General features: G+C 41.4%; 2 protein-coding genes and 4 long non-coding RNA genes across 8 annotated transcripts; 5 read left to right on the top strand and 1 right to left on the bottom strand.

Annotated features, from left to right (window-relative positions):
* Positions 1–55,612: 55,612 nt before the first annotated feature.
* LOC123733138 (uncharacterized) lies at positions 55,613–100,082 on the top strand. Of its 2 annotated transcripts, none has more exons than XR_006763615.1 (5): positions 55,613–55,659; positions 95,822–95,955; positions 96,352–96,426; positions 96,630–97,018; positions 99,871–100,082. It is a non-coding gene; the product is annotated as an uncharacterized lncRNA (long non-coding RNA). The 2 variants fall into 2 exon arrangements; XR_006763614.1 differs by lacking the exon at positions 55,613–55,659 and adding an exon at positions 95,202–95,531.
* On the bottom strand, positions 64,818–71,033 carry LOC106592603 (deleted in malignant brain tumors 1 protein-like). Of its 2 annotated transcripts, XM_045712512.1 has the most exons (7): positions 70,743–71,033; positions 70,212–70,511; positions 69,478–69,783; positions 67,688–67,960; positions 66,910–67,230; positions 66,718–66,806; positions 64,818–65,817 (listed from the first exon to the last, which is right to left on the bottom strand). In XM_045712512.1, the coding sequence occupies exons 2-7, from the start codon at positions 70,405–70,407 to the stop codon at positions 65,683–65,685; spliced, it is 1,320 nt and encodes a 439-aa protein (XP_045568468.1). In that variant the 5' UTR covers positions 70,408–70,511; positions 70,743–71,033; the 3' UTR covers positions 64,818–65,682. The 2 variants fall into 2 exon arrangements, with proteins under 2 accessions (XP_045568468.1, XP_045568469.1); XM_045712513.1 differs by lacking the exon at positions 70,743–71,033 and having other exon boundaries at positions 70,212–70,682.
* On the top strand, positions 75,270–76,472 carry LOC123733140 (uncharacterized). The gene is made up of 3 exons (XR_006763618.1): positions 75,270–75,395; positions 75,524–75,587; positions 76,433–76,472. It is a non-coding gene; the product is annotated as an uncharacterized lncRNA (long non-coding RNA).
* Positions 100,083–105,739: 5,657 nt separating the features above from the next.
* Positions 105,740–107,834, top strand: LOC106594490 (uncharacterized). The gene is made up of 4 exons (XR_006763613.1): positions 105,740–106,468; positions 106,885–107,058; positions 107,250–107,360; positions 107,551–107,834. It is a non-coding gene; the product is annotated as an uncharacterized lncRNA (long non-coding RNA).
* Positions 107,835–122,136: 14,302 nt separating this feature from the next.
* LOC106598233 (uncharacterized) lies at positions 122,137–123,992 on the top strand. Its single transcript, XM_045712511.1, has 4 exons — positions 122,137–122,731; positions 122,940–123,317; positions 123,671–123,838; positions 123,979–123,992. Exons 1-4 carry the CDS (start codon positions 122,500–122,502, stop codon positions 123,990–123,992), a joined length of 792 nt encoding a protein of 263 aa, XP_045568467.1. The 5' UTR covers positions 122,137–122,499.
* A 76-nt stretch (positions 123,993–124,068) lies between these two features.
* Positions 124,069–124,771, top strand: LOC123733142 (uncharacterized). Its single transcript, XR_006763620.1, has 2 exons — positions 124,069–124,115; positions 124,360–124,771. It is a non-coding gene; the product is annotated as an uncharacterized lncRNA (long non-coding RNA).
* Positions 124,772–144,179: the final 19,408 nt, after the last annotated feature.

Here is a 144,179-nt window from a genome sequence, read left to right as displayed (position 1 = left end):
CCCACTCTGTCTGCCGTATTCTCTCTTTTTGTTCTTGTTTCCTTGTTGGGATTATATGCCACTATAGCAATTAATGCCACTATAGCAATTGAAACCTTCTTCTTTTGTTCTTATATGCTTCATAGTTCTTTTCTTGCCTTGTTCTGTTGAATGTGAAGGTGCACACATTGCTCTAGGTGTGGTGATCCCTTCCCCTTCTTCCGTCACTTCCACTTCCCCTTTTATTTCCATGTGTCCAGTTATCATGGGAAACTGTCCATTGGAATACGGCGGGGGGCTGGTCCCCCACTCCGTTTTCTCTTTGCTTGTTTTATCATTCTTCTTTATGTAACGCCCTGGCCATAGAGGGGTTTTATGTTCTTTATTTTGGTTAGGCCAGGGTGTTACATTGGGTGGGCGTTCTATGTTCGTTTTCTAGGTTTTTTGTATTTCTTTGTTTTGGGCCGTGTGTGGCTCCCAATCAGGCACAGCTGAAGTTCGTTGTTGCTGATTGGGAGTCACACATAAGGAGCATGTTTTTCCTTTGGGTTTTGTGGGTAATTGTTTCTGTTAGTGCTTTGCACCTGACAGGACTGTTTGGCTGTCTTTTTTTTCTTATTTTTGTATAGTGTTCTTTCTGCTATTAAATATTCAATGATGAACACTAACTCCGCTGCACCTTGGTCTACTCTCTCCCACGACAGCCGTTACAGAATTACCCACCAAAAACGGACCAAGCAGCGGAGGAAGGAGAGGAACCAGGAGATGGACTCATGGACTTTGGAGAAGATGGAGAGGAACGTTCAGGATTCCTGGAGATGGGAGGAATTAATGGACGGAAAGGGACCATGGGCTCAAGCTGGGGAGTATCGCCGCCCGCAGTGGGAGATCAAGGCAGCAATAGCTGAGAGGCGCTGGTATGAGGAGAGAGAGCGCAACAGGCACGAGAGGCAGCCCAATTTTTATTGGGGGGGCACACGGGGAGTGTGGCGGAACCAGGAAGGAATTCTGGGCCAACTCCCCGTGCTTACGGCAGGCAGTCCAGTACTGGTCAGGCACTGTGTCCCCAGTATGCGTTCAAAGCCCGGTGCGCTTCATACCAGCCCCCCGCAAGTGCCATGCAAGGGCAGGCATCGAGCCAGGACGGATGGTGCCAGCTCAGCGCGTCTGGTCTCCAGTGCACCTCCTCGGTCCAGGTTATCCTGCGCCGGCGCTGCGCACTGTGTCTCCAGAGCGCTGGGAGGGCCCAGTTCGCCCAATGTCTGCGCTCCGCCCGTGCCGGGCCAAAGTGAGCATTCAGCCTGGAGTATGGGTAAAGAGCATAAAGTCTAGAACTCCAGTGCTCCCCCACAGCCCGGTTTATCCTGTGCCTCCTCCTCGGACCAGGCCTCCAGTGGATCTCTCCAGCCTGGTCCGTCCTGTGCCACCTCCCAGGACTAGGCCTCCAGTGGGTCTCCCCATCCTGGTTAAGCCTGTGCCTCCTCCTCGGACCAGGCCTCCAGTGGGTCTCCCCATCCTGGTCCGTCCTGTGCCGCCTCCCAAGACTAGGCATCCAGTGGGTCTCCCCATCCTGGTTAAGCCTGTGCCTCCTCCTCGGACCAGGCCTCCAGTGGGTCTCCCCATCCTGGTCCGTCCTGTGCCGCCTCCTAGGACTAGGCCTCCAGTTGGTCTCGCCAGTCCGGAGCCGCCAGAGCCGCCCGCCAGTCCGGGAGCCGCCAGAGCCGCCCGCCAGTCCGGAGCCACCAGAGCCGCCCGCCAGCCCGGAGCAGTCAGAGCACCTTGGTCTACTCTCTCTCACGACAGCCGTTACACTTTAGTACTTCTCTTGCTGTCTTCATGCTTTGTAACAAACCCACTCCTTCTTTGAACATTCTCAGTATTTCATTTTCTCTTTCTCGTTTATTTTTCCTTTTTTGTTTCTTGTCCTTGGGTTTATAGTTCTTTATCAGAGTTTCCATTTCCTCACACACAGAGACATCCAATGTTCCCACCGCAGGCAATTTGGTGTTTAATTTTCTTGTGCATTTGTCCCATTTTTTATAGAGCTTTTTATTAACCTCTCTGGGCTAGGCGGGACGAATTCGTCCCACCTACGTAACAGCCACTTGAAGCCTGTGGCGCGATTTTCAAAACCTTAAAAATCCTATTACTTCAATTTCTCAAACATATGACTATTTTACAGCTATTTAAAGACAAGACTCTCGTTAACCTGTTTAGGATAGGGGGCAGTATTGACACGGCTGGATAAAAAACGTACCCGATTTAATCTGGTTACCACTCCTACCCAGTAACTAGAATATGCATATACTTATTACATATGGATAGAAAACACCCTAAAGTTTCTAAAACTGTTTGAATGGTGTCTGTGAGTATAACAGAACTCATTTGGCAGGCAAAAACCTGACAAGGTTTCAGGCAGGAAGTGGCCTGTCTGACAAGGTGTCGTTCTTCTTGTCTCTGTTTATTGAAGAGTGAGGATCTTAGCTGTCCCGTGACACTTCCTACGGCTGCCATAGGGTCTCAGAAGGCGGCAAAAAGCTGAATCGTGGCTTTGCAGGCTCTGGCTGAAACAAAGTAGCGCGTTTGGGTAGTGGCTGGTTACAGTACTGTGAGACTCAGGCGCGTGCCCGCGTCGACCGAAAGCTTTGTTTACTTTCCTCAGTTTAGCTAAATGGACATTCCCGGTCGGAATATTATCGCTTTTTTAAGAGAAAAATTGTATAAAAATGGATTTTAAACAGCGGTTGACATGCCACGAAGTACGGTAATGGAATATTTAGATTTTTTTTGTCACGAATTGCGCCACGCGCGCGACCCTGATTTACCATTTCAGATAGTGTCTGGGACGCACGAACAAAACGCCGCTATTCGGATATAACGATGGATTATTTTGGACCAAACCAACATTTGTTTTTGAAGTAGCAGTCCTGGGAGTGCATTCTGACAAAGACAACAAAAGGTAATCAAACTTTTATAATAGTAAATATGATTATGGTGAGTGCTAAACTTGCCGGGTGTCTAAATAGCTAGCCCGTGATGCCTGGGCTATGTACTTAGAATATTGCAAAATGTGCTTTCACCAAAAAGCTATTTTAAAATCGGACATATCGAGTGCATAGAGGAGGTCTGTATCTATAATTCTTAAAATAATTTTTATGCTTTTTGTGAACGTTTATCGTGAGTAATTTAGTAAAATGTTAGCGAATTCCTCCGGAAGTTTGCGGGGGGTATGCTAGTTCTGAACGTCACATGCTAATGTAAAAAGCTGGTTTTTGATATAAATATGAACTTGATTGAACAAAACATGCATGTATTGTATAAAATAATGTCCTAGGGTTGTCATCTGATGAAGATCATCAAAGGTTAGTACTGCATTTAGCTGTCTTCTGGGTTTATGTGACATTATATGCTAGCTTGAAAAATGGGTGTCTGATTATTTCTGGCTTGGTACTCTGCTGACATAATCTAATGTTTTGCTTTAGTTGTAAAGCCTTTTTGAAATCGGACAGTGTGGTTAGATTAACGAGAGTCTTGTCTTTAAATAGCTGTGAAATAGTAATATGTTTGAGAAATTGAAGTAATAGGATTTTTAAGGTTTTGAAAATCGCGCCACAGGCTTAAAGTGGCTGTTACGTAGGTGGGACGAATTCGTCCCGCCTAGCCCATAGAGGTTAATCTAACCACACTGTCCGATTTCAAAAAGGCTTTACAACGAAAGCAAAACATTAGATTATGTCAGAAGAGTACCAAGCCAGAAATAATCAGACACCCATTTTTCAAGCTAGCATATAATGTCACAAAAACCCAGAAGACAGCTAAATGCAGCACTCACCTTTGATGATCTTCATCAGATGACAACCCTAGGACATTATGTTATACAATACATGCATGTTTTGTTCAATCAAGTTCATATTTATATCAAAAAACAGCTTTTTACATTAGCATGTGACGTTCAGAACTAGCATACCCCCGCAAACTTCCGGGAATTCGCTAACATTTTACTAAATTACTCACGATAAACGTTCACAAAAAGCATAACAATTATTTTAAGAATTATAGATACAGACCTCCTCTATGCACTCGATATGTCCGATTTTAAAATAGCTTTTTGGTGAAAGCGCATTTTGCAATATTCTAAGTACATAGCCCAGGCATCACGGGCTAGCTATTTAGACACCCGGCAAGTTTAGCACTCACCATAATCATATTTACTATTATAAAAGTTTGATTACCTTTTGTTGTCTTCGTCAGAATGCACTCCCAGGACTGCTACTTCAATAACAAATGGTGGTTTGGTCCAAAATAATCCATCGTTATATCCGAATAGCGGCGTTTTGTTCGTGCGTTCCAGACACTATCCGAAATGGTAAAGAAGGGTCGTGCGCATGGCGCAATTCGTGACAAAAAAATTCTAAATATTCCATTACCGTACTTCGAAGCATGTCAACCGCTGTTTAAAATCAATTTTTATTCCATTTTTCTCGTAGAAAAGCGATAATATTCCGACCGGGAATCTCCTTTTCGGCAAACAGAGGAAAAAATCACAAAGGCGGGGGCGGTCAGGTCATGCGCCTAAGCCCAGAGTCCCTTGATCGGCCACTTGAGAAAGGCGATAATGTGTTTCAGCCTGGGGCTGGGATGACGACATTCAGGTTTTTCCCGGGCTCTGAGCGCCTATGGACGACATAGGAAGTGTCACGTTAGAGCAGAGATCCTTAGTAAAAGATAGATATGGAAAAGAAGTTCAAGAAATGGTCAGACAGGCCACTTCCTGTAAAGGAATCCCTCAGGTTTTGACCTGCCATTTGAGTTCTGTTATAGTCACAGACACCATTCAAACAGTTTTAGAAACTTTAGGGTGTTTTCTATCCATATGTAATAAGTATATGCATATTCTAGTTACTGGGTAGGAGTGGTAACCAGATTAAATCGGGTATGTTTTTTATCCAGCCGTGTCAATACTGCCCCCTAGCCCTAACAGGTTAACTCCTCTTTACTTAGTGTAACGCCCTGGCCATAGAGAGGGGTTTTTGTTCTTTATTTTGGTTAGGCCAGGGTGTTACATTGGGTGGGTGTTCTATGTGCATTTTTCTATGTTGGTTTGTTTCATTGATTTTGGCCGTGTGGCTTCCAATCAGGCACAGCTGTAGAGTGTTGTTGCTGATTGGGAGTCACACAAGTGCCTGTTTTTCCGTTGGGGTTTTGTGGGTAATTGTTTCTGTTTAGATTATTTCCGAACAGGACTGTTTTGCTGTCGGTTATCTTGTTTTTGTATAGTGTTCTTATGTTAATTAAATACAATCATGATGAACACTAACTCCGCTGCGCCTTGGTCTACTCTCTCTCCTGACAGCCGTTACACTTAGGGGTGTCTAATCCCTAATATTTCTACTGGTGTTTTGTTCATTTTATTGACTGGCTACAGTTTAGCTTTAATTTATTAAATCCTCCTTGCTATCTTGTTTTCCTTTTGATTTAATTCTTTATAATGTCTATCCTTTTTGTTTATATTTATTCACTCACTATATCCTATCTGATTGCTACTCATTGCTTTGCTCCTGTTTCACTCTATCTATTCTCAGTCCAAGTTCCTATTTTACCAGATTTTCTTCAAGCCTACTCTCTTCTAATGTTTATTACCTGATACTTCTGTCCTCCCTCAGACTGTAATCTCCAAAGGGTTCAGCAGCTTCAAAGTGTTTAGTTGCCCACTGCTTCCCCCTACTGTCCTTTATGGTGTAGTAATATCTCTAGTAAGTACTACAGACCTATACCATGTATTTGTTGTTACTTATTCTAATAGCCTGAGTTTATTTTAACCTAAAAGTATATCTTATGCCTATCTGTATGTTTTATCTCTCTACTTCACACATCAGTATATACTATATGTGCCTTGTTTAATACTTTATTCAACAAGTTCTATATATTCCGCAATGGTCACTTTACCCTCTTTGGGCTAGGTGGGACGCTTGCGTCCCACCTACTCAACAGCCAGTGTAATCCCGTGGTGCGTTATTCAAATACATAAAAAATTCAAAAACTTCAATTTTTCAAACATATGACTATTTTACACCATTTTAATTAACCTGTTGGGGCTACAGGTTAGCAATGAACCCCGAGTCGGGATTGCTAACAAGGCTGGAAATTCAAAACATCAAAAATCTAATAATTTCAATTTCTCAAACAATCAACTATTTTACACAATTTAAATGATAAACATCTCCTTAATCTAACCACATTGTTCGATTTTCAAAGAGGCTTTACGGCAAAAGCATAAAGTTAGATTATGTTAGGACAGTACATAGCCACAAAAGTACAAACATCCATTTTCAATTCAAGGTCAGGCGTCACCAAAAGCAGAAACCAGCTAGAATTATGCACTAACTTTTGTCAATCTCCATCAGATGACACTCCTAGGACATTATGTTATACAATACATGCATTTTTTGTTCCATCAAGTTCATATTTATATCCAAAAACAGCATTTTACAGTAGCGTGAAATTCAGATTTTTTTCTTCTCTGAAATGCTTCTGGTGAACATAACAAAATTACTATTCGAAAACATTGGTAAATTATAATATTGTCATTCAAAGAATAATATATTATCATCTCGTAATTGCTACCGAATGGCCAGATCTCAAAATAACTTTACTGGGAAATCACATTTTGCAATAAACGGGGTGCTATGCTAAGAACAACAGGCTATGCTATACAGTTAGCATCATCTAAAATCGATAATAACATTGTAAATATCCCCTTACCTTTGATTATCTCCATCAGAAGGCAGGCATCCCAGGTCCGGAAGGCATCCCAGGTCCGGAACAAATGTGGTTTCTTTTGACAAAGTTCATAATTTATGTCCAAATAACACCAAGTACTTAGCGTTCATTATGCTCCCACAAAACGTGGTGGGGGGAGTGTAAAATCACGCCGAAAAGCTAAAAAAACCTAGTAAATAATCTATTTACGTCCGTTCAAACATGTCAAATGTTGTTTAGCATTAATCTTTTGGTCCATTTTTAACGTTAAACATCAGTAATATTTTCACACAACCTATCCTATGTCTAGATAAACAATGATGAAAACTCACGCTTCTCAGATTTATGCGCAGGCGCAAAAAAATGAAGTGATGACATGTCAACTTCCTTGGATTCTAATTTGCTCTCTGTTTATCATAGACGCTTCAAACAACTTTATAAAGATCGTTGACATCTAGTGGAAGCCGTAGGTGTTGCGAAATGAATCCTTTCTCACTATGGTATCTATAAAACAATGACACTAAATAGTACAGTCACAAAATTCACATTTTTTTTAATCTATTTTTCACAGGTTTTTGCCTGCAATATGAGTTTTGTTATACTTACAGACACCATTCAAACTGTTTTAGAAAATTCAGAGTGTTTTCTATCCGAATGTGTTAATAATATGCATATCCTAGCTTCTGAGTTGGTGTAGGAGGCAGTTAAAAATGGGCACATATTTTTTTCAAAATGTCTCAATACTGCCCCCGAGCCCCAAAAGGTTTTAAAGATAAGACTCTCGTTAATCTAACCACACTGTCCGATTTCAAAAAGGCTTTACAACGAAAGCAAAACATTAGATTATGTCAGCAGAGTACCAAGCCAGAAATAATCAGACACCCATTTTTCAAGCTAGCATATAATGTCACATAAACCCAAACCACAGCTAAATGCAGCACAAACCTTTGATGATCTTCATCAGATGACAACCCTAGGACATTGTTATACAATACATGCATGTTTTGTTCAATCAAGTTCATATTTATATCAAAAACCAGCTTTTTACATTAGCATGTGACTAGCATGTGACTAGCATTCCCACCGAACACTGCCGGTGAATTTACTAAATTACTCACGATAAATATTCACAAAAAACATAACAATTATTTTAAGAATTATATATACAGAACTCCTCTATGCACTCGATATGTCCGATTTTAAAATAGCTTTTCGGTGAAAGCACATTTTGCAATATTCTCAGTAGATAGCCCGGCATCACAGGGCTGGCTATTTAGACACCCAGCAAGTTTAGCACTCACCAAAGTCAGATTTACTATAAGAAAAATTTTATTACCTTTGCTGTTCTTCGTCAGAATGCACTCCCAGGACTTCTACTTCAATAACAAATGTTGGTTTGGTCCCAAATAATCCATTGTTATATCCAAATAGCGGCGTTTTGTTCGTGCGTTCAAGACACTATCCGAAAGGGTAAATAAGGGTGACGAGCATGGCGCATTTCGTGACCAAAAAATTCTAAATATTCCATTACCGTACTTCGAAGCATGTCAACCGCTGTTTAAAATCAATTTTTATGCCATTTTTCTCGTAAAAAAAGCGATAATATTCTGACCGGGAATCTGCGTTTAGGTAAACAGACGAAAGAAAATAAAGCATGGGGTCGACTCGGGCACGCGCCTAAGCCCATAGTACTCTGATCGGCCACTTGCCAAACGCGATAATGTGTTTCAGCATGAGGCTGCCTCGATATCATTCCGCTTTTTCCTGGGTTCTGAGAGCCTATGGGAGCCGTAGGAAGTGTCACGTTATAGCAAAGATCCTCAGTCTTCAATAAAAAGAGCCAAGATGAACAACAACTTGTCAGACAGTCCACTTCCTGCATGGAATCTTGTCAGGTTTTGGCCTGCCATATGAGTTCTGTTATACTCACAGACACCATTCAAACAGTTTTAGAAACTTTAGGGTGTTTTCTATCCAAAGCCAATAATTATATGCATATTCTAGTTACTGGGCAGGAGTAGTAACCAGATTAATTCGGGTACGTTTTTTATCCGGCCGTGTCAATACTGCCCCCTAGCCCTAACAGGTTAACACATTATTATGTCAGTGTTTTATCTTTCCATAGCTTCTTTTGTCTGTTATCTATTTATTTTGTTCCCTTTTCCCAGTGAGAGTCAGATGCACTGTCCTTATCTTAATTTGGTTCACTGCCACAGAGGGGCTGCACAGTCCCTCCTCTGGCCCAAATGACACACACACACACACACACACACACACACACACACTATTCTTCCTTCTTACTCCGCAACCCTGGCCTGCTCTGATATACTTTCTGAACACAGAGAAACTTCCATTCATTCAGACGTTTATTTGCACTCACACAAGTTTTTATTCACATTTGTTCACTCATACTACGTTTTGCCTAAAACAACCTATATTTTTTAGCCTGACCTGTTTCTTTTCCTCAACACAAGAGACAATATTCTACAGGATTTTACAGTATGATGGAAATTCTGCCTAAACGGGTCAGTTTTCCTTCATATCCCATTCACCCCCTCCCTGCTATACTCTGTTCCTCAGAGCAGCAACGCGGTGTGACCTACTGATCTGCCGACCCCGTTAGCTAGACGGAGCATTTTATCTGTAGGATTTTGTTTTGCAGTTGAACCTCGCCTAATCGGGTCAACGTTTTCCTGCGTCCTATCTATTCACCCAAGCAGACCCCCGTTTAATTGGGGCGGTATCGTGAATATGCCACCTAGAGCAGACCTTTTTTCAATTTTTTTAAAAAGCGGTATTTGTGTTGACAATATGTCCAGGCAGCCGCAGCCGCAGCCCCACACCAGGCCAGGCAGTCCAGCCAGGAGAGCAAACAAATGCACCAAGATCGTTGACATCTAGTGGAAGCCATAGGAAGTGCAAAATGATTCCTTTGTCACTGTGTGATTTATTACCAATGACTTGAAAATAGTACAGCCACAAAATTTTCATTTCCTGCTTTTATGTTTTCTCAGGATTTTGCCTGCCATATGAGTTCTGTTATACTTAGAGACACCATTCAAACATTTTTAGAAAATTCAGTGTTTTCCATCCAAATCTACTAATACATATGCATATTCTATTTTCTGGGCCGGAGTAGTAACCTGTTTAAATTGGGTACGTTTTTCATCCGGCCGTGAAAATACTGCCCCCTAGCCCCTAGAGGATAACGTGATTGCTGATGCGCTCTCTCGTGCGCCCTGTTCCTGAATATTTACGTGACTGACCGTTGTTAGGTGTTGTCATGTTCTGTCTTTCCTGTATGTTCCCTCCTGGTCTCATTTTCTTCTTTCCTCTTAAAAGTTGCTTCCTGTGAAAAGGTTGCTGAGGTCTGGGGAGGAGGAGGAAGTTGGTTGGGGCAGGTGGAACTGTGAACACGTAACCCCTTGTCAATTTGGGACGCAGAGGCTGGTACATTGTTCTGGGGTCCTTGTTGGTCCCCGGTTTTATGGGGGGGGTGTGACGACCCTCCCACTCTGTCTGCCGTATTCTCTCTTTTTGTTCTTGTTTCCTTGTTGGGATGCGGGAGCTGGGAGGGTCGTCAGCTACATGGGAAACACCTGGGTCCGGGTGTGTCCCAGGATAAAGGCACCTCTTCCACATTCATGGAGGAGACTCTCTCCATGCAGCCACCTTGTTGTTTCTGGTTGTGATAGTTGTGGTTTTTTGGTTGTTTGCTTTGGCACCTTTCAACACTTTTCATTATGACATTCAGGTATGCAAAGCACTCACTTACACTACTGATTACACACACCATTGTTAATTACTTAGTTGCTTTATTTAATAAATATATATTTTGATACTCCTTGTCTCCACGTTGTCTCCCTTTTGTTGCGAACTCTGAGCCGGTTCGTAACAATAATAACCAGATTCTTTGATCGACCCTTCACTAAGAGCCCTGCCATAGCTCCTTGCAGGCTCATTTCTCAGGCTCTCATTCATACTACGGGCCAAGGCCTCATCCTGTCTTTCTTGCCTTCTTATGATCTCTTTGTGTATTGATTTTGACTGTTCTAGTTCCTCTTCTATTCTTTGTGCCACTATTTGTCCTTCTCTCTCTATTTGTATCCTACAGGATCTATCATTCTCTTCCTCTTCTTCTTCTGCCTCGCTAGGACTATTACCTGATGCCCATTCTGCTAGTGTGTTTCGGCTTTTCCTGGAGTTCCCCTCTGTTTGGTCTTTCGCTCTTCTTGTTTGTAGTTCTGATGTCTCCCTTTCTCCTATTGCTGTTTACATTAATGTTAGGGCTTTCCTCAGGCCACTATAGCAATTGAAACCTTCTTCTTTTGTTCTTATATGCTTCATAGTTATTTTCTTGCCTTGTTCTGTTGAATGTGAAGGTGCACACATTGCTCTAGGTGTGGTGATCCCTTCCCCTTCTTCCGTCACTTCCACTTCCCCTTTTGTTTCCATGTGTCCAGTTATCATGGGAAACTGTCCATTGGAATACGGCGGGGGGCTGGTCCCCCACTCCGTTTTCTCTTTGCTTTTTTTATCATTCTTCTTTATGTAACGCCCTGGCCATAGAGGGGTTTTATGTTCTTTATTTTGGTTAGGCCAGGGTGTTACATTGGGTGGGCGTTCTATGTTCGTTTTCTAGGTTTTTTGTATTTCTTTGTTTTGGGCCGTGTGTGGCTCCCAATCAGGCACAGCTGAAGTTCGTTGTTGCTGATTGGGAGTCACACATAAGGAGCATGTTTTTCCTTTGGGTTTTGTGGGTAATTGTTTCTGTTAGTGCTTTGCACCTGACAGGACTGTTTGGCTGTCTTTTTTTTCTTATTTTTGTATAGTGTTCTTTCTGCTATTAAATATTCAATGATGAACACTAACTCCGCTGCACCTTGGTCTACTCTCTCCCACGACAGCCGTTACAGAATTACCCACCAAAAACGGACCAAGCAGCGGAGGATGGAGAGGAACAAGGAGATGGACTCATGGACTTTGGAGAAGATGGAGAGGAACGTTCAGGATTCCTGGAGATGGGAGGAATTAATGGACGGAAAGGGACCATGGGCTCAAGCTGGGGAGTATCGCCGCCCGCAGTGGGAGATCGAGGCAGCAATAGCTGAGAGGCGCTGGTATGAGGAGAGAGAGCGCAACAGGCACGAGAGGCAGCCCAATTTTTTTTTGGGGGGGGGCACACGGGGAGTGTGGCGGAACCAGGAAGGAATTCTGGGCCAACTCCCCGTGCTTACGGCAGGCAGTCCAGTACTGGTCAGGCACTGTGTCCCCAGTATGCGTTCAAAGCCCGGTGCGCTACATACCAGCCCCCCGCAAGTGCCATGCAAGGGCAGGCATCGAGCCAGGACGGATGGTGCCAGCTCAGCGTGTCTGGTCTCCAGTGCGCCTCCTCGGTCCAGGTTATCCTGCGCCGGCGCTGCGCACTGTGTCTCCAGAGCGCTGGGAGGGCCCAGTTCGCCCAATGTCTGCGCTCCGCCCGTGCCGGGCCAAAGTGAGCATTCAGCCTGGAGTATTGGTAAAGAGCATAAAGTCTAGAACTCCAGTGCTCCCCCACAGCCCGGTTTATCCTGTTCCTCCTCCTCGGACCAGGCGTCCAGTGGATCTCTCCAGCCTGGTCCGTCCTGTGCCACCTCCCAGGACTAGGCCTCCAGTGGGTCTCCCCATCCTGGTTAAGCCTGTGCCTCCTCCTCGGACCAGGCCTCCAGTGGGTCTCCCCATCCTGGTCCGTCCTGTGCCGCCTCCCAAGACTAGGCATCCAGTGGGTCTCCCCATCCTGGTTAAGCCTGTGCCTCCTCCTCGGACCAGGCCTCCAGTGGGTCTCCCCATCCTGGTCCGTCCTGTGCCGCCTCCTAGGACTAGGCCTCCAGTTGGTCTCGCCAGTCCGGAGCCGCCAGAGCCGCCCGCCAGTCCGGAGCCGCCAGAGCCGCCAGCCAGTCCGGAGCCGCCAGAGCCGCCCGCCAGCCCGGAGCAGTCAGAGCACCTTGGTCTACTCTCTCTCACGACAGCCGTTACACTTTAGTACTTCTCTTGCTGTCTTCATGCTTTGTAACAAACTCACTCCTTCTTTGAACATTCTCAGTATTTCATTTTCTCTTTCTCGTTTATTTTTCCTTTTTTGTTTCTTGTCCTTGGGTTTATAGTTCTTTATCAGAGTTTCCATTTCCTCACACACAGAGACATCCAATGTTCCCACCGCAGGCCATTTGGTGTTTAATTTTCTTGTGCATTTTATAGAGCTTTTTATTAACCTCTCTGGGCTAGGCGGGACGAATTCGTCCCACCTACGTAACAGCCACTTGAAGCATGTGGCGCAATTTTCAAAATCTTAAAAATCCTATTACTTAAATTTCTCAAACATATGACTATTTTACAGCTATTTAAAGACAAGACTCTCGTTAACCTGTTTAGGATAGGGGGCAGTATTGACACGGCTGGATAAAAAACGTACCCGATTTAATCTGGTTACCACTCCTACCCAGTAACTAGAATATGCATATACTTATTACATATGGATAGAAAACACCCTAAAGTTTCTAAAACTGTTTGAATGGTGTCTGTGAGTATAACAGAACTCATTTGGCAGGCAAAAACCTGACAAGGTTTCAGGCAGGAAGTGGCCTGTCTGACAAGGTGTCGTTCTTCTTGTCTCTGTTTATTGAAGAGTGAGGATCTTAGCTGTCCCGTGACACTTCCTACGGCTGCCATAGGGTCTCAGAAGGCGGCAAAAAGCTGAATCGTGGCTTTGCAGGCTCTGGCTGAAACAAAGTAGCGCGTTTGGGTAGTGGCTGGTTACAGTACTGTGAGACTCAGGCGCGTGCCCGCGTCGACCGAAAGCTTTGTTTACTTTCCTCAGTTTAGCTAAATGGACATTCCCGGTCGGAATATTATCGCTTTTTTAACCTCTTGGGGCTAGGTGGGACGCTAGCGTGCCACCCGTGGTGCACTCCATCAACAGCAGGTGCATTTCAAGAGCGGCAAATTTGAATCCAAATAAATGTCAAAATTCAAATTTTTCAAAAATACAACTATTTTACACCATTTGAAAGATAAACATCTCCTTAATCTAACCACGTTTTACGATTTCAAAAAGGTTTTACGGCGAAAGCATAAATTTAGAGTATGTTAGGACAGTACATTTACAAGAGTTGTGTGTAATGTTTTGTCAATTCAAAGACAGGGTCACCAAAACCATAAAACCAGCTAAAATGATGCACTAACCTTTTACAATCTCCATCAGATGACACTCCTAGGACATTATGTTAGACAATGCATGCATTTTTAGTTCTATCAAGTTCATATTTATATCCAAAAACAGCGTTTTACTATGGCATTGATGTTGAGGAAATCGTTTCCCTCCAATAACCGGCAGTCAAGTCAGCTTCACAAATTAAATAATTAAAATTAGAAAACATTGGTAAAATATTATATTGTCATTTAAAGAATTATAGATTTACATCTCTTGAACGCAATCAACTTGCCAGATTTAAAAATAACCTTACTGGGAAATCACACTTTGCAATAATCTGAGCACTGCGCCCAGAAAAATACGCGTTGCGATACAGACTAGACGTCATGTTGGGGAGATCTAAAATCGAAAATACTATGTAAATAATCCATTACCTTTGATTCTCTTCATCAGATGTCACTTCCAGGTATCACAGGTCCATAACGAATGTAGTTTTGTTCAAAAAAGCTCATCATTTATGTCCAAAAATCTCCGTCTCGTTAGCACATGATGTAAGCCAGCCGGACTTCTCGTCATGAACGAGGGGAAAAAATATATTTCCGTTCGTTCAAACATGTCAAACGTTGTATAGCATAAATCATTAGGGCCTTTTTTAACCAGAACATGAATAATATTCAAGGTGGACGAATGCATACTCTTTTATAACGTATTGGAACGAGGGTACCCAACATGAACTCGCGCGCCAGGTGTCTAATGGGACATCATCGTTCCATGGCTCTTGTTCGGTCAGATCTCCCTCCAGAAGACTCAAAACACTTTGTAAAGGCTGGTGACATCTAGTGGAAGCAATAGGAAGTGCCAAAATATTCCTAAACCCCTGTGTTTTTCAATGGGATAGGTTTAAAGTCAATACAACACATCAGGTATCCACTTCCTGTCAGAAAATGTCTCAGGGTTTTGCCTGCCAAATGAGTTCTGTTATACTCACAGACACCATTCAAACAGTTTTGGAAACTTTAGAGTGTTTTCTATCCATATATAATAAGTATATGCATATTCTAGTTACTGGGTAGGATTAGTAACCAGATTAAATCGGGTACATTTTTTTTATCCAGACGTGCAAATGCTGCCCCCTAGACCCAACAGGTTAAGAGAAAAATGGCATAAAAATGGATTTTAAACAGCGGTTGACATGCCACGAAGTACGGTAATGGAATATTTAGATTTTTTTTTGTCACGAATTGCGCCACGCGCGCGACCCTGATTTACCATTTCAGATAGTGTCTGGGACGCCGAACAAAACGCCGCTATTTGGATATAACGATGGATTATTTTGGACCAAACCAACATTTGTTTTTGAAGTAGCAGTCCTGGGAGTGCATTCTGACGAAGACAACAAAAGGTAATCAAACTTTTATAATAGTAAATATGATTATGGTGAGTGCTAAACTTGCCGGGTGTCTAAATAGCTAGCCCGTGATGCCTGGGCTATGTACTTAGAATATTGCAAAATGTGCTTTCACCAAAAAGCTATTTTAAAATCGGACATATCGAGTGCATAGAGGAGGTCTGTATCTATAATTCTTAAAATAATTGTTATGCTTTTTGTGAACGTTTATCGTGAGTAATTTAGTAAAATGTTAGCGAATTCCTCCGGAAGTTTGCGGGGGTATGCTAGTTCTGAACGTCACATGCTAATGTAAAAAGCTGGTTTTTGATATAAATATGAACTTGATTGAACAAAACATGCATGTATTGTATAAAATAATGTCCTAGGGTTGTCATCTGATGAAGATCATCAAAGGTTAGTACTGCATTTAGCTGTCTTCTGGGTTTATGTGACATTATATGCTAGCTTGAAAAATGGGTGTCTGATTATTTCTGGCTTGGTACTCTGCTGACATAATCTAATGTTTTGCTTTCGTTGTAAAGCCTTTTTGAAATCGGACAGTGTGGTTAGATTAACGAGAGTCTTGTCTTTAAATAGCTGTAAAATAGTCATATGTTTGAGAAATTGAAGTAATAGGATTTTTAAGGTTTTGAAAATCGCGCCACAGGCTTAAAGTGGCTGTTACGTAGGTGGGACGAATTCGTCCCGCCTAGCCCATAGAGGATAATCTAACCACACTGTCCGATTTCAAAAAGGCTTTACAACGAAAGCAAAACATTAGATTATGTCAGCAGAGTACCAAGCCAGAAATAATCAGACACCCATTTTTCAAGCTAGCATATAATGTCACAAAAACCCAGAAGACAGCTAAATGCAGCACTCACCTTTGATGATCTTCATCAGATGACAACCCTAGGACATTATGTTATACAATACATGCATGTTTTGTTCAATCAAGTTCATATTTATATCAAAAAACAGCTTTTTACATTAGCATGTGACGTTCAGAACTAGCATACCCCCCGCAAACTTCCGGGGAATTCGCTAACATTTTACTAAATTACTCACGATAAACGTTCACAAAAAGCATAACAATTATTTTAAGAATTATAGATACAGACCTCCTCTATGCACTCGATATGTCCGATTTTAAAATAGCTTTTTGGTGAAAGCGCATTTTGCAATATTCTAAGTACAGAGCCCAGGCATCACGGGCTAGCTATTTAGACACCCGGCAAGTTTAGCACTCACCATAATCATATTTACTATTATAAAAGTTTGATTACCTTTTGTTGTCTTCGTCAGAATGCACTCCCAGGACTGCTACTTCAATAACAAATGGTGGTTTGGTCCAAAATAATCCATCGTTATATCCGAATAGCGACGTTTTGTTCGTGCGTTCCAGACACTATCCGAAATGGTAAAGAAGGGTCGTGCGCATGGCGCAATTCGTGACAAAAAAATTCTAAATATTCCATTACCGTACTTCGAAGCATGTCAACCGCTGTTTAAAATCAATTTTTATTCCATTTTTCTCGTAGAAAAGCGATAATATTCCGACCGGGAATCTCCTTTTCGGCAAACAGAGGAAAAAATCACAAAGGCGGGGGCGGTCAGGTCACGCGCCTAAGCCCAGAGTCCCTTGATCGGCCACTTGAGAAAGGCGATAATGTGTTTCAGCCTGGGGCTGGGATGACGACATTCAGGTTTTTCCCGGGCTCTGAGCGCCTATGGACGACATAGGAAGTGTCACGTTAGAGCAGAGATCCTTAGTAAAAGATAGATATGGAAAAGAAGTTCAAGAAATGGTCAGACAGGCCACTTCCTGTAAAGGAATCCCTCAGGTTTTGACCTGCCATTTGAGTTCTGTTATAGTCACAGACACCATTCAAACAGTTTTAGAAACTTTAGGGTGTTTTCTATCCATATGTAATAAGTATATGCATATTCTAGTTACTGGGTAGGAGTGGTAACCAGATTAAATCGGGTATGTTTTTTATCCAGCCGTGTCAATACTGCCCCCTAGCCCTAACAGGTTAACTCCTCTTTACTTAGTGTAACGCCCTGGCCATAGAGAGGGGTTTTTGTTCTTTATTTTGGTTAGGCCAGGGTGTTACATTGGGTGGGTGTTCTATGTGCATTTTTCTATGTTGGTTTGTTTCATTGATTTTGGCCGTGTGGCTTCCAATCAGGCACAGCTGTAGAGTGTTGTTGCTGATTGGGAGTCACACAAGTGCCTGTTTTTCCGTTGGGGTTTTGTGGGTAATTGTTTCTGTTTAGATTATTTCCGAACAGGACTGTTTTGCTGTCGGTTATCTTGTTTTTGTATAGTGTTCTTATGTTAATTAAATACAATCATGATGAACACTAACTCCGCTGCGCCTTGGTCTACTCTCTCTCCTGACAGCCGTTACACTTAGGGGGTGTCTAATCCCTAATATTTCTACTGGTGTTTTGTTCATTTTATTGACTGGCTACAGTTTAGCTTTAATTTATTAAATCCTCCTTGCTATCTTGTTTTCCTTTTGATTTAATTCTTTATAATGTCTATCCTTTTTGTTTATATTTATTCACTCACTATATCCTATCTGATTGCTACTCATTGCTTTGCTCCTGTTTCACTCTATCTATTCTCAGTCCAAGTTCCTATTTTACCAGATTTTCTTCAAGCCTACTCTCTTCTAATGTTTATTACCTGATACTTCTGTCCTCCCTCAGACTGTAATCTCCAAAGGGTTCAGCAGCTTCAAAGTGTTTAGTTGCCCACTGCTTCCCCCTACTGTCCTTTATGGTGTAGTAATATCTCTAGTAAGTACTACAGACCTATACCATGTATTTGTTGTTACTTATTCTAATAGCCTGAGTTTATTTTAACCTAAAAGTATATCTTATGCCTATCTGTATGTTTTATCTCTCTACTTCACACATCAGTATATACTATATGTGCCTTGTTTAATACTTTATTCAACAAGTTCTATATATTCCGCAATGGTCACTTTACCCTCTTTGGGCTAGGTGGGACGCTTGCGTACCACCTACTCAACAGCCAGTGTAATCCCGTGGTGCGTTATTCAAATACATCAAAAATTCAAAAACTTCAATTTTTCAAACATATGACTATTTTACACCATTTTAAAGATAAGACTCTCGTTAATCTAACCACACTGTCCGATTTCAAAAAGGCTTTACAACGAAAGCAAAACATTAGATTATGTCAGCAGAGTACCCAGCCAGAAATAATCAGACACCCATTTTTCAAGCTAGCATATAATGTCACATAAACCCAAACCACAGCTAAATGCAGCACAAACCTTTGATGATCTTCATCAGATGACAACCCTAGGACATTGTTATACAATACATGCATGTTTTGTTCAATCAAGTTCATATTTATATCAAAAACCAGCTTTTTACATTAGCATGTGACTAGCATGTGACTAGCATTCCCACCGAACACTGCCGGTGAATTTACTAAATTACTCACGATAAATGTTCACAAAAAACATAACAATTATTTTAAGAATTATATATACAGAACTCCTCTATGCACTCGATATGTCCGATTTTAAAATAGCTTTTCGGTGAAAGCACATTTTGCAATATTCTCAGTAGATAGCCCGGCATCACAGGGCTGGCTATTTAGACACCCAGCAAGTTTAGCACTCACCAAAGTCAGATTTACTATAAGAAAAATTTTATTACCTTTGCTGTTCTTCGTCAGAATGCACTCCAAGGACTTCTACTTCAATAACAAATGTTTGTTTGGTCCCAAATAATCCATTGTTATATCCAAATAGCGGCGTTTTGTTCGTGCGTTCAAGACACTATCCGAAAGGGTAAATAAGGGTGACGAACATGGCGCATTTCGTGACCAAAAAATTCTAAATATTCCATTCCAGTACCCCTGTATATAGCCTCCACATTGACTCTGTACTGGTACCCCCCCTGTATATAGCCTCCACATTGACTCTGTACCAGTACCCCCTGTATATAGCCTCCACATTGACTCTGTACTGGTACCCCCCCTGTATATAGCCTCCACATTGACTCTGTACTAACCTCTGTGTATAGCCTCCACATTGACTCTGTACCAGTACCCCTGTATAGAGCCTCCACATTGACTCTGTACCGGTACCCACTGTATATAGCCTCCACATTGACTCTGTACTGGTACCCCTGTATATAGCCTCCACATTGACTCTGTACCGGTACCCCCTGTATATAGCCTCCACATTGACTCTGTACAGGTACCCCTGTATATAGCCTCCACATTGACTCTGCACCAATACCCCTGTATATAGCCTCCACATTGACTCTGTACAGGTACCCCCTGTATATAGCCTCCACATTGACTCTGTACTAACCTCTGTATATAGCCTCCACATTGACTCTGTACTGGTACCCCCTGTATATAGCCTCCACATTGACTCTGTACAGGTACCCCTGTATATAGCATCCACATTGACACTGTACCAGTACCCCTGTATATAGCCTCCACATTGACTCTGTACCAGTACCCCCTGTATATAGCCTCCACATTGACTCTGTACCAGTACCGCTGTATATAGCCTCCACATTGACGCTGTACTAACCTCTGTATATAGCCTCCACATTGACTCTGTACTAACCTCTGTATATAGCCTCCACATTGACTCTGTACCAGTACCCCTGTATATAGCCTCCACATTGACTCTGTACAGGTACCCCTGTATATATCCTGCACATTGACTCTGTACCAGTACCCCTGTATATAGCCTCCACATTGACTCTGTACTGGTACCCCCTGTATATAGCCACCACATTGACTCTGTACCAGTACCCCTGTATATAGCCTCCACATTGACTCTGTACTGGTACCCCCCTGTATATAGCCTCCACATTGACTCTGTACCAGTACCCCCTGTATATAGCCTCCACATTGACTCTGTACTGGTACCCCCCCTGTATATAGCCTCCACATTGACTCTGTACTAACGTCTGTATATAGCCTCCACATTGACTCTGTACCGGTACCCACTGTATATAGCCTCCACATTGACTCTGTACAGGTACCCCTGTATATAGCCTGAGGGTATTGATACCCTCAGAGTGGGAGGTCTATTATGGTGAGTGCTAAACTTGCCGGGTGTCTAAATAGCTAGCCCGTGATGCCTGGGCTATGTACTTAGAATATTGCAAAATGTGCTTTCACCAAAAGCTATTTTAAAATCGGACATATCGAGTGCATAGAGGAGGTCTGTATATATAATTCTTAAAATAATTGTTATGCTTTTTGTGAACGTTTATCGTGAGTAATTTAGTAAAATGTTAGCGAATTCCCCGGAAGTTTGCGGGGGGTATGCTAGTTCTGAACGTCACATGCTAATGTAAAAAGCTGGTTTTTGATATAAATATGAACTTGATTGAACAAAACATGCATGTATTGTATAACATAATGTCCTAGGGTTGTCATCTGATGAAGATCATCAAAGGTGAGTGCTGCATTTAGCTGTCTTCTGGGTTTTGGTGACATTATATGCTGGCTTGAAAAATGGGTGTCTGATTATTTCTGGCTTGGTACTCTGCTGACATAATCTAATGTTTTGCTTTCGTTGTAAAGCCTTTTTGAAATCGGACAGTGTGGTTAGATTAACGAGAGTCTTGTCTTTAAATAGCTGTAAAATAGTCATATGTTTGAGAAATTGAAGTAATAGGATTTTTAAGGTTTTGAAAATCGCGCCACAGGCTTAAAGTGGCTGTTACGTAGGTGGGACGAATTCGTCCCGCCTAGCCCAGAGAGGTTAATGTATCCTAGAAAATTGGCCATAATAAAATGTCAAGCACACAAAAAAGGTAACAACTTTGTTATTAGGGGTACTAATGCAGCTGATGAAGCTGCCAAAAAGGCATCTAGATGTATTGTCCCTATTTTAACTGTACCTTTGCTGGATGTAATTGGAATTGCACCACTCACAACTCCAGCTGAGTTGAATCAAATTCAGGCTCATGCCACAATTACTGAGAAAAATACCTGGGTACAGAGGGGAGCCTCTGTCGACAGACATGGGGTATGGAGAACACATGATGGTGCCATACTTGCCACCACTACCTTATTGGCCTTGCTTATTAATGAAGCACATGATCTAGATCATTGTGCAAGGGGGAGGTAGTGAGACAAATCAAAAAACAAGGTTTTTGGTCACCTTATCTACAGACAACAGTAGATGAGATCTTGTCAAAATGCGAAATATGTGCGAAAAACAACATACGTAAAGGTATAACCACGCCCATAGGTCACATACCGGTTCCAGAAGGTCCATCCCGACACATTGTGATGGATTACGTAGATATGATAAAACCTGTACATGGTAAAAGATACATTCTGGTCATCGTAGATAGGTTTAGCAGATGGATACAAGCAATACCGTCGGCTGATCAAGGAGCAGGCACCGTGATAAAATTCTTATCAAAATAAATAATACCTAGGTTTGGTATCCCATCAGAAATCAGCTCGGACAATGGCTCAACGTTTATACAAAAAGTGGTAAAAATCATAATACAACAGTTAAGGATGAAACAATGACTAGGATGTGTGTATCATCCCCAATCGCAAGGTATCGTAGAGAGAGCTAACGGCTCGCTGAAAAATAAAATAATAAAGATTTGCCTATCCACAGGGCTTAATTGGATAGATGCTTTGCCGCTTGCACTAATGAGTTGTCGCATGGAAACTAACAGAAACACGCATTTGTCACCGCATGAAATGCTTACGGGTCGACCCTTGCCTGTGCCAACACTAGGAGGACTATACAAAGGTCCCTCTCTAGATATACTAGAAAAATAATTAAAATCATATGTGAAACACCTATCTGAGATACACGAAGCTATATATTCACAGGAGAAAAAGAAAGTACCTTAGCCGAGACCAGAGGGGCCACGCCAGGTGATACCAGAGGACCTGGTCTACATTCGGGTGTTCCAGAGGAAGTAGGATCAGCCGAGGAGAGAAGGACCCTACGAGGTGGCCAAAGCAACGACAACAGCCGTCCAGGTGAAAGGCAGCAAGACGTGGTATCATCTAAACCACTGCACCAGAGTCCCAACAGAAAGAAGGATACAACCATACAGAGATGAGGACCCAGAGGATGCTGATACACCAGACAGGGGCCCAAACGGAGCGGGAGCAGCGGAAGAGATCAAGGCTCCGGAAGGAGGCCAGGAAGCTAATAGGCCAAGTGGAAGCCAAGACACGACTAATACACCGCCAACTGCTCTCAGAAGAAGCAAAAGGAGAGACAGGGCGGGAGAAGAAACCGGCGAACCACCACTATTCAATCCTGTGGGACCAGAGACTCCAGGGTGGGGGGAAAACGACATGCCTGATATTCCTGGTGATATACCTACTGTGGCAGATATCCCTGGCGGAAGCCCTATACAATGGGACCCAGAAGTACACCCTAGAGAATGGGAACATCTCTTCCCTGGAATTGATGCCTTTCCAGACAGGAGCCCAAATGGGTCAGAGGAGGGAGCTCCCCAAACAGAAGAAGGGGGGAGCCACTGTAGGAGAAGCCACCCCAACAGGAGCCACTGAAGGAGAAGCTACCCAGGCAGGAGGAGGAGAAGCCACTCCAGCAGCGGGAGGAGAAATCTCTCAAAGAGGAGAAGAAGGAAACGCTCCGAGGGCCGAAGGACAAGGGGATTTCCCCTCAATTGACTTTTCGGCTCTTGTCTGGTCCCCTCGATAAACATTTGGCAGTAAGAAAAGGGAAGAACATTGACACTGACACAGCACATGAATCAGTGAACATTGGTGAAGACACAACAGACTCACGTGCAATCAAACAGCATGATAGAGGCAGGCAGAAAAGAGAAGAACCTGCTGAACAATCTGGAAGAACAAACAAGGTTAGCATTCTAGTCCCACCTCAAATCTTAACAGAAACAGAAGAACAGAGATCAGTTGCAGTCTATAGGATTAAACCCCTACCTGAGATTGCATTCTGTGGATGGACACATCATCAGATGAAGGGAGAAGTGATCTGGGACCCGAAAGGATGTGACCTAACAATAACCAAAGAAGAAGATGAATGGGTGCTCACCATGAATAAGATTGAACCCATTGAAGGAGAATAATTTATAGTTGAAATAACACAGACAAGACTGACTGAAGGGAGCAGTTCAACCATCATTAAAATCGAATCTACACCGGCACCCAAACAGGAGGTGCTTGCAACGACTAGAACCACGACAACTGTGGCAGCTGCTGTTAACACCACAGTAGCTACTACTAGAGTACCAACTACTACTCTGGGTGAGAAATCCACTATACCCACAAAGAAACCAGAAGCATCAGAATCAGGTTTTTTTATGGACATTTGGAACTTGTTGACAAACACTAACAGCCTATCTCAAAACGAAAACACTGATGCAATAACAAGTATGTTAGACCCAGAACCATTCAAGGACAAAACAATGGAAGAAGTGGTAAAGAATGACTGGTATAAATGGGCTAGGTATACGGCAGACCAACATAGAATGGACAATTGTATTTTATGCAGCAAGTCACCTTTGTCTGATCTTTTGATAGTACCTGAACCATTTGACGACTGTGCTAATTGGAAAAATGCTAATTGTGTTCAGAAAAAGTACCATATTCCTTTATGCAACATAGAATGTAGAATTGCATTGGGTAGTACCAGGGGTAAGATTATGTTAAATGAGACTGTGTTGGCTGATAAAGAATGTGCAACTTATAACATTAGAACTGAATTGGATGGACCCCAAATAGACAAAAGTACTGTTGTTAAGGGAATATACGAATGTTTCTATAGCCATGGTACGGATGGAATTAATGTAGGAAACACAACTGTTAAATGTGATACTATCTGGGTGTTAGAAGTTGCAGGGGTTCGCAAATTTAGTGAGAAAGGTTTAATTATAAATAGAAGGGGTCTGTGTGGTCACATTACTCAGGTTACACTATCTCTTACTATGTTAAAGAACCAAGATAGAGGTATTACTGATAGCTTTTGGATGTGTGGAGAGAACAGACTTCTGAATGTTCTTCCTGAAGGATGGACTGGGTTGTGTGCTTTAGTCAGAGCAGTCCAACAGGTTACCATCATCAAAGCACCTCAGGAGGAACATGTTAAAACTAGAGTTAAAAGGGAGTATGAATCAGATCCTAGAGTGTACCTTGATGCAATTGGACAACCTAGAGGTGTGCCCAATGAATTTAAGGCCAGAGATGAGATTAAATCTGGATTTGAATCTATATTTTTCTGGATAACACCCAACAAGAACTTAGAGTGGATGAATTATATATACTACAATCAACAAAGATTTATTAATTACACTGACTCGGCTTTAACAGCCTTGGGAGAACAAGTAAGGGCCACTAGCAAAATGACATGGCAGAATAGACAGGCTCTCAACTGGCTCTTAGCAGAGAAGGGGGGAGTTTGTGTAATGTATGGAGATGCTTGCTGTACTTTCATTCCCAATAACACTGCACCTAATGGATTATTTTCCCTTGCTATGACTAAACTTAAAGGGTTAAGAGCAGAAGTAAAGGCTAATGCTGGATTTGATTCTCATGTCTTGGATTGGTTGGACCTAGCTTTGGGAAAATGGGGTGCTATGTTTACTAGACTGGCTATCATGTTGGGTGGAGATCTAGTGGCATTGGGCATTGTATTTTGTTGTGTTCTGCCAATGATAAGATCCTTTTTGGTCAAGACCACTGTTAAACAGATGTCAGTGCGTAGAGCCAACCCAAGATATATGAAGGGTTCGAGAGTAAGGTTATCGGGTAATCAGTTTAAAGATCGCATACTAGATACACATATTATAATCAATCCAGTTCCTGGTAACCCTGGACATTATATGAATAGGAATGGAAAACCTTGCAATGCTGTTGGAGGACCCCTTGATTGCCCTTTTGGTAATCCTAACTGTCTTCATGGAGTGATACGTGGAGGAGGTTATGAGTGCCATGATTGGCTTCCTTGTGGTCTTCCTGTGTATGCCAAAGCACCTGGCTCGGATTAATATGTGCTTGTTCATGTACACACAAAATGCCCTCAGTTTAATCGTTGCAAGTGGTGCTCCAAAGATTGTAGCGAAGGGCATTACCATCATGCTGATCCCCTGTACTGTGCTATGTGCCATCGAGGGGATTGTCCTATCTGTGAAAATGAGGAATGTGCTCCCATGATATGAAATCTAGTATATCCTTGAATAAGCCTAAAGTTTTTGTTGTGTTTTATGTGTGTTTGGGTTTTTATACATATTTAAATGTATGACTATTCTTTTAATTCAAGCTAGTTTTGCCTTCCTAAATGAGGATAATTTATTATACGCTAGGTAACAGAGGGTATTCCGGTTACGAGTTTCTACAGACCATGTCCTTAATCTTCTAGCAGAGATGGGTAATGATGCCAATTTTCTGTTAGAGAGGTGTCCGCGAGGGAGGATCGTGTTAGAGTGTCTCAATTTGGAAAGTTGTCTTGTTACTTTTATTTTACGACTTAAGGCTTGTTATTCTGTCCCAATTCCCATTAATGTAATTATTCTCTCTATATTCTACATAACTGAGATGACCTCAGGCAAGGCTATGTACTACATGCTCATTGCTTCATCATAATATATTGGTTTATTATGTGTGTTTTAATTTTAATTTCTAAGTTTGACTGGGTCTTTTACTCCTGTATATGTTATTGGATTGGAGATGTTTGGTCCAGTTTATGTCTATATCTTATTTCACATATAGTTCTAATGTTCATTATTCTGTGTGTGATTCATTCTGCTTCCATCCTTGTCGCTTGTATTTAGATATTATTTTGGTGTGGGACTAATTAGTCCCAGAGGAGGGATTTATGTGGGAGATAAGCAGCTGTGCTGAAGGAGAAAGAACATAAATACATTGGCTATAGGAGGAGAAGATGACATCTGGTTCTGATAGAGCAACAGGCCACAGTGGAAGGCATAGCGACCTGACAACTGTACTTGAGTTATGCAGAAAGGGCCCAAAATACATTCAAGATAGTCAGACAAAGGGGCACAGAGAAAAGGATGAGCATGCAAGACATGCAGTATTTTTTGTATCAACATAAGGAGGTTTCAGCCACCATTATAATATAAATCGAAAGCAGATGTGGGCGTTATCCTAAAAATTGGGCGTTATGCATAGGGTTGAAAGATAATGGTGCCAGAAAACCTAAGAGAAATGACATTTAAATAAAGGATGTACCATATGAAATGTATGTATAAAAAGCAGAGCCGAGCTTGGGGAAGTCAGTTGTTACCGCGGACCAGCTCGGCTTTGCTACTCTGTATTAAAGTCTATATTGAATTTACAAGTTCTTGTAAAAGTGTTATATTTTAAGACTATTTTCCAGGACATAATCTGACATGGGACTCTACTACTGTGGTAATCTGAACTGGGACTCTACTTCTGTGGTAATCTGACCTGGGACTCTACTACTGTGGTAATCTGACCTGGGACTCTACTGCTGTGGTATTTTCACCTGAGACTCTACTACTGTGGTAATCTAACCTGGGACTGTATTACTGTGGTAATCTGACCTGGGACACTACTACTGTGGTAATCTGAAAAGGGACTCTACTACTGTGGTATTCTGACCTGAGACTATATTACTGTGGTAATCTGACCTGGGACTCTACTACTGTGGTAATCTGACCTGGGAATCGACTGAAATTATAATCTGACCTGGGACTCTACTGCTGTGCTTATCTGACCTGGGACTTTACTACTGTGGTAATCTGACCCTTGGACTGTATTACTGTAGTAATCTGACCTGGGACTGTAATACTGTGGTAATCTGACATGGGATTTTAATACTGTAGTAATATGACCTGGAACTGTACAACTGTGTTAATCTGACCTCGGACTGTACTACTGTGGTAATCTGACCTGGGAATCTACTACGATAATAATCTGACCTGGGACTCCACTACTGTAGTAATGTGACCTGGGACTCTACTAAAGTGGTAATCTGACCTGGGACTGTATTAATGTGGTAATCAGACCTGGGATTCTAATACGGTAGTAATCTGACCTGGGACTGTACTACTTTGGTAATCTGCCCAGGGAACCTCCAACAACTGTGGTAATCTGAGTTGGGACTCTACTGCTGTGGTAATCTGACCTGGGCCTCTACTGCTGTGGTAATCTGACCTGGGACTGTACTACTGTGGTAATCTGACCGCGGACTGTACGACTGTGGTAATCTGACCTCGGACTGTACTACTGTGGTAAAATGCCCAGGGAACCTCCAACAACTGTAGTAATCTGATTTGGGACTCTACTGCTGTGGTAATCTGACCTGGGACTCTACTGCTATGGTAATCTGACCTGGGACTGTACTACTGTGATAATCTGACCTGGGACTCTACCACTGTGGTTAACTGATCTGGGACTCTACTACTGTGGTAATCTGTCCTGTGAGTGTACTACTGTGGTAATTTTACCTGGGACTCTAATACTGTATTAAACTGACCTGGTACTGTACTACTGTGGAAATCTTACCTGGGAATCTACTACAATGACAATCTGACCTGGGACTCTACTGCTGTGGTAATCTGACCTGGGACTGTACTACTGTGGCAATCTAACCTGGGACTACTACTATGGTAATTTGACCTGGGGCTATGCTACTGTGGTAATCTGACCTGGGACTCTAACACTGTAGTAATCTGACCTGGGACTGTACTACTGTGGTAATCTAACCTGGAACTGTACTACTGTGGTATTCTGACCTGAGACTCTACTACTGTGGTAATCTGACCTGGGAATATACTACTGTGGTAATAGGAACAGGGACACTACTACTGTCGTAATGTGACCTGGGACTCTACTAAAGTGGTAATCTGACCTGGGACTGTATTACTGTGGTAATCAGACCTGGGATTCTAACACTGTAGTAATCTGACCTGGGACTGTACTACTGTGTTAATCTGACCCGGGACTGTACTACTCTGGTACTCTGACCTGGGACTGTACTACTGTGGTAATCTGACCTGGGACTGTATTACTGTGGTAATCAGACCTGGGACTATACTACTGTGGTAATCGGACCTGGGACTGTACTACTCTGGTAATCTGACCTGGGACTATACTACTGTGGTAATCTGACCTGGGAATAAACTAAAATGATAATCTGACCTGTGACTCTACTGCTGTGCTTATCTGACCTGGGACTTTACTACTGTGATAATCTGACCTGGGACTGTACTACTGTGTTAATCTGACCCGGGACTGAACTACTGTGGTATTCTCATTTGGGACTGTACTACTTTGGTAATCTGACCTGGGACTCTACTACTGTGGTAATCTGATCTGGGACTCTACTACTCTGGTAATCGGACCTGGGACTCTAAAACTGTGGAAATCTGACCTGGGACTTTACTACTGTGGTAATCTGACCTGGGAATAAACTAAAATGATAATCTGACCTGTGACTCTACTGCTGTGCTTATCTGACCTGGGACTTTACTACTGTGATAATCTGACCTGGGACTGTACTACTGTGTTAATCTGACCCGGGACTGAACTACTGTGGTATTCTCATTTGGGACTGTACTACTTTGGTAATCTGACCTGGGACTCTACTACTGTGGTAATCTGATCTGGGACTCTACTACTCTGGTAATCTGACCTGGGACTCTACTACTGTGGTAATCTGACCTGGGACTCTACTACTGTGGTACTCTGACCTGGGACTCTACTACTGTGGTTATCAGACCTGGGACTCCACTACTGTGGTAATCTGACCTGGGAATCTACTACGATGATAATCTGACCTGGGACTCTAATGCTGCCGTAATCTGACCAGGGACCGTACTACTGTGGTAATCTTTCCCGGGACTGTGTTACTGTGGTAATATTACCAGGGACCGTACTACTCTGGTAATCTGTCCTGGGACTCTAATACTGTAGTAATCTGCCCTGGGACTTTACTACTGTTGTAATCTAACTTGGGACTGTACTACTGTAGTAATCTGACCTGGGACTGAACTACTGTGGTAACCTGAACTGGGACTCTACTACTGTGGTAATCTCACCTGGGACTGTAATACTTTGGAAACCAGACTGGTGACTGTTCTACTGTGGTATACTGACCCGGGACTGTACTACTGTGGTTATCTGACCTGGGACTGTGTTACTGTGGTAATCTGACCTGGGACTGTGTTACTGTGGTAATCTGACCTTGGACTTTTTTATTGTGGGAATCTAACCTGGGACTGTACTACTATAGTAATCTAAAACTGGGACTGTACTACTGTAGTAATCTGACCTGGGACTCTACTACTGTGGTAATCTGACCTTGGACTGTATTACTGTAGTAATCTGACCTGGGACTGTACTACTGTGGTAATCTTACCTGGGACTCTAACACTGAGGTAATCTGACCTGGGACTCTACTACTGTGATAATCTGACCTTGGACTGTATTACTGTGGTAATCTGACATTTGACTGCACTACTGTGATGATCTGACCTGGGACTGTTCTACTGTGGTAATCTGATCTGGGAAAAATGCAGATATTGATCAGAAAATGCCAACCACTAAGGAAGTGTCACCAAAAGGCTTTAATTTGGTTGCATTCAAAGTTTTTACATTTATTTTCTACTTTTAATAGATTGAACATGCACTTTCTGTTGTATCTGCTCTTCATTCAGATGAAATTATCTACTTTTCATGTATGATTAGTATTTGGTGAAAATACATGTAATGGTTATCTTCTGGAATTAAATCATGCTTTTTCAGAGACTACTGTTTTGTGGTAAAATTAACCTGATTTCACTTTGTAACTCTGTTGATACTGTGGTATAATTAACCTGATTTCACTATGTAACTCTGTTGATAATGTGATATAATTAACCTGATTTCACTATGTAACTCTGTTGATAATGTGGTATAATTAACCTGATTTCACTATGTAACTCTATTGATAATGTGGTATAATTAACCTGATTTCACTATGTAACTCTATTGATAATGTGATATAATTAACCTGATGTTACTATGTAACTCTATCGATAATGTAGTATAATTAACCTGATTACATTATGTAACTCTATTGATAATGTGGTATAATTAACCTGATTTCACTATGTTACTCTAATGATGTGGTATAATTCACCTGATTTCACTATGTAACTCCATTGATAATGTAGTATAATTAATCTGGTTTCACTATGTAACTCTATTGATAATGTGCTTTCACTGAAAGCTTCACGGAGCTTCATTTAAAACTGAAAATGTTCAACCATATACAGGGTCAGGGATATCCAACCCCAGTTGTAACTAACCCGAATCAGTTTATCAACGAGCTAAATATTATTGTGCTAGATTAGGGTTGGAGTGAAAACCTACAGGATGGTAGTTTTCCAGGAACAGGGTTAAAGAGCCCTGGGCTTCATGTTTATGAAACCATAGAAACTACTCTGGTTCTACTCAACAACTCTGTATTCCACTAAAACCACACATCTTAACATTTAAATCACACCTCTTAACATATAAATTACACCCCTTAACATATAAACCACCCCCCTTAACATTTAAATCACACCTTAACATATAAACCACACCTCTTAACATTTAAATCACACCTCTTAACATATAAACCACACTCCTTAACATTTAAATCACACCTTAACAAAAAACCACACACCTTAACATATAAACCACACACCTTAACATATAAACCACACACCTTAACATTTAAATCACACCTTAACATATAAACCACACACATTAACATATAAATCACACACCGTAACATTCAAATCACACCTCTTAACATATAAATTCCCCCCCTTAACATATAAACCACACCCCTTAACATTTAAAAAACACCTTAACATATAATCCACACCCCTTAACATTTAAATCACACCTCTTAACATATAAACCACACCCCTTAACATATAAATCACACCCTTAACATATAAATCACACCCTTAACATATACGTCACACCCCTTAACCTCCATGCTCTTTATATGCATCTCAGTCATCCTCTAAAGCCACACCCTCTTTATTTCTAAGCCACACCTTCTTCACCAAAGTCTCAACCCTTCACATCTACCCACACCCTCAAATTGCTCTGATTGGTTTGCTGGAGCATTTGTCAAACCAAATATAATGACCTCACGCTCTAAGAGAAGTTAAGGGGAGACAAATAAATAATCAAATAAAATGTAATTAAACTGAATCAATATGTATTCAGCTACATTAACACATATCAATACACTTACAAATGGAAAACAATGAACTTTAACACCTAGAATTACAAACTAAGACTGTAACAACAGCTATTTAACCATTATTCCCTGATCTTAACCACATTTTCTAAATCACTATTGTTATTATTATTAAAAGGTTACAGACAAAAGTTTTTTAAAAAATCACTTGTATGAAAAGGTTAAAAAAAATTAAGTAACTCTTAAAAATAATGCCCTCCCAGCTACATTGGTATAGGTCTCACACTTTGCTGGTATTGATGGATGGTAATGGTATCACTCTGCTGGTATTGATGGCTGGTATAGGTCCCACGCTCTGCTGGTATTGATGGATGGTATAGGTCTCACTCTGCTGGTATTGATGACTGGTATAGGTCTCACACTCTGCTGGTATTGATAGATGTGTATGTACTGAAGTATGAGCGCGAGAGATAATAATAATCTGTTAATATTAATGATTTATCATCATACATTAGGATTATACATTATGTATTGTTACTTTTTACCTTCTGTTTTTTATGACTATATCTGCCATTTAAAATACAATTTCAATAATACTGGGTTACCAAACACATGGACTTCAAATTAAGATGGCTTCCCAAAATAAAACTACAATTCCCACTTTGACAGTAGTCTGCTCTCTGCTGTCACTTACCCTGGTTGAAGTCCTGTTCAGAGGAACCTGAGTCTCAGTTGGAGCTGCAGAGGAAGAGTTAGCATCATTAAAACACCAAGTTGAGGTCAAACTAGCATAGTTCAGTTTAAAGTTGGTAGATGTTTAAATATTGCGGTCTAAATGATTTAAAAAAAAAACAAAGGTTTAAAACGTAGGTAATTATTTAAATAATAGGTAAGATTGATTAGGAGTACCCAGACTTAAAACATGAATGAGTGAAAAAGTCAATCCTGACTGAGAGAGTGAGAGAGTCAGTTTACCTGTTGTTCTGTAAAAGGAGTAGACGCAGGCGGAGTAGAGGAGAGCAGACACAGGACACAGACTGAACAGCAACATCCAACACAGACCACAGTCTACAGGAGGAAGGGAGGACGAGGATGGCTCAGGAGGACTGATTTCTGGCAATAGACAGTCAGGAGGACTGGTTTCTGGACATAGACAGTCAGGAGGACAGGTTTCTGGACATAAACACAAGAAAACATTAAGAAATTCATTGAGAATCTTTTTTCGCCCACAGTCTACAGGAGGAGGGGAGGAAGAGGAGGGCTCAGGAGGACTGGTTTCTGGACAAAACATTAAACAGAAACAGAACTACACTCTTAGAAACAATCAAGACCTTCTCAATAATCTATTGTTAGTCATGACTCTTGGTTGGTTAAACATCAGTTTGAGGGGACATTTTATGAGTTTAGATTAGTCTCAGAGGGTTGATTCAAAATAAGATACATTTACTTTGGCGTAACTCTCATTCAAGGAAACCAATACCAAAGATGTTAGGATGAACTGACTGGAGGAAACAGCACCTACAGGTAGCAGAGGAACAGTGTTAGGATGAACTGACTGGAGGAAACAGCACCTACAGGTAGCAGAGGAACAGTGTTTGGATGAATCACAGAATGTCACTTTGACATCATAAACTTCTCCACATGAAAATGTAAACGTCATGTCTTTACCACAGTCATCACAAAATCACAATAATGAGATAAGAAATCTGGTCAACCATAAAACCACATCAAGAAATCAGCTTTCATCCAGCTATAAGACCAAGTAAAAAAGTTACTCACATAAGAATGCAATCAGGGTGACACACAGCCTGTCCATGTTGCGGTCTGATGGTCTGATGGTGACTGTCAGAGAGTAGCTGGGTCTTTGAGTAAAAAGGTCTTTGCTGTGTATTTCTGTGTTCATGATTAGATGTACTTTACCATGAAAGGACATACGAGCAGCGATTGGTTCGATCGAGTGGAAAGTTTTCAGCCTGTGGTCCTTTTCCCTGAAAACCTTTTCGTGTGACATGAAGAGGGGGTCTAGCATCGAGGTAAACAGGTTTCACAATAACGTGAATTTAATGGAAATTATTCAGCTTCTTTGAGGTGTTCACCTTAGATAGCAACACCTTAAGAGACCTATAGACATTACGAAGAAACAAACACACATTTTGATGACTGAGTTAACCTTTAAACCAGAAAATACACTTATACAGAGGCTAAAAATAGGCTAATAGACCTATAATACTTTATAACTGTAATCAGGCAGTAGCCCTAATGTTAGACCTAAAGTAGACCTTTATATCTGTAGTCAGGAAGTAGTCCTAATGTTAGACCTAAAGTAGACCTTCATACCTGTAGTCAGGAAGTAGGTCTAATGTTAGACCTAAAGTAGACCTTTAGACCTTTAACACAGAATTCCTGGATACAGCCATTAGCTTTGATATATTGGCCATATACCACAACCACCCAAGGTGCCATATTGCTATTATAAACAGGTTACCAACATAATTAGAACAGTAAATAAGTTGTTTGCATTGTACCTGTGGTATATTGTCTCATATATATAGCCAATTAGCATTCATGAATATATAGCATTCAACTAGTGAGTTTTAAAACTGACTTTTAATTAGTGAATAGAGATAGTGTTATTTTTCATGGTTGACCATTTTATTTGGAACACTAAACTATGGTGGTGATAATAGTAAACTTCAATACCCAAGATGCATTGGAGGATGTGCTATATACCCAGTGTTAAACAGTTGTTCTTATCCCATCTGATGAATGATCTCTGTGTTTATCAATGAACAGTGGCCAATCAGTTAACATCCACACTCTAGTCAATATGTGTGAAGGGGAGAGATATATGTGACAAATGAACTTGTAATAACAATGTTTGGACTCTCTTCCTCAGGCTGAATGACAGCACCATGAAATCAACAACAGGAAGTCAGTGTGGTATTCCTGTGTACTGAGTGTGTCCTCTTGGCCAATCAGTGACTAGCTCTTATATGAGTACTGTAACACCAACATCATAATATCAGACTTATCAACGTCAGTAGTGGTCGATGTATGTATATGTTTACATTTGTTTAAATGTGTGTAGATCTGTTCACATTTGTGAAAACATATGTGTGGGTTCATATATCACTATGTGTGTGGTTTTGGTTTACTCAGCTAGTGCTGCTGCTCTGTAGGGGAGAGGTTAAGGGGGGCCTGGGTTTCAGGTCTGAGGAGTAGTGTCAGAGTAGCTGGGTCTGTCAGTAACAGTATCAGAGTAGCTGGGTCTGTTAGTAACAGTATCAGAGTAGCTGGGTCAGTCAGTAACACTATCAGAGTAGCTGGGTCTGTCAGTAACACTATCAGAGTAGCTGGGTCTGTCAGTAACAGTATCAGAGTAGCTGGGTCTGTCAGTAACAGTATCAGAGTAGCTGGGTCTGTCAGTAACAGTATCAGAGTAGCTGGGTCTGTCAGTAACAGTATCAGAGTAGCTGGGTCTGTCAGTAACAGTATCAGAGTAGCTGGGTCTGTCAGTAACAGTATCAGAGTAGCTGTGTCTGTCAGTAACAGTATCAGAGTAGCTGTGTCTGTCAGTAACAGTATCAGAGTAGCTGGGTCTGTCAGTAACAGTATCAGAGTAGCTGGGTTGTCAGTAACAGTATCAGAGTAGCTGGGTCAGTCAGTAACACTATCAGAGTTGCACGGTCTGTCAGTAACAGTATCAGAGTAGCTGGGTCTGTCAGTAACAGTATCAGAGTAGCCGGGTCTGTTAGTAACAGTATCAGAGTAGCTGGGTCAGTCAGTAACACTATCAGAGTAGCTGGGTCTGTCAGTAACACTATCAGAGTAGCTGGGTCTGTCAGTAACAGTATCAGAGTAGCTGGGTCTGTCAGTAACACTATCAGAGTAGCTGGGTCTGTCAGTAACAGTTTCAGAGTAGCTGGGTCTGTCAGTAACAGTATCAGAGTAGCTGGGTCTGTCAGTAACAGTATCAGAGTAGCTGGGTCTGTCAGTAACAGTATCAGAGTAGCTGGGTCTGTCAGTAACAGTATCAGAGAAGCAGGGTCGGTCAGTAACAGTATCAGAGTAGCTGGGTCTGTCAGTAACAGTATTAGAGTAGCTTGGTCTGTCAGTAACAGTATTAGAGTAGCTGGGTCTGTCAGTAACAGTATTACAGTAGCTTGGTCTGTCAGTAACAGTATCAGAGTAGCAGGGTCTGTCAGTAACAGTTTCAGAGTAGCTGGGTCTGTCAGTAACAGTGTCAGAGTAGCTGGGTCTGTCAGTAACAGTGTCAGAGTAGCTGGGTCTGTCAGTAACAGTATCAGATTATCTGGGTCTGTCAGTAACAATATCAGAGTAGCTGGGTCTGTTAGTAACAGTATCAGAGTAGCTGGATCTGTCAGTAACAGTATCAGATTATCTAGGTCTGTCAGTAATAGTATCAGAGTAGCTGGGTCTGTTAGTAACAGTATCAGAGTAGCTGGGTCTGTCAGTAACAGTATCAGAGTAGCTGGGTCTGTCAGTAACAGTATCAGAGTAGCAACAACACAAAAAGGACTATGCATGATATGCAATCATATGGACACACCTTTAACAGTATCACACATACATACATATATGTATGTGTGTATATACATATATATATATTTGTGTGTGTGTGTGTGTGTGAGTTGGGTATATGGGGGTGTGTCCATATGATTGTATATCATGCATAGTCCTTATATATATATATATACATATAAACACATTTAAACATGTACATACATTGACCACTACTAATGTTGATAAGTCTGATATTATGGTGTTGGAATTCCAGTACTCATTTAAGAACTAGTCATGATTGTCTGAGAAGACACACTCACCACATTGGAAACCCACACTTACTTCCTGTTTCTGTTGCCATGGTGCAGCTATTCTCCTGATGATGAACTCACATTTCACACTGAGGGCGTTTCTCACTTTTTCTATGTCCTATTTGTTGCCAAGATGTTTTGTGGATAAATACTACATTTTGGGATGCCTCAATTAGCTCATACATATTATGTTGAGATTTAAATGTTATGATTACTGGATGTTCATAATTTGATAAATCAAACATTAATACTGGCAGGCTACAGCTATAGAGGCCAACAATAAGCCTCTGTCACATGATAGGTCTCTGTCTCATGATAGGTCTCTGTCAGAAGTGTCTTCTCTTTCAAGGGTCAACAGTTACATCAACATTAGTGTTTGGTTCTTCATGTTGTGTTTGATGATGTTGCAGCAGGTTTACTTGACCAGGTGCTGCTATTTAGGTGTTGCTATCTACAACGACCACAGAAAAGTCAAACCTGTTTGCTGCAGGCCTTATAATAGATACTGTTGCTATGTGTCTAAAACTCTTCCACTATAATTTGTACAAGCATATATATTAGTCTTTGTGGTTAAGCCCTGGCTGCTGTGAGAGTGACCTGCAGGCTGGGTCTGAGTCAGACTGAAACTAGATAAAGAGAAGTAACCACTGTCTGGTTTTGACATGTTGATCTTGTGTGACAGTGGACAATGCTAATGAATTCAGAGAAGCTACTGTACTAGGTTACTTTATAAGGTAACCTCAGTTTACTGCTGCACACATACACTGACGTTGGTGATTATACCACCAGGGAGTGATCAAATGTATATAATCAGCTGTGCCTTTAGGTTGGGTGCAGAACTTACTCTGAAACATACATTATGTGTTTCCATTGTTAGCTGTTAGCTGTCTGCAATTGCATTAATAAAGGTTTGATTAATTTACTTAATGATGATATTGTCAGACTGTTGATTTCACCAATAAGCCAATGATTGACAAGGAACAAGGAACCTACCCCGGCAACAACAATAAGTCAATGATTGACAAGGAACAAGGAACCTAACCCAACAGTCACATGCCCAAATATAACAGTGAAATGCTTACTTATAAGCCCATAATCAACAATGCAGTTTTAAGAAAAATAAGCTTTAAGTAGAAAATAACAAATGTAAAAGAGCAGCAGTGAAATTAAATTAGCGAGGCTATATACTGTACATGGGGTACCGGTAGAGAGTCAATGTGAGGGGGCACTGGTAAGTCAAGGTAATTGAGGTATAATGTACATGTAGGTAGAGTTAAAGGGACTATGCATAGATTATTAACAGAGAGAAGCAGCAGCGTAAAAAGGGGGAGGGGGAGGGGGGCAATGCAAATAGTATGGGAAGCCATTTGATTAGATGTTCAGGAGTCTTTTGGCTTGGGGGTAGAAGCTGTTAAGAAGCCTTTCGGACCTAGACTTGGCGCTCCGTTACCGCGTGCCATGTTGTAGCAGAGAGAACAGTCTATGACTAGGGTGGGTGGAGTCTTTGAACATTTTAGGGCCTTCATCTGACACCACCTGGTATAGAGGTCCTGGATGGCAGGAAGTTTGGCCCCAGTGATGTACTGGGCCATACGCATTGCCCTCTGTAGTGCCTTGCGGTCGGGGGCCAAACAGTTGCCATACCAGGATGTGATGCAACCAGTCAGGATGTTCTCAATGGTGCAACAGTATATTTTTTTTGATGATCTGAAGACCCATGCCAAATCTTTTCAGTCTCCTGGGGGGGAATAGGCTTTGTCGTTCCCTCTTCAGAGACTGTCTTGGTGTGTTTGAAGCATGATAGTTTGTTGTTGATGTGGACACCAAGGAACTTGAAGCTCTCAACCTGCTCCACTCTGGCCACTTCAAAAATAATGGGGGCGTGCTTGGTCCTCCTTTTCCTGTAGTCCACAATAATCTCCTTTGGCTTGATAAGTTTAAGGGAGAGGTTGTTATCCTGGCACCACACGGCCAGGTCTCTGACCTCTTCCTTTTAGGCTGTCTAATCGTTGTCAGTTATCAGGCCTTCCACTGTTGTGTCATCTGCAAACGTAATGATGGTGTTGGAGTTATGACTGCATGGCCAGACACGAGTGCACAGGGAGAACAGGAGGGGCCCCCGTGTTGTGGATCAGCGTGGCAGATGTGTTTTTACCTACCATTACCACCTGGGGTCTGCCCATCAGGAAGTTCAGCATCCAGTTGCAGAGGGAAGTGTTTAGTCCCAGGGTCCTTAGCCATTTGGAATGGGTCTAGGGTTTCTGGGATAATGGTGTTGATGTGAGCCATGACCATCCTTTCAAAGACCTTCATGGTTACAGGCGTGAGTGCTATGGGTCGGTAGTCATTTAGGCAGGTTACCTTAGTGTTCTTGGGCACAGGGACTATGGTGGTCTGCTTGAAATATGTTGGTATTACAGTCTCAGTCAGGGACAGGTTGAACATGTCAGTGAAGACACTTGCGAGTTGGTCAGCACAAGCTCAGAGTTCCTGGTAATCCGAACACACACACAGCCTTAACCCTGGCAGGAGGAAACCCCTCGATACACCTGGAGACACACACATCTGATGAGCATCGGTGCCAGTGTAGTACGACTCAATCTTAGTCCTGTATTGATGCTTTGGCTCTTTTATGGTTTGTCGGAGGGCATAGCGGGATGTCTTATATGTTTCTGGACAGCACTTTGAGATATCAGCTGATGTAAGAAGGGCTATATAAATACATTTCATTTGATTTGATTATATGCGTCAGGGTTAGAGTCCCGTCCTTGAAAGTGTCAGCTCTACCCTTCAGCTCAGTGCGGATGTTGCCTGTAATCCATGGCTTCTGGCTGGGGTATGTGTGTACAGTCAATGTGGGGATGACACCATCGATGCACTTATTGATGAAGCCAGTGACTGATGTGATGTACTCCTCAATGCCATCGTAAGAATCCCAGAACATAATCCAGTCTGTGCAAAACAGTCCTGTAGCTCAATAACATCTGCTTCATCTGACCACTTTTTATTGACCGAGTCACTCGTGCTTCCTGCTTTAGGTTTTGCTTGTAAGCAGGAATCAGGAGGATAGAATTATGTTCAAATTTGCCAAATGGAAGGCGAGGGAGAGATTTGTTTGCAACTCTGTGTGTGGAGTAAAGCTGGTCTACTACTGTTGACCATCCTCCCAACGAAGGGGCATGACCTGGGACTCTACTACTGTGGGACTAAGGTGACGAATGATGAAGAGGAGATTCAGGTCTACCACTATGGAAAGGTCACCACTTGGATTTTAATTGGTAAAAATGTGTTCCTTGTTTCATGTGTGAACATCCAGTAAAGTCCATGTTCCTCTGATTGTAAACATGTTCTGAAGCTTTTTAAAGTTCATGTGAAAACAACATGTAGTTGGTAGTAACTGTATCCAGGGGACTAGATGATAGGTTATATTAACCATACACAGTAAGCTGTGTAGTGATGTTGTTCCTCTCTACTGTACAGAGGACTCCCCCACCATCACCTCTCTACTGTACAGAGGACTCCCCCACCATCAACTCTTGTGAATGTCCTGACTGTGGTGTGTCTGCCGACTGTGGTCTGAGCTGGGTCCTGATGGTGGCCTCCAAAGCTTTGTTTCTGCTCCTCATTCCTGCTGCCTTCTGAGCCATGGAACACACACGGTGGCTCAAGAGCAGGGTTTCTGTTAGGCTGTAGACATTTGACATCCACACTTGAAATTACCGAACATTTGGTAAATTTACCTGACCCATATGCATTGGGTGTGTAACCTGATTAGGGTGTCCACCCACGGTGCTCAGAATGACTATCATATTTATATTATGGTAATTAATTAATATCAACAGAACATGCAAGTCAAGGATGCAACAATGTGTGGTCCTTCTTCCCTAATTCTGATGCGCACTTTGAAGACATTTACTTTCCCTCAGCCAACAAGACGAGTTTCCCCCATTGTAGAAAAGTTGACCTATTCTATTGGTCAGCTTGCAGAGAAAATAAATAGCCTATTCCACACAGACTCTGGGACAGTTGTGGGACGATAGATCCCAAATTCATACAACCAGTAGACCTAGGCTAATAAGCATTATTTTTTAATGGGATTTTTTATTCTTCTCCGAGACAATTGGCCGGTATTCAATTTTATTTATTTGCTTTTCAAATGTTTTATCGGTCAAAAGCCAGCTATTACCGGTTAACGGAAACCCCAGTCAGGACATGAGGCTACTCATATTAAAACCTGTTATGGCTAGGGGGAAGTATTTTCACGGCCGGATAAAAAACGTACCTGATTTAATCTGATTATTACTCCTGCCCAGAAACTAGAATATGCATATAATTATTAGCTTTGGATAGAAAACACTCCAAAGTTTCTAAAACTGTTTGAATGGTGTCTGTGAGTATAACAGAACTCATTTGGCAGGCCAAAACCTGAGAAGATTTCATGCAGGAAGTGGCCTGTCTGACAAGGTGTCGTTCTTCTTGTCTCTGTTTATTGAAGAGTGAGGATCTTAGCCGTCCCGTGACACTTCCTACGGCTGCCATAGGCTCTCAGAAGGCGGCAAAATGCAGAATCGTGGCTTTGCAGGCTCTGGCTGAAACAAAGTAGCGCGTTTGGGTAGTGGCTGGTTACAGTACTGTGAGACTCAGGCTCGTGCCCGCGTCGACCGAAAGCTTTGTTTACTTTCCTCTGTTTAGCTAAATGGACATTCCCGGTCGGAATATTATCGCTTTTTTACGAGAAAAATGGCATAAAAATGGATTTTAAACAGCAGTTGACATGCTTCGAAGTACGGTAATGGAATATTTAGATTTTTTTTGTCACGAATTGCGCCATGCGCGCGACCTTGATTTACCATTTCGGATAGTGTCTGGGACGCACGAACAAAACGCCGCTATTCGGATATAACGATGGATTATTTTGGACCAAACCAACATTTGTTATTGAAGTAGCAGTCCTGGGAGTGCATTCTGATGAAGACAACAAAAGGTAATCAAACTTTTATAATAGTAAATCTGATATTGGTGAGTGCTAAACTTGCCGGGTGTCTAAATAGCTAGCCCGTGATGGCTGGGCAGTGTACTTAGAATATTGCAAAATGTGCTTTCACCAAAAAGCTATTTTAAAATCGGACATATCAAGTGCATAGAGGAGTTCTGTATCTATAATTCTTAAAATAATTGTTATGCTTTTTGTGAACGTTTATCGTGAGTAATTTAGTAAAATGTTAGCAAATTCCTCCGGAAGTTTGCGGGGGGTATGCTAGTTCTGAACGTCACATGCTAATGTAAAAAGCTGTTTTTTGATATAAATATGAACTTGATTGAACAAAACATGCATGTATTGTATGACATAATGTCCTAGGTGTGTCATCTGATGAAGATCATCAAAGGTTAGTGCTGCATTTCGCTGTCTTCTGGGTTTTTGTGACATTATATGCTAGGTTGAAAAATGGGTGTCTGATTATTTCTTGCTGGGTACTCTGCTGACATAATCTAATGTTTTGCTTTCGCTGTAAAGCCTTTTTGAAATCGGACAGTGTGGTTAGATAAAGGAGAGTCTTGTCTTTAAAATGCTGTGAAATAGTCATATGTTTGAAAAATTGAAGTTTTTGTATTTTTGAGGAATTTGTAATAATCGCCACGCCTATCATTGGATATTGGAGCAGGTGTTCCGCTAGCGGAACGTCGAGATGTAAGAGGTTAACCTCTATGGGCTAGGTGGGACGCTTGCGAGGAAAAAATCCCAAAGGCGGGGGCGGTCGGGTCACGCGCATAAGCCCAGTGTCCCTTGATCGGCCACTTGAGAAAGGCGATAATGTGTTTCAGCCTGGGGCTGGAATGACGACATTCTGTTTTTTCCCGGGCTCTGAGCGCCTATGGACGACGTGGGAAGTGTCACGTTAGAGCAGAGATCCTTAGTAAATGATAGAGATCGAAAAGAAGTTCAAGAAATGGTCAGACAGGCCACTTCCTGTAAAGGAATCTCTCAGGTTTTGACCTGCCATTTGAGTTCTGTTATACTCACAGACACCATTCAAACAGTTTTAGAAAATTTAGGGTGTTTTCTATCCATATGTAATAAGTATATGCATATTCTAGTTACTGGGTAGGAGTGGTAACCAGATTAAATCGGGTATGTTTTTTATCCAGCCGTGTCAATACTGCCCCCTAGCCCTAACAGGTTAATGGAACCGCTCTCTTAGATTTCAAAAAAGCTTTACGGCGATAGCAAATTTTGCAATAATCTGAGAACAGTACTCAGATATCAAAACAAGCCATACAGATACCCGCCATTTTGGAGTCAACAGAAATGACAAAAATTACATTAGAAATATTCACTTACCTTTGATGATCTTCATCAGAATGCACTCCCAGGAATCCTAGTTCCACAATAAATGTTTGTATTGTTCGATAAAGTCCATCATTTATGTTCAAATATGTCCTTTTTTTTCACGCGTTTAGTCCACTACTCCAAATGCAGGAAGCGCGCACAAAATGTCACGACGAAAAGTCAAAAAAAGTTATATTTACGTTCGTAGAAACATGTCAAACGATGTATAGTATCAATATATAGGATGTTTTAATCACAAATCTTCAGTAATATTCCAACCGGACAATTCCAATGGCTTCAAAAAAGAAAAGGAACACAGCTAACTCTCACGTGAGTGCGCGCCTCTGAGCTCATGTCATTTTTTCACTCATCTACTTCCAGGAGCTCTTATTCCCTCCCCATTCACAGTAGAAGCATGAAACAACATTCTAAAGACTGTTGACATTTAGTGGAAACCGTAGGAAGTGCAAAATGAACCCTAAGCCACTGTATACTGTATTGGCAATCACTTGAAAAACTACAAACCTCAGATTTCCACACTTCCTGGTTGGATTTTTCTCATGTTTTTGCCTGCCATATGAGTTCTGTTATACTCACAGACATCATTCAAACAGTTTTAGAAACTTCAAAGTGTTTTCTATCCAAATCCACTATTATATGCATATCCTACATTCTGAGTCTGAGTAGCAGGCAGTTTACTACTGGCATGCCTTTCATCCGGACGTCAAAATACTGCCCCCTACCCTAGAGAAGTTAAAGGAAGACAAAGAAATTATGAAATTAAATCAATTAAACTGAATCAATATTTATTTAGCCTCATTAACACATATCAATACACCTACAAATGAAATACAATAAACTTTCACAACTACTATTACAAACCATAGAGAGGGTTTTATTCTCTATTTTGGTTAGGCCAGGGTGTGACTAGGGGGGGGCATTCTATGTCCCCTTTTTCTATGTTTTGTGTATTTCTTTGTTTTGGCTGGGTATGGTTCTCAATCAGGGACAGCTGTCTATTGTTGTCTCTGATTGGGAGCCATACTTAGGTAGCCTTTTCCCACAGGGTTTTTGTGGGTAGTTGTTTTCTGTATTGTGTTTTTCACCTGACAGATTTGTTGCGCTTTGTTCCATTTTGTTTTTGATTCATTGCTCAGAACTAATAAACATGATGAACACCTACCACGCTGCACCTTGGTCCTCTCCTTGCAACAACCGTTACAATAACAAGAGATATTTAACCATTATTCGCTGAGCTTTAAAACATTTTCTAAATCACTATTGTTATTATTATTAAAAGGTTACATACAAAAGTTGGAAAAAATATCACTGGTATTAAATTATTTCAAAATTAAGTAACTTAAAAATATCAACACTGTCGTCATACCAGCTACATTTGTATAGGTCTTCTGGCTGTGTAGGTACTGAAGTGAGTGAGTGACTGAGTGTGAGAGAGAGAGATTATTAATAAGCTGTTAATTGTAATGATATATCATCACACATTAGGATTTGACATTATGTATTGTTGCTTTTTGTCTTCTGTTTTTTATGTGTCTATCTACCATTGAAAATACTATTTCAATAAGGCAGGGTTACCAAACGCATGGACTACAAATTAAGATGACTTCTTAAAATAAAACTACAACACCCACTTTGACAGCAGTCTGCTCTCTGCTGTCACCTCCCCTGAGTCTCAGTTGGAGCTGCAGAAGAAGAGTTATCACCATTAAACAACAGTTTTAGGTCAAACTAGGACATATCAGTTAAAAGTTGGTAGATGTTTACTTATTGTGGTAAAAACACAAAGGTTAAAAACATAGGTAATTCTTATAATAATAAGTAAGACTCATTAGGAATAACCAGACATAAAAAATGAATAAGTGAAAAAGGGAATCCTCACTACAAATGTGAGAATGAGTTTACCTGTTGTTCTGCAGAAGGAGTAGAAACAGACGGAGGAAAGGAGGGAGGAAAGGAGAACAGACACAGGACACAGACTGAACAGCAACATCCAACACAGACCACAGTCTACGTCAGATGTTCCGGCATCTGAACAAAACACACAGGAAAAAATGCGGGACTACGATCATAGAGCTCATTCTCCTCTCATTCAAGGAACCAGACATGCTATACCAAAACCAAATATACAGCCATTAAATAAATAAAGAATAATGCATTGGTCTTACCAAATGAAAGCCTTCTCATGACATGTCCATTGTGGTAGACATTTTTCTGTTCAATACGTTTTTCTTTTTCCATATTACTCTCTATAGTCCCACAGTAGTAGAGTCCCAGGTCAGATTACCACAGTAGTAGAGTCCCAGGTCAGATTACCACAGTAGTAGAGTCCCAGGTCAGATTACCACAGTAGTAGAGTCCCAGGTCAGATTACCACAGTAGTAGAGTCCCAGGTTAGATTACCACAGTAGTAGAGTCCCAGGTTAGATAACCACAGTAGTAGAGTCCCAGGTCAGATTACCACAGTAGTAGAGTCCCAGGTCAGATGCAGTGATGTTCTCATAATATGTAATAACATATGTAATAACAAGAGGAGGCTGGTGCTCATGAGACCAATTCCTGAACCAGACTGTGTACATTGCATTTGTTGTTCTACAGTCACTATAGAGGGTGATGTTGTCTCCTGGTCTGACTCTCAGCTCCACCTCTGCTGCAGAGATCCCATCCTGACTGGAGGAAACAGCACCAACAGGTAGCAGAGGAACAGTGTTAGGATGAACTGACTGGAGGAAACAGCACCTACAGGTAACAGAGGAACAGCGTTAGGATGAACTGACTGGAGGAAACAGCACCTACAGGTAACAGAGGAACAGTGTTAGGATGAACTGACTGGAAAAAAACAGCACCTATAGGTAGCAGAGGAACAGTGTTAGGATGAACTGACTGGAGGAAACACCACCTACAGGTAACAGAGGAACAGTGTTAGGATGAACTGACTGGAGGAAACACCACCTACAGGTAACAGAGGAACAGTGTTAGGATGAACTGACTGGAGGAAACAGCACCTACAGGTAACAGAGGAACAGTGTTAGGATGAACTGACTGGAAAAAACAGCACCTATAGGTAGCAGAGGAACAGTGTAAGGATGAACTGACTGGAGGAAACAGCACCTACAGGTAGCAGAGGAACAGTGTTAGGATGAACTGACTGGAGGAAACAGCACCTACAGGTAGCAGAGGAACAGTGTTAGGATGAACTGACTGGAGGAAACAGCACCTACAGGTAGCAGAGGAACAGTGTTAGGATGAACTGACTGGAAAAAACAGCACCTATAGGTAGCAGAGGAAGGAACAGTGTTAGGATGAAGTACACATTGTCATTTGGTTCATCATAAACTTCTCTACATGCAGAAATATAACAAACATCACAGTCATCACACTATCTCAATAACACATCTAGTCAACCATAAAACCACATCAAGGAATCAGCTATCTTCAGCAAAAAAGTTACTCACATAAGAATGCAATCAGAGTGACCCACAGCCTGTCCATCTGGTGGTCTGATGGTCTGATGGTGACTGTCAGAGAGTAGCTGGGTCTTTGAGTAACAAGGTTTTGCTGCGTATTTCCGTGTTCATGACTAGATGTACTTTACCATGAAAGGACATGCGAGCAGCGATTGGTTCGATCGAGTGGAAAGTTTTCAGTTCGTGGTCCTTTTCTCTAAAACCCATGTTGTGACAGGAAGAGGAGGGTCTAGCATCGAGGTAAACAGGTTTCACAACAACGTGACGTCAATGGAAAATATTCAGCTTTGAGGTGTTTTCCTTAAATAGCAACACCTTAAGAGACCTATAAACACTCAATGAAGAAACAAACACTGATTTTGATGACTGAGTTAGATCATCATGATTGACCTCATGTTTGCTTATTTGAACATTGAGCATTGCTTTTTTTATACAGTTAAATATATAAATCAAATCCTGCCCCTGATTTATGAATTATTTCAGGTAACCTGACAGTCAGACAGGTCTCTAAACTGGGACACACAGATGACGCTACTGACCCCAGTCCAGTGGTTGACCATAACACTCTGATAACATGGAGACTAAACACTAAGTATTAGACCATAACACTCTGATAACATGGAGACTAAACACTAAGTATTAGACCATAACACTCTGATAACATGGAGACTAAACACTAAGTATTAAACCATAACACTCTGATAACATGGAGACTAAACACTAAGTATTAGACCATAACACTCTGATAACATGGAGACTAAACACTAAGTATTAGACCATAACACTCTGATAACATGGAGACTAAACACTAAGTATTAGACCATAACACTCTGATAACATGGAGACTAAACACTAAGTATTAGACCATAACACTCTGATAACATGGAGACTAAACACTAAGTATTAGACCATAACACTCTGATAACATGGAGACTAAACACTAAGTATTAAACCATAACACTCTGATAACATGGAGACTAAACACTAAGTATTAGACCATAACACTCTGCTAATAACACTAGACCATAACACATTAGACCATAACACTCTGCACTCTGTATTAACACTCTGCTATTACAATACCCAAGATGCACTAGGTGATGTGTTGGTATAACCATGTTAAGCTGTTCTAGTTCTTTTTATCCTGGTTGATACTGCTCTGTTGATATCAATGAATAGTGGGCATGTAAATAACATATGTAAGAAATAAGCATATACTCTCATCCTCAGGCCAAATGGCTGACAGACAGACAGCACCATGGCAACAGGAAGTCAGTGTGGTTTCCTGTATGCAGTGTGTCTTCTCAGGCAATCAGTGACTAGCTCTTATATGAGTACTGTAATACCAGCATCATAATATCAGACCTAACAACATTAGTGGGGGTCAATGTATATATATGTTTACATGTGTTTACATGTGTGCATATATATAAATATGTATGTGGGTATATGGTATATTCTGCTTCTTGAGTCTGCTCTCGGCCTCAGGTCTGTGGGGACGTATAAGGGGTTAAGAGGGCCTTGTGTTTAGGTCTGAGGGGAGGACTGAGGGCATAAGAGGGCCTGGGTTTCAGATCTGAGGGGAGGACTGAGGGCATAAGAGGGCCTGGGTTTCAGGTCTGAGGGGAGGACTGAGGGCTTAAGAGGGTGCTTCAGGTCTGAGGGGAAGACTGAGGGGTTACGAGGGGTTTGGCTTCAGGTCTGAGGGGTTAAAGGGGGGCTTCAGGTTTGAGTGGTTAAGAGGGCCTTGGCTTCAGGTCTGAGGGGTTAAGGGGGGTTTCAGGTCTGAGTGGTTAAGAGGGCCTTGGCTTCAGGTCTTAGGGGAGGACTGAGGAGTTGAACCATTTTGGACGATACAGCCCTTTCGTGAGATGACCGATTTCGGGTATCTCATGGTCTGACAAACATCCCTGTAGTTCGGCCACCTTCCACCTCAGATGTGGAAGGCCGCCATAAGCGGATGTGGTGGATTTAGACACAGCCCATAAAATAAATAATCAATTCCTAGGGGGAGTGGTGTTCCAACTTGAGATATCATTAAAAACATGTACCCCCTTCCCATAATTCCAAGTATTTTCCCCTAACCCTCCCCTTGTATTTGAAATAAAGTATATTACCCTTCCCGTTTCGTTGAATTAACTATATAATGATTACGACCACAGTAACTGCCTTCACAATAGTATAGCAAGCCTGTGTTACTAAGCCCAGATATTGACTATGCATTGTTTTGTGGAGGCAGACTAGAAAACAATCTGATGACCACCCTGAAAATGTATGACCACCCTGAAAATTGATGACCACCCTGAAAATGGAACTAAACCTGATCAAAATGTGGACAGACTCGAGGAGTGCTGTGTTGGATTTGGAGCTCAGCTCAGAAACAGAAAGAGTTTTTTGTAAACTGAGTGACAGAGTTCCAGTCCTTGACCAATCCAGAGTCAGGGTCACATATTGAAGGGAAAACAAATCCAGCTGACCTCCCTACAAGAGGACAAAGTATTTGAAACATGACACAGAGCCAGCTATGTTGGAACAGAGCCAGCATTCTGACATCACCCGATCAGTCAGAGGAGACTGATGATGAGGTTCCAGAAGAGGTGAATACAGAACTCAAGTCCAGTCGTCAGGTCACTGTACAGCTCACAGCAAACAACACAGACATCACTGAACCAGTGTTGGAGTTTATAAAGTTGTTGGGTTCTGCCCAAGTATTAATACAAAAAATAACTTTAATCTTCATAACCGACATCCCGAGTCATTACTTTGAAGAAAGTTATTCTATATCTAAAGCCAAACCCCCCTAGCTTCTAAAACCACACCCTCTTTGTATTTTAACCACACCCCTTCACATCTAAGCCACACCCTCAAATACATCTGATTGGTTTGCTGGAGCATTTGTCAAACCAAATATCATGACCGTCACGTCCTGACCAGCAGAGTGTGTTGTTGTGTAGTTTTGGTCAGGATGTGGCAGAGTATGTCTGTGTATGTGTGTTCTGGGTGTTGTATTTCTATGTGGGTCTGTGTGGCTCCCGATCAGGGACAGCTGGTTATCGTTGTTCCTGATTGGGAGTCATATAATTAGGAGTATGTTTGTCACTTGGGGTTGTGCTAACACTGCTAGTTTTGGTATGTACGTAGCATGTTAGTCGTTTCTGTTTATTGGTTTTTCCCGTGGATACTTTGCTCTTATATATATATATATATATATACACATTTCACCTGCTGCAGTTTGGTCTCTTCAACACGGCTGTAATTATGACAATGACCTTGTACTCAGAGACTTTAAGGGGAGACAAAAAAATAATTAAATTAAATCTAATTAAACTGAATCAATGTTTATTCAGCTACATTAACACATATCAATACACTTACAAATGAAAACAATGAACTTTAACACCTACAAAAACCATAACAAGAGCTATTTAACCATTATTCCCTGAGCTTAACAACATTTTCTAAATCACTATTGTTATTATTATTAAAAGGTTACCGATAAAAGTAAAACATGAAAAATCTCATAATAAAAAGTAAAACATATTTCCCCCAAAATTAAGTAAAAGCATTAAAACTGTTGTTGTCAAACCTTGTCCTCCCAGCTATATTGGTGTAGGTCTCACACTCTGTTGGTATTGATGGAGGGTAATGGTATCAGTCTGCAGGTATTGATGGCTGGTATAGGTCTCACTCTCTGCTGGTATTGATGGATGGTATAGGTCTCACACTCTACTGGTATTGATGGATGGTATAGGTCTCACTCTCTGCTGGTATTGATGGATGGTATAGGTCTCACACTCTGCTGGTATTGATCGATGGTATTGGTCTCACTCCACTGGTATTGATGGATGGTATAGGTCTCACACTCTGATGGTATTGATGGATGGTATAGGTCTCACACTCTACTGGTATTGATGGATGGTATAGGTCTCACACTCTACTGGTATTGATGGATGGTATAGGTCTCACACTCTGCTGGTATTGATGGCTGGTATAGGTCTCACTCTCTGCTGGTATTGATGGATGGTATAGGTCTCACACTCTACTGGTATTGATGGATGGTATAGGTCTCACTCTCTGCTGGTATTGATGACTGGTATAGGTCTCACACTCTGCTGGTATTGATCGATGGTATTGGTCTCACTCCACTGGTATTGATGGATGGTATAGGTCTCACACTCTGCTGGTATTGATGGATGGTATAGGTCTCACACTCTGCTGGTATTGATGGATGGTATAGGTCTCACACTCTGCTGGTATTGATGGATGGTATTGGTCTCACTCCACTGGTATTGATGGATGGTATAGGTCTCACACTCTGATGGTATTGATGGATGGTATAGGTCTCACTCTGCTGGTATTGATGGATGGTATAGGTCTCACTCTGCTGGTATTGATGGATGGTATTGGTCTCACTCCACTGGTATTGATGGATGGTATAGGTCTCACACTCTGATGGTATTGATGGTATAGGTCTCACTGTTAGATGGTATAGGTCTCACAGAGAGAGAGAATAGAGATGTATTTTATAAATGATCTGTTAACTTTATAATATTATCATCATAAATAATGTATTGTTGCTAATGAATTTACAATGTAAAAAAATGGAATAAGACTGGGATACAAGAAATGTGTACTACAAATAAAGATGGCCACTTGTTATAGAACTACAACACCCACTCTTACTGTAAAGTGACAGTACCTTCTCTCTGCTGTCACCCCCCCTGGTGGTAGTCCTGTTCAGAGGAACCTGAGTCTCAGTTGTAGCTGTGGAGAAGAGTTTTGCCAAATCAGTTAAATATGTTTTTTTTTGTGTTATTAATATTGTAGTCAAAAACAAAAAGGTTAGGGTAAGAAAGTTCTTTACCTTAATACAAAAATACAATATGAATGAATTAGTGACTTCATACTATAAAAGAATGAAAGAGCACATAATGCTATTAATAATGAAGTCAGTTCACCTGTTGTTCTGCAGAAGGAGTAGACACAGGTGGAGGAGAGGAGAGAGGAGAGGAGAGCAGACACAGGACACAGACTTAACAGCAACATCCAACACAGCCCACAGTCTACAGGAGGAGGGGAGGAGGAGGGCTCTGGAGGACTGGTTTCTGGCAACAGACAGTCAGGAGGACTGGTTTCTGGACATAAACACAAGAAAACATTAAGAACTTGATTGAGAAACTTCTGTAAATATATGTTTTATCGCAGTATGTTCTTACCAAATGAAAGTCTGGTGTTGACTTTTCCATTGTTAGATATGAACGTTTCTACTGTATCGCTAACCCCTTCAAAGTTCAACAACTTCTTCTTCCAGCTCCCACAGTAGTAGAGTCCCAGGTCAGATTCAGTCACATTCTCAATCAGCAGATCCCAGAACTTTTGAGAACGCCACAGGAAATAGAAGCGAGGGACAGGATTGTCCATTATTTCCTGGTTTGAAACACTGAAATTACCCACATTCTCAATGGAGCTGTTTCTATGCCAATGTGTTTTATCATGGTGTTTGACATCACAGTGAAGAACAACGTTGTCTCCTGGTCTGACTCTCAGCTCCACCTCTGCTGCAGAGATCCCATCCTGACTGGAGGAAACAGCACCTACAGGTAACAGAGGAACAGTGTTAGGATGAACTGACTGGAGGAAACTGCACCTACAGGTAGCAGAGGAACAGTGTTAGGATGAACTGACAGGAGGAAACAGCACCTACAGGTAGCAGAGGAACAGTGTTAGGATGAACTGACTGGAGGAAACAGCACCTACAGGTAACAGAGGAACAGTGTTAGGATGAACTGACTGGAGGAAACAGCACCTACAGGTAGCAGAGGAACAGTGTTAGGATGAACTACACATTGCCATTTGGTTCATCATGAACTTCTCTGCATTTAAAATACAGCAAACAACACTGTCGCAATAACAAATCTAGTCAACCATAAAACCACATAAAGAAATCATCTATCATCCAGCTATAAGGCCCAGTAAAAAAGTTACTCACACAAGAATGCAATCAGAGAAACACACAGCCTGTCCATCTGGTGGTCTGATGGTCTGATGGTGACTGTCAGAGAGTAGCTGGGTCTTTGAGTAACAAGGTCTTTGCTGTGTATTTCCATGTTCATGAATAGATGTACTTTACCATGAAAGGACATACGAGCAGCGATTGGTTCGATGGAGAGGAACGTTTTCAGCTTGTTTTCACCTTCTATCTGAAACCCATGTTGTGACATGAAGGGGATTGTCTAGCATCGAGGTAAACAGGTTTCAAACCAACGTGATGTCACTGGAAAATATTCAGCTTTGAGGTCGTCTCTGTACTGTAGATAGCAACACCTAACTAGCAGCACCTGGTCAAGTCAACCTGCTGCAACATGATCAACCAAACACTCATTCTGGTGTCAATGTTGACCCTTGAAGGAAAAGACTCTTGAGACAGAGGCCTATCATGTGACAGAGACCTATCATGTGACAGAGACCTATCATGTGACAGAGACCTATCATGAGACAGAGACCTATCATGAGACAGAGACCTGTCATGTGACAGAGACCTATCATGTGACAGAGACCTATCATGTGACACAGACCTGTCATGTGACAGAGACCTATCATGAGACAGAGACCTATCATGTGACAGAGACCTATCATGTGACAGAGACCTATCATGTGACAGAGACCTATCATGTGACAGAGACCTATCATGAGACAGAGACCTATCATGTGACAGAGACCTATCATGAGACAGAGACCTATCATGAGACAGAGACCTATCATGTGACAGAGACCTATCATGAGACAGAGACCTATCATGTGACAGAGACCTGTCATGTGACAGAGACCTATCATGAGACAGAGACCTATCATGTGACAGAGACCTATCATGTGACAGAGACCTATCATGAGACAGAGACCTATCATGAGACAGAGACCTATCATGAGACAGAGACCTATCATGTGACAGAGACCTATCATGAGACAGAGACCTGTCATGAGACAGAGACCTGTCATGTGACAGAGACCTATCATGTGACAGAGACCTGTCATGTGACAGAGACCTATAATGAGACAGAGACCTATCATGTGACAGAGACCTATCATGTGACAGAGACCTATCATGTGACAGAGACCTATCATGTGACAGAGACCTATCATGAGACAGAGACCTATCATGAGACAGAGACCTATCATGAGACAGAGACCTATCATGAGACAGAGACCTATCATGTGACAGAGACCTATCATGAGACAGAGACCTATCATGTGACAGAGACCTATCATGAGACAGAGACCTATCATGTGACAGAGACCTATCATGAGACAGAGGCTGAAGGTTGGCCTCTATACCTGTATCCTGCCAGTATTAATGTTTGATTGATGAAATGATGAACATCCAGTAATCATAACATTTAAATCTCACCATGATCTGTATGAGCTAATTGAGGCGTCACAAAATGTAGTATTTATCCACAAAACATCTTAGCCTCTCCAATCTTAGACAGCCTGAATTGAAGTCGGCCAGAAACTACAATCAGTTACTACAATAACCATGATGCTCTGGAGCGGATGTGATGGTACAGCTATGCCTATTCTAGTTCTTAATCTCTTTTCATTCAGGATTAGTGGGAAAACAAATAGGACATAGACAGAGAGAGAAATGCACTCATTGTAAAATGTGAGTTCATCATCAGGAGAACAGCTGCACCATGGGTGAACAACTACTTATAACTTGGATGTCCTCTCTTCCTCAGGCCAAACGGTAGACAGAAAGACAGACAAACAGACAGACAGCACCATGGCAACAGCAACAGGAAGTGTGGGTTTCCTGTGTACTGAGAGTGTCTTCTCAGCCAATCAGTGACTAGCTCTTATATGAGTACTGTAATACCAACATCATAATATCAGAATTATCAACATTAGTAGTGGTCAATGTATGTATACCTTTACATGTGTTTACATGTATTTATATATAAATTATGTGGGTATATGGGAGTGTTTGTCCATATGATTGTATATCATTTATAGTGATTGTATATCATATATATCATATATATGTGTGTGGTTGTGGTTTACTCAGCTAGTGCTGGTGCTCTGTAGGGGAGGGGTTAAGGGGGGCCTGGGTTTCAGATCTGAGGGGAGGACTGAGGGGTTAAGGGGGCCTGGGTATCAGGTCTGAGGGAGGTCTGAGGGGCTAAAGAGGGCCTGGATTTCAGGTCTGAGGGGGGGACTGAGGGGTTAAGGGGGCCTGGGTATCAGGTCTGAGGGTTTAAAGAGGGCCTGGATTTCAGGTCTGAGGGGAGGACTGAGGGGTTAAGGGGGGCCTGGGTTTCAGGTCTGAGGGGAGGTCTGAGGGGTTAAGGGGGCCTGTGTTTCAGACAGTTGCTGGGCCTGGTACTGAGAGAGGGGGGGAAGATAGAGAGAGTGAGAGAGAGTACAGCAGTTCACATCACTTCAGATCTGAGGGGTAGTTTTCAGGTCTGTAGAAACCACAATGTTTCCATCTACTTGACACGTGATGTGTCAACTGCTTGGCCAGCCACTGTGGAACTGCACGTGTGTGTGTGCGCGCGTGCGTGTGTGTGTGTGTGTGTGTGTGTGTGTGTGTGTGTGTGTGTGTGTGTGTGTGTGTGTGTGTGTGTGTGTGTGTGTGTGTGTGTGTGTGTGTGTGTGTGTGTGTGAGCATTCGTGAACGTGCGTTTATAAGTGTGTGTGTGCAAAATACTATGTGACATTATTATTACTTAATAATATGTAATATTTCTCCAGTATGCATGGTATAAAGTGTAGTATTAACAGTCTGTATGAGGGACCAGATACTAGATAGATACTTTATGACGTTGCTTTGACCGAAATAACAAATTCATTCAGCTGTATCAACACTTCTATGACTCAAGTCATGAGGTGTGACTTCCTCATGTGGTGTGGGTCCATCTCAGTCTGGCTGTGTTCCACATCTGGAGTCTAACATTACCCATCAAACCTTGAGATGGACTAGTTCAAGTCAAGAGGTGTGAACTGTTAACATGAGAGGGCAGGGCAGTAGTTGTGATTGTATCCTTTATGGTTGTGTTTACCTGTTATACTAACTGATATCTGGATCAGAGACCTAGTTACTCTGATACTGTTACTGACAGACCCAGCTACTCTGATACTGTTACTGACAGACCCAGCTACTCTGATACTGTTACTGACAGACCCAGCTACTCTGATACTGTTACTGACAGACCTAGCTCCTCTGATACTGTTAATGACAGACCCAGCTACTCTGATACTGTTACTGGCGTAACAATGATCCCAAACCTTTTCCTGGATATAATGTGGTGTGGAACCCCTCTAACAACTCCTATGATCTACTGATTGAGAACATCACTGAATCTGACTTAGGACTCTACTAATGTGGGACTATGGAGAACAAGGTAGTGGATGATGGAGGTAAAGTAGGTATTAAACAGAAAGAGTTGTACCACTATGGAAACATCACCACTAGGATTTCACTTGGTGAGAACAGTTATTATTCTGTCTTTATCTTCTGGCTGTATCTTTAGTATTATTAATATTGTATTAGTATTGGTGTGTCTGGTTTCCATGAATGAGAGGAGGTTGAGTTATTTTACCTTTATTTCAACAAGGAACACAGACTGAGACTATTTTACAGCTGGGCACTGCGTATACATGTTTACACATACAGTTTAGGGACAATGATTAAGAAACTACACAAGACAAACAAAACCATCACAGATGGTACAGCAACATATTGTTACCTTTACACATAGGTTATTCCCCTAACAGCACAAGAACTTGCATTACCCGAAACAGTTACAAGCAATACAAAAATAAAAATCCTCCAATAAATATTTAAAATGGGCAAGGGGGACAAGAGTCTCAAGTTTAAGTTTAGTCTGCAGGCTATTCCATAGGCAAGGAGCGTAACAGGAAAAGGCAGCCATACCCAACTCTGTGGAAATCACATGGGCCTCAAGTGTAATCCATGCTTGAGGCCTGGTTTTAGGAATTCTAATTCTAATATTGATGAGTGATGATAAATAAGAAGGTAGTTTATTCAGAGGTGCTTTATAGACAAACACGAAAGCATGTTGTTCTGGTCTCACGGACAGCGAAGTCCAACCCACATGTTGATATAAAACACAGTGGTGAGTTCTGTAGCTAGCACCTGTAATAAACCTAAGTGTGCAATGATAAGTAGCATCCAGCGATTTAAGTGTTGATGCCGTAGCATGTAGATAATATCCCCATAATCTGTAACAGACATAAAAGTTGCACACCTGTTTCTATAGAGGAAGCCTAGCTTGACTTTTAGCCGTTTACCATCTTCGTCAATATGCATTTTAAAAGACAGTTTATCATCCAACCATATCCCTCACTATTTATATGCAGAGACCTGATTAATTTGAGAACCATCTAAGCTTGAAAGTACAAGTGTATTTTAAATCAACTTTTTGAACCTATTAAAAATCATAAAATGTGTTTCCTTTGCATTTAAAACAAGTTCCAGCTGTATAAAAGACCCTTGTAGTATCTTAAAATCTGTCTCCAATAGTGATAATGCTTGGTCAGCCGTTGAAGCGATAGAGCACATGACAGTGTCATCAGCATATAAATGAATTTAACCCTTCTTATCTCATCACCGATATTGTTTATGTAGAGAGTGAACAGTAATGGACCAAGTATTGAACCTTGTGGGACCCCTTTAACCAACTCCAATGGCTCTGACTGGATGTAGTTGAATCTAACAGCCTGACTTCTATCCTTTAGATAGTCATGAAACCAACGACAGGCATCCAATCCCAGTCCTATTGACGACAGCTTCCCCAAAAGTATTGCATGGTCTACAGTGTCAAAAGCTTTAGATAAATCTATGAACAAGGCGGCACAGTACTTTCTATTAACCAGGGCATTAGTAATATCATTTACAACACGTACAGTGGCCGTAATAGTACTGTGATTAGGTCTGAAGCAAGATTGATTACTAGAAACAGTATTGTTAACAGTTAAAAAGATTGTAAGGAACACCAAAGAAACTGCATCTTATTTTGAATCAATCACCAGAGGCTGATCTAAGGTCATAAAACACAGCCTCCAGTTCATCTGTAAACATTCAATCAGCAGTAGATCATCTAAGGTCATAAAACACAGCCTCCAGTTCATCTGTAAACATTCAATCTGCAGTAGATCATCTAAGAGTGTACTTCTGTTTGTGTTTAATGTTTTGTCCAGACACCAGTCCTCCTGAGTCCCCCTCCTCCTCCCCTCCTCCTGTAGACTGTGGGCTGTGTTGGATGTTGCTGTTCAATCTGTGTCCTGTGTCTGCTCTCCTCTCCTCCACCTGTGTCTACTCCTTCTGCAGAACAACAGGTAAACTCACTTGATTATTAACAGCAGTATGTGCTCTTTCACTCTTTATAACATTAACTCACTCATTCAGTTTGTTGATGTGATGGATTTTAATTGAATAACTAACTATTAAAGTAAGGAACATCCTATAGCCTAATCTACAGTTATTGACTACATTAGAAATATTCTACATGTATTATTTTACTTAGAAAGTCCGTATACACTCACTCTCACTTAATTTGTTTTACTATCAACTCAATCAATCAATCAACCAGTAAAACCTTCTTTCTAATACTCTGGTAAACTAATGTAGAACATGTTAAATTGACAAATCAATATCAGATGTGTTCTTTATTTGGTGTTTTAATGGTGATAACTCTTCCTCTACAGCTGCAACTGAGACGCAGGTTCCTCTGAACAAGACCACGACCAGGGGAAGTGAGAGAAGGGAGAAGCCATAGTCAAATTGAGATTTGTAGTTCTTTGACTGATGGCCAACTTGATTTGTAGTCCATTTTTATTTAAAAACTAAAGGAATAAGCAGTAAAACATAATGATATGATGAATTTCAAGAAATAATCACAATGTACGACTATATATCAGTAATATTAATCAGATTAATTGTAAAATCTCTGTGTTTCTCTCTCTCTCTCTCTCTCTCTCTCTCTCTCTCTCTCAGGAGGAAGGAGACCTGTTTTACGCCTCGTTGGATATCCGTCAGGGACAGAGGAGACCAAAGAAGAAGAAGAAGAGACCTATACCATCCATCAATACCAGCAGAGTGTGAGACCTATACCATCCATCAATACCATTAGAATGTGAGACCTATACCATCCATCAATTCCAACAGAGTGAGACCTATACCATCCATCAATACCAGCAGAGTGTGAGACCTATACCATCCATCAATACCAGCAGAGTGAGACCTATACCATCCATCAATACCAGCAGAGTGAGACCTATACCATCCATCAATATCAGCAGTGTGAGACCTATACCATCCATCAATATCAGCAGAGTGAGACCTATACCAGCAGAGTGAGACCTATACCAGCCATCAATACCAGCAGAGTGAGACCTATACCATCCATCAATACCAGCAGAGAGTGAGACCTATACCAGCTATCAATACCAGCAGAGTGAGACCTATACCATCCATCAATACCAGCAGAGTGAGACCTATACCATCCATCAATACCAGCAGAGTGAGACCTATACCAGCAGAGTGAGACCTATACCAGCCATCAATACCAGCAGAGTGAGACCTATACCATCCATCAATACCAGCAGAGAGTGAGACCTATACCAGCTATCAATACCAGCAAAGTGAGACCTATACCAGCAGAGTGAGACCTATACCATCCATCAATACCAGCAGAGTGAGACCTATACCATCCATCAATACCAGCAGTGTGAGACCTATACCATCCATCAATACCAGCAGAGTGTGAGACCTATACCAGCAGAGTGAGACCTATACCATCCATCAATACCAGCAGAGTGAGACCTATACCAGCCATCAATACAGCAGAGTGAGACCTATACCATCCATCAATACCAGCAGAGTGAGACCTATACCATCCATCAATACCAGCAGAGTGAGACCTATACCATCCATCAATACCAGCAGAGTGAGACCTATACCATCCATCAATATCAGCAGTGTGAGACCTATACCATCCATCAATATCAGCAGTGTGAGACCTATACAACAATAATAACATTTGGACTCTCTTCCTCAGGCTGAATGACAGCACCATGGCAACAACAACAGAAAGTGTGGTTTTCCTGTGTACAGAGTGTGTCCTCTCAGCCAATCAGTGACTAGCTCTTATATGAGTACTGTAATGCCAACATCATAATATCAGACTTAACAACATTAGTAGTGGTCAATGTATGTATATTGTTCCTAATTTCCTTGCCTAGTTAAATAATGGTTATATGAAAAATAAATAAAATTAAATGTTTACATATAAATGATGTGGGTATATGGGAGTGTGTCCATATGATTGTGTCATGTATGTCATGTATATGTGTGTTGTTGTGGTTTACTCAGCTAGTGCTGCTGCTCTGTAGGGGAGGGGTTATGGGGGGCCTGGGTTTCAGGTCTGAGGGGAGGTCTGTTTCTGCTCCTCGCTCCTGCTGCCTTCTGGGTCGGGAAAACACATGGTGGGTCAGGACATGGTGATACTCATATCAGTTTGTGTTAACTTAACTTTTTATCCAGTGAAGTGATGTGGCATCAGTTTAACCTTTCTAGGGGGTGCGGGACGCTACCGTCCCACCTGGCCAACCTCCAGTGAAATTGCAGAGCACCAAATTCAAAAACAGAAATACTCATTATAAAAATTCATAAATCATACAAGTGTTATACATCTGTTTAAAGATTAACTTCTTGTTAATCCAACCACGGTGTCAGATTTGAAAAAGGCTTTACGGTGAAAGCAAACCATGTGATTATCTGAGAACAGCACCCTGCATACAAATCATTACAAACAGTTAACAGCCTAGTAGAGGAGTTACACAAGTCAGAAATAGTGATAAAATTAAGCACTTACCTTTGATGATCTTCATATGGTTGCACTCACAAGACTCCCATTTACTCAATAAATCTTTGTTTTGTTCGATAAAGTTCCTCTTTATATCTTTATATCCAAAAACCTCTGTTTTGTTCGCACGTTTTGTTCAGTAATCAACAGGCTCAATGGCAGTCACAACAGACAGACGAAAAATCCGAAAAGTAGCAGTAAAGTTCGTAGAAACATGTAAAACGATGTTTATAATCAATCCTCAGGTTGTTTTTAGTCATAATTATCAATAACATTTCAACCGGACAACAGCTTCGTCAATATAAAAGGAAAACAAGAAAGGAGTGCCCTCAGTCTTGCGCATGAAAAACCTCTGGGACACTGCAGTGTCCACTCATTCAAAGTGGTCTTACTCCCTCATTTTTTAGAGTACAAGCCTGAAACAATTTCTAAAGACTGTTGACATCTAGTGGAAGCCATAGGAAGTGCAATTTGAGTCCTAAGTCAATGGATACTGTAATGGCATTGAATAGAAAACTACGAACATGAAAAAAATCCCACTTCCTGGATGGATTTTTCTCAAGTTTTCACCTGCCATATCAGTTCTGTTATACTCACAGACATTATTTTAACATATGCATATCCTAGCTTCTGGGCCTGAGTAGCAGGCAGTTTACTTTGGGCATGCTTTTCATCTGGACGTCAAAATACTGCCCCCTACCCTAGTGAGGTTTTAACATGTTGTGTGTTGTGTTGTTGAATTAAAACCAGGAGTTCATAAGGAGAAAGGGAAGTCCGGAAAAGAAGCAGAGGCCAGTCATTCTCCTTGTCTGTAGTGAATTGAACTCCTCTATCAGAGACCAGTCATTCTCCATGTCTGTAGTGAATTGAACTTCTCTATCAGAGACCAGTCATTCTCCATGTCTGTAGTGAATTGAACTTCTCTATCAGAGACCAGTCATTCTCCTTGTCTGTAATGAATTGAACTTCTCTATCAGAGACCACTCATTCTCCTTGTCTGTAGTGAATTGAACTTCTCTATCAGAGACCAGTCATTCTCCTTGTCTGTAGTGAATTGAACTTCTCTATCAGAGACCAGTCATTCTCCTTGTCTGTAATGAACTTCTCTTCTTCGTGTCCAATTAGATCAGCATCAAACTGTTGCCATTTGTTATTTTGCCTTTCTTTTTTTGTGCATAGAGATTTTTTAACACAAAGTTTCTACTTTTATCTGAACTTTTTTGTCGCTTCTTTTACAATGTCATTTTCTTTACCATTTGAAAATGTATCCAACATCTTATTGTTATGCATTTTCTATTTTTATGGATATAATGATCAGGTCTGATTTATAGTTCAAAGTGAGATAATGTCTGATTTATAGCCTGTGTGTATCTTTCCTAAAGCAGCAGGTGTAAAAGTGTATCCACCCTCCAGAGATCTGTATATAGTGACAAGATGCTCATGTCTATGTCTCTAACAATGGGAGTTGTTGTCCTGTGTAGTGATATTCAGAACACCTCCAGAGATCTGTATATAGTGACAAGATGCTCATGTCTATGTCTCTAACAATGGGAGTTGTTGTCCTGTGTAGTGATATTCAGAACACCTCCAGTTGCAGTAGAAAGCTGTTATTGTGATATGAAGATACAGAATTCTGACCTTAGTTGGCTAGCGTCTGTAAGCTGTTAGTGTCTTAATGACCGTTCCACAGGTGCATGTTCATTCATTGTTTATGGTTCATTGAACAAGCATGGGAAACAGTGTTTAAACCCTTTACAATGAAGATCTGTGAAGTTATTTGGATTTTTATAAATTATCTTTGAAAGACAGGGTCCTGAAAAAGGGACATTTCTTTTGTTGCTGAGTTTCTCTCTCTCATCTCTCTTCCTCCTCCCTTGTGTCCTTCTCCCAACTAAGTCTGTCAGTAAGTAAGCTCTCTCTCTCTCCCTCCCCCTCCTGAGAAATACTGCTAGGCTATATGACTTCTATAATGTGACACACTTTTAAGCAGACAAGATCAGTGGTTAAACCCACCTAGCTACAGGAAACACTGACATTAGAAAAACTCCACAGGAAACTGCTGACAGAGCAGCAAGGTTTCACATAGTGTGTGTTATAATATCACCTCTAACTTTCTACTGCTTGAGTTCACCTCTTATAGAATATTGGCTTAATGTTCCAGCACCTAAATATAAACAGTACCAGCACCCAAAATGAGTACTGAGCAGGAGAAGGGGGGATGTGGTATAGAAGCTAGAGGTCTGTTACCCAAGTCAACTCAACAGGTCTGATGCTATATGTCAGGGTCAGGCTGGGCTGGGACAAGAGAGGAAAAGGTTACTGGTTATGATGACATCACTGGTGAGCAGTCAGTGATACAAAAATGAAGAGGAGAGGAGAGGAGAGGAGAGGAGAGGAGAGGAGGGAGAGGGGAGAGAAAAGGAGAGAGAGAAGAGGAGGATGGGAGAAAGGGGAGAGGAGGTACTGTTTGTCTCCCACCGTTCCACTCAGAGGACTCAACCTTCTGTTATCAAGTGGGCGTTTCCACTATATTTAGTATACCAGTCATTTCAGTGAAGGGAACAAGTGCACACTTTAGCATAAAGGAGAGATAATTAGGACAATGCTTCTTTCTAGTCTACAGTCCTGAGTCTGTGACACCAGATTACCACCTAGTGGTCATAAGAGGAACTGTCCTGTCAGTGTGTTTTTACTGCTGGCTCAAAACAACACATGAACTGCATACATGATATGATTAATGTGTGAGTACTAAAAGCATATGAATATAGTATATTATCCTGTTAGGGCTAGGGGGCAGTATTTGCACGGCTGGATAAAAAAATGTACCCGATTTAATCTGGTTACTAATCCTACCCAGTAACTAGAATATGCATATACTTATTATATATGGATAGAAAACACTCTAAAGTTTCTAAAACTGTTTGAATGGTGTCTGTGAGTATAACAGAACTCATTTGGCAGGCAAAACCCTGAGACATTTTCTGACAGGAAGTGGATACCTGATGTGTTGTATTACCTTTAAACCTATGCCATTGAAAAACACAGGGGCTGAGGAATATTTTGGCACTTCCTATTGCTTCCAATAGATGTCACCAGCCTTTACAAAGTGTTTTGAGTCTTCTGGAGGGAGATCTGACCGAACAAGAGCCATGGAACGATGATGGCCCATTAGACACCTGGCGCGCGAGTTCATGTTGGGTACCCTCGTTCCAATACGTTATAAAAGAGAATGCATTCGTCCACCTTGAATATTATTCATGTTCTGGTTAAAAAGGCCCTAATGATTTATGCTATACAACGTTTGACATGTTTGAACGAACGTAAATATATTTTTTCCCTCGTTCATGAAGTGAAGTCCGGCGGGCTTAGATCATGTGCTAACAAGACGGAGATTTTTGGACATAAATGATGAGCTTTTTTGAACAAAACTACATTCGTTATGGACCTGTGATACGTGGAAGTGACATCTGATGAAGAGAATCAAATGTAATGGATTATTTACATAGTATTTTCGATTTTAGATCTCCCCAACATGACGGCTAGTCTGTATCGCAACGCGTATTTTTCTGGGCGCAGTGCTCAGATTATTGCAAAGTGTGATTTCCCAGTAAGGTTATTTTTAAATCTGGCAAGTTGATTGCGTTCAAGAGATGTAAATCTATAATTCTTTAAATGACAATATAATATTTTACCAATGTTTTCTAATTTTAATTATTTAATTTGTGGTGCTGACTTGACTGCCGGTTATTGGAGGGAAACGATTTCCTCAACATCAATGCCATAGTAAAAATCTGTTTTTGGATATAAATATGAACTTGATAGAACTAAAAATGCATGCATTGTCTAACATAATGTCCTAGGAGTGTCATCTGATGGAGATTGTAAAAGGTTAGTGCATCATTTTAGCTGGTTTTATGGTTTTGGTGACCCTGTCTTTGAATTGACAAAACATTACACACAACTCTTGTAAATGTACTGTCCTAACATACTCTAAATTTATGCTTTCGCCGTAAAACCTTTTTGAAATCGTAAAACGTGGTTAGATTAAGGAGATGTTTATCTTTCAAAGGGTGTAAAATAGTTGTATGTTTGAAAAATTTGAATTTTGACATTTATTTGGATTCAAATTTGCCGCTCTTGAAATGCACCTGCTGTTGATGGAGTGCACCACGGGCTAGCCCATAGAGGTTAAAGTATATTTATTATATATGTGGGTCTGATAAGGAAACACTCTTTACGTTTGCTGTTTTATCACTAAGAAGAACATTGGTCACTATGTAACCAAACACATGTGAAACCTCATGATGTCAGTGATAAGAAGTGTTTAAAAAGGTGGGTTCTGAACCCTGTAGACTACTGCACTACTTCTGAAGAAGACCAGAGTCATTTCAGAATGAAGACTGCTATAGTTCTGATGGTGTTGCTGTTCTGTCTGTCTGGGGCCTGGACTCAGGGAGAGAGTGGAGGGGTGACTAGTAGTTCTGTCTGTCTGTCTGTCTGTCTGTCTGTCTGTCTGTCTGTCTGTCTGTCTGTCTGTCTGTCTGTCTGTCTGTCTGTCTGTCTGTCTGTCTGTCTGTCTGTCTGTCTGTCTGTCTGTCTGTCTGTCTGTCTGTCTGTCTGTCTGTCTGTCTGTCTGGGGGAGGGTCAAGGTGCTGAGCTGGACCTCTGGGCTGATGTCTGGTGTCACTGATGGAATCATTAATGATCAATAACCCCTTGACCACTGGGAAATAAAAAACTGCAGGGGAAATCACACAAGACTGACAGCCTGTGAGTTTATTAAAAGCATTCAGTGATTACATGGCAGTTTAGAGAGCAACAACATAACAATAATCTACTTCATAATCAATAATCAATATCATAACATTTATAATCAATAACATCATTATCTATATACTACTAACAACATAACAATAATCTACATCATAATCAATATCATTACTTTCAAAATCAATAATCAATATCATAACATGTATAATCAATAATATAATTAACTCTATACTAATAACAACATCATAAGAATAATCGATATCATAATCAATATCATAACATTCATAATCAATAACATCATGAGAGGTAAACAACAACAACAACAAACCAAAATGACTTGAGGAAAAGATGACCCCTTTATTAAAATGTTTTTCAAAATGCAAAGAATGAACAGATGATTATAATAATACATGGACTAATAATGGAAACACTTCAAGATAAAGAATCTAAGAGACACTAAATAAGATAAAGAATCTAAGAGACACTAAATAAGATAAAGAATCTAAGAGACACTAAATAAGATAAAGAATCTAAGAGACACTAAATAAGATGAACAATCTAAGAGATACTAAATAAGATAAAGACAAAAATCTATAAATTCTGGAACACAAAACAAACATATTTGAGCAACCCTCTTAAAATAATCAAAACCCCAAGTTACCATGTTGCAGTCACTCCTTTTAAATTTCTTCCAAGGTTCTAGAAAGATAAACTAATTCTGAACTTGTTATTAAAATTAGAACCACTTCAGGTTTGTCACCACATTTTAAACACCAGTCCACTGCTGACCATCCATTTAAAACACAAAACTGACCTAAGATCAGCATGTAGGGTCAGCTTCATTCTACTCCTACTCCGTCCCCTGGGCTGCTCTCGCCTCTCCCGGTCCAGCTTCAGCTCTGGAGCTCAGAGAGACCATCTCCATGGCATTGACATAAAGATCCATGCTGCTCACCCTGTTCACTCTCTTCTGCCTCCTGGTGGGCTAGGGAGACACAGCACCAACAGTCAGACATTTACTGGTAATATCTCTCTCTCTCTCTCTCTCTCTCTCTCTCTCTCTCTCTCTAAAAGATACAAAACTTGATGATCACATAAAATAAAGTGAATGATACAGACCAATTCTCTACCATACGAACAGATACAGACCAATTGTCCACCATACCATCAGATACAGACCAATTATCTACCATACCAACAGATACAGACCATACCAATAGATACAGACCAATTATGTACCACACCAATAGATACAGACCAATTCTCTGCCATACCATCAGATACAGACCAATTCTCTACCATAACAACAGATACAGACCATACCAAAAGACACAGACCAATTCTCTACCACACCATCAGATACAGACCAATTCTCTACCACACCATCAGATACAGACCAATTCTCTACCACACCATCAGATACAGACCAATTCTCTACCATACCAACAGATACAGACCACACCAACAGATACAGACCAATTCTCTACCATACCAACAGATACAGACCACACCAACAGATACAGACCAATTATCTACCATACCAACAGATACAGACCAATTCTCTACCATACCATCAGATACAGACCAATTATCTACCATACCATCAGATACAGACCAATTCTCTACCATACCAACAGATACAGACCAATTATCTACCATACCATCAGATACAGACCAACTCTCTACCATACCAACAGATACAAACCAATTCTCTACCATACCAAGATATACAGACCAATTCTCTACCATACCAACAGATACAGTCAGTCATTAAACAAAGAAAGTCTAACAAACTAATCTTCCCCAATACGAATGGAAATATCAGTCTGATCAAAGACAAACATTTACTTCAAATGACTTGTAACGTCTGAGTAAATGTCTTTACCTTGTAGTACAGGTAGGAGGTGGTGATGGCTGTCAGTAGGATCAGCAGCACTACAACGTGTCTGATGATGAAGGCTGGCAGAGGAGAGGCTGCAAACAGAAACACCTTTGATGAGGGGACTGATCCTCATCAGATAGATCTGTGGAAAATCTGTCAATGACAAAGTTTTAAGTCTGGTTCGTGTTCAGTTACCTGTGACGGTGAGGGAGAGGAGCTCACTCTCAGAGGAGAAGTTATGAGAGACAACATAATTGTCATAAACACAGCTGTAGTTCCCTTGGTGGGAGTCATCTGCAGCAGGGAAGAGGAAGGCAGCAGAGTGATTGACAGCTGGCTGGGTCTGGGTTCTGTTGGAGCCGGTGAACATGAGGAGGAAGGAGCCTCCTGGGTACTGTGGCTGAGTGGAGCAGGTGATGGTGAAGTTGTAGCCCCTGAACATCTCGAACCCCTGGTGGCCCCTGGAGACCCCTCCCATTGAGTCAGTCAGGGAGATATCAGGCTGGACCAGGAGATCTGTAACAATAAAAGAGAACAAGAAAAACCTCTTCAACTAGTTTCCTATAGATATGACAATAACATCAGCATGTAACAGTGCTGGCCACCCTCCCTCACAGGGCAACATGAGTAGTGGGCCTACAGTCACTGAGACAACATATGTTGATATCAGGCTTAAGCAGGACATCTGGAACAAGAGGAGAGAAAAAGAAAACGTAGCTCCTCAACTACTTTCCTCATTTAGGTATGACAATAACATGACATGTGACAGTGGTAGAGAGTAGAGACGTTCACTGAGATAACTCTCAAATACAAAAGCATTCTGGGATATTTAAGTTGTATTTGATTCCTACTTGACTGAGTGATCTATTTAGTAAAGCAGACTGACAAGCTAAACAGTCATCATGGGAGGTGCAGAGGAAGTTGTATGAATGAAGGAAATCAGTTGAATAATATTATAATATCTTGTTGTTACCTGAGCAGATCACTGTGAGTCCAGGAAGGAGATCATATCCTCTCCAACACCCCCTCAGTGAAGGCTCAGACCCAGAACAGGAAGCTCCAAACCCTCTAGTGGTGTTTCCAGGTAGAACTGAAACAGTGGAGTCACAACCCAGCTGTCTACACTCTACTACAGCTACATCCCCCCAGTAATCATCTCCCACAGTCCTCCACTCTCCCTGGTCGTACTGCTCCACTCCACCAGCACAGCGACTGCCTCCTCCCACCAGCCTCACATCATCAGGCTCTGAGAAAAGAAAAGAGAGAGACAGTAATCTTACTATTTTCTCACTAAAACACACCTATATTGTCTCTCATATTCTTCACTCCAGGTCAGAAACAATGTTATTTGAGTGACAAACTACGCAGACGAGACCATTCTGTATACTTCTGGCCCTTCTTTTGACACTGTGATAACAAACCTTCAGACGAGCTTCAATGCCATACAACTCTCCTTTCGTGGCCTCCAAATGCTCTGAAACGCAAGTAAAACTAAATGCATGCTCTTCAACCGATCGCTGTCCGCACCTGCCCGCCCGTCCAGCATCACTACTCTGGACGGTTCTGACTTAGAATATGTGGCCAACTACAAATACCTAGGTGTCTGGTTAGACTGTAAACTCTCCTTCCAGACTCATATCAAACATCTCCAATCCAAAATCAAATCTAGAATAGGCTTCCTATTTCGCAACAAAGCATCCTTCACTCATGTTGCCAAACAGACCCTCATAAAATGGACTATCCTGCCAATCCTTGACTTCGGCGATGTCATTTACAAAATAGCCTTCAACACTCTACTCAGCAAATTGGATGCTGTCTATCACAGTGCCATCCATTTTGTCACCAAAGCCCCATATACTACCCACCACTGCGAGCTGTACGCTCTCGTTGGCTGACCCTCGCTTCACATTCGTCGCCAAACCCACTGGCTCCAGGTCATCTATAAGTCTTTTCTAGGTAAAGCTCCGCCTTATCTCAGCTCACTGGTCACCATAGCAGCACCCACCCGTTGCACGCGCTCCAGCAGGTATATTTCACTGGTCACCCCCAAAGCCAATTCCTCGTTTGGCCGCCTTTCCTTCCAGTTCTCTGCTGCCAATGACTGGAACGAATTGCAAAAATCATTGAAGCTGGAGACCCATATGTCCTTCACTAACTTTAAGCACCAGCTGTCAGAGCAGCTCACAGATCCATGCACCTGTACATAGCCCATCTGTAAATAGCCCATACAACTACCTCATCCCCATACTGTTATTTATTTTTTTGCTCCTTTGCACCCCAATATCTCTACTTGCACATTCATCTTCTGCACATCTATCACTCCAGTGTTTAATTACTAAATTGTAATTATTTCGCCACTATGGCCTATTTATTGCCTACCTCCCTTATCTTACCTCATTTTCACACACTGTATATAGACTTTTATTTCTCTATTGTTCTACTGTATTATTGACTGTATGTTTTGTTTATTCCATGTGTAACTCTGTGTTGTTGTATGTGTCAAATTGCTACGCTTTATTTTGGCCAGGTCGCAGTTGCAAATGAGAACTTGTTCTCAACTAGACTACCTGGTTAAATAAAGGTGAAATTAATAAAATAAAATTGACTGTATGTTTGTTTATTCCATGTGTAACTCTGTGTTGTTGTTTATGTTGCACTGCTTTGCTTTATCTTGGCCAGGTCGCAGTGGTAAATGAGAACTTGTTCTCAACTAGCCTACCTGGTTAAATAAAGTAATTAAAAAAAAAAAAAAATGTTTCTTACCTGAGCAGGTGAGTCCAACAGCATTACCAGGTAGACAGGTGTTGTTTTCTCTGTCTGAGGTGTCACAGTCCAGGAGAAGGGACTCTTTGCCTTTACACTGGAACTCTTTATCCCAGGTCTGACCCTCACCTTCTCCATAGAGCCCCCCCTGTAGAGCTGCAGGAGCCCCACAGCCAATCTCCCCACAGACTACCTCTGCATCCTGCCGGTCAAAGTCAGCTTCACACACTGAGGCCCAGGACTGATTGGACTTCACCTCCACTCTCCCAGAGCAGAGACCAGCTCCATCCACAAGCCGCACAGACTCTGGAGAAAAAGACTTGGTTGAACATTCAATCAGTTTTGTTGATGACACTGTCAAGGACTAAACACAAATATGTTGGATAAAAGATTGTAGTTTGCTATGTTTGATACTGTAAGAGGTAGAAATGTGTTCTTAGTCACTCAGGATAGGGTTGGGAATAATGCAGGCAGGAGACAGGAATAAGTTCACTTCACTTTATAGAAAATAAACAGCTGGACATCCATCAGGCAGCTTCACTTCAGTACCATCTGAACTACAATGATCTGCCCATGAACATCTCCCATAAACCAAGATGACAAACACAAATATAATGTTTAAATACATCTGACATCTCTCCCTCTATTTAAATGAAATAAAAACACATAAAACATGATACATGGTAATATTGTATAATGTATAAATAAATCTCTCAATATGACCAGTCTCTTACCTGAACAGATCACGTGATGATAATATCCACCTTCACATGTGTAGGTTTTGGTGACACACTGTCTTAAAGTAGACTCATGTCCATTACAACTACTCTCTAGTCTGACTCCTCCTCTTCCCTCTTTAACCAGAGGTCTAGATTCAGCTACAGGATTCCCACAGTCCAGCTCTCTACACACAACCTTAGTCTCTCTCATGCTCCACCACCCAGGACATAGACCCAACCACTTTCCTTTATAAAATACTTCCACTGTCCCAGAACAGGAAGTGGTCCCATTCACCAGTCTGACTGAGTATTCAGCTGTAAACAGCAGAGAGGAAAACACAGTGGTGAGGACAGATGATGACAGTGATTCTGTTATTCTAACAGCAGTAGTGCTTTGTGGTTGACAAGTATTAGTAGTTCCATAAAACACTACTTGTTATTGGGGTTTAGAATGGTTTGTATGGACACATGAATTTCTTCATGTGGGATAATAAAGTTGACTAATATTGAACTGCTATAATCACTGTAGAGTTATACTCTACCTACCTGGTGGACTGACGATTTGAGCCTGGAGATCTGAGGAGAAAGAGAGAGACAGAGGAGAAAGAGAGAGAAAGAGACAGAGAGATAGAGAGAAACAAAGGAGAAAGGGAGGAGTCAGAGGAAGAGAGAGACAGAGGTTAAATGAACATCAACATGACCTTTCAAGATGTGATGGGGAAGATAGGCTTATCGTTGGTATGGTGCAACAACACCCATGTGTACATACACTATATATACAAAAGTATGTGGACACCCCTTCAAATTATTGGATTCTATTTCAGCCACACCCCTTCCTGACAGATGTATAAATCAAGCACTCAGCCATGCAATCTCCATAGACAAACATTGGCAGTAGAATGGCCTTAATGAAGAGTTCAGTGACTTTCAACGTGGCACACTGATAGGATGCCACATTTCCAAGTCAGATGGTCAAATGTCTGCCCTGCTAGAGCTGCCCAGGTCAACTGTAAGTGCTGTTATTGTGAAGAGGAGACGTCTAGGAGCAACATAGAGCATAAAAATCGTCTCACTACCAATTTCCAAATGGCCTCTGGAAGCAACGTCAGCACGTGAACTGTTCGTTGAGAGCTTCATGAAATGGGTTTCTATAGCCAAGCAGCCACACACAAGCCTAAGTTCACCATGCACAACGCTAAGGGTCATCTGGAGAGATGTAAAGCTCGCCTCCATTGGACTCTGGAGAAAACACGTTCTCTGGAGCGATGAAAACATGTTCTGAAAACACATTGTCTGGAGCGATGAAAACACGTTGTCTGGAGCGATGAAAACACGTTCTCTGGAGCAATGAAAACACGTTGTCTGGAGCGATGAAAACACGTTGTCTGGAGCGATGAAAACACGTTGTCTGGAGCGATGAAAACACGTTGTCTGGAGCGATGAAAACACGTTCTCTGGAGCGATGAAAACACGTTGTCTGGAGTGATGAAAACACGTTGTCTGGAGCGATGAAAACACGTTCTCTGGAGCGATTAAAACATCTTCTCTGGAGCGATGAAAACATGTTCTCTGGAGTGATGAAAACACGAGACCTTGTCTGGCCTGCACATAGTCCTGAGCTCAAACGCCGATGAGTCAGGTCTAATCGCACAACATCAGTGCCCAACCTCACTAATGCTCTTGTTGCTGAATGGAAGCAAGTCCCTGCAGCAATGTTCCAACATCTAGTGGAAAGCCTTCCCAGAAGAGTGGAGGCTGTTATAGCAGCAAAGGAGGGACCAACTCCATATTAATGCCCATGATTTTGGAATGAGATGTTAGATGAGCAGGTGTCCACATACTTTTTGTCATGAAGTGTACATTCCCCTTCCATGCAATGTGTAAGAGGAGTTTAAATCTAATTTAATACATTTGCTTTTGTCAGTTTTTTAAATCATTAATTTCAGAGGTCAGGGTCAAGCTGAGCCGGACCAAGAGTGGAAAAGGTTACTGGTTATGATGGCATCACTGGTGAGAAGTCAGTAATGAAAAGATATTCAGTTGACTGCATGTTAGTCTGTCAGCCCTATCTCTGATGACATCTCCCTTTCTCTCCTCCCCTTCCCTTATCTCTCTCTCTCTCTTCTTGACATATAGCATCAGGCCTGTTGATCTTGACTCAGGTAACAGACCTCTATCATCTACACCCCTCCCTTCTCCATCTGTAACATAAGACCAATATAAAACATATTATACAATGGGTGGATCTAATCCTGAATGCTGATTGGTTGAATCCGCATTCAAGCCATTGTCTATTCCACAAGTTACCACCGGCTAAATCTATGTCGTTTAAATGCTTATTTACTCTGTTCCATCTGATTGTACAATCCACTGTCTCATCAGCCCAGCCAAGCAACTTATAAACTTTATCTCTACTATAAAAAGCATCTAGATATTATCTCACATTTTTTAAGACTAACATTTAGTTTTCAACATTAGAGATTTGTATAAACCTGCTGTCTGTCTCTCCAGCATTTACAACATTGTTTCAATATTCAAATTCAAATCTCCAGCTGTCCCATAGTATTGAACATGTCGGGAGTCGGGACGAGACAGACACGCAGGCAGCGATTCTCAGCTTAAATCATGAATCAGCATCATGTTTATGGATATATACAAAGAAAGATCATTTGATAACAGGTAAAACCAAACAAAGTGCAGCTAGTTTGCAGTGTTTCCAGCTTCAGTTTGAAGTGACTGTGTTAGCTGTGTCGTTGGCTAGCTCCTCTGAAAAACAGTGTCCTGACGAGTGAGAACATTTTCTATCCCAAGTGAAATCGTGCCTCATTATCTCATTGTTATGGATGTGACCAATAAATGTCATTAGAAAACTGCTTAAACAAATGCAAATGCAGCTACTGTTGTTATTCTGGCTGCACTGTTTGATGTGACTATAAGTTAGCCATAGTTGGCTAGTTAGCGAGGAAGGGATAAGTACTTTGCCAGCCAGTATGGCAATGGAACATTTAGAACGAACGACTGGGTCGCGTCCATAGATACAGAACAAAAAGACTGAACGACTGGGTCGTGTCCATAGATACAGAACAAAAAGACTGAACGACTGGGTCGTGTCCATAGATACAGAACAAAAAGACTGAACGACTGGGTCGCGTCCATAGATACAGAACAAAAAGACTGAACGACTGGGTCGCGTCCATAGATACAGAACAAAAAGACTGAACGACTGGGTCGCGTCCATAGATACAGAACAAAAAGACTGAACGACTGGGTCGCATCCATAGATACAGAACAAAAAGACTGAACGACTGGGTCGCGTCCATAGATACAGAACAAAAAGACTGAACGACTGGGTCGCGTCTCTGGCAGCAACCGAACCAATAGAACGAACGACCAGCCAGCTTGGGTAGCAACCCTAGATTTGTGTCGGGACTATATCTTGTGGAAAGATTAAATAGTATGAATAAATTCATCAAAATAATATTGTTAATCATTAATTGAATATGTTGTTAACCCGTTATATAAAAGTGATAATGCCCTCGAAGCCGGTGACTGGAGGATATATTGACCCGGTTTGCCTGCCCTCGACGAACAACGGGGCGGCAGCGTAGTCTAGTGGTTAGAGTGTTGGACTTGTAACCGAAAGGTTGCAAGTTTGAATCCCTGAGCTGACAAAGTAAAAATCTGTCGTTCTGCCCCTGAACAAGGCATTTAACCCACTGTTCCTAGGCCATCATTGAAAATAAGAATTTGTTCTTAACTGACTTGCCTAGTTAAACAAAAGGTTAAAAAAATAACACCTGAGGGCATTATCAATTAAATATATACTTTAATTCATTTACATAGAGACATATACAATCAGTCATTGACACTGAATATACAACAGTCAGATGCATGACACCATCACACCTTAACTGACATTAGTGTCTGTCCCCAGATGGACAGTGTTGGGTTCCAGTTTGAAATATTTCACTAGAAGTTAATGGTTACATGGATGAGAAAATGTACACGCTGGGATCAATGGAGGTTGTATAAGTGCCAGGGCCCTGAAAAGGAACTAAGTAAGGGAAAAGGCAATCACATGGTTGAAGTCACTGATAAGGGTGGATAACTGTGGATTATTGAGGAATTTATGGGCCGAAGTCAGGTCAGAGGTCAGGTCAGAGGTCAGGTCAGAGGTCAGAGGTCAGGTCAGATGAAGAGAGAAAAGAACAGCTGTAACTAAAGTCCAGTCTAGCAACAGAGATGTATTGGCTGTCCAGATGTGTAAGGAGGATACTCAGCATGTTATAAATATGGGTTGGTGTAAACAGGTCTTTGTCTTATGAAGCTGTGTGACCCAGTGGGTGAATAAACTTGGTTTGATATGACAAACTGTTAAGCGGATCAGATCAGTGGTTAAACCCACCTACCTACAGGAAACACTGACATTAGAAAATCTCCACAGGAAACTGCTGACAGAGCAGAAAAGTTACACATAGTGTGTGCTATAATATCACCTCTAACTTTCTACTGCTTTAGTTCACCTCTTATAGAATATTGGCTGAATGTTCCAGCACCTAAATATAAACAGTACCAGCACCCAAAATGAGTACTGGTGAGGTCTCATGTTAGAGCAAGAGAAGGGGGGATGTGGTGTAGAAACTAGAGAGACAGAAGATGAGAGAAGAAGAGATGGGGGAGAAGAGGAGAGGAGGGAGAAGAGGAGAGGAGTGAGAAGGGGAGAGGGGGAAAAGAAGAGAGGGGGAGAAAAGGAGATGGGGAGAAGAGGAGAGGGGGAGAAGAGGAGAGACGAAGAGGAGAGGGAGGAGAAGAGGAGAGAAGAAGAGGAGAGGGGGAGAACAGGAGAGAAGAAGAGAGGGAGGAGAAGAGGAGAGGGGGGAGAAGAGGACAGGGGGAGAAGAAGAGAGGGGCAGAAAAAAAAAGTTTTTGCTTTGTAATTATTGGGTATTGTGATGTCATTATGGGGTATTGTGATGTCATTATGTTGTATTGTGTGTAAATTGATGATAAAAAAAACAATTGAATACATTTTAAAATAAGGCTGTAACATAACACAATGTGAAAAAAGTCAAGGGGTCTGAATAATTTCTGAATGCACTATTTCCCATGCAAATAAAGCTGCTTTGAATTGAATTGAGACGAGAAATGAAAATCAATATGACCTTTCATGATGTAAAGGGGAAGACAGGCTTATCGTTGGTATGATGCAACAACACCCATGTGTACATACATTCCCCTTCCATATGAACCTCTCTTTGCAGATGAGTTTACAGTATACCTAATTTAACACATTAGCTGTCGTCTGTTTTTTTTTTTCAATCATTCAGTTCCATAGGTCAGAGGTCAATCCAAAAGTGGAAGAGTGCAAAAGATTACTGGTTATGATCACTGGTGAGAAGTCAGTCTTGAAAATATATTCTGTTGACGTACATCCCCCTCACTCTTTCTCTCTCCACAAACCTCTCTCTCCCCTCCCCTCTTTCTCTACTACTCTCTCCTCTGCCCTACCCATCTCTCTCTCTCTCTCTCTCTCTCTCTCTCCTCTGCCCTACCCATCTCTCTCTCTCTCTCTCTCTCTCTCTCTCCCTGACATATAGCATCAGGCTTGTTGATCTTGACTCAAGTCATAGACCTCTAGCTTCTACAACCCCCCTCCCCCTTCTCCTACTCTAACATTAGACCAAAATAATATATTATATATAATCACATTCATTTACATAGAGACATATAGAATCAATCATTGACACACTGATTATACAACATTCAGATGCATGACACCATCACACCTTAACTGATGTTAGTGTCTGTCCCCAGATGGACAGTGTTGGGTTCTAGTTTGAAGTACTTTCTATACTAGAAGTTAGGCTATATGACTTCTATGTCATTAGTTCAATAGGTTTTTGATGTGAGATAAACTTCTTAGCAACATATCTTGGATCAGTGTCACGTCCTGACCATAGTAAGATGTTATTTTCTATGGTAGAGTAGGTCAGGGCGTGACAGGGGGTGTTTTTCTATGTTTTGTATTTCTGTGTTCATGTTCTAGTTTTGTATTTCTATGTTGCTTTTGTTTGGGATGATCTCCAATTAGAGGCAGCTGGTCCTCGTTGTCTCTAATTGCAGATCATACCTAAGTAGGGGTTTTTCCACCTGGGTTTGTGGGAGATTAATTTTGAGTAGTGTATGTTTCACCTCTGCGTTGTTTTTGACATTCAGTTTATTTATGTATTGCATAGTTCACAGAGTAAATAAAATGTGGAACGACATACACGCTGCACTTTGGTCCGCTTCTCCTTTCGACAACCGTGACAGAATCTCCCACCACCAAAGGACCAAGCAGCGTGCCCAGGAGGAGCAGGGATCCTGGGCCCGGGAGAGGAAAGAATGGAGGACGTCCTGGACATGGGCGGAGGTAATGACAGGGGACAAGACCCTGCCATGGAAGCAGGGGGAGACAGCGAGGGAGGAACGGCAACGTTATGAGGAACTAGCACGGCAACGACGGAAGCTCGAGAGGCACACGGGGAGATTGGCAGAGTCAGGGTGGAGACCTGAGCCAACTCCCCGTGCTTACCATGGGGAGCGAGTGAAGAAGCAAGCACCATGTTATGCGGTGATGCGCACTGTGTCGCCAGTGCGCATTCACAGCCCGGTGCGATCTGTGCCTGCGCCCCGCATTTGCCGTTCTAGGTTGAGCATCCAGCCAGGACGGGTTGTGCTAGCCATAAGCTCCAGACCTCCAGTGCCCCTCCACGGCCCAGTTTACCCTGTGCCTGCTCTGCGAACCCGGCCTCCAGCAATGTTCCCTAGTCCAGAGCTCTCAGCGAAGTTCCCCAGTCCGGAGCCTCCAGCGACGTTCCCTAGTCCGGTAAGACCTGTTCCGGCTCCATGTACGAAGCCTCCAGTGATAATCCATGGCCCGGAGCCTGTATGGATAATCCATGGCAAGAAGCCTGTAGGGATGATCCATGGCCCGGAGCCTGTAGAGATGATCCATGGCACAAAGCCTCCAGTGATAATCCATGGCCCGGAGCCTCCAAGGATTATCCATGACACAAAGCCTCCAGTGGTGATCCATGGCATGGAGCCTGTAGCGACGGTCCCCAGTCCGGAACCGCCTGAGACGGCCTACAAACCGGAACCTCCTGAGACGTCCTACAACCCGGAACCTCCTGAGATGGCCTGCAGTCCACAACCTCCTGAGACGGCCTGCAGTCCGGAACCTCCTGAGACGGCCTGCAGTCCGGAACCTCCTGAGACGGCCTGCAGCCTCGAGTCTTTGGCGGTGGCCTGCATCCCAGAACCTCCGGCGATGATCCGCAGCCCAGAACCTCCGGCGATGATCCACGGTCCAGTGGCACAGAAGCAGAGGGATCAGCGGGCGGAGCAGGGATTACGCCCCGTCCCAGAGCCGCCGCCTCTTTTGGAGGATCCGCGGGATAAGAAGGATATGTGTACTGCACCAGAGCCGCCATAGACAATAGTTTCCCACCCTACCCTCCCATTTCTTTTTTTTTGTTTTTTGGGGGGGGCGGTTTGGTGTTTTGTTTAGGTGCGGTCGGAGTCCGCACCGTGGGGGGGGGGGGTACTGTCACGTCCTGACCGTAGTAAAATGTTATTTTCTATTGTAGAGTAGGTCAGGGCGTGACAGGGGGTGTTTTTCTATGTTTTGTATTTCTATTTCATGTTCTAGTTTTGTATTTCTATGTTGGTTTTGTTTGGGATGATCTCCAATTAGAGGCAGCTGGTCCTCATTGTCTCTAATTGGAGATCATACTTAACCTCTCTAGCGTATGTGGGATGAAATCGTCCCACCTACTCAACAGCCAGTTGAATCCCGTGGCGCGTTATTCAAATACCTTAGAAATGCTATTACTTCAATTTCTCAAACATATTACTATTTTACAGCATTTTAAAAACAAGACTCGTTAAACTAACCACACTGTCCGATTTCAAAAAGGCTTTACAACGAAAGCAAAACATTAGATTATGTCAGCAGAGTACCCAGCCAGACATAATCAGACACCCATTTTTCAAGCTAGCATATAATGTCACATAAACCCAAACCACAGCTAAATGCAGCACTAACCTTTGATGATCTTCATCACGGGCTAGCTATTTAGACACCCACCAAGTTTAGCCCTCACCAAAGTCAGATTTACTATAAGAAAAATGTTATTACCTTTGCTGTTCTTCGTCAGAATGCACTCCCAGGACTTCTACTTCAATAACAAATGTTGGTTTGGTTCAAAATAATCCATAGTTATGTTCAAATATCGTCTGTTTTGTTCGTGCGTTCAAGACACTATCCGAAAGGGTAAAGAAGGGTGATGCGCCCGACGCATTTCATGACAAAACATTTCTAAATATTCCATTACCGTACTTCGAAGCATGTCAACCGCTGTTTAAAATCAATTTTTATGCCATTTTTCTCGTAAAAAAGCAATAATATTCCGACCGGGAAACCCTGTTTTAGTTCAAAGACAGAGATAATAAAAACATGGTGTTGCCTCGTGCACGTGCCTCAGTCTCATTGTACTCTGATCGACCACCATCCAAATGCGCTAATGTTTTTCAGCCAGGGGCTCCAAAGACATCATTCAGCTTTTTCCCGGGTTCTGAGAGCCTATGGGAGCCGTAGGAAGTGTCACGTTACAGCAAAGATCCTCAGTTTTCAATAAAGAGAGTCAAGAAGCCCAAGAAATTGTTAGACAGGCCACCTTCTGATGGGAATCATCTCAGGTTTTTGCCTGCCATATAAGTTCTGTTATACTCACAGACACCATTCAAACAGTTTTAGAAACGTTAGGGTGTTTTCTATCCAAAGCCAATAATTATATGCATATTCTAGTTTCTGGGCAGTAGTAATAACCAGATTAAATCCTGTATGTTTTTTTATCCGGCCGTGTAAATACTGCCCCCTATCCCTAACAGGTTAAGTAGGCTTTTTTTCCACCTGGGTTTGTGGGAGATTCATTTTGAGTTGTGTATGTTTCACCTCTGTGTCATAGGATAGGGGGCAGTATTGTCACGGCCGGATAAAAAACGTACCCGATTCAATCTGATTATTACTCCTGCCCAGAAACTAGAATATCCATATAATTATTAGCTTTGGATAGAAAACACTCCAAAGTTTCTAAAACTGTTTGAATTGTGTCTGTGACTATAACAGAACTCATTTGGCAGGCCAAAACCTGAGAAGATTCCAAACAGGAAGCGCCCTCTCTGACCATTTCTTGGCCTTCTTGATCATCTCTATCCAAAACAGGGGATCTCTGCTGTAACGTGACATTTTCTAACGCTCCCATAGGCTCTCAGAAGGCGCCAGAACGTTGAATGATGACTTTGCAGGCCATGGCTGCAAAGTCATGGCCTGCAAAGGATAGTTTTGTCTTTAAAATGGTGTAAAATAGTCATATGTTTGAAAAATTGAAGTTTTCGGATTTTCGAGGACTTTGTATTTCGCGCCACGCCTATCATTGGATATTGGAGCAGGTGTTCAGCTAGCGGAACGGCTAGATGTAAGAGGTTAACCTGTTAGGGCTAGGGGGCAGTATTGACATGGCTGGATAAAAAACGTGCCCGATTTAATCTGATTATTACTCCTGCCCAGAAACTAGAATATCCATATAAGTATTAGCTTTGGATAGAAAACACTCCAAAGTTTCTTAAACTGTTTGAATGGTGTCTGTGAGTATAACAGAACTCAAATGGCAGGTCAAAACCTGAGAAGATTCTGAACAGGAAGTACCCTGTCTGACCATTTCTTGGCCTTCTTTGCCATCTCTATCCATTACAAAGGATCTCTGCTGTTACGTGAGACTTCCTATGGCTGCAATGGGCTCTCAGAAGGCGGCAAAAAGCTGAATCGTGGCTTTGCAGCCTCTGGCTGAAAAAAAGTAGTGCGTTTGGGTAGTGGCTGGTTACAGTACTGTGAGACTCAGACTACCATTTCACAAACAAAACGTCGCTATTTTGATATAACGATTAATTATTTTGGACCAAACCAACATTTGTTATTGAAGTAGCAGTCCTGGGAGTGCATTCTGACGAAGACAACAAAGGTAATCAAACTTTTGTAATAGTAAATCTGACTTTGGTCAGGGCTAAACTTGGTGGGTGTCTAAATGACTAGCCGTGATGGCTGGGCTATGTACTCAGAATATTGCAAAATGTGCTTTCACCGAAAAGCTATTTTAAAATCGGACATATCGAGTGCATAGAGGAGTTCTGTATCTATAATTCTTAAAATAATTGTTATGTTTTTTGTGAACGTTTATCGTGAGTAATTTAGTAAATTGTTAGTAAATTCCCCGGAAGTTTGCGGGGGATATGCTAGTTCTGAACGTCACATGCTAATGTAAAAAGCTGGTTTTTGATATAAATATGAACTTGATTGAACAAAACATGCATGTATTGTATAACATAATGTCCTAGGTGTGTCATCTGATGAAGATCATCAAAGGTTAGTGCTGCATTTAGCTGTCTTCTGGGTTTATGTGACATTATATGCTAGCTTGAAAAATGGGTGTCTGATTATTTCTGGCTGGGTACTCTGCTGACATAATCTAATGTTTTGTTTTCGTTGTAAAGCCTTTTTGAAATCGGACAGTGTGGTTAGATTAACGAGAGTCTGGTCTTTAAAATGCTGTAAAATAGTCATATGTTTGAGAAATTGAAGTAATAGCATTTCTAAGGTATTTGAAAATCGCCCCACGGGATTCAACTGGCTGTTGCGTAGGTGGACGATTCGCAGCCAGAGGTTAACCTCTCGGCAGGTGGGACCTAGTCAACAGCCAGTGGAATCCCGTGGCGCGATATTCAAATACCTTAGAAATGCTATTACTTCCATTTTTCAAACAAATGATTATTTTACACCATTTTAAAGACAAGACTCTCGTTAATCTAACCACACTGTCCGATTTCAAAAAGGCTTTAAAACGAAAACAAAACATTAGATTATGTCAGCAGAGTACCCATCCAGAAATAATCAGACACCCATTTTTCAAGCTAGCATATAATGTCACAAAAACCAAAACCACAGCTAAATGCAGCACTAACCTTTGATGATCTTCATCAGATGACACTCCTAGGACATTATGTTATACAATACATGCATGTTTTGTTCAATCAAGTTCATATTAATATCAAAAACCAGCTTTTTACATTAGCATGTGACTAGCATGTGACTAGCATTCCCACCGAACACTTCCGGTGAATTGACTAAATTACTCACGATAAACGTTCACAAAAAATATAACAATTATTTTAAGAATTATAGATACAGAACTCCTTTATGGAATCGCGGTGTCCAATTTTTTTAAATAGCTTTTCGGTGAAAGCACATTTTGCAATATTCTGAGTAGATCGCCCGGCCATCACAGGCTAGCTATTTTGACACCCACCAAGTTTGGTACTCACCAAACTCAGATTTACTATATGAAAAATTGGATTACCTTTGCTGTTCTTCGTCAGAATGCACTCCCAGGACTTCTACTTAAACAACAAATGTTGGTTTGGTTCCAAATAATCCATAGTTATATCCAAATAGCGGCGCTTTGTTCGTGCGTTCAAGACACTATCCGAAGGGTAAAGAAGGGTGACGCGCCCGGCGCGTTTCGTGACAAAACATTTCAAAATATTCCATTACCGTACTTCGAAGCATGTCAAACGCTGTTTAAAATACATTTTTAGGCGATTTTTCTCGTAAAAAAAGTGATAATATTCCGACCGGGAGTCGTTGTTTTCGTTCAAAGACAGAGAAAGTAAAATGGACTCTTCTTGTGCACGCGCGCACCCGTCTCATTGTTCTCAGATCGACCACTTACCAAATGCGCTACTGTTTTTCAGCCAGAGACTGGAGAGTCATCATTCAACGTTCTGGCACCTTCTGAGAGCCTATGGGAGCCGTAGAAAATGTCACGTTACAGCAGAGATCCTTTGTTTTGGATAGAGATGATCAAGAAGGCCAAGAAATGGTCAGAGAGGGCGCTTCCTGTTTGGAATCTTCTCAGGTTTTGGCCTGCCATATGAGTTATGTTATACTCACAGACACCATTCAAACAGTTTTAGAAACTTTAGGGTGTTTTCTATCAAAATCAAACAATTGTATGCATATTCTAGTTACTGGGCAGGAGGAGTAACCAGATTAAATCGGGTACGTTTTTTATCCGGCCTTGCAAAAACTGCCCCCTATCCCAAACAGGTTAAGGGGGAGTAAAAGTGGTCGAGCGCTTTAGCAGCGCAAGTACTACAGTCAATGTGTTGATAGAACTTCGGTAACATTTTCCTCGAATTTGCTTTGTTAAAATCCCCAGCTACAATAAATGTGCCCTTAGGATATGTGGTTTCCAGTTTGCACAAAGTCCAGTGTAGTTCCTTGATGGCCGTCATGGTTTCTGCTTGAGGGAGAATATACACAGCTGTGACTATATCCCAGTATTCTCTTGGGAGGTTTTGATTAATTGTGAGGTATTCTAGGTCATGTGAACAAAAGGACTTGAGCTTCTGTATGTTATCACAATCACACCGTGCGTAACCATAACATCATAACATCATGACATCATGAAACATACACCATAACATCATGAAACATACAGCAGCGCCTTTCTTCTTCCTGGAGAAAGTTCTTTATTCCTGTCTGCGCAATGTACTGAGAACCCAGCTGGCTGTATGGACGGGGACAGTATATCAGGAGAGAACCATGATTCCGTGAAACACGGTATGTTACATTCCCTGATGTCTCTCTGGAAGGAGATCCTCGCCCTAAGCTTGTCTACTTTATTGTCCAACAACTGAACATTAGCGAGTAATATACTCGGAAGCGGTGGATGGTGTGCACGCCTGTAACGGGGTGAGTGACTGGTTGCCGGGAAGTCAGGCGCAGGAGAGCAGAGATGGGTGATAACAGGAGAACTTAAATATACACCCTGGCCCAATGGCACAGGCGAGGCAGCACAAAGCACTACCATGGTAACATGAACTGGATTAAACAAAACAAACACATCTAGGTTTGAACCAAACCTAGCGCAAGCCAGCCTGTAGCGTAACACCCTACACAAAGAACAATTCCACACACAGACATGGGGGAAACAGAGGGTAATATACATTTAGCCTGATGAGGGAATGTGAACCAGGTGTGCGGGAAAACAAGACAAAACAAATGGAAAATGAAAGGTGGAGCGGCGATGGCTAGAAGACCGGTGACGCTGACCGCCGAACGCCACCCGAACAAGGAGGGACTGACTTTGGCGGAAGTCGTGACAACGCCTCTTGAGTCGAACTAGAAGTCCACTCCAATTACCTCTTCTCCACCGAAGGTGTCTTGGAGCAGCCTCTGGGATAAATTCAATTGCCAGGGGGGTACGAACAAAGGATCCAATTCGGGAAAATCGTATCCCTGGTCATAATGCTGCTCAGTTACCGCCACTCTGATATCCAGAAGTTATTTCCGGCTGTATGTAATAACACAGGAAACATTCTGAGCTAATAATGTAAGAAATAAAAGACAAAACATTTAAATACTGAAAGTTGCTTAGGAACTAGAATCAGAGCTGCCAGGTCTGTCAACACCGTTTTATATTTCACGAAGCTCCCGATGAACAGTTCTTGTGCTGACATTGCTTCCAAAGGCAGCAGCTACACGCTTCATCACTCGGCGGTCCCGTTCTGTGATCTTGTGTGGACTACCACTTCACGGCTGAGCCATAAGACTGATAAATAGTTATATAATGGTACCTGGACTAACACACTGACCCTACATACATTCACAAGGTTATATATAAATACTATATACACACTCACTCACACCCACACACAATACATTGACACTCTCGCACAAAACCCACACACATTCATACACTACATACAGTATAAACACACGCACACATAAAAATACAAACACACAAAAACACACTTTTACACTGTTCTGCTCTGTTCTGTATGTACATATCGACCTCTAATACTGTATTATTATCTCTCCTGATGTCTAGTCACTTTACCCTGCCTTCATGTACATATCTACCTCAAATACTTTATTATTATCTCTCCTGATGTCTAGTCACTTTACCCTGCCTTCATGTACATATCTACCTCAAATACCTTATTATTATCTATCCTGATGTCTAGTCACTTTACCTTGCCTTCATATACATATCTACCTCCAATACCTTGTTATTATCTATCCTGATGCCTAGTCACTTTACCCTGCCTTCATGTACATATCCACCTCCAATACCTTGTTATTATCTATCCTGATGGCTAGTCACTTTAACCTGTTAGAGCTAGGGGGCAGTATTGACACGGCTGGATAAAAAACGTACCCGATTTAATCTGGTTACTACTCCTGCCCAGTAACTAGAATATGCATATAATTATTGGCTTTGGATAGAAAACACTCCAAAGTTTCTAAAACTGTTTGAATGGTGTCTGTGAGTATAACAGAACTCAAATGGCAGGTCAAAACCTGAGAAGATTCTGTACAGGAAGTACCCTGTCTGACCATTTCTTGGCCTTCTTTGCCATCTCTATCCATTACAAAGGAACTCTGCTGTTACGTGACACTTCCTACGGCTGCCATAGGCTCTCAGAAGGCGGCAAAAAGCTGAATCATGGCTTTGCAGGCTCTGGCTGAAAAAAAGTAGCGCGTTTGGGTAGTGGCTGGTTACAGTACTGTGAGACTCAGGCTCGTGCCCGCGTCGACCGAAAGCTTTGTTTTCTTTCCTCTATTTACCTAAACGGAGATTCCCGGTCGGAATATTATCGCTTTTTTACAAGAAAAATTGCATAAAAATGGATTTTAAACAGCGGTTGACATGCTTCGAAGTACGGTAATGGAATATTTAGAATTTTAATTGTCACGAATTGCGCCATGCTCGTAACCCTGATTTACCATTTCGGATACTGTCTGGAACGCACGAACAAAACGTCGCTATTTGGATATAACGATGGATTATTTTGGACCAAACCAACATTTGTTATTGAAGTAGCAGTCCTGGGAGTGCATTCTGACAAAGACAACAAAGGTAATCAAACTTTTGTAATAGTAAATCCGACTTTGGTCAGGGCTAAACTTGGTCAGTGTCTAAATGGCTAGCCGTGATGGCTGGGCTATCTACTGAGAATATTGCAAAATGTGCTTTCACCGAAAAGCTATTTTAAAATCGGACACCTCGATTGCACAGAGGAGTTCTGTATCTATAATTCTTAAAATAATTGTTATGCTTTTTGTAAACGTTTATCGTGAGTAATTTAGTAAATTGTTAGTAAATTCCCCGGAAGTTTGCGGGGGGTATGCTAGTTCTGAACGTCACATGCTAATGTAAAAAGCTGGTTTTTGATATAAATATGAACTTGATTGAACAAAACATGCATGTATTGTATAACATAATGTCCTAGGTGTGTCATCTGATGAAGATCATCAAAGGTTAGTGCTGCATTTAGCTGTCTTCTGGGTTTATGTGACATTATATGCTAGCTTGAAAAATGGGTGTCTGATTATTTCTGGCTGGGTACTCTGCTGACATAATCTAATGTTTTGTTTTTGTTGTAAAGCCTTTTTGAAATCGGACAGTGTGGTTAGATTAACGAGAGTCTGGCCACATGGCCCATAGAGAGACACAGGAAATTCTTCCAACTCACAGAATTGGGGAGCCAAGCGACATTTGTGTTCTGGAGAAGGTATGGAAGATTGGTGAAGAATCCAGCTACGAACTGGTCCGCTTGGTACAATTTTGTGATACTCAGAAGAGACAATATAGCCATATTACCATAAAACTGTTTATATAATAGCCTCAGCTTGAGACTTGCATCATAATGGTTGTATAAAATGTATTAATAAGGATAAATCTATTTGTAATACATTGAGATGCTATGTACTTATGTTAATGTGATAGAATTGGATTTCTGTACCAAGCTTCACTCAGCCATCGGCACGCCCCCAAGGGACACAGACGGGACCAGGCATCATTTGACAAGCCTGTTCAAGGGTCACTATAAAAATATACCCTGAGCTACATTTCTCGAGACCAGGCCTCCACTCCATGGCCAATAGGTTTTACCATCCAATTCCTCTACTGAAAGTGAACTACACCACGTGGTTAACTTTTAGACTATCGAGACCGACAGAATAAGAACAAGTCTTTGATATTAATTATTAGTCTGCAGCTAAGTAAATTATATCATCGAACGCGAAGAGCAACGAAACATCCATTCTATAACGACATTAATGAATGTCGCTTTGAAATATCCATTCTAACCGAGAGAGAGAGAGAGAACTCTCCATCAGAACGACGCTCAAACAAGGATCCCGACGACACAGGAGCGTAAATATATATTGATTGCAATTGTTCCCGAATGAGCGAGCTTTCAATTGTCAATTGTTAATATTAATGAACTCTGTGTACCTTCTCAGCTGACCGTTTATGACCCATTGTCTAACAGACCAGCCATGCCTGTTAGCCATTAGGGCACATTACTATACCAATCCTTTGTGACGATAATTACTGTTTGTATGTTTTCTGTTAACCTCTATGGGACCGGCGGGACGAATTCGTCCCACCTACGTAACATCCACTGCCAGCCTGTGGCGCGATTTTCAAAATCTTCAAAATCCTAATTCTTCAATTTCTCAAACATATGACTATTTTACAGCCATTTAAAGATAAGACTCTCGTTAATCTAACCACACTGTCCGATTTCAAAAAGGCTTTACAACGAAAGCAAAACATTAGATTATGTCAGCAGAGTACCAAGCCAGAAATAATCAGACACCCATTTTTCAAGCCAGCATATAATGTCACCAAAACCCAGAAGACAGCTAAATGCAGCACTCACCTTTGATGATCTTCATCAGATGACAACCCTAGGACATTATGTTATACAATACATGCATGTTTTGTTCAATCAAGTTCATATTTATATCAAAAACCAGCTTTTTACATTAGCATGTGACGTTCAGAACTAGCATACCCCCCGCAAACTTACGGGGAATTCGCTAACATTTTACTAAATTACTCACGATAAACGTTCACAAAAAGCATAACAATTATTTTAAGAATTATAGATACAGACCTCCTCTATGCACTCGATATGTCCGATTTTAAAATAGCTTTTTGGTGAAAGCACATTTTGCAATATTCTAAGTACATAGCCCAGGCATCACGGGCTCGCTATTTAGACACCCGGCAAGTTTAGCACTCACCATAATCATATTTACTATTATAAAAATGTCATTACCTTTTGTTGTCTTCGTCAGAATGCACACCCAGGACGTCTACTTCAGTAACAAATGTTGGTTTGGTCCAAAATAATCCATCGTTATATCCGAATAGCGGCGTTTTGTTCGTATGCGTTCCAGACACTATCCGAAATAGTAAAGAAGTGTCGCGCTTGGCGCAATTCCTGACAATAAAATTCAAAGTATTCCATTGCCGTACGTGGAAGCATGTCAACCGCTGTTTAAAATCAATTTTTACGTCATTTTTCTCGTAGAAAAGCGATAATATTCCGACAGGGAATCTCCTTTTCGGCAAACAGAGGAAAAAATCCCAAAGGCGGGGGCGGTCGGGGTCACGCGCATAAGCTAGTGTCTCTTGATCGGCCACTTGAGAAAGGCGATAATGTGTTTCAGCCTGAGGCTGGAATGACGACATTCTCTTTTTTCCCGGGCTATGAGAGCCTATGGACGACGTGGGAAGTGTCACGTTAGAGCAGAGATCCTTAGTAAATGATAGAGATGGCAAAGAAGTTCCAGAAATGGTCAGACAGGCCACTTCCTGTAAAGGAATCTCTCAGGTTTTGACCTGCCATTTGAGTTCTGTTATACTCACAGACACCATTCAAACAGTTTTAGAAAATTTAGGGTGTTTTCTATCCATATGTAATAAGTATATGCATATTCTAGTTACTGAGTAGGAGTGGTAACCAGATTAAATCGGGTATGTTTTTTATCCAGCCGTGTCAATGCTGCCCCCTAGCCCTAACAGGTTAATTACTTAGTGTAGTCAATAAATGATTTTAACCTCTATGGGCTAGGCGGGACGAATTTGTCCCACCTACGTAACAGCCACTTGAAGCCTGTGGCATGATTTTCAAAACCTTAAAAATCCTATTACTTCAATTTCTCAAACATATGACTATTTTACAGCTATTTAAAGACAAGACTCTCATTAATCTAACCACACTGTCCGATTTCAAAAAGGCTTTACAACGAAAGCAAAACATTAGATTATGTCAGCAGAGTACCAAGCCAGAAATAATCAGACACCCATTTTTCAAGCTAGCATATAATGTCACAAAAACCCAGAAGACAGCTAAATGCAACACTAACCTTTGATGATCTTCATCAGATGACAACCCTAGGACATTATGTTATACAATACATGCATGTTTTGTTCAATCAAGTTCATATTTATATCAAAAAACAGCTTTTTACATTAGCATGTGACGTTCAGAACTAGCAAACTTCCGGGAATTCGCTAACATTTTACTAAATTACTCACGATAAACGTTCACAAAAAGCATAACAATTATTTTAAGAATTATAGATACAGACCTCCTCTATGCACTCGATATGTCCGATTTTAAAATAGCTTTTTGGTGAAAGCACATTTTGCAATATTCTAAGTACATAGCCCAGGCATCACGGGCTAGCTATTTAGACACCCGGCAAGTTTAGCACTCACCAATATCAGATTTACTATTATAAAAGTTTGATTACCTTTTGTTGTCTTCGTCAGAATGCACTCCCAGGACTGCTACTTCAATAACAAATGTTGGTTTGGTCCAAAATAATCCATCGTTATATCCGAATAGCGGCATTTGTTCGTGCGTTCCAGACACTATCCGAAATGGTAAAGAAGGGTCGCACGCATGGCGCAATTCGTGACAAAAAAATTCTAAATATTCCATTACCTTACTTCGAAGCATGTCAACCGCTGTTTAAAATAAATTTTTATGCCATTTTTCTCGTAGAAAAGCGATAATATTCCGACCGGGAATCTCCTTTTCGGCAAACAGAGGAAATATCACAAAGACGGGGGCGGCCAGGGTCACGCGCCTAAGCCCAGAGTCCCTTGATCGGCCACTTGAGAAAGGCGATAATGTGTTTCAGCCTGTGGCTGGGATGACGACATTCAGGTTTTTCCCGGGCTCTGAGCGCCTATTGACGACGTAGGAAGTGTCACGTTAGAGCAGAGATCCTTTGTAAAAGATAGAGATGGCAAAGAAGTTCCAGAAATGGTCAGACAGGCCACTTCCTGTAAAGGAATCTCTCAGGTTTTGACCTGCCATTTGAGTTCTGTTATACTCACAGACACCATTCAAACAGTTTTAGAAACTTTAGGGTGTTTTCTATCCATATGTAATAAGTATATGCATATTCTAGTTACTGGGTAGGAGTGGTAACCAGATTAAATCGGGTACGTTTTTTATCCAGCCATGTCAATACTGCCCCCTAGCCCTAACAGGTTAAGACAATTGATGTATGGATGATTTTAGTAAAGACTGGGTTCGTGCAGATACAACAATTTACGACGTTTGGAATGAGACTGGACTAGAGGTAAAATACACCATTTAAACCGGAAGATAATCGGCCTATATTATAATATACGAAAGTTATATTAGGAAAATTATAACTTTGTAATCTGAATATTCTCCTTGGTGCCCCGATCTCCTAGTTAATTACAATTAAACGATTAATCAGTTTAATCGCGTGATAATAATTACAGGGAGTAAATTGATAAACATGTCTTCAGTTTAATGGTACCCCAAAGACACGACATATATGGTGCCCCCTGTGAGGAATCTAAGATAGAATTGGACTTTGCTGTGAAATTCTATATATCAATTGTGCAAACAGAATTGTACAAACAGCCTGCTATCTAAACAAAGTGATTGTGTATTTTCCATTGAGAGAAGCTATTTAGAGTGGCCCCGGTCTTATGTCGATAGCAGTGAGGGATAAATTCCAGTTTTAGTCCGTTAGGCCAAACGGTACTATTTCTGTCGGTCAAAATTAACTTCTAGAGTAAGGTTAGAAATTAGAAGTTAACTGTCCGGTAACCGAGCCGAATAATTTGCCTACCGCACTAAGACAGTGTGGGCAGACCGTATGCGTATCTGTATTTAAGTACCGTGTCGCTCCGGTCAGCATAAACGCTAGCAGAATATGCTGAATGGGGTTAAGGTGAGACGTCACTAGAAAACCCACCCTTTCCATAGTGAAAGGATCCTATTTTGGTGCTTGGAAGTGATACTCCTGAACCAAGTAGCAATAGCTTAGCATTACGGGCAAGCTAACAGAGAGGGAACATTTTACCCTCCCCGTAACACGTTTAAAATTCCTCCGCTAGCGCGACGGAAGTCCGACCTTTGTACTTCCGTTTAATTTCAGCATTCTGCACCCTGGTGGAGAAGAATTGCCAGTACATCTCTAGGGGAAATTCAAACGTGGAGCACGGTAACATACCCAGACAATCTCAATAGACTGGATATGACGTCTCATTCAATTTAACTAACAAGTGAAATTGCCAGATTTACCTTTTCAAGTGGATCTTTCAAATAATATCCAAAATTGATTGGGCGTCTACAATGAGACATGATTAACTTTTTCCAAACTTAACTTAGATGAAGCAATGCTCTCAGGTTAATTGAAAGTTAATTCCCAGATAGCCTATACAGGTCTGATATATCATAAATAGATTAATCAGTAAAATCTGCTTTAGCAAAGCACAGTCAGTAAAACCCCTTTACTGACGCTCAGCCCCAGGGAGGAGCGTACCCTAGTGGTGAAGGGTCCCAACATTTGACCTACGGTTTACACTTATGATATCGAATCAATGGAGATTGTATGGATTATCGTCTCATTCAATTTAATAAGTTAAATTGTCGAACATACCTTTCTAGGTTCTTCCAATTAACCTGTTATGGCTAGGGGGCAGTATTTTCACGGCTGGATAAAAAACGTACCCGATTTAATCAGGTTACTACTCCTGCCCAGTAACTAGAATATGCATATAATTATTGGCTTTGGATAGAAAACACCCTAAAGTTTCTAAAACTGTTTGAATGGTGTCTGTGAGTATAACAGAACTCATATGGCAGGCAAAACACCTGAGAAGATTTCATGCAGGAAGTGGCCTGTCTGACAAGGTGTCGTTCTTCTTGTCTCTGTTTATTGAAGAGTGAGGATCTTAGCTGTCCCGTGACACTTCCTACGGCTGCCATAGGCTCTCAGAAGGTGGCAAAATGCTGAATCGTGGCTTTGCAGGCTCTGGCTGAAAAAAAGTAGCGCGTTTGGGTAGTGGCTGGTTACAGTACTGTGAGACTCAGGCTCGTGCCCGCGTCGACCGAAAGCTTTGTTTTCTTTCCTCTGTTTAGCTAAATGGACATTCCTGGTCGGAATATTATCGCTTTTTTTACGAGAAAAATGGCATAAAAATGGATTTTAAACAGCGGTTGACATGCTTCGAAGTACGGTAATGGAATATTTAGATTTTTTTTGTCACGAATTGCGCCATGCGCACGACCCTTCTTTACCATTCGGATAGTGTCTGGGACGCACGAACAAAACGCCGCTATTCGGATATAACGATGGATTATTTGGACCAAACCAACAATTGTTATTGAAGTAGCAGTCCTGGGAGTGCATTCTGACGAAGACAACAAAAGGTAATCAAACTTTTATAATAGTAAATCTGATATTGGTGAGTGCTAAACTTGCCAGGTGTCTAAATAGCTAGCCCGTGATGCCTGGGCTATGTACTTAGAATATTGCAAAATGTGCTTTCACCAAAAAGCTATTTTAAAATCGGACATATCGAGTGCATAGAGGAGTTCTGTATCTATAATTCTTAAAATAATTGTTATGCTTTTTGTGAACGTTTATCGTGAGTGATTTAGTAAATTGTTAGTAAATTCCCCGGAAGTTTGCGGGGGGTATGCTAGTTCTGAACGTCACATGCTAATGTAAAAAGCTGTTTTTTTATACAAATATGAACTTGATTGAACAAAACATGCATGTATGGTATAACATAATGTCCTAGGTGTGTCATCTGATGAAGATCATCAAAGGTTAGTGCTGCATTTAGCTGTCTTCTGGGTTTTTGTGACATTATATGCTAGCTTGAAAAATGGGTGTCTGATTATTTCTGGCTTGGTACTCTGCTGACATAATCTAATGTTTTGCTTTCGCTGTAAAGCCTTTTTGAAATCGGACAGTGTGGTTAGATAAAGGAGAGTCTTGTCTTTAAAATGCTGTGAAATAGTCATATGTTTGAAAAATTGAAGTTTTTGTATTTTTGAGGAATTTGTCATTCGCGCCACGCCTATCATTGGATATTGGAGCAGGTGTTCCGCTAGCGGAACGTCTAGATGTAAGAGGTTAAATGGTTAATTCATCTTAGTTATTTAGAATGTTATTTAAATGTTTAAACTAATTTAAATGTTTAATTAAGATGGTAACTTTTTGTTCTGTCTTTAAAGGTTTACAACCTAATTTACTGGCTAATTTACTGGCTAAATTACTGGACAGACCAATCAACTGAAGGCAAACTAGTTGTCCCTGTGTCCTTTGGATGGTAAACAAGAGGAGGACTTGACAGTTGTAGTCTCCATGTTATCAGAGTGTTATGGTCTAATACTTAGTGTTTAGTCTCCATGTTATCAGAGTGTTATGGTCTAATACTTAGTGTTTAGTCTCCATGTTATCAGAGTGTTATGGTCTAATACTTAGTGTTTAGTCTCCATGTTATCAGAGTGTTATGGTTTAATACTTAGTGTTTAGTCTCCATGTTATCAGAGTGTTATGGTCTAATACTTAGTGTTTAGTCTCCATGTTATCAGAGTGTTATGGTCTAATACTTAGTGTTTAGTCTCCATGTTATCAGAGTGTTATGGTCTAATACTTAGTGTTTAGTCTCCATGTTATCAGAGTGTTATGGTCTAATACTTAGTGTTTAGTCTCCATGTTATCAGAGTGTTATGGTCTAATACTTAGTGTTTAGTCTCCATGTTATCAGAGTGTTATGGTCTAATACTTAGTGTTTTGTCTCCATGTTATCAGAGTGTTATGGTCTAATACTTAGTGTTTAGTCTCCATGTTATCAGAGTGTTATGGTCTAATATTTAGTGTTTAGTCTCCATGTTATCAGAGTGTTATGGTCTAATACTTAGTGTTTAGTCTCCATGTTATCAGAGTGTTATGGTCTAATACTTAGTGTTTAGTCTCCATGTTATCAGAGTGTTATGGTTTAATACTTAGTGTTTAGTCTCCATGTTATCAGAGTGTTATGGTTTAATACTTAGTGTTTAGTCTCCATGTTATCAGAGTGTTATGGTCTAATACTTAGTGTTTAGTCTCCATGTTATCAGAGTGTTATGGTCTAATACTTAGTGTTTAGTCTCCATGTTATCAGAGTGTTATGGTCTAATACTTAGTGTTTAGTCTCCATGTTATCAGAGTGTTATGGTCTAATACTTAGTGTTTAGTCTACATGTTATCAGAGTGTTATGGTCAACCACTGGACTGGGGTCAGTAGGGTCATCTGTGTGTCCCAGTTTAAAGAGACCTGTCTGACTGTCAGGTTACCTGAAATAAGTCAAACAGGAGGTCAAACAGGAGGTCAAACAGGAGGTCAAACAGGAGGTCAAACAGGAGGTCAAACAGGAGGTCAAACAGGAGGTCAAACAGGAGCACTAACATTAGGTCAGGAAGTAGACTACAGGTATAAAGGCCTACTTTAGGTCTAACATTATGCCTACTGACTGACTACAGGTATAAAGGCCTACTTTAGGTCTAGCATTATGCCTACTGACTGACTACAGGTTTAAAGGCCTTCTGTAGGTGTAACATTAGGCCTACTGCCTGGCTACTGGTTTAAAGGCCTACTTGATGTATAAGAAAATACCTACTGCCTAACTATTGTAATAAAGGTCTACTTTAGGTCTAACATTAGGCCTACTTCCTGAATACAGGTAAAAAGGGCTACTTGATGTATGACATTAGACCTTCTGCCTTAATACAGGTATAAAGGCCTACTTTAGGTCTAACATTATGCCTACTGCCTCCTGCCTGACTACAGGTATAAAGGTGTACTTTAGGTCTAACATTAGGCCTACTGTCACAATACAGGTATAAAGCCCTACTTTATGTATAACATTATGCCTACTGCCTGACTACAGGTATAAAGGTCTACTTTAGATCTAATATTAGACATACTGCCTGACTACAGGTATAAAGGACTACTTTAGGTCTAACATTAGCTATACTTCCTGACTACAGGTATAAAGGTCTATGGTTCTATTTTAAGCCTCTGTATAAGTGTATTTTCTTGAAGGTTTAAAGGTCAACTCAGTCATCTAAATGTGTGTTTGTTTCTTCATAGAGTGTCTATAGGTCTCTTAAGGTGTTGCTATCTAAGGTGAACACCTCAAAGCTGAAAATGTTCCATTGACGTCACGTTGGTGTGAAACCTGTTTACCTCGATGCTAGACCCTCCTCTCCCTGTCACAACATGGGTTTCAGAGAAAAGGACCACGAGCTGAAAACTTTCCATTCGATCGAACCAATCGCTGCTCGTATGTCCTTTCATGGTAAAGTACATCTAGTCGTTAACACGGAAATAAGCAGCAAAGACCTTTATACTCAAAGACCCAGCTACTCTCTGACAGTCACCATCAGACCATCAGACCACCAGATGGACGGGCTGTGTGTCTCTCTGATTGGATCCTTATGTGAGTAACTCTTTTACTGGGCCTTATAGCTGGATGATAGATGATTTCTTGATGTGGTTTTATGGTTGACTAGATTTGTTATCTAATTATTGTGATATTGTGATGACTGTGGTAAAGACATGACGTTTATATTTTCATGTGGAGAAGTTTATGATGTCAAAATGACATTCTGTGATTATTCCAGTCAGTTCATCCTAACACTGTTCCTCTGCTACCTGTAGGTGCTGTTTCCTCCAGTCAGGATGGGATCTCTACAGCAGAGGTGGAGCTGAGAGTCAGACCAGGAGACAACATCACTCTCTACTGTGACTGTAACATAACTACTGAAGTATACATTATGTGGTATAGGAACTGTTCTCACAAGTACCAGCCTCCTCTAGTTATTTCAACTAAGTGTTTAAGTTCCATCTCTCTCCCTGGATATGTGGTGTGAACCCTCTAACAACTCCTATGATCTACTGATTGAGAACATCACTGAATCTGACTTGGGACTCTACTAATGTGGGACTATGGAGAACAAGGTAGTGGATGATGGAGGTAAAGGAGGTATCAAAGTGAAAGAGTTGTACCACTATGGAAACATCACCACTAGGATTTCACTTGGTAAGAACAGTTATAATTCTGTCTTCATCTTCTGGCTGTATCTTTGGTATTATTAATATTGTATTAGCATTGGTGTGTCTGGTTTCCTTGAATGAGAGGAGTTTAAATTGTTCGGAATTCCAAAGAAAATGCAACTTATTTTGAATCAACCCTCTGAGACTAATCTGAACTCATCAAATGTCTCCTCAAATTCATGTTTAAAATACCAAGAGTCATTATTAACAATAGATTGAGAAGGTCTTGATTGTTTCTAAGAGTGTAATTCTGTTTCTGTTTAATGTTTTGTCCAGATACCAGTCCTCCTCCTCCTGTAGACTGTGGTCTGTGTTGGATGTTGCTGTTCAGTCTGTGTCCTGTGTCTGCTCTCCTCTCCACTCTCCTCTCTCCTCTCCTCCACCTGTCTACTCCTTCTACAGAACAACAGGTAAACTTACTCTTTGTCAGGATTCACTTTTTCACTCATTCATGTTTTAAGTCTGGGTTCTACTAATCAATCTCACCTACTATTTAAACAATTACTGTTTGAATGTTAAATGACGAGACAGAGGCATTGATGCGAGTAACCAGTCTTGTTCAGTATATTGCAATACATCCGGGTATCTCAAGCACACCGGTAAAAACACTGGAGTTGCAGTAATTAACATTTACCAACAGATGGCATCACTGTGCAATCTTACACCCATAACAATTACCTGACTTTTTAATCGTCGTTTTTTTTTAAGGCATTTTGACCACAATAAGTAAACATCTAATAACTTAACTGAAATGTCCTAGTTCGACCTAAAACTCTGTTTTAATGGAGTTAACTCTTCCTCTGCAGCTCCAACTGAGACTCAGGTTTCTCTGAACAGGACTACAACCAGGGGAAGTGACAGCAGAGAGCAGACTACAGTCAGTGAGTATTGTAGTTTTATTTTGGGTTGCCATCTTGATTTGTAGTCCATGTGTTTGGTAACCCAGCCCTTTTCAGTCATTAATAACAGTAGATATATATATCAAAAAATATTGTATAATATTAATGTTCATTTGTTCATATGTCAATAAAATATAATTTATATTAGCTCTCTCTCTCTCGCTGTCTGTGTCTCTCTCTCTCAGGAGGAAGGAGACCTGTGTCACACCTCATTGGATATCCGTCAGGAACAGAGGAGACCAAGGAAGGAGTCCAGAACTCTGACTTCCATACCTACTCAGCCATCAATACCAGCAGAGTGAGACCTATACCAGCCATCAATACCAGCAGTGTGTGAGACCTATACCATCCATCAATACCAGCAGAGTGTGAGACCTGTACCATCCAGCAATACCAGCAAAGTGTGAGACCTGTACCATCCAGCAATACCAGCAGTGTGTGAGACCTGTACCATCCATCAATACCAGCAGAGTGTGAGACCTATACCATCCATCAATACCAGCAGAGTGAGAGACCTATACCATCAATCAATACCAGCATACTGAGATCTATACCAACATTGCTTGAGGACAAGGTGTGACAATAATTTTGATATTTAAGATTAACTTAAGGAATATTTTTGTACTTTTTAAACCTTTTCATACAAATGATTTATGATTTAACTTTTGTCTAACCTTTTCATAATAACAATAGTGATTTAGATGTTAAGATCAGGGAATAATGGTTATTGCTCGTTAGTCTAAGTTTGTAATTGTAGGTGTGAAACGTCATTGTTTTCCATTTAAGTGTATTGATGTGTTAATGTAGCTGAATAAATATTGATTCAGTTTAATTAGATTTGATTTAATTTTTTTTATTTTTTCCCCCTAAACTTCTTAGACCACGAGGTCATTGGTTTGCTGGAGCGTTTGTCAAACCAAATAATCAGAGCTATCTGAGGGTGTGGCTTAAGAGGATGACAAATGCATATACAGAGCATGGAGGCTAAGGGGTGTGGTTTATCACCTCCCTTTACAGAAACTATTGTGGTTCTTTGTTTCATACAAACACCCAGGAATCTTTAACCCTGTTACTGGAAGCTACCATCCTGTAGGTTCTCACTACAACCCTCATCTAGCACAATAGAAAATTATTCTAATAATCAGCTGGTTGATAAACTGAATCAGGTTAGTTACAACTGGGGTTGGAGTGAAAACCTACTGGAGGGTAGCTCTCAATGACCAGGGTTGGAGGGCCCTGACCCAGACTATGGTTGAACATTTTAAACGTTTTCAATGTTTCCCAGTAAAAGATTTCAGAGAAACATTCTAAACAGAGTTACATAGTGAAATCAGGTTAAACCACAGAACATTAATCTCTGAAAAACAATTTTATTCCAAAAGATATTTATTACAGGTATATTCACCAACTATAAATCAGACATTAACTCAATACAAACAGTAAATGCATACCAATAAAATGTAGACATTTTGAAATGGTAAATACAAATTACATTGTAAAAGAAAACAAAAAAGTTGAGAAAGTGAAAAGGCCTTCCCTGTGGCTCAGTTGGTAGAGCATGGTGTTTGCAACGCCAGCATGAAATGAAATGTATGCATTCTACTGTAAGTCGCTCTGGATAAGAGCGTCTGCTAAATGACTAAAATGTAATGTAAAATGAAATGTAAAAGTCCACATGTATATATTTTTAACTCCATTCCATAGAAGTGTGTGTATTGGGTATGTTCTGAAATTGCTAGATATTACTTGTTAGATATTACTGCACTGTCGGAGCTAGAAGAGCAAGCATTTCGCTACACTCGCAATAACATCTGCTAAACACCATGTGACCAATAACATCTGCTAAACACCATGTGACCAATAACATTTGATTTGATCTCTACGCACAAAAAAAAAAAAAAAAAGTTCAATTCACTACAGACATGGCGTTACGAATCCCTTTGGCCCAGCAATCTAGGGGGGATGGATACGAGACCCGTAACATAAATCATGCAAATTATAATAGTGATAAAGAACAGTGAGAACCAAAAACCACAGACAACTGAAATCTACCGTCAAACTCAAAAGGTTTATTTTAAACACACGGTAAAGGGGTGTGAGAAAAGGGGCTGAGTTGGACCCAAGCAAAGAAACAATAATCAAAAATGCCCCTAAACTAGACTAGCCTCTTTCAAGAACAGTTAGCTAACTAACCAAAAATACAGTGGGTGGTCCGCCCAGTTCTAACTAGGGTACTTAGACAAAGGATTCCTACGGGTAATGTATGCCCATGGGCGACTTGTTTTAGTACCCCCTTTTCCCCACCAAACAAACAGTCAACACTTTAACAAAATAATACTTACAGGTGGGATGGACAAAGTGACATGTAGTTGCAAAACAAAAGAGATCAATACAGAGATGTAGCGCTAGGGACACAGAGAGATTGAGAGAATGAACACAAAGATTGATTTGGGGAGTAAACAACTGACTGGGTTTTTAAACCAAGGGAAAGGGGCTGTGATTAGTTGAGGGAAAAGGAACAGGTGTCTTCTGATTGGGGACTGATTGATGACTGATTGGGGAGTGATGATTGTCACCTGTGAGGAGGAGAGCAAAGAAATACACATACAGGACACACTCAGGATACCTGTATCCGTAACACATGGAGAATGACTGGTCTCTGATAGAGAAGTTCAATTCACTACAGACATGGAGAATGACTGGTCTCTGACAGAGAAGTTCAATTGACTACAGACATGGAGAATGACTGGTCTCTGCTTCTTTTCTGAACTTCCCTCCTCTCCTTATGAAGTCCTGGTTTCAACAAAACACAACATGTAAAACAGGTTATCACATCACTGTAGTTGTTGAGAAATTAAGTTCATCTGAGAAGCCGTATGTCCTGACTGGGGTTTCTGTTAACCGGTAATAGCCGGCTTTTGGCCGGCCTATTGTCTGGGAGAAGAAGAAAAATCCCATTGAGAAATAATGTTAATTAATTAGCCTCTTCATTGTAGCCTAGGTCTACTGGTTGTATGAATTTGGAATCTATCGTCCCACAACTTTCTCAGAGTCTGTTTGGAATAGGATATTTATTTTCTCTACAAGCTGACCAATAGAATAGGTAAACTTTTCTACTATGGGGGACACTTGTCTTGTTGGCTGTGGAAAAGTAAATGTCTTCAAAGAGCCAATCAGAATTAGATAAGAAGGACCACACATTGTTGCATCCTTGACTTGCATGTTCTGTTGATATTAACTACCATAATCCAAATATGATTTGTCATTCTGAGCACTGTGGGTGGACACCCTAATCAGGTTACACACCCATTGTATATGGGTCGGGTAAATTTACCAAATGTCCGGTAAATTAACATGCGGATGTCAAATATCTGGTGCTTAACAGAAACCCTGGTCTTGACCCACCATGTGTGTTCCATGGCCCAGAAGGCAGCAGGAATGAGCAGCAGAAACAGAGCTTTGGAGGCCACCACCAGGACCCAGATCAGACCACAGTCAGGAAGGCAGTAGGAATGAGGAGCAGAAACAGAGCTTTGGAGGCCACCACCAGGACCCAGATCAGACCACAGTCAGCAGACACACCACAGTCAGGAAAGTCACAAGAGGTGATGGTGTTGGAGTCTTCTGTACAGTAGAGAGGTGATGGTGGGGGAGTCCTCTGTACAGTAGAGAGGTGATGGTGTGGGAGTTATCTGTACAGTAGAGAGGTGATGGTGTGGGAGTCCTCTGTACAGTAGAGAGGTGATGGTGTGGAAGTCCTCTGTACAGTAGAGAGTTGATGGTGTGGGAGTCCTCTGAACAGTAGAGAGGTGATGGTGTTGGAGTCCTCTGTACAGTAGAGAGGTGATGGTGGGGGAGTCCTCTGTACAGTAGAGAGGTGATGGTGGAAGAGTCCTCTGTAGAGTAGAGAGGTAATGGTGTTGGAGTCCTCTGTACAGTAGAGAGGTGAGGGTGTGGGAGTCTTCTGTACAGTAGAGAGGTGATGGTGGGGGAGTCCTCTGTACAGTAGAGAGGTGATGGTGTGGGAGTTATCTGTACAGTAGAGAGGTGATGGTGTGGGAGTCCTCTGTACAGTAGAGAGGTGATGGTGTGGAAGTCCTCTGTACAGTAGAGAGTTGATGGTGTGGGAGTCCTCTGAACAGTAGAGAGGTGATGGTGTTGGAGTCCTCTGTACAGTAGAGAGGTGATGGTGGGGGAGTCCTCTGTACAGTAGAGAGGTGATGGTGGAAGAGTCCTCTGTAGAGTAGAGAGGTAATGGTGTTGGAGTCCTCTGTACAGTAGAGAGGTGAGGGTGTGGGAGTCTTCTGTACAGTAGAGAGGTGATGGTGTTGGAGTCCTCTGTACAGTAGAGAGGTGATGGTGGGGGAGTCCTCTGTACAGTAGAGAGGTGATGTGGAAGAGTCCTCTGTAGAGTAGAGAGGTGATGGTGTTGGAGGCCTCTGTACAGTAGAGAGGTGATGGTGTGGGAGTCCTCTGTACAGTAGAGAGGTGATGGTGGGGGAGTCCTCTGTACAGTAGAGAGGTGATGGTGTGGGAGTCCTCTGTACAGTAGAGAGGTGATGGTGTGGGAGTCCTCTGTACAGTAGAGAGGTGATGGTGTGGGAGTCCTCTGTACAGTAGAGAGGTGATGGTGCGGGAGTCCTCTGTACAGTAGAGAGGAACAACATCACTACACAGCTTACTGTGTATGGTTAATGTAACCTATCATGTAGTCCACTGGATACAGTTACTACCAACTACGTGTTGTTTTAATATGAACTTTAAAAAGCTTCAGAACATGTTCACTACCATAGAACATGGACATTACTGGATGTTCACACAAGGAACACATTTTTACCAATTAAAATCCAAGTGGTGACCTTTCCATAGATGTAGTCCTGAATCTCCTCTTCATCATTAATCTCCTTAGTCCCACAGTAGTAGAGTCCCAGGTCATGCCCCTTCGTTGGGAGGATGGTCAACAGTAGTAGACCAGCTTTACTCCACACACAGAGTTGCAAACAAATATCTCCCTCGCCTTCCATTTGGCAAATTTGAACATAATTCTATCCTCCTGATTCCTGCTTACAAGCAAAAACTAAAGCAGGAAGCACGAGTGACTCGGTCAATAAAAAGTGATCAGATGAATCAGATTTTATTATTAATAAGCTACAGGACTGTTTTGCACAGACTGGAATATGTTAAAGGATTATTACGATGGCATTGAGGAGTACATCACATCAGTCACTGGCTTCATCAATAAGTGAATCGATGGTGTCTTCCCCACATTGACTGTACGCACATACCCCAGCCAGAAGCCATGGATTACAGGCAACATCCGCACTGAGCTGAAGGGTAGAGCTGATGCTTTCAAGGACGGGACTCTAACCCTGACGCATATAATCAAATCTAATCAAATGTATTTATATAGCACTTCTTACATCAGCTGATATCTCAAAGTGCTGTACAGAAACATATAAGACATCCCGCTATGCCCTCCGACAAACCATAAAACAGCCAAAGCATCAATACAGGACAAAGATTGAATCGTACTACACTGGCACCGATGCTCGTCGGATGTGACAAGACTTGCAAACTATTACAGACTACAAAAGGAAGCAAATCTCTGAGCTGCACAGTGACAGAAGCTTTCCAGTCAAGCTAAATTACTTTTATGCTTGCTTCGGGGCAAGCAACACCGAAACATGCATGAGAGCATCAGCTGTTCCGGACGACTGTGTTCACGCTCTCTGTAGCCGATGTGAGTAAGACCTTTAAACAGGTCAACATTCAAAAGGCTGCATTGCCAGACGGATTACCAGGAACTCGGAGCATGCGCTGACCAACTGGCAAGTGTCTTCACTGACACGTTCAACCTGTCCCTGACTGAGACTGTAATACCAACATATTTCAAGCAGACCACCATAGTCCCTTTGCCCAAGAACACTAAGGTAACCTGCCTAAATGACTACCGACCAATAGCACTCATGTCTGTAGCCATGAAGTGCTTTGCAAGGGTGGTCATGGCTCACATCAACACCATTATCCCAGAAACCCTAGACCCATTCCAATTTGCATTCAACCCCATAGTGCCCTCAATGCTCATCACTAAGCTAAGGACCCTGGGACTAAACACCTCCCTCTGCAACTGGATCCTAGACTTCCTGATGGGCCCACCCCAGGTGGTAATGGTAGGTAAAAACACATCTGCCACGCTGATCCCCAACACGGGGGCCAGGCACAACTCCAACACCATCATTAAGTTTGCAGATGACACAACAGTGGAAGGCCTGATAACTGACAACGATTAGACAGCCTAAAAGGAAGAGGTCAGATACCTGGCCGTGTGGTGCCAGGATAACAACCTCTCCCTTAAAGTTATCAAGCCAAAGAAGATTATTGTGGACTACAGGAAAAGGAGGACCAAGCACGCCCCCATTATCTTTGAAGTGGCCGTAGTGGAGCAGGTTGAGAGTTTCAAGTTCCTTAGTGTCCACATCAACAACAAACTATCATGCTTCAAACAAACCAAGACAGTCTCTGAAGAGGGAACGACAAAGCCTATTCCCTCTCAGGAGACTGAAAAGATTTGGCATGGGTCTTCAGATCCTCAAAAAGTTATACTGCTGCACCATCGAGAGCATCCTGACTGGTTGCATCACCTCCTCGTATGGCAACTGCTTGGCCCCGGACCGCAAGGCACTACAGAGGGCAATGCGTATGGCCCAGTACATCACTGGGGCCAAACTTCCTGCCATCCAGGACCTCTATACCAGGTGGTGTCAGAGGAAGGCCCTAAAATGTTCAAAGACTCCAGCCACCATAGTCATAGACTGTTCTCTCTGCTACCACATGGCAAGCGGTAACGGAGCGCCAAGTCTAGGTCCGAAAGGCTTCTTAACAGCTTCTACCCCCAAGCCAAAAGACTCCTGAACATCTAATCAAATGGTTGCCCATACTATTTGCATCGCCCCCCCTCCCCCTTCCCCCTTTTACGCTGCTGCTTTTCTCTGATTATAATCCATGCATTTTCACTTTAACTCTACCTACATGTACATTACACCTCAATTACCTCAACTAACCAGTGCCCCCTCACATTGACTCTCTACCGGTACCCCGTGTATATAGCCTCGCTAATGTAATTTCACTGCTGCTCTTTAATTATTTGTTATTTTCTACTTAAAGCTTATTTTTCTTAAAACTGCATTGTTGATTATGGGCTTATAAGTAAGCATTTCACTCTTATATTTGGGCATGTAACTGTTGAGGTAGGTTCCTTGTTCCTTGTCAATCATTGGCTTATTGTTGTTGCCGGGGTAAGTTCCATGTTCCTTGTCAATCATTGGCTTATTGGTGAAATCAGCAGTCTGACAATATCATCTTTAAGTAAATTAATCAAACCTTTATTAATGCAATTGCACACAGCTAACAGCTAACAATGGAAACACATAATGTATGTTTCAGAGTAAGTTCTGCACCCCACCTAAAGGCACAGCTGATTATATACATTTGATCACTCCCTGGTGGTATAATCACCAACGTCAGTGTATGTGTGCAGCAGTAAACTGAGGTTACCTTATAAAGTAACCTAGTACAGTAGCTTCTCTGAATTCATTAGCATTGTCCACTGTCACACAAGATCAACATGTCAAAACCAGACAGTGGTTACTTCTCTTTATCTAGTTTCAGTCTGACTCAGACCCAGCCTGCAGGTCACTCTCACAGCAGCCAGGGCTTAACCACAAAGACTAATATATATGCTTGTACAAATTATAGTGGCAGAGTTTTAGACACATAGCAACAGTATCTATTATAAGGCCTGCAGCAAAACATATGAATCTTAAAGTCCCTTTAATACATAATGGGGAGGGTATCTGTATTTCCGTGTTAACGACTAGATGTACTTTACCATGAAAGGACATACAAGCAGCGATTGGTTCGATTGAGTGGAAAGTTTTCAGCTCGTGGTCCTTTTCTCTGAAACCCATGTTGTGTGACATGAAGGAGGATTGTCTAGCATCGAGGTAAACAGGTTTGGAAAATATTCAGCTTCTTTGATGTGGTCGTTATAGATAGCAACACCTAAATAGCAGCAGCTGGTCAAGTCAACCTGCTGCAACATCATCAAACACAACATGAAGAACCAAACACTAATGTTGATGTAACTGTTGACCCTTGAAAGAGAAGACACTTCTGACAGAGACCTATCATGAGACAGAGACCTATCATGTGACAGAGACCTATCATGAGACAGAGACCTATCATGTGACAGAGACCTATCATGTGACAGAGACCTATCATGAGACAGAGAGCTATCATGTGACAGAGACCTATCATGTGACAGAGACCTATCATGAGACAGAGGCTTATTGTTGGCCTCTATAGCTGTAGCCTGCCAGTATTAATGTTTGATTTATCAAATTATGAACATCCAGTAATCATAACATTTAAATCTCAACATAATATGTATGAGCTAATTGAGGCATCCCAAAATGTAGTATTTATCCACAAAACATCTTGGCAACAAATAGGACATAGAAAAAGTGAGAAACGCCCTCAGTGTGAAATGTGAGTTCATCATCAGGAGAATAGCTGCACCATGGCAACAGAAACAGGAAGTAAGTGTGGGTTTCCAATGTGGTGAGTGTGTCTTCTCAGACAATCATGACTAGTTCTTAATGAGTACTGGAATTCCAACATCATAATATCAGACTTATCAACATTAGTGCGGATGTTAATTGATTGTCCACTGTTCATTGATAAACACAGAGATCATTCATCAAAGGGTATCACAAGAACTGTTTAACACTGGGTATATTGCACATCTTCCAATGCATCTTGGGTATTGTAGTTTAACTGTATTAAAACAGAACATTCAATGTTCAGTTAAGCGTGCATGAGGTCAAACATGATTTCTACTGCCTGACTACAGGATTAAAGGTCTATAGTTCAACTGAGCCTCTCTATAAGTGTATTTTCTTTAAGGTTTAAAGGTCAACTCTATCATCAAAATGTGTGTTTGATTCTTCTTAGTGTCTACACGTCTCTTAAGGTGTTGCTATCTAAGGTGAACACCTAAAATAAGCTGAATATTTTCCATTGACGTCACGTTGGTTTGAAACCTGTTTACCTCGATGCTAGACCCTCCTCTTCCTGTCACAAGATGGGTTTCAGAGAAAAGGACCACGAGCTGAAAACTTTCCACTCGAATGAACCAATCGCTGCTCGTATGTCCTTTCATGGTAATGTACAACAAGGCATGAACACAGAAATACGCAGCAAAGACCTTGTTACTCAAAGACCCAGCTACACTCTGACAGTCACCATCAGACCATCAGACGGACAGGCTCTGTGTCACTTTTTTTACTGTTCCTTATAGCTGGATGATAGATGATTTCTTGATGTGGTTTTATGGTTGACCAGATTTGTTATCTTGTTGTTGTGATACTGTGATGACTGTGGTAAAGAAATGACGTTTATATTTTCAGGTGGAGAAGTTTATGATGTAAAACTGACATTCTGTGAATCATCCAAACACTGTTCCTCTGCTACCTGTAGGTGCTGTTTCCTCCAGTCATTTCATCCTAACACTGTTCCTCTGCTACCTGTAGGTGCTGTTTCCTCCAGTCAGTTCATCCTAACACTGTTCCTCTGCTACCTGTAGGTGTTGTTTCCTCCAGTCATGATGGGATCTCTGCAGCAGAGGTGGAGCTGAGAGTCAGACCAGGAGACAATGTCACTCTCTACTGTGACTGTATCATAACTACTGGAGTATACATTATGTGGTATAGGAACTGTTCTCAGAAGTACCAGCCTCCTCTAGTTATTTCAACTAAGTTTTTAAGTTCCATCTCTCTACCTGGATGTCATGTGGTGTGGAACCCCTCTAACAACTCCTATGATCTACTGATTGAGAACATCACTGAATCTGATCTGGGACTCTACTACTGTGGGACTGTGGAGACGAACCTGGTTGGAGAAGGAAAACCATTTATACGTAAAGAGTTGTACCACTACGGAAACATCACCACTAGGATTTCATTTGGTAAGAACAGTTATTATTCTGTCTTTATCTTCCTGCTGTATCTTTGGTATTGGTTTCTTTGAAATGAGAGTTATGCCAATGAATCTTATTTTGTATCAACCCTCTGAGACTTATCTAAACTCATAAAATGTCTCCTTAAATTCATGTTTAAACAACCAAGAGTCATGATTGACAACAGATTATTGAGAAGACCTTGATTGTTTCTAAGAGAGTAGTTCTGTTTTTATTTCATCTTTATTTAACCAGGTAGGCTAGTTGAGAGCAAGTTCTCATTTACAACTGCGACCTGGCCAAGATAAAGCATAGCAATACGACACATACAACAACACAGAGTTACACATGGAATAAACAAAACATTCAGTCAAAAATACAATAGAACAAAAGAAAACAATGTTTATGTTTAATGTTTTGTCCAGAAACCAGTCCTCCCGAGCACTCCTCTTCCCCTCCACTTCCTGAAGACTGTGATGATGTCAGAACACCTGATGTCGACTGTGGGCTGTGTTGGATGTTGCTGTTCTGTCTGTGTCCTGTGTCTGCTCTCCTCCCTCCTCTCCTCCACTTGCGTCTACTCCTTCTACAAACAACAGGTGCACTGACTCTCTCAGTCAGGAATAACTTAATAACTCATTCATGTTTTAAGTCTGGGTACCTATGTTTTTAACCTTCTTTTTTTAAAGCATTTTGACCACAATATGTAAACATCTACTAACTATTAACTGAAATGTCCTAGTTTAACCTGAAACTTGGTGTTTTAATGGTGATAACTCTTCCTCTGCAGCTCCAGCTGAGACTCCACCAGGGGAAGTGACAGCAGAGAGCAGACTACAGTCAAAATGGGTGTTGTAGTTTTATTATGGGTAGCCATCTTGATTTGTAGTCCATGTATTAGGTAACCCTGCCCTTTTCAAATAGTTTTTTTGATGCCGATTATAGTCATTAATAACAGTAGATATATATATATATATATATATATATAAGTTGTAAAATATTAATGTTCACATATCACTAATATTAAAATATAACATAGAATCTCTCACTCTGTCTTTCTCTCGGCCTCTTTCTCTCTGTCTCTGTCTCAGTCTTGGCCTATTTCTCTGTCTGTCTGTCTCTCTCTCTATCTGTCTCTCAGGAAGAAGGACCTGTTTTATGCATTGTTGGATATCCGTCAGGAACAGAGGAGACCAAAGAAGAAGAAGAGAGTCCAGAACTCTGACTTCAGTACCTACTCAGCCATCAATACCAGCAGAGTGTGAGACCTATACCAGTCATCAATACCAGCAGAGTGAGACCTATACCAGCCATTAATACCAGCAGAGTGAGACCTATACCATCCATCAATACCAGCAGAGTGAGACCTATACCATCCATCAATACCAGCAGAGTGTGAGACCTATACCATCCATCAATATCAGCAGAGGGAGACCTATACCAGCCATCAATACCAGCAGAGTGTGACCTGTACCAGCTGTCAATACCAGCAGAGTGTGAGACCTATACCATCCATCAATACCTGCAGAGAATGAGACTTACACCATCTGTCAATACCAGCAGAGTGTGAGACCTATACCATCCATCAATACCAGCAGAGTGAGACCTATACCAGTCATCAATACCAGCAGAGTGTGACCTATACCATCCATCAATACCAGCAGAGTGTGACCTATACCAGCCATCAATACCAGCAGAGTGTGACCTATACCAGCCATCAATACCAGCAGAGTGTGAGACCGATACCAGCCATCAATACCAGCAGAGTGTGACCTATACCATCCATCAATACCAGCAGAGTGTGACCTATACCAGCCATCAATACCAGCAGAGTGTGAGACCTATACCATCCATCAATACCAGCAGAGTGTGACCTATACCATCCATCAATATCAGCAGAGGGAGACCTATACCAGCCATCAATACCAGCAGAGTGTGACCTGTACCAGCTGTCAATACCAGCAGAGTGTGAGACCTATACCATCCATCAATACCTGCAGAGAATGAGACTTACACCATCTGTCAATACCAGCAGAGTGTGAGACCTATACCATCCATCAATACCAGCAGAGAATGAGACTTACACCATCTGTCAATACCAGCAGAGTGTGAGACCTATACCATCCATCAATACCAGCAGAGTGTGACCTATACCAGCCATCAATACCAGCAGAGTGTGAGACCTTTACCAGCCATCAATACCAGCAGAGTGTGAGACCTATACCAGCCATCAATACCAGCAGAGTGTGAGACCTATACCAACATTGCTGGGAGGACAAGGTGTAACAACAGTAATTTTGATATTTTTTAGATTTACTTAATTTTTAGGGGAAAATGTTGTGCTTTTTAAAAACCCTTTCATGCAAATTGTTTATGTTTTAACTTTTGTCTGTAACCTTTTCATAATAATAACAATATTGATTTAGAAAATGTTTTGAAGCTCAGCGAATAATGTTTAAAAAGCTCTTGTTATAGTTTTAGTTTGTAATTCTAGGTGTTAAAGTTCATTGTTTTCCATTTGTAAGTGTATTGATATGTATTAATGAGTCTGAATAATTATTGATTCAGTTTAATTAGATGTTATTTCATCATTTATTTGTCTCCCCCTAACATCTCTTAGATCACGAGGTCGTCGTATTTTGTTTGACAAATGCTTCAGCAAACCAATCAGAGCTATCTGGGGGTGTGAATTAGATGTGAAGGGGTGTGACTTACAGGGGAATAAGGTGTGGCTTAGAAATAAAGAGGGTGTGGCTTTAGAGGATGACAGAGATGCATATACAGAGCATGAAGGCTAAGGGGTGTGGTTTATATGTTAAGGGGTGTGGTTTATATGTTAAGGGGTGTGGTTTATATGTTAAGGGGTGTGGTTTATATGTTAAGGGGTGTGGTTAATATGTTAAGTGGTGTGATCTATATGTTAAAACCTCTTACATCTAGATGTTCCGCTAGCGGAACACCACTCCAATATCCAATGATAAGGCGTGGCGCGAAATACAAACTCCTCGAAAATCCGAAAACGTCCATTTTTCAAACATATGACTATTTTACACCATTTTAAAGACAAGACTCTCCTTTATCTAACCACACTGTCCGATTTGAAAAAGGCTTTACAACGAAAGCAATACATTAGATTATGTCAGCAGAGTACCCAGCCAGAAATAATCAGACACCCATTTTTCAAGCTAGCATATAATGTCACAAAAACCCAGAAGACAGCTAAATGCAGCAATAACCTTTGATGATCTTCATCAGATGACACACCTAGGACATTATGTTATACAATTCATGCATGTTTTGTTCAATCAAGTTCATATTTATATCAAAAACCAGCTTTTTACATTAGCATGTGACGTTCAGAACTAGCATACCCCCCGCAAACCTCCGGTGAATTTACAAAATTACTCACGATAAACGTTCACAAAAAACATAACAATTATATTAAGAATTATAGATACAGAACTCCTTTGTGCAATCGAGGTGTCCGATTTTAAAATAGCTTTTTGGTGAACGCACATTTTGCAATATTCTGAGTAGATAGCCTGGCCATCATGGCTAGCTATTTTGACACCCACCAAGTTTAGCACTCACCAAACTCAGATTTACTATAAGAAAAATTGGATTACCTTTGCTGTTCTTCGTCAGAATGCACTCCCAGGACTTCTACTTCAATAACAAATGTTGGTTTGGTTCCAAATAATCCATAGTTATATCCAAATAGCGGCGTTTTGTTGTGCGTTCAAGACATTATCCGAAGGATAACGAAGGGTGATGCGCCCAGATCGTATCGTGACAAAAAAGGTCAAAATATTCCATTACCGTACTTCGAAGCATGTCAAACGCTGTTTAAAATCAATTTTTATGCGATTTTTCTTGAAAAAAAGCGATAATATTCCGACCGGGAGTCGTTGTTTTCGTTCAAATACTGAAAATTAAAACATGGAGTCGTCTCATGCATGCGCGCACCAGTGTCATTGTTCTCAGATCGACCACTTACCAAATGCGCTACTGTTTTTCAGCCATGGCCTGCAAAGTCATCATTCAACGTTCTGGCGCCTTCTGAGAGCCTATGGGAGCATTAGAAAATGTCACGTTACAGCAGAGATCCCCTGTTTTGGATAGAGATGGCAAAGAAGGCGAAGAAATTGTCAGACAGGGTACTTCCGGTACAGAATCATCTCAGGTTTTGGCCTGCCATTTGAGTTCTGTTATACTCACAGACACCATTCAAACAGTTTTAGAAACTTTGGAGTGTTTTCTATCCAAAGCTAATAATTATATGCATATTCTAGTTTCTGGGCAGGAGTAATAATCAGATTAAATCGGGTACGTTTTTAATCCGGCCGTGAAAATACTGCCCCCTATCCATAACAGGTTAAAACATCCTAAATATTGATGCTATACATCGTTTGACATGTTTCTACCAACGTAAATATAACTTTTTTTTACTTTTCGTCGTGACATTTTGCGTAGTGGACTAAACGCGTGAAAAAAAGGAGATATTTGAACATAAATGATGGACTTTATTGAACAATACAAACATTTATTGTGGAACTGGGATTCCTGGGAGTGCATTCTGATGAAGATCATCAAAGGTAAGTGAATATTTCTAATGTAATTTTTGTCATTTCTGTTGACTCCAAAATGGCGGGTATCTGTTTGGCTTGTTTTGATATCTGAGTACTGTACTCAGATTATTGCAAAATTTGCTATCGCCGTAAAGCTTTTTTGAAATCTGAGAGAGCGGTTCCATTAAGGACAAGTGTATCTGTAATTCTTTGAATAACTGTAGAATATTTTATCAACGTTTATGATGGGTATTTCTGTAAATTGATGTGCTCATTCACCGGAGGTTTTGGGAGGCAAAACATTTCTGAACATTACATGCCAATGTAAAATGCAGTTTTTGGATATAAATATGAACTTTATCGAGCAAAACATACATGTATTGTGTAACATGAAGTCCTAGGAGTGCCATCTGATGAAGATCATCAAAGGTTAGTGATTAATTTTAGCTGTATTTCTGGTTTATGTGACGCCTCTCCTTGCTTGGAAAATGGCTGTGTGGTTTTTCTTGTCTCGGCGCTGTCCTAACATAATCTAATGTTATGCTTTCGCCGTAAAGCCTTTTTGAAATCGGACAATGTGGTTGGATTAACGAGAAGTGTATCTATAAAATGGGATATAATAGTTGTATGTTTGAGAAATGTGAATTATGAGATTTTTGTTGTTTTGAATTTGCCGCCCTGCTATTTCACTGGCTGTTGAATAGTGTGTCCCGCGGGTGGGATGCTAGCGTCCCACATACCCCAGAGAGGTTACAGTCTCTAAGTTTAACTTTTCTTAGAGCACGAGGTCATGGTATTTGGTTTGACAAATTCTCTGGCAAGTCATTCAGATGTATTTCAGGGTGTGGCTTAAAGTTTTAGAGGGTGTAGATGACAGATATGCATAACCAAAGCTTGGAGGCTAAGGGGTGTGATTTATATGTTAAGGGGTGTGATTTATATGTTAAGGGGTGTGATTTATATGTTAAGGGGTGTGATTTATATGTTAAGGGGTGTGATTTAAATGTTAAGGTGTGTGATTTATATGTTAAGGTGTGTGATTTATATGTTAAGGTGTGTGATTTAAATGTTAAGGGGTGTGATTTATATGTTATATATGTTAAGGGGTGTGATTAAAATGTATGGGTTTTAAATTGCTTTTAAAGGAAGGGGTGTGGTTTTAGAAGTGAATGGGGTGTGGTTTTAGAGGAAGACAGAGTTGTTGAGTAGAAACACAGCAGTTTCTATGGTTTCATAAACATGAAGCCCAGGGCTCTTTAACCCTGTTCCTGGAAAGCTACCATCCTGTAGGTTTACACTACAACCCTAATTTAGCACAATAATAATCAGCTTGTTGATAAGAAGAATCAGGTTAGTTACAACTGGGGGTTGGAGTGAAAACCTACTGGAGGGTAGCTTTCAATGAACAGGGTTGGAGGGCCCTGACGCAGCCTATGGTTGAACATTTTAAATGTTTTCAATGTTTCTCAGTAAAGCTTTCAGAAAAATATATTATCAATAGAGTTACATAGTGAAATCAGGTTAATTATACCACATTATCAATAGAGTTACATAGTGAAATCAGGTTAATTATACCACATTATCAATAGAGTTACATAGTGAAATCAGGTTAATTATACCACAATATCAATAGTTACATAGTGAAATCAGATTAATTATACCAAATCAAAGCAAATAAAAAAAATTCGGTTGCATACACAGTTTTACAGATGTTATCACGTGCAGCTGAAATGCTTGTTTATAGTTCCAACAGTGCAGCAATATCTGATGATATGACTAGAATACAGTATATATGTACATATGAAGTGGGTAAAACAGGATGGAAACATTATTGACTAGTATTCCATGACTATGTACATAGGGCAGCAGTCACTAAGGTGCAGGGTAGTAAAAATGTCTAAGGTGTGGGGTATAGTACTGAGTGGCTAGTGACAGTCTCTAAGGTGCAGGGTAGAGTACTCGGTGGTAGCCGACTAGAAACAGTGTCTAAGATGCACGGTAGAGTACCAGGTGGTAGCCGACTAGTAACAGTGTCTAAGGTGCAGGGTAGAGTACCGGATGGCTAGTAACAGTGTCTAAGGTGCAGGACATGGTACTGAGTGGAGGCCGGCTAGTGATAACTGTTTAACCTCTATGGGCTAGGTGGGACCTACTCAACAGCCAGTTGAATCCTGTGGCACGTTATTCAAATCCTTAGATATGCTATTACTTCAATTTTTAAAAAATATGACTATTTTACACCATTTTAAAGATAAGACTCTCGTTAATCTAACCACACTGTCCGATTTCAAAAAGGCTTTACAACGAAAGCAAAACATTAGATTATGTCAGCAGAGTACCCAGCCAGAAATAATCAGACAACCATTTTTCAAGCTAGCATATAATGTCACATAAACCCAAACCACAGCTAAATATAGCACTAACCTTTGATGATATTCATCAGATGACAACCCTAGGACATTATGTTATACAATACATGCATGTTTTGTTCAATCAAGTTCATATTTATATCAAAAACCAGCTTTTTGCATTAGCATGTGACTAGCATGTGACTAGCATTCCCACCGAACACTGCCGGTGAATTTACTAAATTACTCACGATAAACGTTCACAAAAAGCATAACAATTATTTTAACCTCTTACATCTAGACATTCCGCTAGCGGAACACCTGCTCCAATATCCAATGATAGGCGTGGCGCGAATTACAAATTCCTCAAAAATACAAAAACTTCAATTTTTCAAACATATGACTATTTCACAGCATTTTAAAGACAAGACTCTCCTTTATCTAACCACACTGTCCGATTTCAAAAAGGCTTTACAGCGAAAGCAAAACATTAGATTATGTCAGCAGAGTACCAAGCCAGAAATAATCAGACACCCATTTTTCAAGCTAGCATATAATGTCACAAAGACCCAGAAGACAGCTAAATGCAGCACTAACCTTTGATGATCTTCATCAGATGACAACCCTAGGACATTATGTTATACAATACATGCATGTTTTGTTCAATCAAGTTCATATTTATATCAAAAAACAGCTTTTTACATTAGCATGTGACGTTCAGAACTAGCATACCCCCCGCAAACTTCCGGGGAATTTGCTAACAATTTACTAAATTACTCACGATAAACATTCACAAAAAGCATAACAATTATTTTAAGAATTATAGATACAGAACTCCTCTATGCACTCGATATGTCCGATTTTAAAATAGCTTTTTGGTGAAAGCACATTTTGCAATATTCTAAGTACATAGCCCAGCCACCACTATGGGCTAGCTATTTAGACACCCGGCAAGTTTAGCACTCACCAATATCAGATTTACTATTATAATAGTTTGATTACCTTTTGTTGTCTTCGTCAGAATGCACTCCCAGGACTGCTACTTCAATAACAAATGTTGGTTTGGTCCAAAATAATCCATCGTTATATCCGAATAGCGGCGTTTTGTTTGTGCGTTCAAGACACTATCCGAAAGGGTAAATAAGGGTGACGAGCAAGGTGCAATTCGTGACAAAAAAATTCTAAATATTCCATTACCGTACTTCGAAGCATGTCAACCGCTGTTTAAAATCAATTTTTATGCCATTTTTCTCATAAAAAAGTGATAATATTCCGACCGGGAATCTGCGTTTAGGTAAACAGACGAAAGAAAATAAAGCATTCGGTCGACTCGGGCACACGCCTAAGCGCATAGTACTCTGATCGGCCACTTGCCAAAAGCGATAATGTGTTTCTGCCAGAGGCTGCCTCGATATCGTTCAGCTTTTTCCCGGGCTCTGAGAGCCTATGGGAGCCGTAGGAAGTGTCACGTTAGAGCAAAGATCCTCAGTCTTCAATAAAAAGAGCCAAGATGAAACACAACTTCTCAGACAGGCCACTTCCTGCATGGAATCTTCTCAGGTTTTGGCCTGCCATTTGAGTTCTGTTATACTCACAGACATCATTCAAACAGTTTTAGAAACTTTAGGGTGTTTTCTATCCAAAGCCAATAATTATATGCATATTCTAGTTACTGGGCAGGAGTAGTAACCAGATTAAATCGGGTACGTTTTTTATCAGGCCGTGTCAATACTGCCCCCTAGCCCTAACAGGTTAATATAACCTATCATCTAGTCCCCTGGATACAGTTACTACCAACTACGTGTTGTTTTAATATGATCTTTAAAAAGCTTCAGAACATGTTCACCACCAGAGGAACATGGACTTTACTGGATGTTCACACATGAAACAAGGAACACATTTTTACCAATTAAAATCCAAGTGGTGACCTTAGTCCCACAGTAGTAGAGTCCCAGGTCATGCCCCTTCGTTGGGAGGATGGTCAACAGTAGTAGACCACCTTTACTCCACACAAAGAGTTGCAAACAAATATCTCCCTCGCCTTCCATTTTTGGCAAATTTGAACATAATTCTATCCTCCTGATTCCTGCTTACAAGCAAAAACTAAAGCAGGAAACACGAGTGACTCGGTCAATAAAAAGTGATCAGATGAAGCAGATGTTATTAAGCTACAGGACTGTTTTGCACAGACTGGATTATGTTCTGGGATTCTTACGATGGCATTGAGGAGTACATCACATCAGTCACTGGCTTCATCAATAAGTGCATCGATGGTGTCATCCCCACATTGACTGTACGCACATACCCCAGCCAGTAGCCATGGATTACAGGCAACATCCGCACTGAGCTGAAGGGTAGAGCTGACGCTTTCAAGGACGGGACTCTAATCCTGACGCATATAATCAAATCAAATTAAATGTATTTATATAGCCCTTCTTACATCAGCTGATATCTCAAAGTGCTGTACAGAAACATATAAGACATCCCGCTATGCCCTCCGACAAACCATAAAACAGCCAAAGCATCAATACAGGACTAAGATTGAGTCATACTACACTGGCGCCGATGCTCGTCGGATGTGACAAGACTTGCAAACTATTACAGACTACAAAAGGAAGCAAAGCTTTGAGCTGCCCAGTGACAGAAGCTTTCCAGACAAGCTAAATTACTTTTACGCTTGCTTCGAGGCAAGCAACACCGAAACATGCATGAGAGCATCAGCTGTTCCGGACGACTGTGTTCACGCTCTCTGTAGCCGAAGTGAGTAAGACCTTTAAACAGGTCAACCTTCAAAAGGCCGCAGGGCCAGACTGATTACCAGGAACTCTGAGCTTGTGCTGACCAACTCGCAAGTGTCTTCACTGACATGTTCAACCTGTCCCTGACTGAGACTGTAATACCAACATATTTCAAGCAGACCACCATAGTCCCTGTGCCCAAGAACACTAAGGTAACCTGCCTAAATGACTACCGACCCATAGCACTCACACCTATAGCCATGAAGGTCTTTGAATGGATGGTCATGGCTCACATCAACATCATTATTCCAGAAACCCTAGACCCATTCCAAATTGCATTCAACCCCATAGTGCCCTCAAAGCTCATCACTAAGCTAAGGACCCTGGGACTAAAAACTTCCCTCTGCAACTGGATCCTGAACTTCCTGATGGGCCGACCTCAGGTGGTAATGGTAGGTAAAAACACATCTGCCACGCTGATCCACAACACGGGGGGGCCCTCCTGTTCTCCCTGTGCACTCGTCCCTGGCCATGCAGTCATAACTCCAACACCATCATTAAGTTTGCAGATGACACAACAGTGGTAGGCCTGACAGACCAAGACAGTCTCTGAAGAGGGAACGACAAAGCCTATTCCCCCCCAGGAGACTGAAAAGATTTGGCATGGGTCTTCAGATCGTCAAAAAAGTTATACTGCTGCACCATCGAGAACATCCTGACTGGTTGCATCACATCCTGGTATGGCAACTGTTTGGCCCCCGACCGCAAGGCACTACAGAGGGCAAGGCGTATGGCCCAGTACATCACTGGGGCCAAACATCCTGCCATCCAGGACCTCTAAACCAGGTGGTGTCAGATGAAGGCCCTAAAATGTTCAAAGACTCCACCCACCCTAGTCATAGACTGTTCTCTCTGCTACCACATGGCACGCGGTAACGGAGCGCCAAGTCTAGGTCCGAAAGGCTTCTTAACAGCTTCTACCCCCAAGCCAAAAGACTCCTGAACATCTAATCAAATGGCTGCCCATACTATTTGCATTGCCCCCCTCCCCCTCCCCCTTTTTACGCTGCTGCTTCTCTCTGTAAATAATCTATGCATAGTCCCTTTAACTCTACCTACATGTACATTATACCTCAATTACCTTGACTAACCAGTGCCCCCTCACATTGACTCTCTACCGGTACCCCATGTACAGTATATAGCCTCGCTAATGTAATTTCACTGCTGCTCTTTAATTATTTGTTATTTTCTACTTAAAGCTTATTTTTCTTAAAACTGCATTGTTGATTATGGGTTTATAAGTAAGCATTTCACTGTTATATTTGGGCATGTGACTGTTGGGTTAGGTTCCTTGTTCCTTGTCAATCATTGACTTATTGTTGTTGCCGGGGTAGGTTCCTTGTTCCTTGTCAATCATTGGCTTATTGGTGAAATCAGCAGTCTGACAATATCATCTTTAAGTAAATTAATCAAACCTTCATTAATGCATTTGCAGACAGCTAACAGCTATCAATGGAAACACATCATGTATGTTTCAGAGTAAGTTCTGCACCCCACCTAAAGGGACAGCTGATTATATACATGTGATCACTCCCTGGTGGTATAATCACCAACGTCAGTGTATGTGTGCAGCAGTAAACTGATGTTACCTTATAAAGTAACCTAGTACAGTAGCTTCTCTGAATTCATTAGCATTGTCCACTGTCACACAAGATCAACATGTCAAAACCAGACAGTGGTTACTTCTCTTTATCTAGTTTCAGTCTGACTCAGACCCAGCCTGCAAGCACACTCTCACAACAGCCAGGGCTTAACCACAAAGACTAATATACATGCTTGTTCAACATATAGTGGCAGAGTTTTAGACACATAGCAACAGTATCTATTATAAGGCCTGCAGCAAAACATATGAATCTTAAAGTCCCTTTAATACATAATGGGGAGGGTCTCTGTATTTCCGTGTTAACGACTAGATGTACTTTACCATGAAAGGACATACAAGCAGCGATTGGTTTGATCGAGTGGAACGTTTTCAGCTCGTGGTCCTTTTCTCTGAAACCCATGTTGTGTGACATGAAGGAGGATTGTCTAGCATCGAGGTAAACCGGTTTGGAAAATATTCAGCTTCTTTTCTGTGGTCGTTGTAGATAGCAACACCTAGTCAAGTCAACCTGCTGCAACATCATCAAACACAACATGAAGAACCAAACACTAATGATGATGTAACTGTTGACCCTTGAATGAGAAGACACTTCTGACAGAGACCTATCATGAGACAGAGACCTATCATGTGACAGAGACCTATCATGTGACAGAGACCTATCATGTGACAGAGACCTATCATGTGACAGAGACCTATCATGTGACAGAGACCTATCATGAGACAGAGGCTTATTGTTGGCCTCTATAGCTGTAGCCTGCCAGTATTAATGTTTGATTTATCAAATTATGAACATCCAGTAATCATAACATTTAAATCTCAACATAATATGTATGAGCTAATTGAGGCATCCCAAAATGTAGTATTTATCCACAAAACATCTTGGCAACAAATAGGACATAGAAAAAGTGAGAAACGCCCTCAGTGTGAAATGTGAGTTCATCATCAGGAGAATAGCTGCACCATGGCAACAGAAACAGGAAGTAAGTGTGGGTTTCCAATGTGGTGAGTGTGTCTTCTCAGACAATCATGACTAGTTCTTAAATGAGTACTGGAATTCCAACATCATAATATCAGACTGATCAACATTAGTAGTGGTCAATGTATGTACATGTTTACATGTGTTTATATGTATATATATATATAAGGACTATGCATGATATACAATCATATGGACACACCCCCATATACCCAACTCACACACACATACCCACACAAATATATATATGTATATACACACTGTCATGACGTTGGCCTGTGGGTAAGGTTTATGACCCCCCCCCCATAAATACCTTTCTCCCTTCCCCTCTCTGACCCTACTGAAGGACTTGAATAGCCTGTGTTAAATATAGAGAGTCTGGGAACATCAAACAAATGGGGAAAAGGAACCATATTTTGGTAATAAAACCAGTTGGAAATATGCTTTAGAACGTAATGAGTATGGATTTCATTTCAGTTGTCATCTGAGACATTATGACTGATGACAGGACGACATAAACTGTACCTGGGAAAGTATCCACCCTCTAGTTATCAGAGTCACATGGAATTGTTATGCAATTGAAATGTTTGATATTGAAATTGTTTGTTAGGAGATTAAATGTAATTTTAGCTTCCAAATGAGAGAATTGGGTTTTCATAAGGAAAGTGCCCTGCTTGATCAGTGGCCCAACCCTGTGAAGAGACAGGGGTTATAAACGATGAAACACCTCCCTCCCCCTCTCCACTATATAAGCCTCTGACGAAAAGATAACCAGGTTGTTCCAGTACGGGAGGTCTGCAGCCTCTACGTTAGAAGGACACACATGTCAAGGACAGAACTAAGCCAACCTCGGCGTGAGCTATGGTATGAACTGGTATGAACTTTGAGCTTATTCACTACAGAAGTGCTACTTCCTAGCCGTTGAGTTAGCAGCGGCCGCTGTAGACGTGGGCTAGGAAAAGACGGATGACCGATCCAGTCTAACAGACGGACGAAGATACCACCACGTATCCAATTTACCACCAGAGACATTCTTCCGAGTATAGGAAGATCTGTTGGCCAACCCGGCCAGCATCTACGACCAATCTACCAAAGCGCAGCTCAGAGTAAATATTTATTGCATTTTCCTTTTCCAAATGGGCGGTAATTTAGAATGCATAAGATAATATATTTACGATAGCATAGCTGCTGTATCTGTGTTCCTAAATCTTCCCGCTCTTTCATTCAAGCCCAACCCCCTTTCCTCTGTGTAACCAGGTTCCGTCCACCAGGACGTTTTCTGTATGACATCATTTGATTCTGTGTATATGTAATTCTGTGTGATTAGTTTAGGTATTTAGTAAATAAATAATTTAACCCAATTTTGTATTGCTGATTCAACTTGTTAGCCAGGGTTCGTGAAGATAGCCAAGAATTTACAACTTTCATTATGAGACTGAAAATAAGACAAGGGTTAATATTGACTGTTATCGATGTAAAATATTACAAAGTATTTTAAGAGTTTATTCGGAAGATAACGGCTCTATAAACGTTCTTCCGTGGTGCCCCGACTTTCTAGTTAATTACATTTACATGATTCGCTTAATCAGGTAATATTAATTACAGAGAAATCATTTTATAAGTTAGCATGTCATATCACTTAATTCGGCATAGCCAAAGACACGACAACACATACATATATGTATGTATGTGTGATACTGTTAAAGGTGTGTCCATATGATTGTATATCATGCATAGTCCTTTTTGTGTTGTTGCTACTCTGATACTGTTACTGACAGACCCAGCTACTCTGATACTGTTACTGACAGACCCAGCTACTCTGACACTGTTAATGACAGACCCAGCTACTCTGATACTGTTACTGACAGACCCAGCTACTCTGATACTGTTACTGACAGACCCAGCTACTCTGACACTGTTACTGACAGACCCAGCTACTCTGATACTGTTACTGACAGACCCAGCTACTCTGATACTGTTACTGACAGACCCAGCTACTCTGATACTGTTACTGACAGACCCAGCTACTCTGATACTGTTACTGACAGACCCAGCTACTCTGATACTGTTACTGACAGACCCAGCTACTCTGATACTGTTACTGACAGACCCAGCTACTCTGATACTGTTACTGACAGACCCAGCTACTCTGATACTGTTACTGACAGACCCAGCTTCTCTGACACTGTTACTGACAGACCCAGCTACTCTGATACTGTTACTGACAGACCCAGCTACTCTGATACTGTTACTGACAGACCCAGCTACTCTGATACTGTTACTGACAGACCCAGCTACTCTGATACTGTTACTGACAGACCCAGCTACTCCGATACTGTTACCGACAGACCCAGCTACTCTGATACTGTTACTGACAGACCCAGCTACTCTGATACTGTTACTGACAGACCCAGCTACTCTGATACTGTTACTGACAGACCCAGCTACTCTGATACTGTTACCGACAGACCCAGCTACTCTGACACTGCTCCTCAGACCTGAAACCCAGGCCCCCCTTAACCCCTCCCATACAGAGCAGCAGCACTAGCTGAGTAAACCACAACCACACACATAGTGATATATGAACCCACACATATGTTTTCACAAATGTGAACAGATCTACACACATGTAAACACATGTAAACATATACATACATCGACCACTACTGACGTTGATAAGTCTGATATTATGATGTTGGTGTTACAGTACTCATATAAGAGCTAGTCACTGATTGGCCAAGAGGACACACTCAGTACACAGGAATACCACACTGACTTCCTGTTGTTGTTGTCATGGTGCTGTCATTCAGCCTGAGGAAGAGAGTCCAAACATTGTTATTACAAGTTCATTTGTCACATATATCTCTCCCCTTCACACATATTGACTAGAGTGTGGATGTTAACTGATTGGCCACTGTTCATTGATAAACACAGAGATCATTCATCAGATGGGATAAAAACAACTGTTTAACACTGGGTATATAGCACATCCTCCAATGCATCTTGGGTATTGAAGTTTACTATTATCACCACCATAGTTTAGTGTTCCAAATAAAATGGTCAACAATGAAAAATAACACTATCTCTATTCACTAATTAAAAGTCAGTTTTAAAACTTGCTAGTTGAATGCTATATATTCATGAATGCTAATTGGCTATATATATGAGACAATATACCACAGGTACAATGCAAACAACTTATTTACTGTTCTAATTATGTTGGTAACCTGTTTATAACAGCAATATGGCACCTTGGGTGGTTGTGGTATATGGCCAATATATCACAGCTAATGGCTGTATCCAGGAACTCTGTGTTAAAGGTCTAAAGGTCTACTTTAGGTCTAACATTAGACCTACTTCCTGACTACAGGTATAAAGGTCTACTTTAGGTCTAACATTAGACCTACTTCCTGACTACAGGTATGAAGGTCTACTTTAGGTCTAACATTAGGACTACTTCCTGACTACAGATATAAAGGTCTACTTTAGGTCTAACATTAGGGCTACTGCCTGATTACAGTTATAAAGGATTATAGGTCTATTAGCCTATTTTTAGCCTCTGTATAAGTGTATTTTCTGGTTTAAAGGTTAACTCAGTCATCAAAATGTGTGGTTGTTTCTTCGTAATGTCTATAGGTCTCTTAAGGTGTTGCTATCTAAGGTGAACACCTCAAAGAAGCTGAATAATTTCCATTAACTTCACATTATTGTGAAACCTGTTTACCTCTATGCTAGACCCTCCCCTTAATGTCACACGAAAAGGTTTTCAGGGAAAAGGACCACAGGCTGAAAACCTTCCACTCGATCGAACCAATCGCTGCTCGTATGTCCTTTCATGGTATAGTACATCTAATCATGAACACAGAAATACACAGCAAAGACCTTTTTACTCAAAAACCCAGCTACTCTCTGACAGTCACCATCAGACCATCAGACCGCAACATGGACAGGCTGTGTGTCACCCTGATTGCATTCTTATGTGAGTAACTGTTTTACTTGGTCTTATAGCTGGATGAAAGCTGATTTCTTGATGTGGTTTTATGGTTGACCAGATGTCTTATCTTATTATTGTGATTTTGTGTGGACTGTGGTAAAGACATGACATTTACATTTTCATGTGGAGAAGTTTATGATGTCAAAGTGACATTCTGTGATTCATCCAAACACTGTTCCTCTGCTACCTGTAGGTGCTGTTTCCTCCAGTCAGGATGGGATCTCTGCAGCAGAGGTGGAGATGAAAGTCAGACCAGGAGACAACATCACTCTCTACTGTGACTGTAACATAACTTCTGGAATATACATAATGTGGTATAGGAACTGTTCTCACAAGTACCAGCCTCCTCTTGTTATTTTAACTAAGTTTTTAAGTTCCATCTCTCTCCCTGGATTTAATGTGTTATGGAACCCCTCTAACATCTCCTATGATCTACTGATTGAGAACATCACTGAATCTGACCTGGCACTCTACTACTGTGGGACTGTGAAGTACAAGTTTCAAGAAGGAAAACGAATGAAATATAAAGAGTTGGTCCACTGTGGAAACATCACCACTAGGATTTCACTTGGTAAGAACAGTTATTATTCTGTCTTTATCTTCCTGCTGTATCTTTGGTATTGGTTTCCTTGAATGAGAGTTACGCCAAAGTAAATGTATCTTATTTTGTATCAACCCTCTGAGACTAATCTAAACTCATAAAATGTCCCCTCAAACTGATGTTTAACCAACCAAGAGTCATGACTAACAATAGATTATTGAGAAGGTCTTGATTGTTTCTAAGAGTGTAGTTCTGTTTCTGTTTAATGTTTTGTCCAGAAACCAGTCCTCCTGAGTCCTCTTCCTCCTCCCCTCCTCCTGTAGACTGTGGGCGAAAAAAGATTCTCAATGAATTTCTTAATGTTTTCTTGTGTTTATGTCCAGAAACCTGTCCTCCTGCCAGTCTATGTCCAGAAACCAGTCCTCCTGAGCCATCCTCATCCTCCCCTCCTCCTGTAGACTGTGGTCTGTGTTGGATGTTGCTGTTCAGTCTGTGTCCTGTGTCTGCTCTCCTCTTCTCTGCCTGCGTCTACTCCTTCTATAGAACAACAGGTACACTGACTCTCTCACTCTCTGTCAGGATTGACTTTTTCACTCATTCATGTTTTAAGTCTGGGTACTCCTAATCAATCTTACCTATTATTTAAATAATTACCTACGTTTTAAGCCTTTGTTTTTTTTTAATCATTTAGACCGCAATATTTAAACATCTACCAACTTTAAACTGAACTATCCTAGTTTGACCTCAACTTGGTGTTTTAATGATGCTAACTCTTCCTCTGCAGCTCCAACTGAGACTCAGGTTCCTCTGAACAGGACTTCAACCAGGGTAAGTGACAGCAGAGAGCAGACTACTGTCAAAGTGGGTATTGTAGTTTTATTTTGGGAAGCCATCTTAATTTGAAGTCCATGTGTTTGGTAACCCAGTATTATTGAAATTGTATTTTAAATGGCAGATATAGTCATAAAAAACAGAAGGTAAAAAGTAACAATACATAATGTATAATCCTAATGTATGATGATAAATCATTAATATTAACAGATTATTATTATCTCTCGCGCTCATACTTCAGAACATACACATCTATCAATACCAACAGTGTGAGACCTATACCAGTCATCAATACCAGCAGAGTGAGACCTATACCAGCCATCAATACCAGCAGACTGATACCATTACCATCCATCAATACCAGCAGAGTGTGAGACCTATACCAATGTAGCTGGGAGGGCATTATTTTTAAGAGTTACTTAATTTTTTTTAACCTTTTCATACAAGTGATTTATTTTTAAACTTTTGTCTGTAACCTTTTAATAATAATAACAATAGTGATTTAGAAAATGTGGTTAAGATCAGGGAATAATGGTTAAATAGCTGTTGTTACAGTCTTAGTTTGTAATTCTAGGTGTTAAAGTTCATTGTTTTCCATTTGTAAGTGTATTGATATGTGTTAATGTAGCTGAATAAATATTGATTCAGTTTAATTACATTTTATTTGATTATTTATTTGTCTCCCCTTAACTTCTCTAAGAGCGTGAGGTCATTATATTTGGTTTGACAAATGCTCCAGCAAACCAATCAGAGCAATTTGAGGGTGTGGGTAGATGTGAAGGGTTGAGACTTTGGTGAAGAAGGTGTGGCTTAGAAATAAAGAGGGTGTGGCTTTAGAGGATGACTGAGATGCATATAAAGAGCATGGAGGTTAAGGGATGTGACGTATATGTTAAGGGTGTGATTTATATGTTAAGGGGTGTGATTTATATGTTAAGGGGTGTGATTTATATGTTAAGGGGTGTGATTTATATGTTAAGAGGTGTGATTTAAATGTTAAGGGGTGTGGTTTATATGTTAAGGTGTTATTTAAATGTTAAGGGGTGTGGTTTATATGTTAAGGGGTGTAATTTATATGTTAAGAGGTGTGATTTAAATGTTAAGGGGTGTGGTTTATATGTTAAGGTGTGTGGTTTATATGTTAAGGTGTGAATTAAATGTTAAGTGGGGTGGTTTATATGTTAAGAGGTGTGATTTATATGTTAAGAGATGTGATTTATATGTTAAGGAGTGTGATTTCTATGTTAAGGAGGAAATGTATATGTTAAGGGGTGTGATTTATATGTTAAGAGGTGTGATTTAAATGTTAAGGGGTGTGGTTTATATGTTAAGGTGTGTGGTTTATATGTTAAGGGGTGTAATTTATATGTTAAGAGGTGTGATTTAAATGTTAAGGGGTGTGGTTTAAATGTTAAGGGGTGTGGTTTAAATGTTAAGGGGTGTGGTTTATATGTTAAGGGGTGTAATTTATATGTTAAGGTGTGATTTAAATGTTAAGGGGTGTGGTTTAAATGTTAAGAGGTGTGGTTTATATGATAAGAGGTGTGATTTAAATGTTAAGAGGTGTGGTTTTAGTGGAATACAGAGTTGTTGAGTAGAACCAGAGTAGTTTCTATGGTTTCATAAACATGAAGCCCAGGTCTCTTTAACACTGTTCCTGGAAACCTACAGGATGGTAGTTTTTCACTCCAACCCTAATCTAGCACAAATAATAATTAGCTCGTTGATAAACTGATTCGGGTTAGTTACAACTGGGGTTGGATATCCCTGACCCTGTATATGGTTGAACATTTTAAGTTTTAAATGAAGCTCCGTGAAGCTTTCAGTGAAAGCACATTATCGATAGAGTTACATAGTGAAACCAGATTAATTATACTACATTATCAATGGAGTTACATAGTGAAATCAGGTGAATTATACCACATCATTAGAGTAACATAGTGAAATCAGGTTAATTATACCACATTATCAATAGAGTTACATAATGTAATCAGGTTAATTATACTACATTATAGATAGAGTTACATAGTGAAATCAGGTTGATTATACAACAAAACAGTAGTCTCTGAAAAAGCATGATTTAATTCCAGAAGTTAACCATTAGATGTATTTTCACCAAATACTAATCATACATGAAAAGTAGATAATTTCATCTGAATGAAGAGCAGATATAACAGAAAGTGCATGTTCAATCTATTAAAAGTAGAAAATAAATGTAAAAACTTTGAATGTTACCAAATTAACCTTTTGGTGACACTTCCTTAGTGGTTGGCATTTTCTGATTAATATCTGCATTTTTCCCAGATCAGATTACCACAGTAGAACAGTCCCAGATCAGATCATCACACTAGTACAGTCCCATGTCAGATTACCACAGTAGTACAGTCCCAGGTCAGATTACCACAGTAGACAAGTCCCAGTTTTAGATTAGCACAGTAGTACAGTCCCAGGTCAGATTACCACAGTAATACAGTCCAAGGTCAGATTACCACAGTAGTAGAGTCCCAGGTCAGATTACTACAGTAGTACAGTCCCAGGTTTAGATTACTACAGTAGTACAGTCCCAGGTTAGATTACCACAATAAAAAAGTCCAAGGTCACATTACCACAGTAACACAGTCCCAGGTCAGATAACCACAGTAGTACAGTCCCGGGTCAGATTACTACAGTAGAACAGTCACAGGTCAGATTACCACAGTACTAGAGTGCCAGGCCAGATTACCACAGTAGGACAGTCACCAGTCTGGTTTCCAAAGTACTACACTCCCAGGTCAGGTTACTACAGTATTAGAGTCCCAGGTGAGATTACCACAGTAGTAGAGTCCCAGGTCAGGTTACCACAGTAGTACATTCCCAGGCAGATTACTACAGTAGTACAGACCCAAGTTAGATTACGACAGTAGTACAGTCCCAGGTTAGATTACCACAATAAAAAGTCCAAGGTCAGATTACCACAGTAACACAGCCCCAGGTCAGATAACCACAGTAGTACAGTCCCGGGTCAGATTACCACAGTAGAACAGTCATAGGTCAGATTACCACAGTACTAGAGTCCCAGGTCAGATTACCACAGTTGCAGAGTCCCAGGTCAGATTACCACAATAGGACAGTCACCAGTCTGGTTTCCAAAGTACTACACTCCCAGGTCAGGTTACTACATTATTAGAGTCCCAGGTGAGATTACCACAGTAGTAGAGTCCCAGGTCAGGTTACCACAGTAGTACATTCCCAGGCAGATTACTACAGTAGTACAGACCCAAGTTAGATTACCACAGTAGTAGAGTCCCAGGTCAGATTACCACAGTAGACCAGTCCCAGGTCAGATTACCACAGTAGTACAGTCCCTGGTCAGATTACCACAGCAGTAGAGTCCCAGGTCAGATTACCACAGTGGAACCGTCCCAGGTCAGATAACCATAGTAGTACAGTACCGGGTAAGATTACCACATTAGAACAGTCACCGGTCTAAATTCCAAATTAGTACAGTCCCAGGTCAGGTTACTACAATATTTCAGTCATAATGTCCTAGGGTTGTCATCTGATGAAGATCATCAAAGGTTAGTGCTGCATTTAGCTGTCTTCTGGGTTTTTGTGACATTATATGCTAGCTTGAAAAATGGGTGTCTGATTATTTCTGGCTTGGTACTCTGCTGACATAATCTAATGTTTTGCTTTCGTTGTAAAGCCTTTTTGAAATCGGACAGTGTGGTTAGATTAACGAGAGTCTTGTCTTTAAATAGCTATAAAATAGTCATATGTTTGAGAAATTGAAGTAATAGGATTTTTAAGGTATTTGAAAATCGCACCACTGGATTAGACTGGCTGTTGCGTAGGTGGGACGAATTCGTCCCGCCTAGCCCAGAGAGGTTAAACAGCGTTTGACATGCTTCGAAGTACGGTAATGGAATATTTTGAATTTTTTTGTCACGAAACACGCCGGGCGCGTCACCCTTCGTTACCCTTCCGATAGTGTCTTGAACGCATGAACGGATTATTTGGAACCAAACCAACATTTGTTATTGAAGTAGAAGTCCTGAAAGTGCATTCTGACGAAGAACAGCAAAGGTAATCCAATTTTTCTAATAGTAATTCTGAGTTTGGTGAGTACCACACTTGGTGGGTGTCAAAATAGCTAGCCTGTGGTGGCCGGGCTATCTAATCAGAATATTGCAAAATGTGCTTTCACCGAAAAGCTATTTTAAAATCGGACATAGCGATTGCATAAAGGAGTTCTGTATCTATAATTCTTAAAATAATTGTTATATTTTTTGTGAACGTTTATCGTGAGTAATTTAGTATATTCACCGGAAGTGTTCGGTGGGAATGCTAGTTACATGCTAGTCACATGCTAATGTAAAAAGCTGGTTTTTGATATAAATATGAACTTGATTGAACAAAACATGCCTGTATTGTATAACATAATGTCCTAGGATTGTCATCTGACGAAGATCATCAAAGGTTAGTGCTGCATTTAGCTGTGGTTTGGGTTTATGTGACATTATATGCTAGCTTGAAAAATGGGTGTCTGATTATTTCTGGCTGGGTACTCTGCTGACATAATCTAATGTTTTGCTTTCGTTGTAAAGCCTTTTTGAAATCGGACAGTGTGGTTAGATTAATGAGAGTCTTGTCTTTAAAATTGTGTAAAGTAGTCATATGTTTGAGAAATTGAAGTAATAGCATTTCTAAGGTATTTGAATAACGCGCCACGGGATTCCACTGGCTGTTGAGTAGGTGGGACGATTTCGTCCCACCCACCCTAGAGAGGCTAAAACCCTATTATGCACGTTCAACGGAGACTGAACAGTGGGAGTCTACAGAGAACGGTAAACCTGTTCTTTTGGCTGATACCGTTATATCCTTTGGTTCTTCTCATGCTAGGTCTGTGCATGATGAGAAAGATGTTCCTGGTCCCGACGATTGCATACTGCAAGGTAGATTGAAAAATTCAGACACTGGATATTTTGGACGACCTTCTTACTCATCTACCTGTTGATGGGCGAAAAGAGATGGTTGGTCTGATTCGGAAATTTCCAGTGTTGTTTTCTGATACACCAACACGTACAAACTAGATAGAGCATGATATTGACATTGGAGATGCTGACCCCATTCGTCAGCGGTTCTATAGAGTTTCTGTAGAGAAACTGCGTTGTCTGGATGCTGAGGTCAGGTACATGCTGGAGAGTAAGATAGCAGAGCCGTCTTTCTCCAGTTGGGCTTCTCCCTGTATCTTGGTCAGTAAACCGGAGGGAACAAACAGATTTTGTACGGACTACCGTAAGGTAAACGCTGTCACTAAGCCAGATTCATTTCCTCTTCCTCGGATGGAGGACTGCGTAGATCAAGTTGGAGCAGCTAAGTTTGTGAGCAAATTTGACCTGTTAAAGGGCTATTGGCAGGTGCCACTAACAAGTAGGGCACGTGAAATCTCTGCCTTTATTACACCCTCTGGTCTGTACTCATATTCGGTTATGAGTTTCGGCCTGTGTAATGCACCTGCCACTTTTCAGCGACTTATGAACAGGGTTGTCGCAGGTCTGGCCGGGTGCGCTGTTTATCTGGACGATGTAGTGATGTATGCAGATACCTGGGAGGAACATCTGTCCCGTATTCAAGCCTTGTTCGAACGTCTGGTTGCAGATCGCCTCACGATCAATTTGGCTAAATGTGAGTTTGCTCAGGCGACTGTTACATACCTTGGAAAGGTGGTTGGGCAGGGTGAATTGCGTCCTGTTCGGGCTAAAGTGGTAGCTATTGATGCTTTTCCACCACCAACTACAAAAAAGGAACTTATGCGTTTCTTGGGAATGATTGGTTACTACCGTGACTTTTGTAAGAACTTTTCTACTGTGGTCGCTCCCTTGACAGAATTGCTGAAAGCTAAGGCTGTTTACGTATGGTCTTCTCGTTGTCAACAGGCTTTTGAAGATGCAAAGAGGTTGCTTACCTCAACTCCGGTGCTGGCTGCCCCTCGCGTGGATTTGTCATTTACCTTGCAGGTGGATGCTAGTCATGTGGGGGCAGGGGCAGTTTTGCTGCAAGCAGATAAGTCTGGGGTTGAGAGGCCTGTTAGTTTCTTTTCCAAAAAGTTTAACCGTTATCAGTTGAACTATTCGGTCATTGAAAAAGAAGCGCTAGCACTCATTTGGGCGCTACAACACTTTGAAGTGTTTGTTGGGTCGGGAGTAGTACCTATTGTGGTCTACACCGACCATAACCCTCTCACCTTTTTCAGGTCCATGATGTGTCCTAATCAGAGGATAATGAGATGGTGTTTATTTTTACAATCCTTCCATCTCGATGTGCGGCACATCCGGGGAACTGATAACGTGATTGCTGATGCGCTCTCTCGTGCGCCCTGTTCCTGAATATTTACGTGACTGACCGTTGTTTGGTGTTGTCATGTTCTGTCTTTCCTGTGTGTTCCCTCCTGGTCTCATTTTCTTCTTTCCTCTTAAAAGTTGCTTCCTGTGAAAAGGTTGCTGAGGTCTGGGGAGGAGGAGGAAGTTGGTTGGGGCAGGTGGAACTGTGAACATGTAAGCCCTTGTCAATTTGGGACGCAGAGGCTAGTACGTTGTTCTGGGGTCCTTGTTGGTCCCCGGTTTTATGGGGGGGTGTGACGACCCTCCCACTCTGTCTGCCGTATTCTCTCTTTTTGTTCTTGTTTCCTTGTTGGGATGCGGGAGCTGGGAGGGTCGTCAGCTACATGGGAAACACCTGGGTCCGGTGTGTCCCAGGATAAAGGCACCTCTTCCACATTCATGGAGGAGACTCTCTCCATGCAGCCACCTTGTTGTTTTTGGTTGTGATAGTTGTGGTTTTTTGGTTGTTTGCTTTGGCACCTTTCAACACTTTGCATTATGACATTCAGGTATGCAAAGCACTCACTTACACTACTGATTACACACACAATTGTTAATTACTTAGTTACTTTCTTTAATAAATATATATTTTGATACTCCTTGTCTCCACGTTGTCTCCCTTTTGTTGCGAACTCTGAGCCGGTTCGTAACAATAATAACCAGATTCTTTCCTTGACCCTTCACTAAGAGCCCTGCCATAGCTCCTTGCAGGCTCATTTCTCAGGCTCTCATTCATACTACAGGCCAAGGCCTTATCCTGTCTTTCTTGCCTTCTTATGATCTCTTTGTGTATTGATTTTGACTGTTCTAGTTCCTCTTCTATTCTTTGTGCCACTATTTGTCCTTCTCTCTCTATTTGTATCCTACAGGATCTATCATTCTCTTCCTCTTCTTCTTCTTCTTCTGCCTCGCTAGGACTATTACCTGATGCCCATTCTGCTAGTGTGTTTTGGCTTTTCCTGGAGTTCCCCTCTATTTGGTCTTTCGCTGTTCTTGTTTGTAGTTCTGATGTCTCCCTTTCTCCTATTGCTGTTTACATTAATGTTAGGGCTTTCCTCAGGCCACTATAGCAATTGAAACCTTCTTCTTTTGTTCTTATATGCTTCATAGTTTTTCTTGCCTTGTTCTGTTGAATGTGAAGGTGCACACATTGCTCTAGGTGTGGTGATCCCTTCCCCTTCTTCCGTCACTTCCACTTCCCCTTTTATTTCATGGGAAACTGTCCATTGGAATACGGCGGGGGCTGGTCCCCCACTCCGTTTTCTCTTTGCTTGTTTTATCATTCTTCTTTATGTAACGCCCTGGCCATAAAGAGGGGTTTTCTGTTCTTTATTTTGGTTAGGCCAGGGTGTTACATTGGGTGGGCGTTCTATGTTCGTTTTCTAGGTTTTTTGTATTTCTTTGTTTTGGGCGTGTGTGGCTCCCAATCAGGCACAGCTGAAGTTCGTTGTTGCTGATTGGGAGTCACACATAAGGAGCATGTTTTTCCTTTGGGTTTTGTGGGTAATTGTTTCTGTTAGTGTTTTGCACCTGACAGGACCGTTTGGCTGTCTTTTTTTTCTTATTTTTGTATAGTGTTCTTTCTGCTATTAAATATTCAATGATGAACACTAACTCCGCTGCACCTTGGTCTACTCTCTCCCACGACAGCCGTTACAGAATTACCCACCAAAAACGGACCAAGCAGCGGAGGAAGGAGAGGAACCAGGAGATGGACTCATGGACTTTGGAGAAGATGGAGAGGAACATTCAGGATTCCTGGAGATGGGAGGAATTAATGGACGGAAAGGGACCATGGGCTCAAGCTGGGGAGTATCCGCGCCCGCAGTGGGAGATCGAGGCAGCGATAGCTGAGAGGCGCTGGTATGAGGAGAGAGAGCGCAACAGGCACGAGAGGCAACCCCACAAAAAATTGGAGGGGGGCACACGGGGAGTGTGGCGGAACCAGGAAGGAATTCTGGGCCAACTCCCCGTGCTTACGGCAGGCAGCGCAGTACTGGTCAGGCACCGTGTTATGCGGTAAAGCGCACTGTGTCCCCAGTATGCGTTCAAAGCCCGGTGCGCTACATACCAGCCCCCCGCAAGTGCCATGCAAGGGCAGGCATCGAGCCAGGACGGATGGTGCCAGCTCAGCGCGTCTGGTCTCCAGTGCGCCTCCTCGGTCGAGGTTATCCTGCGCCGGCGCTGCGCACTGTGTCTCCAGAGCGCTGGGAGGGCCCAGTTCGCCCAATGTCTGCGCTCCGCCCGTGCCGGGCCAAAGTGGGCATTCAGCCTGGAGTATGGGTAAAGAGCATAAAGTCTAGAACTCCAGTGCTCCCCCACAGCCCGGTTTATCCTGTGCCTCCTCCTCGGACCAGGCCTCCAGTGGATCTCTCCAGCCTGGTCCATCCTGTGCCACCTCCCAGGACTAGGCCTCCAGTGGGTCTCCCCATCCTGGTTAACCTCTATGGGACCGGCGGGACGAATTCGTCCCACCTACGTAACAGCCAGTTGAATCCTGTGGCGCGATTTTCAAAACCTTTGAAATGCTATTACTTCAATTTCTCAAACATATGACTATTTTACAGCTATTTAAAGACAAGACTCTTGTTAATCTAACCACACTGTCCGATTTCAGAAAGGCTTTACAACGAAAGCAAAACATTCGATTATGTCAGCAGAGTACCCAGCCAGAAATAATCAGAGACTCATTTTTCAAGCTAGCATATAATGTCACAAAAACCCAGAAGACAGCTAAATGCAGCACTAACCTTTGATGATCTTCATCAGATGACACACCTAGGACATTATGTTATCCTGTTGGGGCTAGGGGCAGTATTTTCACGTCTGGATAAAATAACGTACCCGATTTAATCTGGTTACTAATCCTACCCAGTAACTAGAATATGCATATACTTATTATATATGGATAGGAAACACCCTAAAGTTTCTAAAACTGTTTGAATGGTGTCTGTGAGTATAACAGAACTCATTTGGCAGGCAAAACCCTGAGACATTTTCTGACAGGAAGTGGATACCTGATGTGTTGAATTACCTTTAAGCCTATGCCATTGAAACACACAGGGGTTGATTAATGTTTTGGCACTTCCTATTGCTTCCACTAGATGTCACCAGCCTTTACAAAGTGTTTTGAGTCTTTTACTGTGAGATCTGACCGAACAAGAGCCTTGGAACGGTGATGGCCGATTACTCTGGCGCGCGAGTTCATGTTGGGTACCCTCGTTCCAATACGTTATAAAAGAGAATGCATTCGTCCACCTTGAATATTATTCATGTTCTGGTTAAAAAAGGCACTAATGATTTATGCTATACAACGTTTGACATGTTTGAACGAACGTAAATATATTTTTTCCCCTCGTTCATGACGAGAAGTCCGGCTGGCTTAGATCATGTGCTAACAACACGGAGCTTTTTGGACATAAATGATGAGCTTTTTTGAACAAAACTAAATTCGTTATGGACTTGGGATTCCTGGAAGTGACATGATGAAGATGAAGAGAATCAAAGGTAATGGATTATTTACATAGTATTTTCGATTTTAGATCTCTCCAACATGGCCGTTTGTCTGTATAGCAAAGCGTATTTTTCTGGGCGCAGTGCTCAGATTATTGCAAAGTGTGATTTCCCAGTAAGGTTATTTTTAAATCTGGCAAGTTGATTGCGTTCAAGAGATGTAAATCTATAATTCTTTAAATGACAATATAATATTTTACCAATGTTTTCTAATTTTAATTATTTAATTTGTGGTGCTGACTTGACTGCCGGTTATTGAGGGAAACGATTTCCTGAACATCAACGCCATAGTAAACCGCTGTTTTTGGATATAAATATGAACTTGATAGAACTAAAAATGCATTTATTGTCTAACATAATGTCCTAGGAGTGTCATCTGATGGAGATTGTTAAAGGTTAGTGCATCATTTTAGCTGGTTTTATGGTTTTGGTGACGCCTGTCTTTGAATTGACAAAACATTACACACAGCTATTGTCAATGTACTCTCCTAACATAATCTAACTTTATGCTTTCGCCGTAAAACCTTTTTGAAATCGGACAACGTGGTTAGATTAAGGAGATGTTTATCTTTCAAAGGGTGTAAGATAGTTGTATGTTTGAAAAATTTGAATTTTGACATTTATTTGGTTTCAAATTTGCCGCTCTTGAAATGCACCTGCTGTTGATAGGGTGCACCACGGGTGGCACGCTAGAGTCCCACATAGCCCCAAGAAGTTATACAAAACATGCATTTTTTGTTCAATCAAGTTCATATTTATATCAAAAACCAGCTTTTTACATTAGCATGTGACGTTCAGAAAAAGCAAACTTCCGGGGAATTTACTAACAATTTACTAAATTACTCACGATAAACGTTCACAAAAAGCATAACAATTATTTTAAGAATTATAGATACAGAACTCCTCTATGCACTCGATATGTCCGATTTGAAAATAGCTTTTCGGATGAAGCACATTTTGCAATATTCTGAGTAGATAGCCGGCATCACAGGGCTAGCTATTTAGACACCCGGCAAGTTTAGCCTTCACCAAAATCCCATTTACTATAACAAAAATGGTCTTACCTTTCCTGTTCTTCATCAGAATGCACTCCTAGGACTGCTACTTCAATAACAAATGTTGGTTTGGTCCAAAATAATCCATCGTTATATTCGAATAGCGGCGTTTTGTTCGTGCGTCCCAAACACTATCCGAAATGGTAAATAACGGTCGTGCGCATGGCGCATTTCGTGACAAAAAATTCTAAATATTCCATTACCGTACTTCGAAGCATGTCAACCGCTGTTTAAAATCAATTTTTATGCCATTATTCTCGTAAAAAAGCGATAATATTCCGACCGGGAATCTGCAATTAGCTAAACAGCCGAAGGAAAATACTGCACGGGGTCGAATCGGGCACGCGCCTAATTCCATTGTCCTCTGATGGGCCACTTGGAAAAGGCGATAATGTGTTTCAGCCTGAGGCTGCCTCGTCATCGTTCAGGTTTTTCCCGGGCTCTGAGAGCCTATTGGAGCCCTAGGAAATGTCACGTTACAGCTAAGATCCTGACTCTTCAATACACAGAAGCAAGAACAACAACACCTTGTCAGACAGGCCACTTCCTGCATGAAACCTTCTCAGGTTTTTGCCTGCCATAGGAGTTCTGTTATACTCACAGACACCATTCAAACAGTTTTAGAAACTTTAGGGTGTTTTCTATCCAAAGCCAATAATTATATGCATATTCTAGTTACTGGGCAGGAGTCGTAACCAGATTAAATCGGGTACTTTTTTATCCGGATGTGAAAATACTGCCCCCTAGCCCAAAGAAGTTAAGCCTGTGCCTCCTCTTCGGACCAGGCCTCCAGTGGGTCTCCCCATCCTGGTCCGTCCTGTGCCGCCTCCCAAGACTAGGCCTCCAGTTGGTCTCCCCATCCTGGTTAAGCCTGTGCCTCCTCCTCGGACCAGGCCTCCAGTGGCTCTCCCCATCCTGGTCCGTCCTGTGCCGCCTCCTAGGACTAGGCCTCCAGTTGGTCTCGCCAGACTGGAGCCGCCAGAGCCGCCCGCCAGTCCGGAGCCACCAGAGCCGCCCGCCAGTCCGGAGCCGCCAGAGCCGCCCGCCAGCCCGGAGCAGTCAGAGCACCTTGGTCTACTCTCTCTCACTACAGCCTTTACACTTTAGTACTTCTCTTGCTGTCTTCATGCTTTGTAACAAACCCACTCCTTCTTTGAACATTCTCTGTATTTCATTTTCTCTTTCTCGTTTATTTTTCCTTTTTTGTTTCTTGTCCTTGGGTTTATAGTTCTTTATCAGAGTTTCCATTTCCTCACACACAGAGACATCCAATGTTCCCACCGCAGGCCATTTGGTGTTTAATTTTCTTGTGCATTTTTCCCATTTTTTATAGAGCTTTTTATTAACTCCTCTTTACTTAGTGTAACGCCCTGGCCATAGAGAGGGGTTTTTGTTCTTTATTTTGGTTTGGCCAGGGTGTTACATTGGGTGGGTGTTCTATGTGCATTTTTCTATGTTGGTTTGTTTCATTGATTTTGGCCGTGTGGCTTCCAATCAGGCACAGCTGTAGAGTGTTGTTGCTGATTGGGAGTCACACAAGTGCCTGTTTTTCCGTTGGGGTTTTGTGGGTAATTGTTTCTGTTTAGATTATTTCCGAACAGGACTGTTTTGCTGTCGGTTATCTTGTTTTTGTATAGTGTTCTTATGTTAATTAAATACAATCATGATGAACACTAACTCCGCTGCGCCTTGGTCTACTCTCTCTCCTGACAGCCATTACACTTAGGGGGTGTCTAATCCCTAATATTTCTACTGGTGTTTTGTTCATTTTATTGACTGTCTACAGTTTAGCTTTAATTTATTAAATCCTCCTTGCTATCTTGTTTTCCTTTTGATTTAATTCTTTATAATGTCTATCCTTTTTGTTTATATTTATTCACTCACTATATCCTATCTGATTGCTACTCATTGCTTTGCTCCTGTTTCACTCTATCTATTCTCAGTCCAAGTTCCTATTTTACCAGATTTTCTTCAAGCCTACTCTCTTCTAATGCTTATTACCTGATACTTCTGTCCTCCCTCAGACTGTAATCTCCAAAGGGTTCAGCAGCTTCAAAGTGTATAGTTGCCCACTGCTTCCCCCTACTGTCCTTTATAGTGTAGTAATATCTCTAGTAAGTACTACAGACCTATACCATGTATTTGTTGTTACTTATTCTAATAGCCTGAGTTTATTTTAACCATATAGTATATCTTATGCCTATCTGTATGTTTTGTCTCTCTACTTCACACATCAGTATATACTATATGTGCCTTGTTTAATACTTTATTCAACAAGTTCTATATATTCCGCAATGGTCACTTTAACCTACTCAACAGCCAGTGTAATCCCGTGGCGCGTTATTCAAGTACCTCAAAAATGACAAAAACTTCAATTTTTCAAACATATGTCTATTTTACACCATTTATAGTCAAGACTCTCATTAATCTAACCACACTGTCCGATTTCAAAAAGGCTTTACAACGAAAGCAAAACATTAGATTATTTCTGTCTGGGTACTCTGCTGACATAATCAGACACCCATTTTTCAAGCTAGCATATAATGTCACATAAACCCAAACCACAGCTAAATGCAGCACTAACCTTTGATGATCTTCATCAGATGACACACCTAGGACATTATGTTATACAATACATGCATGTTTTGTTCAATCAAGTTCATATTTATATCAAAAACCAGCTTTTTACATTAGCATGTGACTAGCATGTGACTAGCATTCCCACCGAACACTGCCGGTGAATTTACTAAATTACTCACGATAAACGTTCACAAAAAACATAACAATTATTTTAAGAATTATATATACAGAACTCCTCTATGCACTCGATATGTCCGATTTTAAAATAGCTTTTCGGTGAAAGCACATTTTGCAATATTCTCAGTAGATAGCCCGGCATCACAAGGCTGGCTATTTAGACACCCAGCAAGTTTAGCACTCACCAAAGTCAGATTTACTATAACAAAAATGTTATTACCTTTGCTGTTCTTCATCAGAATGCACTCCCAGGACTTCTACTTCAATAACAAATGTTGGTTTGGTCCCAAATAATCCATTGTTATATCCAAATAGCGGCGTTTTGTTCGTGCGTTCAAGACACTATCCGAAAGGGTAAATAAGGGTGACGAGCATGGCGCATTTCGTGACAAAAAATTCTAAATATTCCATTACCGTACTTCGAAGCATGTCAACCGCTGTTTAAAATCAATTTTTATGCCATTTTTCTCGTAAAAAAGCGACAATATTCTGACCGGGAATCTGCGTTTAGGTAAACAGACGAAAGAAAATAAAGCATGGGGTCGACTCGGGCACGCGCCTAAGCCCATAGTACTCTGATCGGCCACCTGCCAAACGCGATAATGTGTTTCAGCCAGAGGCTGCCTCGATATCGTTCAGCTTTTTCCCGGGCTCTGAGAGCCAATGGGAGCCGTAGGAAGTGTCACGTTAGAGCAAAGATCCTCAGTCTTCAATAAAAAGAGCCAAGATGAAACACAACTTGTCAGACAGGCCACTTCCTGCATGGAATCTTCTCAGGTTTTGGCCTGCCATATGAGTTCTGTTATACTCACAGACACCATTCAAACAGTTTTAGAAACTTTAGGGTGTTTTCTATCCAAAGCCAATAATTATATGCATATTCTAGTTACTGGGCAGGAGTAGTAACCAGATTAAATCGGGTACGTTTTTTATCCGGCCGTGTCAATACTGCCCCCTAGCCCTAACAGGTTAACACATTATTATGTCAGTGTTTTATCTTTCCATAGCTTCTTTTGTCTGTTATCTATTTATTTTGTTCCCTTTTCCCAGTGAGAGTCAGATGCACTCTCCTTATCTTAATTTGGTTCACTGCCACAGAGGGGCTGCACAGTCCCTCCTCTGGCCCAAATGACACACACAAACACACACACACACTATTCTTCCTTCTTACTCCGCAACCCTGGCCTGCTCTGATATACTTTCTGAACACAGAGAAACTTCCATTCATTCAGACGTTTATTTGCACTCACACAAGTGTTTTATTCACATTTGTTCACTCATACTACGTTTTGCCTAAAACGACCTATATTTTTTAGCCTGACCTGTTTCACTTCCTCAATACAAGAGACAATATTCTACAGGATTTTACAGTATGATGGAAATTCTGCCTAAACGGGTCAGTTTTCCTTCATATCCCACTCACCCCCTCCCTGCTATACTCTGTTCCTCAGAGCAGCAACGCGGTGTGACCTACTGATCTGCCGACCCCGTTAGCTAGACGGAGCATTTTATCTGTAGGATTTTGTTTTGCAGTTGAACCTCGCCTAATCGGGTCAACGTTTTCCTGCGTCCTATCTATTCACCCAAGCAGACCCCCGTTTAATTGGGGCGGTATCGTGAATATGCCACCTAGAGCAGACCTTTTTCAATTTTTTAAAAAGCGGTATTTGTGTTGACAATATGTCCAGGCAGCCGCAGCCGCAGCCCCACACCAGGCCAGGCAGTCCAGCCAGGAGAGCAAACAAATGCACCAAGATCGTTGACATCTAGTGGAAGCCATAGGAAGTGCAAAATGATTCCTTTGTCACTGTGTGATTTATTACCAATGACTTGAAAATAGTACAGCCACAAAATTTTCATTTCCTGCTTTTATGTTTTCTCTGGTTTTTGCCTGCCATGTGAGTTCTGTTATACTTAGAGACACCATTCAAACAGTTCTAGAAACGTCAGAGTGTTTTCCATCCAAATCTACTAATACATATGCATATTCTATTTTCTGGGCCGGAGTAGTAACCTGTTTAAATTGGGTACGTTTTTCATCCGGCCGTGAAAATACTGCCCCCTAGCCCCTAGAGGATAACGTGATTGCTGATGCGCTCGCTCGTGCGCCCTGTTCCTGAATATCTATGTGACTGACCGTTGTTGGGTGTTGTCATGTTCTGTCTTTCCTGTGTGTTCCCTCCTGGTCTCATTTTCTTCTTTCCTCTTAAAAGTTGCTTCCTGTGAAAAGGTTGCTGAGGTCTGGGGATGAGGAGGAAGTTGGTTGGGGCAGGTGGAACTGTGAACATGTAACCCCTTGTCAATTTGGGACGCAGAGGCTGGTACGTTGTTCTGGGGTCCTTGTTGGTCCCCGGTTTTATGGGGGGGTGTGACGACCCTCCCACTCTGTCTGCCGTATTCTCTCTTTTTGTTCTTGTTTCCTTGTTGGGATGCGGGAGCTGGGAGGGTCGTCAGCTACATGGGAAACACCTGGGTCCGGGTGTGTCCCAGGATAAAGGCACCTCTTCCACATTCATGGAGGAGACTCTCTCCATGCAGCCACCTTGTTGTTTTTGGTTGTGATAGTTGTGGTTTTTTGGTTGTTTGCTTTGGCACCTTTCAACACTTTGCATTATGACATTCAGGTATGCAAAGCACTCACTTACACTACTGATTACACACACAATTGTTAATTACTTAGTTACTTCATTTAATAAATATATATATTGATACTCCTTGTCTCCACGTTGTCTCCCTTTTGTTGCGAACTCTGAGCCGGTTCATAACAATAATAACCAGATTCTTTCCTCGACCCTTCACTAAGAGCCCTGCCAGAAATGAGCTCCTTGCAGGCTCATTTCTCAGGCTCTCATTCATACTACGGGCCAAGGCCTCATCCTGTCTTTCTTGCCTTCTTATGATCTCTTTGTGTATTGATTTTGACTGTTCTAGTTCCTCTTCTATTCTTTGTGCCACTATTTGTCCTTCTCTCTCTATTTGTATCCTGCAGGATATATCATTCTCTTCCTCTTCTTCTTCTGCCTCGCTAGGACTATTACCTGATGCCCATTCTGCTAGTGTGTTTCGGCTTTTCCTGGAGTTCCCCTCTGTTTGGTCTTTCGCTGTTCTTGTTTGTAGTTCTGATGTCTCCCTTTCTCCTATTGCTGTTTACATTAATGTTAGGGTTTTCCTCAGGCCAATATAGCAATTGAAACCTTCTTCTTTTGTTCTTATATGCTTCATAGTTCTTTTCTTGCCTTGTTCTGTTGAATGTGAAGGTGCATACATTGCTCTAGGTGTGGTGATCCCTTCCCCTTCTTCCGTCACTTCCACTTCCCCTTTTATTTCCATGTGTCCAGTTATCATGGGAAACTGTCCATTGGAATACGGCGGGGGGCTGGTCCCCCACTCCGTTTTCTATTTGCTTGTTTTATCATTATTCTTTATGTAACGCCCTGGCCATAGAGGGTTTTTTTGTTCTTTATTTTGGTTAGGCCAGGGTGTTACATTGGGTGGGCGTTCTATGTTCGTTTTCTAGGTTTTTTGTATTTCTTTGTTTTGGGCCGTGTGTGGCTCCCAATCAGGCACAGCTGAATTTCGTTGTTGCTGATTGGGAGTCACACATAAGGAGCCATCACCGCCCGCCAGCCGGGCGCAGCTATCACCGCCCGCCAGCCGGGCGCAGTCAGGGTCGCCCACCAGACCTTCGGCGCGGCCAGGTGCGCCACCTAAGAGGGCGACTCCGAGGGTGGAGCAGAGACCACGTCCCGCACCTGAGCCGCCGCCGTAAGAAGTCCCACCCGGACCCTCCCCTTCAGTGTCAGGTTTTGCGGCCGGAGTCCGTACCTTGGGGGGGTACTGTAACGCCCTGGCCATAGAGAGGGGTTTTTTGTTCTTTATTTTGGTTAGGCCAGGGTGTTACATTGGGTGGGCGTTCTATGTTCGTTTTCTAGGTTTTTTGTATTTCTTTGTTTTGGGCCGTGTGTGGCTCCCAATCAGGCACAGCTGAAGTTCGTTGTTGCTGATTGGGAGTCACACATAAGGAGCATGTTTTTCCTTAGGGTTTTGTGGGTAATTGATTCTGTTAGTGTTTTGCACCTGACAGGACTGTTTGGCTGTCGGTTTTTTCTTATTTTTGTATAGTGTTCTTTCTGCTATTAAATATTCAATGATGAACACTAACTCCGCTGCACCTTGGTCTACTCTCTCTCACGACAGCCGTTACACCTTAGTACTTCTCTTGCTGTCTTCATGCTTTGTAACAAACCCACTCCTTTGAACATTCTCAGTATTTCATTTTCTCTTTCTCGTTTATTTTTCCTTTTTTGTTTCTTGTCCTAGGGTTTATAGTTCTTTATCAGAGTTTCCATTTCCTCACACACAGAGACATCCAATGTTCCCACCGCAGGCCATTTGGTGTTAAATTTTCTTGTGCATTTTTCCCATTTCATAGAGGTTTTTATTAAAACGTGGCGCGAATTACAAATTCCTCAAAAATACAAAAACTTCAATTTTTCAAACATATGACTATTTCACAGCATTTTAAAGACAAGACTCTCCTTTATCTAACCACACTGTCCGATTTCAAAAAGGCTTTACAGCGAAAGCAAAACATTAGATTATGTCAGCAGAGTACCAAGCCAGAAATAATCAGACACCCATTTTTCAAGCTAGCATATAATGTCACAAAAACCCAAAAGACAGCTAAATGCAGCACTAACCTTTGATGATCTTCATCAGATGACACACCTAGGACATTATGTTATACAATACATGCATGTTTTGTTCAATCAAGTTCATATTTATATCAAAAAACAGCTTTTACATTAGCATGTGACGTTCAGAACTAGCTAACTTCTGGGGAATTTGCTAACAATTTACTAAATTACTCACGATAAACGTTCACAAAAGCATAACAATTATTTTAAGAATTATAGATACAGAACTCCTCTATGCACTCGATATGTCCGATTTTAAAATAGCTTTTTGGTGAAAGCACATTTTGCAATATTCTAAGTACATAGCCCAGCCATCACGGGCTAGCTATTTAGACACCCGGCAAGTTTAGCCTTCACCAAAATCAGATTTACTATTATAAAAGTTTGATTACCTTTTGTTGTCTTCGTCAGAATGCACTCCCAGGACTGCTACTTCAATAACAAATGTTGGTTTGGTCCAAAATAATCCATCGTTATATCCGAATAGCGGCGTTTTGTTCGTATGCGTTCCAGACACTATCCGAAATAGTAAAGAAGTGTCGCGCGCATGGCGCAATTCGTGACAATAAAATTCTAAATATTCCATTACCGTACTTCGAAGCATGTCAACCGCTGTTTAAAATCAATTTTTACGTCATTTTTCTCGTAGAAAAGCGATAATATTCCGACAGGGAATCTCCTTTTCGGCAAACAGAGGAAAAAATCCCAAAGGCGGGGGCGGTCGGGGTCACGCGCATAAGGCCAGTGTCCCTTGATCGGCCACTTGAGAAAGGCGATAATGTGTTTCAGCCTGGGGCTGGAATGACGACATTCTGTTTTTTCCCGGGCTCTGAGCGCCTATGGACGACGTGGGAAGTGTCACGTTAGAGCAGAGATCCTTAGTAAATGATAGAGATGGAAAAGAAGTTCAAGAAATGGTCAGACAGCCCACTTCCTGTAAAGGAATCTCTCAGGTTTTGACCTGCCATTTGAGTTCTGTTATACTCACAGACACCATTCAAACAGTTTTAGAAAATTTAGGGTGTTTTCTATCCATATGTAATAAGTATATGCATATTCTAGTTACTGGGTAGGAGTGGTAACCAGATTAAATCGGGTATGTTTTTTATCCAGCCGTTTCAATACTGCCCCCTAGCCCTAACAGGTTAACCTGTTGGGTCTAGGGGGCAGTATTTGCAACGTCTGGATAAAAAAATGTACCCGATTTAATCTGGTTACTAATCCTACCCAGTAACTAGAATATGCATATACTTATTATATATGGATAGAAAACACTCTAAAGTTTCCAAAACTGTTTGAATGGTGTCTGTGAGTATAACAGAACTCATTTGGCAGGCAAAACCCTGAGACATTTTCTGACAGGAAGTGGATACCTGATGTGTTGTATTGACTTTAAACCTATCCCATTGAAAAACACAGGGGTTTAGGAATATTTTGGCACTTCCTATTGCTTCCACTAGATGTCACCAGCCTTTACAAAGTGTTTTGAGTCTTCTGGAGGGAGATCTGACCGAACAAGAGCCATGGAACGGTGATGTCCCATTAGACACCTGGCGCGCTAGTTCATGTTGGGTACCCTCGTTCCAATACGTTATAAAAGAGTATGCATTCGTCCACCTTGAATATTATTCATGTTCTGGTTAAAAAGGCCCTAATGATTTATGCTATACAACGTTT

Source organism: Salmo salar, unplaced genomic scaffold, assembly GCF_905237065.1.
Source record: "Salmo salar unplaced genomic scaffold, Ssal_v3.1, whole genome shotgun sequence".
Classification (NCBI taxonomy): Eukaryota; Metazoa; Chordata; class Actinopteri; order Salmoniformes; family Salmonidae; genus Salmo; species Salmo salar.
Note: the sequence above shows the minus strand (reverse complement) of the source record. Positions and strands in the feature narration are given on the sequence as shown.

What these genes read in the sequence shown, in the direction of transcription:
- LOC106592603 (XM_045712512.1), bottom strand. Translation starts at nt 70,407, where the DNA reads ATGAGAGAGACTAAGGTTGTGTGTAGAGAGCTGGACTGTGGGAATCCT. An exon ending in ACTCACAGTGATCTGCTCAG is followed by an intron (nt 67,231 to 67,687) that starts GTAACAACAAGA and finishes TTATTGTTACAG; the next exon opens with ATCTCCTGGTCCAGCCTGAT. An exon ending in CCTCTCCCTCACCGTCACAG is followed by an intron (nt 66,807 to 66,909) that starts GTAACTGAACAC and finishes TTCTGTTTGCAG; the next exon opens with CCTCTCCTCTGCCAGCCTTC.
- LOC106598233 (XM_045712511.1), top strand. Translation starts at nt 122,500, where the DNA reads ATGTCACACGAAAAGGTTTTCAGGGAAAAGGACCACAGGCTGAAAACC. An exon ending in CACCCTGATTGCATTCTTAT is followed by an intron (nt 122,732 to 122,939) that starts GTGAGTAACTGT and finishes TGCTACCTGTAG; the next exon opens with GTGCTGTTTCCTCCAGTCAG. An exon ending in CACCACTAGGATTTCACTTG is followed by an intron (nt 123,318 to 123,670) that starts GTAAGAACAGTT and finishes GTTTATGTCCAG; the next exon opens with AAACCTGTCCTCCTGCCAGT.